Source organism: Coptis chinensis, chromosome 7, assembly GCF_015680905.1.
Source record: "Coptis chinensis isolate HL-2020 chromosome 7, ASM1568090v1, whole genome shotgun sequence".
Classification (NCBI taxonomy): Eukaryota; Viridiplantae; Streptophyta; class Magnoliopsida; order Ranunculales; family Ranunculaceae; genus Coptis; species Coptis chinensis.
The window spans coordinates 86,496,942-86,641,120 of NC_141462.1; the positions used below are offsets into that span (position 1 = coordinate 86,496,942).

General features: G+C 36.0%; 7 protein-coding genes and 5 long non-coding RNA genes across 16 annotated transcripts; 6 read left to right on the forward strand and 6 right to left on the reverse strand.

The window, feature by feature from the left end:
* The first annotated feature begins 26,151 nt into the window (after positions 1-26,151).
* NPC1 (non-specific phospholipase C1) lies at positions 26,152-35,364 on the forward strand. Its single transcript, XM_086569965.1, has 3 exons — positions 26,152-27,371; positions 34,238-34,414; positions 34,712-35,364. Exons 1-3 carry the CDS (start codon positions 26,282-26,284, stop codon positions 35,032-35,034), a joined length of 1,590 nt encoding a protein of 529 aa, XP_086426091.1. The 5' UTR covers positions 26,152-26,281; the 3' UTR covers positions 35,035-35,364.
* A 468-nt stretch (positions 35,365-35,832) lies between these two features.
* Positions 35,833-40,729, forward strand: LOC147489612 (arginyl-tRNA--protein transferase 1-like). The gene is made up of 6 exons (XM_086571888.1): positions 35,833-36,111; positions 36,187-36,225; positions 36,298-36,448; positions 36,593-37,684; positions 38,785-39,103; positions 40,234-40,729. Exons 1-6 carry the CDS (start codon positions 35,970-35,972, stop codon positions 40,348-40,350), a joined length of 1,860 nt encoding a protein of 619 aa, XP_086428014.1. The 5' UTR covers positions 35,833-35,969; the 3' UTR covers positions 40,351-40,729.
* Positions 40,730-44,996: 4,267 nt separating this feature from the next.
* On the reverse strand, positions 44,997-48,841 carry LOC147489613 (protein yippee-like). 4 transcript variants are annotated; one of them, XM_086570969.1, is made up of 7 exons: positions 48,764-48,841; positions 48,473-48,576; positions 47,337-47,384; positions 47,154-47,197; positions 45,512-45,620; positions 45,381-45,436; positions 44,997-45,284 (listed from the first exon to the last, which is right to left on the reverse strand). In XM_086570969.1, exons 2-7 carry the CDS (start codon positions 48,566-48,568, stop codon positions 45,200-45,202), a joined length of 438 nt encoding a protein of 145 aa, XP_086427095.1. In that variant the 5' UTR covers positions 48,569-48,576; positions 48,764-48,841; the 3' UTR covers positions 44,997-45,199. The 4 variants fall into 4 exon arrangements, with proteins under 4 accessions (XP_086427095.1, XP_086427094.1, XP_086427097.1 ...); XM_086570968.1 differs by having other exon boundaries at positions 48,711-48,766; XM_086570971.1 differs by lacking the exon at positions 47,337-47,384 and having other exon boundaries at positions 48,764-48,792.
* Positions 48,842-49,808: 967 nt separating this feature from the next.
* LOC147489614 (uncharacterized) lies at positions 49,809-53,624 on the reverse strand. 2 transcript variants are annotated; one of them, XM_086570966.1, is made up of 5 exons: positions 53,465-53,624; positions 52,090-52,301; positions 51,864-51,936; positions 51,268-51,433; positions 49,809-50,376 (listed from the first exon to the last, which is right to left on the reverse strand). In XM_086570966.1, exons 2-5 carry the CDS (start codon positions 52,250-52,252, stop codon positions 50,269-50,271), a joined length of 510 nt encoding a protein of 169 aa, XP_086427092.1. In that variant the 5' UTR covers positions 52,253-52,301; positions 53,465-53,624; the 3' UTR covers positions 49,809-50,268. The 2 variants fall into 2 exon arrangements, with proteins under 2 accessions (XP_086427092.1, XP_086427093.1); XM_086570967.1 differs by lacking the exon at positions 53,465-53,624 and adding an exon at positions 52,708-53,448.
* A 6,698-nt stretch (positions 53,625-60,322) lies between these two features.
* LOC147489615 (uncharacterized) lies at positions 60,323-62,258 on the forward strand. Its single transcript, XR_015201669.1, has 3 exons — positions 60,323-61,733; positions 61,845-61,874; positions 61,957-62,258. It is a non-coding gene; the product is annotated as an uncharacterized LOC147489615 (long non-coding RNA).
* A 1,124-nt stretch (positions 62,259-63,382) lies between these two features.
* LOC147489616 (uncharacterized) lies at positions 63,383-64,754 on the reverse strand. The gene is made up of 2 exons (XR_015203092.1): positions 64,275-64,754; positions 63,383-63,722 (listed from the first exon to the last, which is right to left on the reverse strand). It is a non-coding gene; the product is annotated as an uncharacterized LOC147489616 (long non-coding RNA).
* A 550-nt stretch (positions 64,755-65,304) lies between these two features.
* Positions 65,305-69,266, forward strand: LOC147489617 (uncharacterized). The gene is made up of 3 exons (XR_015203062.1): positions 65,305-65,488; positions 65,822-65,920; positions 67,432-69,266. It is a non-coding gene; the product is annotated as an uncharacterized LOC147489617 (long non-coding RNA).
* A 441-nt stretch (positions 69,267-69,707) lies between these two features.
* On the reverse strand, positions 69,708-72,721 carry LOC147489618 (uncharacterized). Its single transcript, XR_015203028.1, has 5 exons — positions 72,132-72,721; positions 71,146-71,243; positions 70,927-71,061; positions 70,434-70,563; positions 69,708-70,348 (listed from the first exon to the last, which is right to left on the reverse strand). It is a non-coding gene; the product is annotated as an uncharacterized LOC147489618 (long non-coding RNA).
* Positions 72,722-77,480: 4,759 nt separating this feature from the next.
* On the forward strand, positions 77,481-80,572 carry LOC147489619 (golgin-84-like). Its single transcript, XM_086574690.1, has 7 exons — positions 77,481-77,722; positions 77,848-78,166; positions 78,854-78,916; positions 79,172-79,249; positions 79,347-79,550; positions 79,873-79,929; positions 80,050-80,572. The coding sequence occupies exons 1-7, from the start codon at positions 77,481-77,483 to the stop codon at positions 80,152-80,154; spliced, it is 1,068 nt and encodes a 355-aa protein (XP_086430816.1). The 3' UTR covers positions 80,155-80,572.
* A 723-nt stretch (positions 80,573-81,295) lies between these two features.
* LOC147489620 (uncharacterized) lies at positions 81,296-82,870 on the reverse strand. Its single transcript, XR_015201668.1, has 2 exons — positions 82,487-82,870; positions 81,296-81,678 (listed from the first exon to the last, which is right to left on the reverse strand). It is a non-coding gene; the product is annotated as an uncharacterized LOC147489620 (long non-coding RNA).
* Positions 82,871-83,649: 779 nt separating this feature from the next.
* LOC147489621 (ammonium transporter 1 member 3-like) lies at positions 83,650-85,352 on the forward strand. Its single transcript, XM_086571241.1, has one exon. It carries the CDS (start codon positions 83,815-83,817, stop codon positions 85,207-85,209), a length of 1,395 nt encoding a protein of 464 aa, XP_086427367.1. The 5' UTR covers positions 83,650-83,814; the 3' UTR covers positions 85,210-85,352.
* A 35,935-nt stretch (positions 85,353-121,287) lies between these two features.
* Positions 121,288-126,388, reverse strand: CPD (Cytochrome P450 superfamily protein). Its single transcript, XM_086572985.1, has 8 exons — positions 125,670-126,388; positions 125,048-125,197; positions 124,670-124,915; positions 122,325-122,411; positions 122,147-122,225; positions 121,914-122,020; positions 121,667-121,818; positions 121,288-121,537 (listed from the first exon to the last, which is right to left on the reverse strand). Exons 1-8 carry the CDS (start codon positions 126,186-126,188, stop codon positions 121,441-121,443), a joined length of 1,437 nt encoding a protein of 478 aa, XP_086429111.1. The 5' UTR covers positions 126,189-126,388; the 3' UTR covers positions 121,288-121,440.
* Between the last annotated feature and the right edge of the window lie 17,791 nt (positions 126,389-144,179).

A 144,179-nucleotide genomic window follows, 5' to 3' on the forward strand; every position in this document is an offset into this window, starting at 1 on the left:
GGGTATCATTCCACTTTTAAGTGTATGTTTATATGAAGGACAGGACTGGAAAGGGGTTTGAGGGATTAAAACTATAATTGTAGAGATTTTTATTCTAATGCTAAACTAAACTAAACTAACTAAACTTAAACTAAACTAAACTAAACTAACTAACTAAACTTATACTAAAACTAAGAATTGGAAATAGGGAGAGAATATGAGAGAGATAGATTCAAGAGATTCAAATCCACCAATGCTTTTGATTCAATGACCTTTTGCTTTATGTTGTTCTCCAAGTAGACTACAATCAATCGGACAATCGAAAGTCTGCCGATGCCTTTTTAGGTGAAACATCGTTAAACAATTAACTCTACTTAAGGTTGTTCCTATGTTCATGTTACTAGTATCTTCTTTCCTTTTATGTGAGTTTGGGCAGCTATTCAATGAATCACCATCTAAGGCAAACACAAGGAATACTTCCCTTACTCTAAAACACTACACAACTAGAAGAAAAGTAGAGAATAATAGTATAATATTCAATTACAATAAATAAAACTCTATTCTAGCATTATATTCAATTCTGCAATAAATAAAAGCATGTTACTAGCAAATATTCAATTGCAATAAATAAAACCCTAAACTAGCATGATATTCAATTGTAATAAATAAAACCTTAATCTATACTTCCATCCCCCAAAAGGGCAATGGAACTAATAACTAAAAACATAAAGAACTAACCCGATTGAAGAACACTATAAACCCGGAAGAATCATTAAACCTTAAAGACACTGGCTTCATCTCTCCTCCCTTGAAGGAGAAGATTAGCCTTCCATATAGAAGGAAGAACACGAAGAACGAGAAGAAGAAGAGTTGAAGAACATAAGACTAGAAAGACTAATTTATTAAGACTCGACTAGTTAAAACCGATCTTTTATTATTAATCTCTCTCTGCCTCGAGTTAAGACAACAATAATATAAGTGAATTGGCAAAATACATGAGGCACTTAGGTCCTCTATTTATAGGGGTTACAATGAGTTCTAGAAGCATTCCAAACCGTCATTTATTTCCTAATACAAATAGACTTCTTTTCTTTGAGTCCAACTTCATGTCCAAAACGAGAAGGAATTGGCTACGATTAATGTCGATCCATGCGTCTAGGCGTATTATCTATGCGTCTCGGACTCAATCAATGCGTCACGGGCGGCTCGATCTATCGTCCCCCGGACTCATTCAATGCGTCACGGGCCGCTCGATCCATCGTCCCCGACCCAGCGTAAGCCGATTTTCTCTCTTTTGCTCTATCCTTCTATCCTCTTTTGCGGGCTTTGGTCCAAGCAACGAATCCTTTGGCCTTGGGCTTCCAAATAGACTTTAATATAGGTCCAAGTCGCATCTTTAACAGCTCCAATTCCTTGGCCTTCTCCATGATTGTCCACGGGCCTCCCATGTGATCCTTAATGCTCCGAATTGCTTCGTTTTACCCTATTTTCTCTAATATTCTATAAAACTCTCTTTTTTACCTGTAGAATCTTAAAACACAACTTATAAACACTATTAGTCCACTAAGATGGCTAAACAAGAGGCATAATCGAGGGTTAAATAGCACTTTTTGAGCACTTATCACAACTCCCAACTAGCCTTTTGCTAGTCTCTTAGCAAATAAGATAAAAAAATAGATAAGTGATCAAAATCATATCCTAATAAAAAATAAAATCCTAACTCACTTTCGCAGGCATCGCGATTGCATTTACCATATGCAACAAGGCTTTAAACCTTTAAGTTCCCCAAAAAGGACGAGTTATAGTCTCGTGAGGGTTTTCAGGTGATATACCCACAAAATCAATCAATAGCATGTTCAAGAATGATAGTATTTTTTGAGAGAGAAAATCCTTACCCACTTAGTGCTTACTCCAATAGACAATCTCCATTGCTAACTACATTCTTGCAAAGACTCATAGATTATGATGGGAGATAGTAAAATTGACAAAATTCTCAATCAAGGCTTATGTGTGTACTTAGTCAATCTCTATACTCTCCTATCCAAGAAACGGAATCCCTAGTTTACCTTTAGGCGATAATCTCGACTTTCAATTCTCACCGGTCATACTCTCCGAGAAAAGAATCTCTCGAGAAGATGGTCTACTATTTTACCTCATGTATGTGGGGAAAAGAATAATGCATCTGAACATCCCACATACTTCCTTGAAAAACAGGACTTGAATAAAAGTAGTCTCATGGAAAAATGTCAATCACATATGAAGTGTCGGGTCCTTCACTTTAGCATCCTCTCACCTATTCTAGACTTCGTACCATACTGTAGTGATAAGTCATGGGTTGTAACTTGGCTTGGGTATTGGTTTATGAAGGAAAGGTAAAAAGGATTCTACGGTTGTTTCTGAAAACACTAAGGGTTTTGCTTTTTTCTTTGGAAGATTTTTTCAAATTCTGTATTGCAGAGAAAATTCTTCCTTTGTCTTACCTTTTCCATCCATTCTGTTCAACTTTTTTTTTTTTTTTTTTTTTTAAAGCTCAGTGGTATATCCTTGATTAGTACTGGATATGTTTGTTTTCCACTAGCTTCTTTCACTTTGAACAGAATGATGGGATTCATTGTATCTCTCTGGTATTTCCTTGTAATCTTCCTTTTGTGGTCTTTCTTCCTCCTTGTGCCCCTCGTATTCTCAGAAACATATGGGTATGGATGATAAAGATTTTGGCTATACTCCTTGTCTGGAGTTGGGTAAAGGGTAGAGGGTTTTATGAAAGAAAATGTCTTATTATAAGGCGCAAAAGGGTTTAACATGATGGTCCTACTAGGTGGGATAAAGGCTGAATGGGTTCACTACTTGACTTATCAGTATGATACTCTGTTTCGAATAGACTACAAGACCTAATGGCTATCTCCCCAGTTGATGTCGCCGTGATTAACCAAATCAACGAATAATGAGACTATATTACAACGACATAAAGAACTGAAAGATGATGAGTCATTAAGACTTCGGATTTTTAAATAAGAACTCTCCAAAGAATGGGTATAAAGCTCAAGTCTCACGGGCTAAGTCTAAAAATTCTACTTCCAAATTTACTAGGGTTTAAATCTCTCTTCTAGCAAAAGTATACAAAACCGATCAAGTATTATGGTGGTGCCTTGATAAAGAATTCTATCAATAAGAACTATGTCCGAGCATAATAAATAGTCTAAGCGGTAATGAAATCAATAATATCAACTATCTATCAAACTCACACTAAGCAGTATAGAATCTATATCCCAGACTCATCATTAAAATTCATTTTTCTCATGCTGCTGATATAGAAACAAAAATATTTTAGTTTTTGAAAACTAATTTTCGAAATTCATTTCTCAAGTACACCCTCCCCCAACTTAACATATGCATTGTCCTCAATGTATAGAAATTAAGTAAATGAAATGAATGAGAAAAAGGGAAGATGTTACCATTGATGCCGAATTTTTACGTCAGATCCCCAAGACGTAATGTGAGTATTTTAAAGTCAGATTCTCAAGACTATATATCATGCATTATTAATTTGGAGTGAGGAGATCAGATTTTCTCACCCAAATCGGCGAAATGTTTGGAGGACGAGGAGGTCTCACTTTGTGGGTCATCAAAAATACTCCTTGATATGTTGGAAAGATTGTTGGTGAAGTTGCTTCTCTACCTTGAATTATTTCAGGTCGATGATTGTGTGATAGGCCTTGTGGTTCCCCATGTAGAGAAGGTTGACGAAAATCTCTCTTTCTAACGGACAATAGTATCGATGTGCCCTTTACCACCACGATGATGATAATGGATGTCCGGGCTCGACTCGGGGTGGGCGATGGCGGTTCACATACTTCTCTTGTTCAGACAATGATGGTGTAGAAGAAGCTTCAACAGTGCAATTCTCCTTATCAATATGGTTCACTTTCTGTTTTAGAAGACTCATTTCAGTTTCTAGATTCTGTTGTTTTTCCAAAACTTCTCTAAGCTGATTTTCTAGTAACTGATTTTTTAAAGCGTTCTTTTGTTCATCCCGAAATGTAGAGTTCATCTTCTCAAGGTATGATACTCTCTCATCAATTTTCCATTCCGCTCACTTAAATTCTGAATTTTCTGCAGAGATTCCAAGAACATGGCTAGCAACGCCTCTGTGGTGTGGTTCTCAGGTTCATCATAGTTTTTTGTAGATTGAGCACTTTCAATTGTATCTTCGAATGGGACGAATTCTTGTATCATGCTATCAAGGAAGTACACCTCTCCACCTTCGGCTTCATCACAATCCTTATGCAACAGGTGAAAGATATTTATGTCCATGGACATCTTACCAAAGTTGATCTTCATTTCACCGTTGTGACAATTTATCAAGGCTTTTCGCGATGGCGAGGAAAGGTCGGCCTAGAATAATTGGAATTTTATCAAAGGCTTCATGGGTGTCTATCACAATGAAATCCACTGGATAGTAGAAATCGGCTACTTGAACAAGAACATCCTCAACTATGCCTCTGGGAATCTTGGTAGAACGGTCAGCTAACTTCAATTTGACTTGTGTAGGCTTTAGGTTTTCCAGGCCCAACGCTTGGTACACATGATATGGCAAGAGATTAACACTAGCACCAAGGTCTAAAAGAGCATTACCCGTAAATTTTTCTCCTATCTTGCATGATATTGTAGGACTTCCTGGATCTTTGAGCTTGACCGAGAGCTTTGTCGATGGATAATAGATGTTGTTTGTCCAAATAGAAACGCTAAACTGGAACATGAGTATTTCTTTATGTTGCATGCATCCTTCAAGAATTTGGCATATGATGGCAAATCTGCTTGATCGCTTTGAAAAGGGGATATTGATGTGATCTTTCTCAAATGCCTCCTTCATCTCTAAAATTGCTTGTCCTTTTGCTTTGAGCAAAAACATAGGAAAAAGGTGCCTTTCGGTACAAACACATCGACATGTGTTTGCTCTTCTTTCTCTTTGGCATTCTTGCATATCTTGTCTTGGTCATCTTGACAAATGGGAGTGGAAAGGATTTCTCCCACTTCCTTTTGAACTTCATTTGAAATCTTGACCGATTGCTCAGTAGCAATGTCATCATGAGAAGGTAAGTCAACCTTGTTGTCAACCTTCAATCGATCGAGAGTAGTAATCGAGTGACATGATCATGGAGTTGATCGATTACTAGAAGTTGTCCCAATGTGGCATACATCTTCACTCTTCAATATTGGTTCCAATAAGCTAGGTTGAGTGGCTTGTGTCTTCTGAGACAAAGCGGTGGTGAGTTAGTCGACCTTAGCCTCTAGAGACTCCATTCTAGAACATTGACTTGCCCGAGATTGCCGGAGATTGAAATGGTGAGGCTGTGCAAAAGCTCTAGAACACTTTCAAACTTCTGATTTTTTCTGTGATAGCAAAGTAATTGCATTCTCCAGGTTGGCGGTCGCGGCATAATTTTTCCTAGGATCGGGCACTAACTCTCCACTTGTATTGGAATTTTGTTGAGAGTATAATTGTTGTTGAGGGACCAACCGTGAAACTTGACTTGTCTGTGGAATATAACTTTGATCTTGAGAACACAGGGGTCCGGCATTACATCTCCAATAATTACCTTGAAAGTTATTACCACCTTGGTTGGGCCTCTCGAAATGAGTTTATATTGTACTCTCCAACTGATGCATGTTGATAGTAACCAGGACATTCTAGAGTTGCATGAGAAGTGTCCGAACAGACTTCGCAGTATTGGCTAGCTTGCATGACTGGGAGAGATTTAACTTGAGACTTGTTGAACTTGGAGGGATTCATAGAGAACTGATTAAATTTCTTACTCAGAGTTTCAATGTTGGTGGCCAGGCTGGCCAATGTAGACTTCAGTTCTTGATCTGATTGTTCATGTGCTTGGTAACCAAATTGCTTTGGCTCCCCCTCCATGCTAGCGACATCCTCGTTGCTAGTAGTCCACTGTTGTGTTTCTTCAGCTAAATTCTCGAGAAAGTTGTAAGCTTCCTCTCCATCCATCGATGTAAACTTGCCTTTGTGCATTGATTGTATCATCTGCTTGTTCATCATCGAGAGTCCTCGATAGAAAAAATGAGCCAGTATGCTCTTGTCATATCCATGATGTGGACATGAGACTAGCAGATTATTGAATTTCTCCCAGCTTTGATGATATTCTTCAGTCACTTTTCCTTTGAAATTGCTAATGGCTTGCTGCATGGCATCTGTCTTCTGGGGTGGGTAGAACTTGTTCATAAACTTTGTTCTCAACTTCTCCCAGTTGTCTATTGAATTGATCGGCTGTGCAGTTAACCATTCAGATGCTTGACCTTCTAGTGAGAGCGGAAAAAGAATCAACTTGATACTCTCATCTTTGATATTCTGGTTCTTGAAAGTTCTGAGGACTGATAGAAATTTGTTCATGTGAACATATGGCTGAACATTATCTGAACCATTGAACTTTGGAAGCATAGAGATTACTGATGCTCTAAGTTCAAACTGGTTAGCTTCTGAATTTGGAAAAACAATACTGCTGGGTGGGTCTCCAATGATTGGCGAATAGAAATCGCTCAGCTTCTTCCTCTGTTGTGCTTGCATGGGTGGGATAGCTTCAGGATTATTGGTGTCCAAAACACCTCCATCATTGCGTGCGGCCATTGTATCAATCCTGTCTAGTATTCTTGCTATGCGAAGATGATGAAAACTATCCTACTATGCTTGAATGCAGTTAAACTAATATGCAACTATTCTAAATTATATTAATATGCAAAACTACTTTCCTTCAACTGGGTTGGGCTTTGCAGCTAGTATCTCGCCCGTTGTCTAAAGCTGTCTCTTCTAGGGTTATGGTGAATCACTTGGATTGCTTAAGTACCACTTCCCACAGACGATAGTCCGTTTGTCAAGATTCAGACAAGAAACACTAGAGTTTGATTTTTCGCTGTGTTGGCTTACAACTTCAATTGTTGAAAAGATCCTAAATGCAATTATACTATAAAACAATAAAACTAAACTACGATGCAACTATACTAAGAAAGCAATAAAAAGAATGAAGATTCAACTAACCTGGATGGTAGATCTTGTCTTCGAGATGTCCTTCAAGCTTCTTTCTTTCTTAAAAGGATGGATGATGCGGCTAAAATTACCTCAAGATCCAAAATTCTAATCTTGAAAGAAAACGTTAAACAACTTAAAGCGGCAGCGGCGCCATTGACACAACCTCTTTTTGTGTATATAGATGGTATAGTCGTTGAACAAAAGAGAAGCGTATCAAAACCTAATTATCCCTCAATGAGTAAAGGATGAGTAGGGTATCATTCCACTTTTAAGTGTATGTTTATATGAAGGACAGGACTGGAAAGGGGGTTTGAGGGATTAAAAACTATAATTGTAGAGATTTTAGATTCTAATGCTAAACTAAACTAAACTAACTAAACTTAAACTAAACTAAACTAAACTAACTAACTAAACTTATACTAAAACTAAGAATTGGAAATAGGGAGAGAATATGAGAGAGATAGATTCAAGAGATTCAAATCCACCAATGCTTTTGATTCAATGACCTTTTGCTTTATGTTGTTCTCCAAGTAGACTACAATCGGGCAATCGAGCGAAAAGTGCGATGCCTTTTTGGGTGAAACATCGTTAAACAATTAACTCTACTTAAGGTTGTTCCTATGTTCATGTTACTAGTATCTTCTTTCCTTTTATGTGAGTTTGGGCAGCTATTCAATGAATCACCATCTAAGGCAAACACAAGGAATACTTCCCTTTACTCTAAAACACTACACAACTAGAAGAAAAGTAGAGAATAATAGTATAATATTCAATTACAATAAATAAAACTCTATTCTAGCATTATATTCAATTGCAATAAATAAAAGCATGTTACTAGCAAATATTCAATTGCAATAAATAAAACCCTAAACTAGCATGATATTCAATTGTAATAAATAAAAACCTTAATCTATACTTCCATCCCCCGTGTGGGCAATGGAACTAATAACTAAAAACATAAAGAACTAACCCGATTGAAGAACACTATAAACCCGGAAGAATCATTAAACCTTAAGCATCGGCTTCATCTCCTCCCTTGAAGGAGAAGATTAGCCTTCCATATAGAAGGAAGAACACGAAGAACGAGAAGAAGAAGAGTTGAAGAACATAAGACTAGAAAGACTAATTTATTAAGACTCAGCTAGTTAAAACCGATCTTTTATTATTAATCTCTCTCTGCCTCAAGTTCTGGAGACAAGAATATAAGTGAATTGGCAAAATACATGAGGCACTTAGGTCCTCTATTTATAGGGGTTACAATGAGTTCTAGAAGCATTCCAAACCGTCATTTATTTCCTAATACAAATAGACTTCTTTCAGAGTCCAACTTCATGTCCAAAACTGAGAAGGAATTGGCTACAGTGTCGATCCATGCGTCTAGACGTATTATCTATGCGTCTCAGACTCAATCAATGCGTCTGGACGCTCGATCTATGCGTCCCAGACTCATTCAATGCGTCTGGACGCTCGATCCATGCGTCCCAGACGCATAAGCCGATTTTCTCTCTTTTGCTCTATCCTTCTATCCTCTTTTGCGGGCTTTGGTCCAAGCAACGAATCCTTTGGCCTTGGGCTTCCAAATAGACTTTAATATAGGTCCAAGTCGCATCTTTAACAGCTCCAATTCCTTGGCCTTCTCCATGATTGTCCACGGGCCTCCCATGTGATCCTTAATGCTCCGAATTGCTTCGTTTTACCCTATTTTCTCTAATATTCTATAAAACTCTCTTTTTTTACCTGTAGAATCTTAAAACACAACTTATAAACACTATTAGTCCACTAAGATGGCTAAACAAGAGGCATAATCGAGGGTTAAATAGCACTTTTTGAGCACTTATCAATCACCATAAATCTAATAAAACTATTATACAAACTAGATCGAGTTTAAGATAATTCCATTTGAAAATTACAGATTAATATCCTAAACCAAAAAGTGAAAAGGCTATCTCAATTTGATCCCTTAGTTTCCAAGTACTTATCCACCATAATCGCTGTTCATTAACGTATTTCAATTTATTTCTAATAAAAATATATTCTGGTTCAAAAATTTCCTGCTAAATCACTATAAATCTAAGAAAACTATTATACAAGCTAAATCGAGTTTAAGATAATTATATTTGAAATTTATGGATTAATATCCTAAACCACAAAGTGAATAGGCTATCTCAATTTGATCATTTAGTTTCCAAGTACTTATGCATTATAATCGCTGCTCATTAACGTATTTCGGTTTATTTTTAATAAAAATATATTCTAATTCGAAAATTTGTGTGAGACATTTTGTAAAGCCGTTTCAGGACACAAAATATTTAACATAACCTTGGTATTGGTATATCTATCTACTATCTATATACTAAAGCAAAGACTTCTAATGGAGGATTTTCTCTCTCCTATGTGTCACTCTAATATGAGAGTTAGTTTTTTCTCTCTCCTATGTGCCTCTAATATGAAAGATAGTCTTTTCTAATATATAACATACAATCCCACGTACATTTAGAGAGTTTGAGTGTATTTCTAATTCTTATATATTTGATCAAATAAAATAAATTGCTAAAAAATAGATGATTTGTAAAAAATAATTCTTATTACAAATCAAACACTTTTAGTGTTCCAATTCTTATACAATTGATCAAATAAAAAAAATTATTAAAGAACTAACCTAAATAAATAATTAATGGGGAATTATAAATTTGATGTAGCTGCATTGAATTAACCTCAAAAAATAATTAACGTGAAATTAGAAACTTGATGCAAATGCATTGAACTAACCTCAAAGAATAATTAACGGAAAACCAAACAATAGATGCAACTGCTTTAAACTTAAATCAGAGATTAACTAACGGGAAATCAGAAATTAGATGCAAATGCATTGAAATAACCTAAAAAAATAGTTAACTGGAAATCGAAAGTCGGATGTAATTGCATCGCACTGACCTCAAAGCATAAATGTCTGCTTTTTTAGCCTTCTCACATAAGTAATTACGAGTAATTAGGACCCCAAAACGAAAGTGAGTTTATAAAAACAAACTCTTACATGTATGCAAACTGTATAGAAATTGTAAACTATCGAACTAACCTATAAAAACAATTAACGGGAAATCAGAAACTAGATGCAGATGTATTGAACTAACCTCAAAGAGTAATTAATGGGAGATTGAAATATGGATGCAAATATAATGAACTAATCTCGAATACTAATTAACAAAACATCGAAAACTAGATGCAACTGTACTGAATTAACCTTAATGAATAACTAACGGGAAATCTTAAAGTGGATGCAATTGCATTGAACTAACCTCAAATAATAATTAATGGGAAATCAGAAACTTAATGCAACTGCATTGAACCAAAGAACAATTAACATAAAATCAGAAATTAGATGAAACTGTATTGAACTAACCTCAAAGAATAATTAACGAAAAACCAAACACTGGATGCAACTGCTTTAAACTTAAATCAGAGATTAACTAACGGGAAATCAGAAATTGGATGCAAATACATTGAAATAACCTAAAAAAATAGTTAACTGGAAATCGAAAGTCGGATGTAATTGCATCACACTGACCTCAAAGCATAAATGTCTGCTTTTTTAGCGTTCTCACATAAGTAATTACAAGTAATTAGGAACCCAAAACGAAAGTGAGTTTATAAAAACAAACTCTTACATGTATGCAAACTGTATAGAAATTATAAACTATCGAACTAACCTATAAAAACAATTAACGGGAAATCAGAAACTGGATGCAGATGTATTGAACTAACCTCAAAGAGTAATTAACGGGAGATTGAAATATGGATGCAAATGTAATGAACTAATCTCGAATACTAATTAACGAAACATCGAAAATTGGATGCAACTGTACTGAATTAACCTTAATGAATAACTAACGGGAAATCTTAAAGTGGATGCAATTGCATTGAACTAACCTCAAATAATAATTAACGAAAAATCAGAAATTTAATGCAACTGCATTGAACTAACCTCAAAGAATAATTAATGAGAAATTGGAAACTGGATGCAACGTACTACATTAAACTAACATCAAAGAATAATTAATGGAAAATCAGAAACTTGATGCAAATGCATTGAACTAATAACCCTAAAACATATTTGTATTATATGTAGGGGGAATAAATGTCTCGACAAATATAGTTTTGCATTTTAAGTAGTATTTATCATAATTCTTTTATTGTGATTGTGAATGTCTTGCTATTCAAGTAGCTTCAATATTATCTTCACCATATTGGGCATTCTCACAAAACTTCAATTAAACTTCTATTATTAAACCTAAACAATAAAAAAAAAAAGTCAATTAGTTTTATCAAGGTTTGATGTTTTCTTTATATAGTGAGTGATGCAAGAAATTTAAATGAGTAATTAATATAATTTTCATATCTCATAACTATACATAATTGCTAATATTTTTTAGAATAATTTAATATAACGACACTCGTTCGTAGGACACGTTCGATTATGTGATAAATCTTTTCAAGTTAGAGTAGTGTATTCTTTGATGATATGGAAACAATCAATCTGTTTTAGTGTGCATTTGTACACATTAGTACGTAAGCCGAGCAGTGATGATTTACGGCTAAATCACTATAAATCTAATAAAACTATTATACAAACTAGATTGAGTTTAAGATAATGTCATTTGAAAATAACGGATTAATATCCTAAACCACAAAGTGAAGAGGCTATCTCAATTTGATCTCTTACTTTCCAAGTACTTATGCATCATAATCGCTGCTCATTAACGTATTTCAATTTATTTTCAATAAAAATATATTCTGATTCAAAAATTTGCCGCTAAATCACCATAAATATAAGAAAACTATTATACAAGCTAGATCAAGTTTAAGATAATTCTATTTGAAAATTATGGATTAATATCCTAAACCACAAAGTGAAGAGGCTATCTAAATTTGATTCCTTAGTTCCCAAGTACTTATGCACCATAATTGCTGCTCATTAACGTATTTCGGTTTATTTTCAATAAAAATATATTCTGGTTCAAAAATTTGTGTGAGACATTTTGTAAAGCCTTTTCAACACACAAAATATTTAATAGATCCCGAACGTATGCCCGGGTTCAAAATCTAGTCTATATCTTAATATAAAAACTCTCACAAGAGGTATTTTTCGAGCTCTATTAAAATTCCACGTCATCTCCTATTAAAACGAGAATTTCTTTCATATTTGAAAAACGGAAATTTCTCTTCTATTATAACTATAACGATAATTCTTTTCCTATTAAAACAAATTCTAACACTTTTAATTAAAGCGGGAATCCTTCTCCTATTAAAATGAGGATTCCTCCCCTATTGAAAATTAAGCAAAAATCTAACGTATCTAATTAAAACGGAAATTATTCTCCTATTAAAACAGAATCTCTCTCCTAATTGAAAAAACGGGTTTTTAAAACTTAATTTAAAATAATTTGTTAGAAAATTAAAACGGGCTAGCGACTAAAATAGTAGTCCCAATTTCTTAAAAAATATATAAGTGTTTTCAAAAGAGTCGGTGCGTATACACGAGCCTACAAGTTAGTTTTAATATTAAAGCTCCCACAAGGGTATTTTTCGAACTCTATTAAAATTTCACGTCATCTCCTATTAAAACGGGAATTTCTCTCCTATTTGAAAAAAAAGAATCTTTTTTTTTACAACGGGAGTTCATTTCATATTATAACAGGAATTTCTCTCATATTAAAACAAATTCTAACACTTCTAATTAAAGCGGGAATCATTCTCCTATTAAAATGGGAATTTCTCTTTTATTGAAAAAAGAAAATCTAGCATATCTAATTAAAACGGGAATTATTTTCCTATTAAAATAGGATCTCTCTCCCAATTGAAAAAACGGGTTTTTTAAATTTAATTAAAACTTCATTTAAAACAATTTATTAGAAAATTAAAACGGGTTAGCGACTAAAACGATAGTCCCAATTTTCTAAAAAAATCTAAATGTTTTCAAAAGATCCGGTGCGTATGCATGGGCCTACAAACTAATATTCTGTAATTTAAATGAGATGTCTCTTTAAATGAAGTCTATCTTTAAATAGTAGGGGGGGAGGGGGGGGGGGAGTCTATTTATTACTTTTATAGGCTTTGAAAAAACAACAAAAATAAGCATCACAACAAAATTTTGTTGTGAGATTTAAGAGACTTAAGGTTTTTTTTGGATAGTGACGAAGGATTATTATTATTATTATTATTATTATTATATTTTGTATTTTTCATGCAAACGATAAAAAATCATGCATGTGTTTCGTTTTGTTTTTCAAAACATCTAAAAAGACTAACTCGTTTTTGTTACATAAAAATAAGAATCAAGAAGCACCTCAAATGTTGAGTGAACATGCACTTTGATCTCTCTCTCTCTCCCTCCCTTCTCATTTTTCTCATTCTTCTCCAGATCCACATCCAATATCCATTCACTACATAATCGTCAGCCAACTCCGATCGAAACCAAATTATATAACGTCAACGATATATATTTTCCTATTACCTAGATTTAAACTTGTTATCCGCCACTATCTTTTTGTGGCGGATGATCATATATAGTTTTAAAACTTTCAATAAAATCCTTAATTCATACCCTGAATGAAACAATTTTAAAAACTCACATCATATCGACTTTTTACAAATTTGAACAACTTGTGGCTCTTCCAGTTGGTGAGGAGCTACCATCTCTATTGTATTGATCTCGTATGTAATCCCTGTATATGAGAAATCATATACCAATTTTTTGTATAGATGGTTGTTGGGTTAGCCATGTGGATTGGGTGGTGTTTAATTAGAGACACGGTAATTGTTCATTGGGTACGTTGCCATGAACAATTAAGATAATGCATAATTTATTTAGAGAATGTCGTTTAGTCTCTAATATTTGCAAAATATAATCTCATATAACTCCAAATTGGATATTGTGATGGCTCCTTAAGACAAGGTTTTAGACATTGACTAGATTTTGAATCCGAGCATACGCCCGAGATCTTTTAGGTATTTTTCGTACCAAAGCTCTACAATGAAAAACCTTCATATATACCATGGACTATAACATTAATTCCATAATTTAGCCTATAAATTTTAACGCTTAGATGTCCGCGAAATTAGAAAAAATAATAGGAAATATTTATAAGAAACAATGCAAGATAATGAGCTTGAGTATCTAAGTTTTAAGAGCTTTAAAATAACTTTAGTGGTCTTAGTTTTCAAAGTGCGCGTTAATAATTTCAGAAGCATCTTTGTCCAGGCTAGTATTTTCACCTGCATTTGAGTGACTCCCCTGCATATGCTGCCACACTATTATGTATATGGTTTTTAGTGGATATCTTATGTTTCTGAATTTGAACAGGGCATTGAAAGCCTTGAGCTCTACTTTAGGCATTGATCGAGCTTGGATGTACAACACCTTCAGATTAAGACAATGTTGAGTTGAGCTTTTTCTTGCCTACACGTCGTCCTCAAACCAAACTCATCCCCTACCCATATCACACTGAATTCCAGAGTGAGTAGTAATTACTTCCTCGGGCCATACACATAATCATATTTCTCGCTAATACACACACAATCATATTTTGACAATAACGTGCCTCATCTTTGTGCCTACATGCTACCGAGAGTTGCATCACGTAATAAGCAAACTATCCTCATTTTGCATGGTCTTACTTCTTATAGTGATGCCAAAGAGGTTGTTGCAATATAGTACACATTTGAATGAAGTTTAATTCCTTTAATAAAGTACCGTTCAATTGTTGATGTTTTGTTTAAGGTAGAATGTATACTATATCACGCGTGTACCCATTATACGAGTGAGAGTGCAATGACTCTGTGTGATCTAGAAAACCCCCCTTCTCGAGTTAAGGCAAAATTTGCTAGTATACCTATGATCCTATAAAAAAAAACATCGCAGATTGTATGTAACTTCGTTTCACATATTGTATTATTCGTACAGCTAGGACAAAACATCCAGGCCAATCCTAAGCTATTGAATGATTCATCATTCATGCTAGGATGAAAAATTCAATCCTAAGCTATATGCAATTCTAATTTATAAGCAGTGTAGTAAAACCCAAATAAAAAATATTGTAAGAGCACATCCTTTAAAACATAAGGAACTAAACTTGGGCATGTACATTGTCTAGATATCTCTGACTAAATGTTCTCCAATCAAAGGCTTCACTGCGCTGAAGTATAAAGTTTTGTTTTAGGCAAATAGGTCCATTCATCTGACAAAAATACATTCTCTGTAGGCACATACAGAGAAGATAATATACTTTCACTTGGGATTATCTTGTTCTATAAAAAAAGGAGTCAAATTTAGAGAATTCTAAGGAGGTCTCCTCTAGTAACTTGTCCATTACTGAGAAGTAAGAATGGAAGGAAAAATCTGCAAAGTCACGCTCCAAAAAAATAGAGTTCAATGCAAAATAGAAGGCATAACCAAAGTAAGTTTCCTATAATAGCAAGGATTGCCAACGCAACACTATAATTCTTCAATTATAAAAAATCCACGTGGACATGGAGACTTAAACTCTCTTCTATTAGAGTGTCATCTAGGAGAGAGAAAAATCTCTTCTAGAGGTCTCTAATTTAGTATATAGATAGTAGATATCTCAACAAGATATCATCACTGTTGTAGCTATCATCATTAAAAAAAATAAAAAAATCCTAAACAATTAAAAAAAATGAATATTTGAAATATAAATATATCAAACATCACTCGGTTCAATTGTCTAAAAACTCAGCCTATGACGGGGTGGATACAACACATGTCAAAACCTAAAACCCACATCATAAAGAATCTTAACAACAAAAATAATCTTCAAAAATTCTCTTTATTATTTTATGAAAGTCTATCTTCCATCCAAAAATCATCAATATAACATTCTAAGAATAATAGGTCCTCAACATCGTATTCTCATTCCATGATGAATATGAAACTACGTTATTACATACTTCCAAAAAGAACAGACCTAATAAAAGAACTAACAGACTGCTCCATATCAAATCCAAATCAAACGCTGCGGTTCCACTGCCTTCCACCTATGTTCCCAAGAACACACCCACGTTGCCAAAACAAAGCAAACATGGGTCAGCAAAATGGAATTTGCTAGTATGAGTAGACTAACCACATAAAACCATTATCATACTTTAATTATCCAAACAATCACGTTATATTTTCCCATAACTTAATCATTCTCAGCTTGGAAGACAGGTAGTTCCGTCATTTCAACCGGCATAGTTTCTTCCCAAGCAAAACTTTCATTATATTAACTCATTCTAATATATAACTCGTTTTAATATCTAAATCATGAAATTAAAACTTATCGATATCCACTGTTGTATAAGGGTAGGACCGCGTCCGTGCACAAAATGTTATTAAGTCCTACCCTCCTGCAAAAGAAAGTTAGAACTTCTATATAACATATGTAGATATTATATTAGGTATTCAAAAGTAACCCAAACACTCATATAATCAAATCAATTTCTCTTATCAATTAATCAATTTCTTTTCTTATACACATATTTCATAACCTATGTGCCTTAGGTCATTCCTGCCACATTCAAGGAATACCTAACTCTACATTCCCGTACACTCAAGGAATACAACTAACCCGCAAGGCGAATACCTTAGTTCCTCTCTAGGGTAGTCCAAAGAATTTGGTCATTCATGGCACATTCAATGAATACCCATAGATAACGCTAACGGGCCATTTATGGCACATTCAATAAATGTCCACCTAACATATGACATCAATAACAGTCATAAAACTCAATTCCAAAACTTGAGGCGTGGAGAGTTCTAAAAGAGTGCGGTTAATTGTTTACGCATTATTGAACTTTATTGTATATATCATTTCAGAGAACGTAGGAGTATCTTGTTTCATGTATTTTTGGTTTACGCGTTATTAATTATATGGATGTCTAAGTGTCATAACGTTATATATCATAAAAGACTGAAAAAAAAATCACATAGTAGTTAATACACGTACCCACGTATATATAGAAAGGTCTTAGCCTAAAGCCAAACATGCTAATAGCCCCAGACCTATCCTAATAGCCCAAATCATAATCCGAGTTGAAAGTCAAAATTGGTCAACTGGTCAAAGTCAACTCTGGTCAACAGTCAATAGTCAACTCTAGTCCTAAACCGATTTATCTAAGCTGACCAGGTTCAATAACTTAAGCCTTAACCCGCCCCATAAACTGGTTTGGCCCAACTTGAAGATCCACTTAAAATACTATGGACCAACCCCAAAAACCAAGGCCCGAAATCGAGGCCCAAAAGTCTAAATCCTTAAAGACTCACCTTAACCCATTTTAAGTCAAATGAGTCGGCCCAAAATAAAATAGAAACTGGCCCAACACTCTATTTAGTTTGGCCCAAAACAAATATATAACTCGGCCCAAAAACTAAACAAGTTAAGGCCCAAACAAAACCAACAAGTTTCGGCCCAAGGCCCAACAAAATAGAACCAGGTCGTCTTCTTCATCTCTCAGCTCACCAGCAGTTTCCATTGTGAATTCCGGCTACCACCAGCCACCACTCGTCAGCCACCCTCATCCCAGCAGTTGGACTCCTCCCGAAAAACCCAACCTGCCGATACCACCCAATTGCAATTTCATCACTCCTCCAACATCGCGTTTCGACGCCATTAATGAACACTTAAGCTTCGACAACACCTCCCCACGCTCCAGCACTCGATCACTCACTACCCCATCACCAACCTAACAATCAAAACCTTAATGCAAACACAATATCACCCACCAAAACAATCCACAGAATGAATATCGATATCGATAACCCTTCCTCCACTGGGTCGTCTGCCATTAACGACCTCCAAACTTCTACGAGCTTCAACAGCACCAATTCTCCATACACAACCGTCAACCTCTTAACCCCCGACATCAACCACCCAATAACCCAATACCACAGTTCAAACAAAATAGCCACACCACCACACAGTATCTTAGTTCGACAGTTAAATATCAAATTTTAGAGTTTTAAGTTTTAACAACACGACAGATTTCAATAGAAAAGAAATCGACAGTAACAAGGATTTTATAAAAAATAAAAATCCATAAAATATCTACTCACCTTTAGCGCGCTCCGACTATCAACCAGCTACCAGAAAAACCTTCATTTTATTCTTTCAGTAAAATCCCATTTTTCTGTATAAAACTCTCGCTGTGTTTTTCCCCAAAAACTCTACGTGAGAAAACTCCCCGAAAAACAAGGACAACACTTATCTATTATTTACGGAACTTTTATCCCTAAGCTGATAGTTATCCTATATTATTTTATCTATTATTCATTATTATTATTATTAGGAAAAAAATAAAAGAATAAAAACACGGGGTGTTATAATACGCTATGCGAAGCATATTTAATTTCGGTAGTGTTACAGACTCTAATGATAGGTTTAAATGGTTGTTTACTGGGGTATATGGTTCTCCACAAGCTAGGTGGAGGGATCATTTTAGGGAGGAGTTGGAGAATGTTAGAGCATGGTCCCAACTTCCTTGGTGTCTTGGTGGCGATTTTAACGTTATTTGGTTCCCTCACGAAAGAAAAAGGGGTGGAAGGTTCGATGCAGGCATGCGTGAATTCGGTGAGTTTATTAATAGCCATGCTCTTATAGACTATCCTCTGAATGACGCCCTTTTCACATGGTCAGATGGACGAGAAAAACCCTGAATGTCAAGGGTTGACCGATTTTTAACTTCAACTGCTTGGGATAAACACTACCACCATGCTTCTCAAAGACCACTTTCAAAATACTCCTCGGATCATCGGGCAATTATGTTACTGTGCGAAGATCGATTAAGTGGTCATATTCCCTTTCGGTTCAAATTAATGTGGTTTGAAGACCAAACTCTTGTGACTAAGATCGAGGAATGGTGGAATTCTTTTCACTTTGAAAGAAGGCCTAGTACTATTTGGTGGCATAAAATGAAGGCACTTAAAGAAAGGCTTAATACATAGAATAAAGAGGTCTTTGGCCGGGTGGATGTGCAAATTGATGATCTGCTATGTCGCATAGAGGTCCTTGAAACTAAGGAAGAAACCATGCCACTCTCACAAGAGGAATTATGTAACAAAATTATTTTGAAGTAATCAGTTAAAAGTTTACTCAAGAAAGAAGAAATTAATTGGATAGTCAAGTCCAAAAGCAAGTGGCGCTTTGAAGGGGATGAATGCACTAAGTTCTTTCATGGCCTAGCAAATGCAAGAAATAAAGTCAAAAGCCTCAAGGGGATGGTCATAGAAGGTGTGGAGGATAGTGATCCGACCGCAAGCTATCAAAGATCATGTGATTCATTTCTATGAAGACCTGTTCACATAAACGATGGAGGCTAGACCGAAGTTAGATGCACTAGAATTTGGCTGCATTTCGGAGGACACAAGGACACATCTTGAAAGAAGTTTCACTGAGGAGGAGGTCAAGCTTGCTCTCGACAACCTAGGAGGTGAAAAGTCCCCGGGTCCAGATGGGTTTCATATGGCGGTGTTCAAGAAATGTTGGCACATTTTAAAGGACGACATTATGGCAGTCATCAAAGATTTCAGGATATAGGATTTCTGGATAGTAGAAATAATTCCACCTTCCTAACCCTGATACAAAAAAAATATGGGTGTCTAACATTATCAGATTATAGGCCTATTAGCCTTATTGGTGGAATCTACAAGATCATCGCAAAAGTACTTTCTAGAAGACTGAAATTTGCGTTCCCAGAGATCATCTCCATTTCTCAAGGCGCCTCGGTGGATGGAAGACAAATACTAGATAGCTCACTCATTGAAACTGAACTTATTGATTCAAGATTGACATCTAAGGCACCGGGTGTCATGTGCAAGCTGTATATCACCAAAGCTTTTGACCACGTCAATTGGACTTTTTTGGACTACTTGTTGGAAAGAATGGGTTTCGGTAGTGTGTGGAGAATGAGGATTCATACCTGCATATCAACAGCCTCTTTTTCAATCATATTGAATGGTACACCAGCTGGTTTCTTCAAAAGTAAGAGGGGACTTCGACAAGGTGACCCTCTTTCATCTCTTTTATTCACTATTGTCATGGAAGCTCTCACTAGGTTGTTCCATAGAGCCATGTCCTTGGGGTATATCAAAGGTTTTCAAGTGGCACAGAACTCTCCTGAAGTTGGTATTCTACAATATGCCGATGATACTATATTCCTTCTTGAACCATCTAGTTCTCAACTCTTCATGCTCAAAGCTATTTTGTTAATGTTTGAAGCAGTTTCTGGTCTAAGAACTAATCTGGCAAAATTGTCCTTGCTGGAAGTGGGACAGGTGGATAATATGGAATACTTGGCTTCTATTTTGGACTGTAAAATTGGTTCGCTACCTTGCAAATACCTGGGCCTTCCTCTTGGCGCTTCTTATAAGAAGAAGGAATCATGGGACTCAATGATAGAGCACTTTCATAAAATGCTAGATGGGTGGCAATGTAATTACTTGTCTAAGGGCGGAAGACTTACACTTGTAAAGAGTACTTTATCCAACCTTCCGGTGTACCAACTTTCACTTCTCACTATCCCGGTGAGTGTCGCCAAATTGTTAGATAGACTAGTCTGAAATTTTCTTTGGGGGGACGATGGAAAATTGGCGCAAAATTCATTTAGTCCTTTGGGAACAACTATGTTTTCCTAAATCGTATGGGGGTCTTGGCATTCGCTCTTTGACGATCTTTAATAAACTTGTCCCGGGTAAATGTCACACCCCGAATTTCGACAGAATTCGGAAAAACAATATTTGTTCCCGACTCTTCGATTTTCGAGGTGTGACGCACTCTCAACTTTCAAAAACCCATAAACAGTTTAAATATGCGGATAATTAAAAACCAATAAAAATTTTCAATTAAACAAAAGTCCTCTTCATTACAAAAATTCACAAATAAGATTAGGTTACATATCTTTTCAATAACTCTTCATTTAAAATTACAAATGAAAATACAAATAACATTGTCTCAACTAAAAATCTATTTCACCTCAAGGGAAAACAAAACCTATCTTGAAATGCGACGCTAACGCAAACCACAAGCAGCAACCAACCTTCTTCAACACTAAACCTGTCAAGACTTATCAACTATGTTCATTTAATGAACACACCCGATAAGCAAACATGCAAATCGGGTCAGTAATATAAAAATGCTGGTGTGAGTAGCTCTAAAATAGAACATATACTTATACATATACATACACAATCCATAAGGTAGTTAGTTCCTCCACCGAGGCGCCTTAACTTCCAACAACTAATACGACATTCTTAACTACAATTAGTAAGGTAGGTAGTTCCTCAACTGAGGCGCCTTAACTTCTCACTAACCACACAACAAATCATACGCATAATAAAAAGGCATTTAGTTCCTCCATGAGGCGCCTTAGGTTCTAACTAAACTAATGACTAGTCAAGCATATTCTATACTTACCGCATTTCATGCTCAATTACAAAGTGGGTCGTCCCTGCACAAATAATTAGTTTGACCCACCTTTCTGCAAAACCATATACAATCATCTATCTAAAGATATATCATTAACCAACATATTACCATAATTATATTAATTAAGGCTTTCTTTGCGTGTCCCTAAAATCACGTCGTATCTATGTCTTACCTAGTTTTCCTGACTACCACAATCGCTACCCAACGCCGAACATGTACATTCACATGCCTCCCCTCACATAATGAACCACTACGTGCGTAGCTACCCTGAGTGGAATGCCGCACACCAGGTAACCCTCACACAAAAGCCATTATGTAAGTATTGCCACTATTCGGCATAAAATATCGCGCGTCTCGTTCTAATTTTGCGAACGGAATAATCAAGCCACCATTCGGCTACGCCAGAAGGGCCAATCACATTACTTACGCCAGAAGGGCCATTCAGATTCACTGAAACGCCCGAAGGGCCAATCATATCATATACGCCCATTACTAGAGCCAAATCATATGAGTTGTTGTAGCTAGATTCTAGGATTTTCGTTACGTAATTTATTCAAGTGTCATACATTTATATCTCAGAATAATTCTTATCCTATCTCATGCCAGTATACTTAATTGTACTGAAGCTCAATGTTTCTCGTTATAAAACAATCCACATTATCATGTGCCAATACTATTCATTGCACGATATCCAAATATCTCTATATCAAATCTCGAAACTTATTATTTCACGTGCCAATTATATATTGCACTACACCATATGGAATATCTCAAGCCTTCATAAATACTACAATTCATTTAAGTAGCAACTCATAATAGTAATCAATCCTGTAACGTATTCATTCAATATATTTATGTGAACTCAAGTCACCATCAAAGGCACGCATTATTTCCATTTGTGCACAATATAAATAGTATATAAATAATCAAAATATAAGTCCATTCCACCAAATATCAAAATGAAACGACTTTAAAAAGAAAGAACAACTTAAGTCCAAATATCATGCATAATTATTTGAGTCCAAATCACAAGTCTTATAAGAATTCCCCTCTTGTTACGTGCCAATATTTATATTTTTTTACACACTACTCACGTCAAATCTTAATTAGATAATGACAAACAAAGTTATACAATTTTCGACAATATTTTATTACTACATTTGTCCATATTCTTAAATATGTGAAAATCTGGAAAAAGTCAACATTCCACACTCAACGGTCAATAGTCATCGGTCAATCTCAAAGTCAACCTGTCATTGTCAAAGTCAAACTGTCGTTTCCATGTTCAACAGGTTCAGGGTCATAGCCATGGTTCATGGCTAAGGTCAAAGGTGCATGGCTCATGGGCTCATGACTAAGGAAATGGTTCGGACCCAACTAGCCGAGCCCAAACCCAAACCTTAGAACCCGGCCTCAAAACTCTAAACATTTAAAGGTTCACCTTGACCCATTCTAATTTATATGGACCAGCCCAAAATAACAATAGAACTGGCCCAGACAACTAATGAAACTGGCCCATAGAAACAAATGAAATGTTGGCCCAAACAAAAATATTAGAAACTTAGTTTCGGCCCAAAGAACTAAACTAACTAAGCCCAAGCACAAGAGAAACCGCGGGTGTCTTCTTCATTTCCGCAGCCTCCACCACCGCACTCCACGCTCACCGCCACCACCATCACCATCTCTCTCCCATCCCATTTCAACCCAGCGGTTGGACTCTCTACGAAAACCCCTAAAACCTTAATACCTACAACAATCGAGTTTGTTAACTTCCGAAAACACTCCCTAACCGATCTCAACCGCCATTAACAGCTATTACCCACTACCAAAAAAACGAGTTTACCCGACAGACGACATAAAGAATACCTGACGGATTCTATCTATAGGAAGTTCCCAACACATTTTGTTCGTCGGGTATAATCTGACAAACTGTTGGGTAATCTCCCTGGGCACCCGACGATCTTACTAGAGTTGTTAACGGTCTGCATATCTCTTCCCACTGCTAAACAGTTGCCGCGCTATTGAAAAAATCAAAATAAAAAAATTGAGATGTCGCGTTCTCGAAACCTAAAAACCAAAAGTCCAAAACACATCCCCACTCCCCACTCCCAAAAACAGATCGTCTCCTTGCTTACCCCCACCTCGTCTCTCTCTCTCTAAGATTTCAATGACGAACAACAATCTACCACGAAGAATCCGCAAGGTTTGTTTTCTTTAATTCTTTTCTTGATCCATCCTTCAATTTCTTTTTATCTAATCGTTTTTTTGTGATTGATCAAGAAAAGCAGCAGCTCATAAGTGAACCAGGTAAACTTTTTTTTTGTTAATGGTGATATGGGTATTGAAATAGTGAAAATGTTAGAGTTGGTATTTAATAAAAAAAAAGTGATCTTTTTTGAAATTTTGTAAAATATCTTTGTAAGCTAAGATTGACTATGTTGGTAGAGAGTCTGTTATACTTTGCGGAGAGACTGACTGAGCATTATAAGGGACCCAAACTACAGTCCAGCAAACTTACAAGTAGTTTGGAACCTCCACTTACAAAGGCCTCCTTGTGACTGGGAGCTGCTTGTCATTGCCGAACTCCTTAGTATGATCCATGGGGTAACATTTTCAAACGATGAAGACGAGTGGGTATGGAGATGGTCGCCAAATGGTTCTTTTAGCGTTAGCAGTTTCTATGATCATTTAGAAGCGGCCAGAAGGCAAGACATACATGATACAATTCAGCCATTCCCTTACACTTTAGTTTGGTCAATCCCAATACCTTCTAAAGTTAAATTCTTCTTTTGGTGTGCCTTACTCAACAAGATTCAAACTAGAGAGCAGCTCACCTCACGAGGTATGGATGTGTCAACTGAATGTCCTCTATGTGGTAACTTTGAGGAAACAACTTCTCACCTATTTCTCGTCTGCGACACGGCGGAATTTGTTTAGGCCAATCTAGTGGGCAGCATCTTTGATATCATTAAGGTGCTGTCAAACACATACTCTTTAGAAAACTTACTTCAACAGTGGCCTCAAGTGAGAGGGGGGACTTTGGGAAAAAGATTTGGTGAATTCTGCCGTACGCAACTACTTGGATCATATGGACTACTAAAAATGAGGTGGTCTTCAGGCATAAACAGGTTAGAAGGGATAGCATGTGCACTAATGTAAAGGCTTTGGCATGGTACTGGGTTAGCAGAGCGATCAGAAATCGGGAGTATCGGTTTAAAGACTTAATGGTACACTAGGATTCACTTTTTAGAGTGTCCTAATGACTTGTATGTTGTTGTCATGTTATGTATTGGTGTGAGCAACTTTCTCACCCAATTTGTAATTTTGCCTCCTGTGGCTTCATCAATAAAATTTAACTTATCAAAAAAAAAAAAAAAAAAAATATATCTCAACAAGAAACAAAATCACAACTTTGTTGTTGAAAAATGTAATTATTTTTGCTCAATAAAAACCAACACTCTCTAATCAAAGAAAACAATCCATAATCCATCTCCTCACCAACAAAAACCTTGAATAAAAATATATCATTTCGTCGCTCGTTTAATAGTTTAATGTTAAAATTTTAATTGAGATAATCTAATTAAAAAGTCGTCTCTATATAATAACTGAGAGATGAATCTCAGAACCGTGTTATTGCAATCAATAAATCATCTTGAAATACACACATTTGTCTTGAAATACAGACTCGACCTCGACATATGTGTGTTGTGTATTTTGGCACAGATCTAACGGTGCAATAATACGGTTACAAAGATTCATCTTTGTACCCGGTTATAGAGGAACCGGACTCTTAAAAAAACTACGAGGTTTGAATTTGAACTATTAACAAATACAATTATTGATGAGCTACAAAATGAGAAACTCAAAATCATTATCAAAGGTAAATTTTATTTTATTTTTTTATTTTTTGATTAATCTCTAGTACTACACTGCTGCTTGTAAAACCAGATGACAATGGAGGTGATGAACAACACTATTTAATGTAATTTTTCTTAAGTCGTAAAACGTGAATGAACGGTCATCTCATCTTTCAGAGTTTGAGATTGAGTAGCCTATACATTTGAGATAGAGAAAGGTCAAGAGAATGCGTGATGTCTAATTAATTACCTTAATTAAAAGCTCTAATAATTACCAATAAATCATGCTAACTTTTTTTTTTAATCTTGATTACACAACATTGAAGGCGTGAGAGCGAATCCTAACCCCACCCAACCCACTTACCCACCACAGGATGGAACCCAGCCGTTGAGTATAAAAACAACTTTGTTTTGAAGAAATGAGGTTTTGAAGACTGAACGGGAGGGAATATGAGGATAAAGTGAGTGAGTGAGTGAGTGAGTGGTTGCATAACTAATCAGTCCAAATAAAATAAACATTAGATGAGTTGTACGTTGCATTATTTGCACAGATTATCTGTATAGTTCTATACGTTGTGTAAAGACAACATACTAGCCACTGCACCCCATCTTTACTGAACACACATTATTATCAAAAGAATTTCGAGAGACTTATGCAGTTATGCACTTATGCCTACAGCCTCATTTTAATGGTTTGACCAGAAGTTGAGTACCCCAAAAAAATGTTGACGTCAATTTCTGTTAGTCTAGCCTCAATATTAAACTCAATTAAATTTCATTATTATTCCCCAGTATATCCGACTATCTTTTCCGTATCTCACTATCCTTCATACGTCTACTACACTCCAAGTAGACCCAACCTCTTTTCCTTGTTCTTGTCAAAACTCAAAAACCGCCCCATCCTCTTTCTTCCTCACCACACACCAACCATGTTCCCTCGTCAACTCCTCGTCTTCCTTCTCTTCCTCCATCTCCTCCTTCCTTCTCAATCCTTCCACCACAAAACCCACACAAAAATAAAAGGCCCCATCAAAACAATAGTTGTTATAGTCATGGAAAACCGTTCATTTGACCACGTACTCGGCTGGCTAAAACAAACCCGTCCGGAAATCGACGGGCTAACTGGGGCCGAGTCAAACCTAGTCAACTCATCTGACCCAAACTCACCCGAACATTACGTCACTAGTGACGCTATATTTATCGATTCGGACCCGGGCCACTCGTTCCAAGCAATACGTGAACAAATATTCGGGTCGGAAAATGTTTCGGGTGACCCGAAAATGAATGGGTTTGTTCAACAAGCTAGTAATATGGAAGCTGAAAATATGGTTAAAACCGTTATGAGTGGTTTTGAACCGGAAGTTTTACCCATATACACTGAGTTGGTAAACGAGTTTGGTGTGTTTGACAAGTGGTTTGCTTCGGTACCCGCTTCGACTCAGCCGAATCGGTTTTATGTTCATTCGGCTACTTCACATGGTGCAACTAGTAATGTTAGGAAAGATTTAATACATGGGTTTCCTCAAAAGACTATATTTGATTCATTAGACGAAAATGACCTTACTTTTGGTATTTATTATCAGAATATACCTGCCACTTTGTTTTACAAGAGTTTAAGGAAGTTGAAACATATAACTAAGTTTCATGATTATAGTTTGAAGTTTAAGTTGCATGCTAAGTGGGGTAAGTTACCGAATTACGTTGTGGTGGAACAGCGGTATTTTGATATTGAGTTGTTTCCTGCTAATGATGATCACCCGTCACATGATGTGGCACTGGGACAGAAGTTTGTAAAGGAGGTGTATGAGACGTTGAGAGCTAGTCCACAATGGAATGAGATGGCATTGTTGATTACTTATGATGAACATGGAGGGTTTTACGATCATGTGCCTACGCCTAATTCTGGGGTGCCTAATCCTGATGGTATTATTGGACCTGACCCTTTTTATTTCAGGTTTGATCGGTTGGGTGTGAGGGTGCCGACGATTTTGGTTTCGCCGTGGATTGAGAAGGGTACCGGTGAGTCTTTCGTGTTCTTGACCATGTATTTGAATTTGAATATCTTATTATATGGTTTATTTATAGTTATTTGCTTGAATGGAACTACATTGCATTGAAGGATAATTAGCTTATGGTTGATCTTGCGAAACTAGGAAAAAAATTGAATTCGATCACCATATCATAGTAAGAAAGTAGGTGTAACTTTCTTGCTTCCGGTTGGGTGGGAAATTTATGGTAGATAAAATGAAAAGAAGATATGAAGCTTGGTTTGAGATTCTGGAATTTTTCCACTCATTATCATCAGCTACACCTTGTTTTTGTTTTAAGTTCATCAACATGAATCCAATTTCTGAAATCAATTTGGATATAACTTCTCAAGGTATGTTCCTGGGTGGATTTTGTAGATCATTGTTTCACACTGCTATCATTTTCTCCTGCATTTACATAGTTGATATTCTTTTACATGCTCAAAGTTTCTGAGCCATTATCCTTGATATCCTCGTGGTTGGATTTTTATAACTCGGGACAGGCAAGATAGGAAAACAAATAAAATACTAGAGTAGCGACATATAGATGTAACCAATACTAGTATAACACACTAGACAACACCCATTAGGAATCCCATCTTAAGGTGATGATCCAAATTTTCGTTGCTCTCCACTTGTCCCATATCTTCGACCAAAGATGAACCAGCCTTCTAATCGAAGTATCGGATTAGGATTTATTCTCAAAATACCTTTATTCTCAAAATACCTCATGTTCTTATCCCGACATAGGCCTTCCGAGATAGCAAAGGGTTAATTGCCCACAATCTGCTCTCCTCGGGAGAGTGGACTCTCGAAATCCTTTCTTTACCGATAGGGGAAGTACTCAAACCATCCTAGACTAATGAACAAGATAGCAGACCTCTGAGGAATACTAACAATGTATGAGAGCATTATTTGCCGACCCCCCATCAAACACAATCGACAAACAAGTAACATATGATATTTACTTGCATATTCAATTCAATTATTGTTTAGAGAAGATCCTGCCGGGTGGGTCAGAATTAAACGCAAGTTCAATCGGGACAAACAAATATATCATGCTAGTATAGTAGGGTGCCACATCAATAGTTTGGCACTTTTAGCTTTAATGACTATTTAGCATGTCAAACTGTTCCATTGAGAGAGTTTTGAGCAGGTTTAGCTTAGGTGAACAAATGGCAGAAATCGCTGTCTGTTACCCCACAGTACAAACAATCAACAACCTATAATATAGAGACCCCATCACTTAAAAAAAATAAAAATAAAACCCAACCAATAGGAAAAAGTTCTAATCAAACCAACCAATATGAAAAAGACTCTAGCTAATATAGGATAGAATTTGGGGCTTTTCTTTTTGGGATTCTTATCTCAAAATAATTTGTTTTTTACATATATAATTTATTGAGAATCAATACTATATCTAGAAACCTCTCCATGTCTATCCCATCTCTTATTTTCTCAGTCTTTCTCTATAAAAACCTCTTTATATAAATAGTCCCTTTTACATTATCTCTTTTTCTAGATATCTCAATCCAAGAAAATATCTACTATTCTAGATATTTTTTTTAGCGTTTCATTGAATTTCCACATGTACCAGCTCAAGCTAGTTATAATAGGTTGAGTTGGTGCTTGTGGAGAGTCAAAAGAAAACTCTAAAAATAGTATCATCTAGAATAGGTACTTTCTAGAGTTCGTAGATATTTTCTTGAATGGTGACATCTAGAAAGAAAGAGAATGTATAGGGGGACTATTCATAGGTTTCAAGAGAGAGAGAGAATAAAAGAGGGGTATAGAGATTTCTAGAGATAGTGTTGATTCTTAATAAATTATATACGTAAAAAGAAATATTTTGAGATAAGAATCCCAAAGTTGAGAAAAACAAATTATATCATTTATTAGCTAAAGTTTTTGTTCTTATTGGTTGGTTTGATTAAAATACTTTCCTATTGTTATTGTTTTTTTTTTTTTTTTTTTTTTACCTTTCAATATTTTGAAGTGATGAAGGCTCTATATTATTTGTTGTTGATTGTTTGTACGGTGGGTAACATATAACACAATTTTTGCCGTCAATTCGCTTATGCTAAACCTGCTCAAAACTCCCATTGGAACGGTTTGACATGCTAAATATGCCTTGCAAGCTAAAGGTGCTAATTTACTGATGTGGCACCCTACTAACATGCTAAATTTGGCTGTCCCCATTGGACTTGCTCTTAGCTGAGTTTATCACATCAGCCAAATTTAGACCCTATCTAGCACCACCATTGAACTTGCTCTAAGCAAATCTTCCGTGATTTCTTTGTTACCAAGGGAAATGAAGTCTGGTGTGAACTTTTGTACAACGTTATTTAATGCTTACTAGCATCACCGATCAGTAAATAATGAATACTAGTAGTCTCATTATCTATGCTACCGAAGTGGTTTTAAATATCTATAGTTTTCTTCTCCCTTTTCGGAATGATCTAAAAGGTCCTTCTCTTCCCCAAATCTTGACTTCGTCTCTTGGTTTGCCTGAAGTTGGCATTAACATCTATCTTGATGTGTGTCTGATCGTGTAAAATGTCGTTTTGGGGGCAGGATTTATCTTTACCCTGATGTCAGACTAATGGTTTGAAATGTACTGAACTGGGTTCGTTAGAAACTAGAAGGACTGCTCCTTCTTTCATAAAGCACATCTCTGTTTATAATGTGTTGGATTGTTTATGTTAGCGCATATTTGGCTTTCCTTCTTTATTTTGGGTAGATAGTAGTACGGAAGGAACTCTTATCCCAGCGTTTGATAATTACATCGCAGTGGATGGTCCAATGCGTTACAGACTAGTCGAAGCTATAAATCTATAATACTGAATTACAATATTAACTGCTGAACAAATTTTGGGCTGTGTGAAATAAACAAGCCAATCAAATCTGAAATATGTTTCTGTGACAAGATTGTGATAACATCTGCATTGCTTTGTTTTTGCTGTTTGGATTCACCCTTCCAGTTATTCTCACACCCCACACGAGACAACTTTCTTCTTTATTCAGCAACAGGGATCTATGCTTATGGCTGTGATAGCCCAAAGGGGTGTGCAGGTAAGGCACCTAGGCCAAAGGGGCGAAGGTTACACTGGGAGTTTATTCCCACGTCAGTTAGGATTTGGCCAGACCTGTGTTTCGTAGGGATTGATGTACTTAGTACTGAGGCTTTTCAGGAAAACCCCAATGAGTACGGTTGGCGGTGGAGTGGGTTGGGTTGTCATATGGTAATATCAGAAACGAGAGGCTCATTCTGAAGGTTGGCATACAGTGAAACTCTTAAGTGGGTATGCTGGAAAAGCACCTAGCCTAAAGAGGCGATGTTGGGCTTGGAGTTTAGTCCTACATCGGTTGATTTGGATTTATAAGTGATATACCCCACTCTTATCATTGGGGGTTGGTTCGTTTCAAAGGCATGTTTAATATTAGATTGTAGTTCACTTGCTTTTGTGGTCTGTACTTCGTACCTGGTTGTTAGAGAGTCTGCAGTAGGTAAATGAACGACGACCTTTACTGAAGGGATAGTTCTTTGCAAAATTCGGGTCCAAATTGTTAGGACCCATCTCCCTTGATTGCCCCATCACGTTCAGTTCAGATTACGGGTATCTGTCAAAGGCGGTAGCGTGGCACCGAGGTGCAGTTTTCAGGGAAAATAGTGTCAGGTTGGTGTTGAAGGCGCTGCTGAGGCGGCCTAAGGCGCCACTTGGGGAACGTAGCATCTGGCCTTGCCTCTGATGGTGCTGTAGGATCATGGTGTGTCTATCCTGAGACAGTAAATGATGATTTTATGTGAGATCAATTACTTTTAGCTTCTTTAGTTGTTAGAAGTTTAGAGGGACTAGAGGGAGAGATGGAGACATTAAGTTGACTGGTGGACTGGTAGGGATGTAGTCTGGAGTTGGAATTGGGTTGGGGTGCAGTTAGTTTCTGTATCAGGGCTGACGCCGATGTGGTGGGGCGTTGGTCTTGAAAAATTAGTTACTGGCTAATTCTCCAATTGTTAATGGCTCTGTTGCAGGCCACTTTAAAGCTACTTGTGGGATCAGGCAGGGCGACCCTTTGTCCCCGTATATATTCATTCTTTGTGCCGAAGTTGTCTCTGAAGTTACATCATCTCTTGGACACTAAGCAGATCAAGGGACTACAATTTTCTGCACATAGTGATCCATTAGCTCACTTAATGTACGTAGATGATTTATTATTATTTGCAAAGGCTGACCTTGATGAAGTGCGTGTTTTGCAAACGGCTCTTCAGTCTTATTGCAACACTTCCGGTCAAAGATTAACATATCGAAATCTCAATTGATTCATAATAAATCTATGCCAAGGAGTTTTACCTCTTTACTACATGCTATACACGGGGTACCATGTACTACCAGGTTCCCAAACTATTTGGGTGTACCATCCATTCTAGGACGAGCTCCAAAGGATTCCTTCTCTCCACTCATTGAAAGATTTCGGAATCAACTCGCTAGTTGGAAATCTGCTCTCCTTTCAAAGGCAGATTTCGGAATCAACTACACTTATCAACTATGTTTTACCGGCTTTGCCCACTCATATAGTGACATGTGTGAGACTTCTAGTTAACATCATAGAGCTTTTAGACTGGTATAGGAAAGCTTTCTTTTGGGGGCATGAAATGGGGCAACATAAGATGTATTACTTTTCTTGGGATCTTGTATGCCAGCCTTTTCATCTTGGTGGTTTGGGGATTAAAGATTTAGAAGTTCAAAATGTTGCTTTGTTGGGGAAGCAGGTGTGGTCTTTATTACAACCAAATTCTTTGTGGGCGTCTCATATGAAGAAAAAATATTTCCCAAATGCAACATTTTTGCGAGCTAGATGTCCCAAATCTGCTTCGGCGGTATGGAACTCTATTTATAAATTAAGGCATCTTCTTGCTTTTGGATTAAGATGGCAAATAGGTGATGGTCTCTCAGTCCGAGCATGGATAGATTCATGGTACCTGATACTCCACTACCCTTACCTATGATATCACAACCAGAAGGATGTGCCCTAGACAGCGTTTCAGACTTTATTGATCCGGTTCATTGATGTTGGAATCATGATCATGTAGTGCAACATTGGTCACCACCATATGCAGAGAGAATACTCTCACTTCCTCTTCGGTTTCAAGCACATGAAAACTCACTGTTTTGGGCACCAAATAAGCACGGAAGGTATACTGTTAAAGTGCTTATTCAAAGGTAATGGACTATCTCCGACCCGGGTCAGCCATTAATTCGGCTGTGTATAGGAAAATTTAGGCTATTCAAGTCCCTCATAAAATCAGATTTTTTCTCTGGCAAGCTACTCATGGGGTCATTCCGACTTCTGATTTTCTGGCAACTAAATCTTTCATGGTTGATCCTCTATGCTATTTATGTGCACATGATGCTGAATCTCAGGTTCATTTATTCGATGAGTGTTCTTTCTCTTGGGCAGTTTGGTTTGGTCTAAACTTCGCACAACCCATCAATACAGCTCGAAAAGCAAGCCTTCTTGTCTGGCTCGAGGACATATTATCTTTCATAAGCAACTCAAAGGATAATAACTATCTTATCATCCTTTTCTCTGTTACAATGTGGCTGATTTGGCTAGAAAGAAGTAAGTATCCAGCCCACAACAGCTCCACCAAATCCGTTGTTTGGGATTAAAAGTGCTCGTTGCCTAGCTTGTGAATTGTTACAGTTGCACTCCAACAAGTTAGTTTCAGGGTCAACCAATACATCAACATCTATTCCTATTTATTGGAAATCACCATCTCTAGACTATTTGAAATTCAATGTTGATGGTTCTTCACTTGGGAATCCAGGCCCTGCAGGCGCTGCAGGAGTGCTTCGTAATGCTTTTGGTGGTTTTATTCTTGGCTTTACCACTCCAATTAAGCGTGCTTCCTCCTTACTGGCAGAAACTCTGGTTTTGAGAACAAGTTTACAAATAGCTATTCACATGGGTTTATCAAAGGTTCAGTTTGAAACTGATTCTATGGTTCTTTACAACTTCATTAAACACTCTTCTTCACTATTGCTTTGGGAGGTTAAAGCAATTGTGATGGATATTCAAGATATGTTCACATTGAATCCTTCTTTTGGTATTCATTGGACTTATCGTGAAGGCAATTATGTGGCGGATTGTTTTGCAAAACTGGGTTCAGATCAGGCTTCAAATCCAGACTGGTGGTTAAATCCAATGATTGTTTGAGAATTTCTGCCTGAATGTTTACTACAGCTGAATTTGGGTGTTACTTATGTTTGGTACACTAGACCTCCTCAGTGCATCAGTAGTCTACTTTTTAATGATGTAGTTTCTATTTGTACCTTTCGTAATATTATTAATTAAGTAATAAAAGTGCTAAGTTACCAAAAAAAAAACTGTTAAATGTAATCCTCTTTGATTATAGTAATATGTTATTTTCTATTCCTAAAAGAAGAAGAAGTTTAGATTAAATATGGCATCAGATCTGTAATTGAACTCTTTGCTTATCATGTAGCGTTAATACATGTTTTAACAACATGAAGAATTTGTAATAACCGATTTGCCTTGCTTTCAATGTTAGTGATACTTGTGCTACATCATGATGGTGCTGTAGAATGTAAATATCCTGCTAACTTTTGGTTCTGTCATTTGTTCCTTATTTTGTATTTTTGATTGGTAGAAGTAAGCATCTTATTGTAATTAATACTTAGCATCTAAATTAGGCCATGTAAGCTTACAAGAGGCACAACTAGCATAAATAAGGTGACCAGTGATCTTTAAGTACTATTAATTTGTATTACAGCTAAACTCTAAAATTTGAATTATCTGGATGAATGGAGACTGACTGTTAATTCTTTAATGCAGTGATCCATGAGCCTAATGGACCTACCCCTCATTCACAGTTTGAGCATTCTTCCATTCCTGCCACTGTTAAGAAGCTATTCAATCTCAACTCAAATTTCCTAACTAAGAGGGATGCTTGGGCTGGGACCTTCGAGGATCACTTTTACCTTCGTGACACTCCCCGTGATGATTGTCCAGGTACTTCAATCTCTTCATAGGATATTGATTATAGAGTCATGCACCATACATAGTCCACCTAAGGGATAGTAAAATAAAGTGATGGATGGACCCCATCATCAAAGCCATGCAGTCTTTTCCTTAAAGCATGGAGGAATTCTGCACTATTTGTTGAATGGGAAGATTGTGCCCCGACACCCGACTACTTTTAGGGAAGTCCTGTTTTCCCCGTACAGCAGTTGAGGTTGTCAGATACTTTTGAATTTTTTATTTAAAATAATGTCTAGCTCTTGACGTTTCTCTTGTTGTGTTGAGCAGAAACGCTCCCTGAGGTTGGAAGATCTCTTAGACTTCGGGGTCCACAGGAAGACCTCAGCCTGTCAGAGTTCCAGGTGGAAATGATTCAGCTTGCATCACAGCTCAATGGTGACCACGTCCTTAATGGCTATCCATACCTTGGAAAGAGCATGACAGTGGGTCAAGCCAACCGGTATGCAGAGGATGCAGTGGCAAGGTTCTTGGAAGCTGGAAGGATTGCTCTGAGGGCCGGAGCAAACGAGTCTGCTACTGTAATTATGAGGCCTGCCCTCACAAGCAGGATCAATGGAGGAAAACATGGTCAACATGTGCAACGTCAGTGACCGACACATTGACACAAGTTAGACATTATGTATATACTGTACTGTCTCTAAAGGTTCCTACTCGGGACAGAATGTAAATAAATTCACCCACTGTGGCTGTCAAGGCGGTAATCTAAAAATGGTTCTGTATGCCTTCATCTCAGTAGTTTTAGCCCAAAAGACCTCCGCCGGAGGAAAAAGAAAGTGGTACGTGTGAACATCTGTACCCACAGCTGCCGTGGTATCTGTCTGAGCAGAGATGTTGTACTCTAAAAAAAAATTGAACTTGTGGATAATGAAGTCAAGTAAATATTACATTATTGGTTCAATAAATTATTGGTATTTCAAGTATTAGACGACTGTTAAGGCTCTGTTTTGCTATAAGAGATATTGTATTACTTAACTATGATTAGGTGATACAAGTTATGAGATGAACTATTTGTGCGTCTGCCTCTTATCCTGTCACATGTTTTATTTTGCTACTGTTTGGTTGACATTCACACTTATATACTCCTTTTTTATACCATACCAAAAAAAAATAAAAAAACAACTCAAACAAAATTTGTAAATAAAAACTTAAAAACAAATAAAAGATAAAAAATTTTAATTAAATATGGAAAAAGATGAAATACATAAGATTTATGGTTCTATAATTTCTATTATTAAAATTACGTTTTAGGCGAATATGGGTTTTTCCTTTAAATTTGCTTATCCACATTTTTGTGTTCCCGCAATTCAAATCAAAGGGCTTTAGACTGACCCAAACAAGAATACAAAATAAACATAACTGCCAAAGCCTAACAGTTACATGTTTGTAAACCGTAACTATCAACGGGCCAAACGTCCACCGGATTTAGAAATAAAAATATCGTGATTATCGAAAAATGTTGGCATTTTGGAGTGATGAGTATAATAACAAGAATAATCGGAAACCTGAATTGTGAAAGTAATATAAAATGTCGGGAAAGAAGGAAAATGAGGCAAGTAGTAGTGGAAGTGCTAACAATGATAGAGGGGAAAGTGTGATCGTAGATGCTGGCAAGCGTAAAAGCTCTTGTGGGTATTGCAAGTCCGGTGGACGTGCAAGTGCTTCTCATGGTTAGATTTTTTTTAATTCATTGATCGGAGTGTTTTACCTGATATTAAGATTAAATGATCTCAATTTTGTTGCAGGCATATGGGCACACAGCATTACTGTTGATGACTACCAAGGTCAGTATACTTAAAAATCTGACTTTTGATTTTCTTTTTTTTTTACATTCGTCTTACGTTTATCATTGGCAGATCTTCTTGACCGGGGTTGGAGAAGATCAGGCTCTTTTCTCTATAAACCAGAGATGGAAAGGACATGTTGTCCCTCTTATACTATTCGTCTAAAGGCAGGTGACTTTGCTCCTTCCAAAGAGCAACTTAGAGTGTCAAGGCGAATGCAAAGGTATTCCCTGTTGGATGGTCTTAGTGTTCTGTTAAACAGCTTAGCTCCCCTGCAGCCAATATTAGGATTTATCCCATTTTAGTTGTACATAAAGGGTTAAGTTTATATTTATTTACTAATATTGGGAGTACACTAATTCAATAGGTTTCTAGATGGCACATTTGACGGGAAAAAGCCTGTGAAAATTGAGTCAAGTAGTTCTAACTCAGATGCAAAGGAAAACATTCCTGGAAAATCTGAAGAGCAGAATAAGGAAGAACAATCTTTACTTTTCTTGTCCCAGCAGATTGACAAAGCAGTGCATGCATGGGCTGCAAGTGGAGGAGAATTCGCCTCTGAATTTCATTTTCCGAAAGCTTTTGTAAGAAAGATCACTCATACCAAAAAGAAGCTAATTGAACAATTTGAGGATCTCTTGTACTGCAGCAATATCTCATTCCGGATAGCGGCAGGCTTGAAGCGGTGCGAAATAACGCAGAAGACTATCCATGAGCTAGGGTTTTCTTCTTTAAAAGAGATATTGCCAACAAATATTGCAGAAAAGTTGGCATGCTTGTTGAATGAGAGGGAAGAAATTTCAGGTTTAACAGTGAGGGCTTGTAATGGATACCTTAACTTCCATACTGCTTCTAAATTGGTTTCTTCAGTTCAAGGGTCTGAGACTGTTAATACTTCTAGTAGGGCTCCTAGAGGTGGTGGGGTTAAGCGTGGTTGCATGGTAAAGAGTAGTGAATACCCTCAGAAGAAACGACGGAAACTTGAGATACGTCTGCAAAGATCTAGTTTTGATCCCGAAGAATATGCTTTGTATAGGAGATATCAGATTAGAGTGCATAATGATACTGAGGATCATGTGATGGAGAGTTCATACAGAAGATTTTTGGTTGACACACCTATAGTATATGTTCCGCCATCTGGCGACAATACGGTCCCTCCGTGTGGTTTTGGTTCTTTCCATCAACAATATTTGATTGATGGACGACTTGTAGCAGTTGGTGTGGTGGATGTCCTCCCCAAGTGTTTGTCAAGCAAATATTTATTCTGGGACCCAGACCTTGCCTTTCTGTCGCTGGGGAAGTACTCCGCCCTGCAAGAAATTGGTTGGGTGAAAGAGAACCAAGTCCATTGTCCTAGCCTTCAATACTATTATCTTGGTTATTACATTCATTCCTGCAGCAAGATGAGATACAAAGCGGCATACCTCCCATCTGAGCTTCTCTGTCCTCTTCGCTATCAGTAAGTTCCCAGTCGTTTACAAATGGTTAAGTTATTTGGATAATATGCATTGGTTTTTGTCGCTGTACACTTTAGTTTAAGGGCTATAGTCTGTAATTTTATATTTCGCCCTTCTGATTTATATGCATATACACCATTACCTTGGGAAATGCCATCTTTTGTATTTTCTTTTTTAAGAGACATAAATTTCTTGTATCACAGCTATAGGAGTTTGATGCCCAAATAAAATAGGAAAATTGTTTTTTGTTCGTTCTCTCCCGCCTCTTCAATCAATTAATTCAATAATACACCTGAACGGCACTTTTCCCGGGAAGGCTGAGAGGTTGGGAGTGGAGAAGATAGAGATTTATGTTCTTGAAATAGCATATACAGTCAAGGGTGGAAGGGGAAACTTCGTAACTGCACATAAATGGGTACATTTACAGCTCATGGGCTAATGGTCGAAATGTCGAATATGTGTAGAGTATGGAAATGGCCAAATGGGTCCCTATCAGTCATATGATGATTTATGTCAGTCACTCAGTCCTTGGAGACTTGGAGGAAATGTATCATTTACTGACCTCTGTAATCAAAGCCATGTTTGTACAAACACCTTAAAATACAAAACGTTTGGGGTGATAAAATGGACTCTATTTTTGTCCATGTATATATATATATATATATATATATTAAATATATCTGAAGCTGTGCTTTATCCGGAACGAAGTGAGGCCCAGGGAAGCCAAAACCCACTTGTCCATCTGTCGACTTCATTACAAACATTTTTTTTCTTTTCTCGCTGAACACTAAAACACCCTCTCTCTCTCTCTCTCCAAGCACCACCACAAATTCTGTTTTCCTCTTTCCTCTTCTTTGTTTGGTTCCCACCATTTTGCAGTGTACTAGTGTTAATACAAGTGCCTCCTTTTCTAGCCGACTAGTTAAATTTATGTTTTTTAAAATCTTTTACTCTATTAGGATATTCTCTTAATGGACATGCTGCCATCTTCATTGGACATGACTTATGTGCGTACTGGTATTTTTTTCTTTTGTTGGGGGTGCTGTCTTAGGCCCTCTAGATAGTTATTATTTGCTTAAAAATGATGAAATATTATTTGCAGGTGGGTACCCTTCGATATTGCTAGGCCCTTACTAGATAAACAGTCGTATGTTATTTTGTCGGATATTGGAAATTTGCAAAATGAAGAGTCCTCACAAGAGGAACAAGTTAATAATATTGAATTGCTAGGTCGTGATATTGGCGAAGACATAAATGAATCTCTCGGCGACGAGGATGAGGAAATGATGGAACCTGATTTTGAAGGCTCGGAAGACGGCTCGGATGAAGAAACAAAGGATGTAGCATCAATTGATGGAATAGAAGAGGGTGATGTGGGTGAAATTTTGATTGGGTTGAAAAATACGCGTATGAGATATAAGGTATGCCTTATCCATATATCTCTAGTATATATTTATAATATATATGTATGTAAACACACGGCAAGTATGTAGGTATCTTAATCAAAGAACACCATAATAGATTCTCTGTACAATACTAGATTAAAATTTTTAGCACATCCATCTAATTGTTTATCCTCTACCACCATATATACGAGTTTATTAAAATTTTATTTATTTATTTCAAACTTCTTTTGGAGGCTGCTGTTACTTTGAGTCCCAAATTGAATAAGATTTGAGGAAACTTGCGCTTGTTCTTTCTACCTAGCCTATACTGAATCCAGAAAAACTCTATTGGCAAAGTTAGGTTATGACTAGGCTTTACTTAAAGTAACACTGCATGCTGTTTAGATATTGTGAAACAATTGTTTGATTATTTCTTGTAAAGTTGCAAGTGCCTGTATATCCATGTTAAGTATCTTTCACCTGGATCTGTAACTTAATTGGTTCATGGATCTTCATGTGTTGGGAACTTGGGATATGTATCTATATTGCCTCATTCTATCTTACCTCCACATGTACTTCAATTTTTGTCCAGAATATTTTCAGACGTTTAATAAATTGGGGGCCCCCTTATCATACCTAGTTGGGGCTTGGGAAAGCTGAGGTGTCATGGTCCTGTGTGCACAGAAGTCGCAATTCTTTTACCAATTGACTGATACTTGTTACTGAGAGATCTTAGATAGGTTCTACTTAATGTAGTGCCCTTGTTGTTGGAGGCCAATTCTGGTCTGTTTTTTCTTTCATTTTTTTTCTCAAAATATGTATTTCTTGAATAGTCTTGTGTGTCCATTCTGGTTCATGTAGCATCTTGGTACCCAAATCATGTTATGTTTTGTAGAGAAAGGGTGAAAATGAGTTGACTCCTGAAACTGTCGTACCTGCTTTGTTTGTCTATGTTGGCCATCAAAAGAAAACATGATCCTATGACCTTGTGTTCTACGAAATGCAAAATATTAAGATTAGAGTTGAGAACATATTTAGAATTTGTGGAGAAAAAAGTTCAATTGTACATGTTTTTTATTTTATTTTATACTTGTCAGGCTTAAGTTCATTCATCTTAATTTCTCTTTAAATCTGGTCTGAGATTTTTTTTTTTCTTTTGGCTGAAGGATCTCCGACCAATGTTTGGCACTACTGAAAATGATTACTTGGAAATGCGGTTGCATAGATACCAGAAGGTTGTGGGTCCTGGACTCTCAGAGCGCATTGTTTATTCTCTTGGATAGCTGGTGTCATCACCAGACTTTCACATGGGAGAGTCTCGTAATGGAAGCTGGGCAATAGCTTCTCTGTTTATACCTACCGGTGGTAATGAAACCACTTCAGTCTTGCCTTCACGTTGGATTTCTGCCCCTAATTTGCGTTGATCATAAGATGCATATTCTAGTATTTATCCCCTCTTATATACTGCTTCTATTTAGCTTTGCCAATGGTTGTGTATTCGTTTTGGTAGTTGTTCATTAAGACATTTGGAGGGAAGATGAGAAATAGAAGCTATGACTTACTGATGAAAATGATTCAGAATGGATGATGTATATTATATTAAACAAAAAGAAGAAAACAAGGATAAGAAATGAATTATCATCGATGAATAATTTAGGTGAACCACATGAATAATTATCATCTGTTTCAATAGGGTTGTTGATCACTTAGCTTCCCTATCTAGAATGCAAGTGTAGTGTACTTTGTACTTCATCTGCGGATTGAGTTGAACTAGGGGTGTCAACTGGTTGGTTTTGGGTTGGGTTTTACTATTTGCGGTTTTATCGGTTTCGGTTCTCAACGGTTTTAGTATGAGAATTATAGAATCCAATTCAAAACCATCAAAACCCATAATTTTTTTATTGGTTTTGGTTCTAATTTGGGGTTTTATTATTCATTATGATTATTAAACAATTTCAATCATTTAAATACTAAAATTTGTTTTTATTATTTTTTTCTTACATGATAATATTTTATGTATAATTAGTGATATATCAACAATCATATTTACATCAATCTATGAACATATATTAATTATACACGTTAAAACATTTACTATTCATGTGATAATTTCAAGTTTTGATATAGAAATTAAAATAATCAAATATCTAATTTCAAAAATTTGATTTTTTTTTTCACGTGCATACATATATATTTGTTTCTTTGTATTAACTTGATCGTGTATATATGCTAGGGGTGGGAATTTGGCTCTAACGACCCTAACCCAGCCCCGACCGACCCGACCCTAAGCCTTATAAAGCCCTCACAACTAAAGCCCTCACAGAGTTTAGTGGCGGGGCCCGACCAGTCCTAATGCCTTAAAAGTGGTCGAGGCTAAGGTTCAAACATAGGCAATTCCCTAACCAAGCCCTAGTTATAATTTCACTATAAAATACACAACTAAAACTATCCAACTCTTTGTTACATATTTTTAATTAAAATAACACTGTCTTAACGACCCTAACCCAGCCCCGACCGACCCGACCCTAAGCCTTATAAAGCCCTCACAACTAAAGCCCTCACAGAGTTTAGGGCAGGGCCGACCCGGTCTTAATGCCTTTTAAGGCAGGGTCAGGGCTAAGGTTCTGAAACATAGGCCCGACCCTAACCAAGCCCTAGTTATAATTTCACTATAAAATACACAACTAAAACTATCCAACTCTTTGTTACATATTTTTAATTAAAATAACACTGTCTTTTGTAATTTATCACTTACCGTATAGGTAATTCTAATAACTTGTCTTATATCATAAAAACTTGTAAACCTAATTGTTTTTATCTCACAACTCACGTACACCTCACAACTCCCCATCTAACCTAGTCGCCAAGAACAATAATGAGCACTGGGCACTAGCCTAATGAAAAATAGGTTGACGTTAGTAAAAACTCATTCTATACTCTTATTTGTTTTTGTGTTCTTCAATGTTAAATGTAATTTTGGTGAGATTTGAGTACAAGAAATAACGGAATTATGTCAATGAAAGCTCATTCCAAAATGTGTCTTGTGCATTTTAACTGTAATTTTGAAATATAAATATGAGTCTCTATGTGTTCTTGGTTTATTAGATTGTGGATATGCATTTTAAATTGTTGGACTTATCAAGAATTATTACTAGATTGGTTGTTATTTAAATTTCAAAGTGGTGGGACTTTGAGTTTGCAAATCTTTGAATTTTTTTTGTAATATAAATGAGTTTTAAAACTAATGCAATAAAAAGAAGAAAATATATAGGCCCGGCCCGACCTGACCCTAAACTGTTAAAGAGGGCTTAGGGTAGGGTCAGGGCTTGAAATTTAGACTTATGACCTGGCCTTATGGGGACGCCAGCCCGGTCCTAATAACTGAAAGGCTTTAAATGTTTAGGGCCGGGCTAGCCCGACCCGGCCTATTGCCCACCCCTAATATATGCAATCATATATATTTGTTACCTTGATATATTTTATGTGCATACACATATTTGTACACGTGTATGTCTCGCATTTTAAATTGAATATGCGAGTACATGTGTCTTACAATTACATCTCATCACTAATTTTTAACATGAACACTATATGTTGCTTTATAATAAGTGCGTGTACGACAATATATTAAGCATGTGTATCTTATTTAAATATACACGTGCATAAATTAATAAATATAAAATATATTAGTTAATTCATAATATATGCGTTGACATTATTATTAACATTTATGATACAATTGTTTAACGTATTGTTATAAAATATACATTTAACAACACTCATTTATTATTATGCTATATATATTTAATAGACTTTTATACGTAAAAAACATATTTTATATCATAATGTATGAGTTTGATTATCTTAAATATAATATAATACTAAATTTTATATAACAAAATCATAATAATTGGTTCCGGTTTCGGTTTGGATACCCCATGGGTTTTTTACTATTTGGTTTTATAGTTTCGGTTATTTATCGGTTCGGTTTTTAATGACCCATTTTAAATAGGTCTAATTTTTTAAGACTTAGAATCGGAACATTTGGTTTCAGTTCCAGTTCGGTTCCGGTAATCAGGCATCCATTGACACCCCTAAATTGAACAATATTGTATCAGAGGAGGCACTGAATAGGTTGTACACCAGACATGTTCAATAAAATCTAGTGAGGGTCTGCCTAACCTAGCTTAACCTAAAATATATATATTTTAGGTTAAGCTAGGTTAGATAGACCCTCACCAGATTTTATTGAACATGTCTGTGTATATATATATATATATAAAGCTAAATCTATGTGTTGCAGTCGTATGGTATGCTATCAAATCTGGCCACTCATACCAAGAGATCGCGTGTATTGCATGGCAAAAAGTATCTTGATCCAAAGGCCCACATTACCTTACAAGATCATACATCTTGCGAAGACATGAATATATATATATATATATATATATATATATAGGTGAACCATAAAAATCATTTGATGAATAATTCAGGTGCATGTATCCGAGTACTTTCTCCAGGGTGACGTGGAAATATGGAATAACTCCGCAGGCCTTGAGAACCTTTCCACTTGAGACCTCGTGGAGCGTGCAATGCTTATATTGTACGCCAGTTTCGTACTACGAAAGTCTCATCTGCCCATCTGTAATGGAATGTGGAACAGTGGAAGCACGTCTCATCTTTCAACTGGATCTGGAGGCCTATATATCTGCGTTTGATCGTCAAACTCTCGTACCTTTCTGTTTGTTCCTAGAGTCACTTCAGCCCATGGACCAAAATATCGACGATATATCCGATATATCGCCGATATATATCGGTATTTTGGTACACCGACATCGATATTTCCGACATATATCCACCGAATATAGAACTCTTTTTTTTCCGATATATATCGGAATTTCCGATATGAAACTTTATATCGCCGATATAATCGATATTTCCGATATAATCGATATATATCGGTTGACTTTTTGACCATTTTAAAATATAAATTCGATATTTCCAATATATTTCCGATATATATCCGATATTTCCGATATTATATTTCCGATATATCCGATATTTCCGATATTTTAAATAGTTTGAACTGGTTACCAAAAAAATGGATATATCCGAAATATCCGATATATCCGATATATATCGGTTTTTGGGTACACCGATATATTCGTCGATATCGATATTTTGGGCCTTGCTTCAGCCCACAAAGTTGCTAAATGGGCTTGGGAGTTTGGAACCATTGTTCCTTGCACCTCCGTTCATGTTTAATCAAATTCCATGCACAGCCTTTCTGCACAACGCACAACTCATGCAAGTAGTAGAACATTCCAAATTGCAAATGTCAGTTTCTAGGTGGAAGAGTTGCTCAAGCTTCAAGATGCAAGTAGGAACTGGACGGACTGGTAAACAGTAATAACACTCTCATCCACGTAGAGTTAATTGATAATGAGAAACGCAGTGTGAATTTTCAATCGACGCCATTACAGGCAAACATTTTGAAGCAAAAAAGTATCTCGTGATCCTAAAATATGAGGCGAAAAAACGTGACTATTAGAGTGAAAATGTTTCTTTACGTGAATGGAAGAAGATCAGGTAGTCAATAAGTTCACTCTGCATTCCATTAGTTGATTTTTTTTTTTTTGATAAACATTAGTTGATTTTGGTTACCTCCTCCTATCCAAAAAAAAAATAGATTTTGGTTTCCTCCCGTCCGGACTACTCATTTTTCTTGCTTGAATAGAAAGCAGTCTATCAACTTGAACAGCTGACGCTCCTACAGGCTCACACGACATGACGACCAGCAAATCTGATCACTGCAGAATAGGAGTACTTAGTTGCTTGAGGCTCTCTTTCCTTTCAATGGTCCTATACAGGTTTCAACGCTTTATGATAAGCGAGAACTGTATCAAAGAGAAATACTAAATAATCTAGATTTCAAAAAATGGAAGATGTTTTATATAATATATTGAGCCAGTTGGGTTGACAGCTTAAATGAGTAATTACAATTGTTACTCCAGGTGACGGGAAAAAACACAAAAACAATCAAAGAAGAGAGGGGAATGGGTAAAGAATGTACAGTTGCAGAAGTATGTACAACAATTGCACGGGCTATGCAATATGTAAGTAGTGGGTTAATCAAGCATCATCCGCATCACTAGCCACAACACGAGTTTCATTAGCAACCCAGTAGTTGCTCCCATCAGAACCTGAGATCTTAAACCTGTTCAAAAATATACGCTCAACTCAGATTGATTATGAATACAGTACGACCATTTTCCATTCAAAATTATTTCTACATCTTTGGTACACTGACTACCTTTCAAGGACGAATTTCCCTTCTTTGTACTTCTGGGCCTTCTCATGGGCAGCTTCCTGAAAGAGTGCCAACTTAGTACAAATTTCTGAATATTCATAAATTCATATGAAACATCTGCTTCGCGATCTTACATATTTCCACCCCACATTTGATCCACATCCAACACAAAATATATCAGCAACAGTGTGCATTCCAGTCATCATCAACCGCTCTTCATTCTCACCAAGTGAGACATTGACACTGTTGAGAACTCGACAAGCGAAAAATTAATTAGACGGTAAGGTGATGCAGAAAGACTGAAAAAATAGTTTGACAAGTAGTAAATAGGGCAAATACGCTCATGTGATAGAAAAGAGCCAACTCTTCATTCTTTAGTATAGAAAAATTCTCAAAACAAGATGGAGTATTTACTGTTCACATATACTGTTTTCCATGTAAATCAATTGCATTATGACATTACACAATGGCCCTACTTGAAAATTATATTTGACATGACGTGCTTTTGTATGAAGGTAAATGTCATTGCACATTGGTTGGTACTCATAGATGTACTAGTCGATGATTATACTACTGTTAGTCTGTTACGCACTTATGCATCTAAATTTAGCCTTGGCATTATAGTACATCAAACCATGGACCAAAATATCGACGATATATCCGATATATCGCCGATATATATCGGTATTTTGGTACACCGACATCGATATTTCCGACATATATCCATCGAATATAGAACTCTTTTTTTTTTCGATATATATCGAATTTTCCGATATATATCATATAATCGATATTTCATATAATCGATATATATCGGTTGATTTTTGACCATTTTAAAATATAAATTCGATATTTCCAATATATTTCCGATATATATCCGATATTTCCGATATTATATTTCGATATATATCGATATATTTCCGATATTTTAAATAGTTTGGGTGGTTACCAAAAAATGGATATATCCGAAATATCCGATATATCCGATATATATCGGTTTTAGGTACACCGATATATTATTCGTATATCGATATTTTGGGCCTTGCATCAAACTTCATCCTTCAATTAACAGGGATAGAAAAACTCAAAATGAGCAACAGAAGGCCCAAAATATCGATATATCGATATAATATATCGGTACCCAAAACCGATATATATCGGATATATCGGATATTTCGGATATATCCATTTTTTTGGTAACCGATCCCAAACTATTTAAAATATCGGAAATATCGATATATCGAAATATAATATAATATCGGAAATATCGATATATATCGGAAATATATTGGAAATATCGAATTTATATTTTAAAATGGTGAAAAAAGTCAACCGATATATATCGATTATATCGAAATATCGATTATATCGGCGATATAAAGTTTCATATCGGAAAAGATGTCGAAATATCGATGCAAACCAAAATACCGATATATATCGGCGATATATCGGATATATCGTCGATATTTTGGTCCATGACTGTAAGTAACAAAAGCATAGATGGTGAATCTGAAATTTCGAACCCCAACCTTTTAAAAAGAGCCAGCTAAGCTTGAGAAAAAAGAAAGAACAGAGTCGCATATAGCATCAAAGAAGTAATGTGTTATTTTTCAAAGGAGAAGTAACGTGTGAACAAAAGCTTAGATGGAATGAGATAATATTCACAAGGAAGAATCATCCATAAATTGTAAAGCAAATAGAACACATTTATTTTCTCAGGGATTGACATTGTTAGCACTTTATATGTCTAAACTCACTGAACAACCAAGAACTTACACCTTATTGAAGAGATAAGCCCTCCCATGCCTGCAATGAAAAGACTGAGATAACACATCCAAACATTGATGATTAGTTATTTTGCTCGTCAAAATACTCTAAGAATGTGCAAAAACATAAAAGGAAACACCCCAAAATTAATCTTAATTGAAGAACTTGTGTTTACAACACGTAGGAACTCACTAGGACAGTCCATTTTCTAGGAATTTGCTGATTTTGACTATAAAAGCTCTGCATAAAGAAAGGCGTATACTAAAAAAATAGTGTAAACAGAAAATGCAATAAGAAGGAACAGACGCTCAAAGGTGCATTACGAGGAATACATCGAGATATACACCAACCCAATGTGGTTGGCACTCTATTCACTTTTCATTACATAAGAGCAATTACAAAGCAATCACCTTAATGTAAATCGCCTCCTCTCACAAATGTCAATCATCTGATGTTTACTCTTGATACAAAGAATAAGTAGCTATGCCCTTTCTATTACATATTCTATTTCAGCTCATTCCCTTCCCCTCATATCTTCTATCATCTTAACTCTCTCGTTCCCCCATCTCTTCCACCTCTTTCTTAGAAAATGCCCCCATTAGTCCAAATCTATTGTTTTCATATCGAATAAAAACCAAAAAAGAACTGGCAATATCAATAGTGAAATAGAAATCGCAAAGACCGATATAACACAACACAAGAATAGTAACTACTTTGTACTGACGCAAATGTTTGACATATAGCCTTAGTGGATCCCCTTGCTTAGATACCTCAATCTCTTGAGCAACCACACAACGTTGATGAAAATGGAGCACACTGAGGCACAAAAGCTGTCCGGAGACGCGTGATAAACTTAAGCCTCAGATGCACATTACGAATTTACAAGCCATACAAAAACCAATACAAATTTCTTACATGCAGCTTTAAGATTAATAGGATGTCCTGTGATGCATAGTTTATATGCCCAATGGGACTAAATATCTCAACATTCTCCCAAAAACCCACAATCAAATCTAAAAACAAAAAATATCCCTACGATGATTTGAGTTTGAAACCTATAGACATTTCTAGTCTAGAATTACTTGCTAAAAATGTACGCATATATAATTATTCCTCAGATGCCAACAGTTGTATATAGCCATGCACATAAACCCCCACAAAGAAAAGTCCAATAATTCACAAGAACCTACTAGATAACTAATAATCAAACAAGTCAGACATGAAAAGTGTAAACATGGTATCCATCGTTCAACCGAAAAATAGAGAACAACAACTGAGTAATCAACAGAGTTAAATTAAGATAAAAGGGGAAAAGAAAGAGAAGTGACCTTGGAAATGATTTGGTCAGAGAGAGCAAGATGAGTATGACAATGTTTGCAGCTATAAAAGTTACCTTCCAAGTTCACCAAATAAAGCCTACCCATCTCTTTATCTGAAAACAACAACAACACCCACAGAAGATGAAAAACTTCACCAAGAAAATAAGATACAAGTTTGAAGAAGAAGAAAAAACAAGACAAGAAATGAGAGAAAGAATGAATCTTTATATGTCACCTCTGACCTCACCTAAAAAAAACAAACAAACAAACAAACCCAAACGTATAACTCACCAACTGTACCTGTAAGTAAAACGAGGACAAGTATATATAACTGTCGTTTGGTTGAGAAACGGATACACGCAATTTTATTTGCTTTTTATATATATATATACTAGTAATACTACTACTACGTTGTACGTACTTTCTTGGTCATCTACTTTTATGTTGCGCTTCTTTTTACGTCATTAGGCATTTAGGCAGGTGGTTGAGTTAGACGCTTTATTTTGGGAAAGTTTGGATTAGGAAGTAGTTGATGATTTGATTTTTTTTAGTGATTCTTAATTCAATGGATTGATCTTTGTTCTAATCACTAATCATTGTATTGGAGAGTATGTAGAGTATGTATTGGTGTTCGATTAGTGTACGAAATATTTGATGGGTCAAAATTTGAGGTATATACTTTCAGTATGTGCGTGTGTCGATAGCTAAGGACCTACGTTTCAATAAAAAAAAGTTATATCATACTCAAGACTTGCATCATCCTATCATTAGGTGTTAAATGTGGATGACTAACTTTAGTTTTACTGACTTGAGAGTTAACACTTGGCTACCACTCTACTAGTGTCACGTACTTATCAGAAGAATCCCAAATGTTATGTGTTCAAGGCTGTCTGACTTAGAATTGAAGTTGTTCTTGTTGAGGGCTTGGGACTTGTGCTACAATATACCGTACGACCCATTTACTATCTTTTATATGCAAATGCAAGTATGCAACATTAGCGCTTTCAGAAGCAATTAGCAGAATTTGTCTAAGGAACCGATTCTCCTCGCTTTCTAAGAAAAAGGTTCAAACTGACATGTATGCTCATTGCTCAAGGAAAGGCACCTTATAAAGTCTACCAAATTTGCCCACATCCACTCAGTGCACATACTTTCTCAGCTCTAAAAGAAGCCAATACCCTCATATGCCAAAAATGAGGGGCATCTCTTAAAGGGCAACTTACATGCCTCAACAATGAAAGCAAAAATAAGCAACAAAACGTTGCATCCCGGTCCATATACACAAAATTAATAAGTAAACAAGATTCAGGGTTGTCGAAAAGAAAGAAAGAAAGAAAGAACAGGATTCTGGGCCCACAATAAGTAACCTCTTTCTATTGTTATCATCTTAGGATAAACATTTCTGACCCAGTTCTGCCTTGTGAATAGTTAGTAAGTCCTTCACCAAAAAAAAAGAAAAAAAAAAAAGAGAGGAGAGATTACAAGTCATTAGGTAGTCATCCAGAAAGATTGAAAAATGAATATAAATACACCAAAATTCCATAGAAGAATCTCAAGGATGACGACGGAACAAATACTAGACAAAATGTTGATGAACACTAATTCAAGTTCCCAACAACCACGGAAAAAAATTGATGACCTGAAAGAATGGCAGCACTACGTCCCAACCGATTATAGCATGCGAGCTACGGTGAGACACAAAAATGAATTCGGCAGAACAATGAATGAAATATCAAGAATTGCGTACGAAATTAATCGGGGACTGCAAGTCTGCTTTATAAATTAAAAAGCATCAAGCGTAAGAATCAGTAAGATAGAAGTCTTCCTTCTGGCATCCTCTTCTCAATTGCACCCGCTCTCTGAGGTGGCCAAACTATATGAGTCACTTTCCCTTGGATTAAACCCAATGGGATCTGCAACAAAAGCAAGTTAACGTCAGACACAAGTTTAATAATTTTTTTCTTTTAATAGTCCATTGTCAGACATAAGTTAAATGCATGTTGTGTATGTAACAAACCCCCCTTTTGCCAAAAAATACAAGCTCCTGATAATATAACCTAGTCACATCCAATTAAAATTTACAAATGCAAACAATTTACTTAGAAAGACAATTTGAAAAGTCCTATGTTACATGGACACTTCATATTCTTAAAAAACATCCGTGTCCAACACACAGGCACGTTATGCAAACTATGTCAAACTACGGGTTTCTTTTGAACCCTAAAAGACTAAGAACATAATCAATTAACATAGTTACAACTCCATGACATGCTACTTTCATAGTAGTTTATTTGCAAGGAGGAGCTTTGTAAGGTCATAAGCCCACAAATTAGTTCTGTAACTTAAAGTAATAGTTTTCCTTTTAATTAATCGTGTCCCCGTGTCCTACTTCAATATAGGTTGCCATGTTGGACACTCCGTATCTGTGTCAGACACCGACATGCAGACCCGCGTCAATGTGACTTATGAAAAATCACTAGGCCAACTAGTAGCAGAATATTGATTTGCTAGTCCACAGAAAGTGATGTCTTCATAGTCACTTAAAAAAAATCTGTCTACTATAATACTTTATAAAACAAAAAAGAAAACAGAAATGAGTAACAGGATGAGCCATGAGCATCCCAGAACTTACTAGCTAATGACCATGCTGGTACAAGACTTAAAAGACTTCTTGACATATGATGGCATTGTACATGTACGCTGGTATTCACATTATTTAGATTACTAATAGTTGTTAAGACTGTTCTTTGGATGCAGTGTGTCCATGTGAAACCCATAAGCATATGACTTAGAGAGAAACAAACCGGGCCAAAAGATCTTGAATCCAGGCTAGAAGAAGAATTGTCCCCCTCGACCCAGCAGTGCCCTTCAGGAATCATCAGTGTGTCATATGCATTAGGCATGTTGATCAAGTCACCTGGCAAGCCAATTATTCTTTTGACCTCTTTCTCCTTATAATTACTTGGTGACCTGTTCGGTTTATAGAACAGTCCAACATAAGAGCGTCAAATAAAAAATAAAAATAAAAAACTACAAACACGTATTCCTCTAATCTTTGGAAATAGAGTATGTTCAGTACTAATTGAGGTGCTGCATGGGTAGCACACGTGGCCATGTATTAGACCAAATGCTAGGTGGACGTTACAATTTTCTGTAGCATGATCATATTTGATATTATGCATCATCTGACTAGCAAAGCCAAAACATTATGCAGATGTAACACCAAAACACTGAAATGGGTAAAATGCACTATTCAAGCAGTTGTGAGCATTGAAACAGTGGCAAATACACTGCGAAACCAACATCTGTTGGCATGCTGTGTGTGTGGAAACAATTTGATGTTCAGGAGAGAATTATTATGCTTTTAGCTTTATAAATGTAATAGTAGACTGTAGATTACCGGAAGACGACGATGTCGCCGTGCGCAAATTTGTACTTCTCCAAACAAAACTTAGTTACCAAAACACGATCATCTGCAACCAAATCATTTATCAGCATACAACAATAGAATGAAACCTTGAGTTATTAAACGTGCTTATTTGAGATTTCTTGATGTTTTAACATCATGGTTCCTTCTTGACCATAACTTTGGCCAACCTAATACAAAGATGGCAACGACGGTTTACCTGTCAATAATCCTAGAAAAGTATTTGGGCTAGGATTAAGTGTAGGATGCATGGACAGGCCTCGCACGGCCTCAAAACTACCATATCGATCTGAAATAGTGAGGCCAATCAATCCACCAGTGAAAACCTTTTTTGTAACATCCCATAGAAACCGACTTCCCATGTCCAAACTTCCACCAAAAAGGTGCTTCTCACGGGAGATATTAGAACATCTGCACAAACCAATCAATCTATGTATAAGATTCTTACATGGATGTACATACATGTCTAAACCCAAACGGTGAACTATATCAAGACAGAATCTAAAACAGGTGACATGTTGACAACCACCTAACCTACCAAAGCAATGGATCAACACGACACGGAGTACAGTAGATATATAGAGCCATACAACCCAACAAACTAAATCATCATTTCTTTACGAATCTAAAAGAGTATATCAGTGTAATACCATAAACTAATACTCATACGACAAGCTACAGAGAATGATATATATTTTTTATTTTTTAGAGAACCTCGTTCCCTCAAACCTTTACTACATTATCTGAAAGATACAAGGGACATATTAGGACTTGGTAAAAGCAACAGCCAAAAGAAGTAAGCAGAACACACATATACCTCCATAAATATCTTGTCCTTGCCCAAAGATCTAATATGCATGTTCTACGAACCGCGGAAACCAATCATAACTCATAGGTAAGATTTTCACCCATTGTCTTCCAAATCATTTAATGTCTTCTTGAAAACCAAGACTCCTACCCCCAAAAAGCAATAACTAGCCTCAAAGAAGATATAGAATCTCACACCAGGGGGATCCTTTTAGTTCCCATAGAGAACAAATTTAGGAAATTGATACAAAGAAATCATTCAACTCCTGTTCACAGTATTTACCTTCCTTAAGAAAATGCTTAACTGTTAACTGATCTTTAAAAAGAATTGTGTATCCATTCTAGAAATCAAACTTATACTACCAACATTGAGTCCCTAGTGGCCCATTTCTAAATCTTTGACCCTTAATTAAACAGTTATGTATCTAAAATTTTCGAATTGACTTTGTTGAGATGAGCAGAACTGACTTGTAAATTGTAATAGCTTGTACCTCAAATTCCACCAAGTCTAATTATTATATGGCAGTTGTACTTCAATGAGCAATAACGCCAAGGGTATTTTACAAAGCATTGAGTTAAGTGCATGGAATGCAGTAATAATCAGACTACCCCGGGTTCAACGATGGTAAACCACTTTAAGAATTTGTACATACAATGCCTCAAACTCTCTAAAACATAGTTCTTAATAAGGGCCTCATTTCTATCGTTGAAAAAAATTTCACAAAATAAGACAATAATAAATATACACAAGAAAACGAAAACAAAACCTGGTATTGGGGAAGTATGAGGCGGCGGCTCCTGGTAGTCTTGGAGAGAGAAATTCAAGTATTCTAGTTCTAGTACCAGCCTGTTTCTGAGTTTGTCTTTACTGGTCAAAGTTTCGGAATAGTTGAAATCTACGAGTCAAAATATCATTCATCCGAGACTGTTACTGAAATTACAAGACTTTTCACAACTTTCCGGTTGAACTAATAAAAGTTTCAAGGCCCGCAATCTGAGTCATCAGCCTTTACGCGTAGACAACAATTGTTTTTTTGAGTATTGACTACTTTATATATACTAGCATGTATTCTGTGCTATGCATCAGTTCGCCAAGTTGTAAAGAACTAAAATGAAAATTGTTAAAAAAACTAAAGAGAAACAATTTTTTGTGAATCTCTCACTAAGAAAAGAGAAACAATTTTCTAAAAATAGGAAAGATAAACAATTCCTATACATAAATTTTAGCTTTTAAATTAAAAAGACTATCATAAAATTATTGAAGAAAGAAGTGGTTCAATTTTAATAGAGATCAGGGAGCCAATTGTAATTAATAAATAGGAGAGATGTAATTTAAATAAACGTAGGGAGGTGGTTCTAAAATCTTAAAATTGATAGATTATAAATCAAGAAATTGGGCTAGAGAGTCTCATTTAAAAAAAAAAAACAACTCTAAAGCCCTATCCATAATTTTTTTGGGTTTTAATACCCCTACATTGTTTTTATTCGCCATAAATGTTTTTTTATAGAAAATCTTTAGAATATAAGCTTTTGACTCGAGACCAGGTGCCACCTGTTATTTTTTAATATAAATTTTTTAATATAAAGATTTTGGGTTTAGTGTCTAGTGGTTTGGAGTTTAGACTTAACGACTAGTGTCAAATGCCTCCACAAAATATTTGAGGCATAATATTTTTAGTTTTTTCATTACCGAAAAGCTAGTGTCTTGTGGGGTGTACTCAACAGATAGCATCCGGGCCACTCATATAGGCACAAATAATTGGTATTGCAACAAAGAAGTTGTGTCCAAGGGCTCTCATTCCTCACAAGACTCATACACTCGATGCACCCTAGATGCCCTCTTTTCATTATATGCATTTTTAAATGTGAAGGCAGGTAGTTATAAGTGAATTTTTTGTGTGAAATTTAATTTTTTGTTTTGTATCCCACTATGTTACTCAGTAGATAGTCGGTTATGTTTGTTTCCAAATGAGGATATTTTCATCTATTCCTGGTAAAGTTGGATAACATGTGGTTAGTTCTATATTCTAGTCAAATTGGGGTATTAAATTCTAAACAAATTTAAGAGGAGTCTTAGGACTACTAAATATTTATAACTAACTCCTCTAGACTAATTTTCTGGATTATAAATACACTGTTCGGTTGAGAAGTGTAGTTCCTACAAACCCGGCTATCATATAATGTATATATATATATATATATATATATATATATATATATATATACGATTAGGCTAGGATGACATACTTAGCGTGACATACTTAGAGTGACATACTACTGTTCACGTCTTTAAAGCCCAGCCCACGAACCAACAAAACACAAAACAGAATTTTTGTTTACAAACCTTCGTCAAACAGTTCAAACTCCAAACTCCAAATTCAAACCGAAACCAAACTCCAAAAACTTCACACTCTAAACTCCAAATTGATCACCCCACTCCGGCATCCCACTCCGACATCTCCCGGCCATCGCAAGCTTGAAGAGGACAAAGTTAGTTACTTCCCTTGTTTTGGTATTTTTCGAAGTTTTGATATAGTAATGGCTATTGTATCAATGTTCACGACATTTGATGATGTAGAGTGTGGAATGTAGTTGAACAATACCGTATATCGATTATGTATGGACTAAAGCTGCTAGAATTTTTCATGCAAAGGTGAAAATTTGCATGAGTTTGGAGATTTTTTGAACAATACCCAAATTGAAAATCAGCTGCTAGAACGCTTTCAATGGGGTAAAAATTTTGATGATTGAGTTTTCAATGGGGTACAATCCCACGTCATCGTATATGAAGCAGCTTTCAATGGGGTAAAAATTTGGAGTTTGGAGTTTTCTAAATGCTTGCTACAGATAATTCGAACTACATTGTTGATTTGTATTTCAAGACGCCCGATTAAGGATCTTGGTGGTCACCGAAGGAGATTTCGATCCTTGGAAGGAGTAGTGGAACATGGGTTGAACTGTTGAAGTAAGACATTCTATGCTTCATGAATTTTTTTTTTTTTGAGCTGTTATAGTGTAGTTTGTTGTTTAATTATATGAAACTTATTGAGAAGTCTCAGTTTTTGTTGTGCTTTTTGTTAATTTGGAAGTTGAACTTCATTGATGTTATTGGAATCGAATAATAAGGAAATCTAAGGAAATGGAGATATTCCATTTGAATGATTAGACATGTAGATTATAAACTTCATAGATGGTCTTTGTTCAAACGCAACTTTGCATTGTACTTGGTCATTTTTTTTTTCAAAGCACAACTGCTGGGAGCCTCAATGTTTGTGTAGAATTGTGCCAATATGTTATCTATGTTTATATGTTGTGTACACATTCCTATTGTATGAATCACCTTTGTTGTTGTTTTGATCCGGGAATGACATTCTTGGGTTATGTATTTTAAAACCTCATTTTATTTATGGTTTGTAATTGAGTTTGAACTAGATGAGACGGGGAGTGTGGGAGGCTCACTTGTTGTATGCAGAAAAAGTTGGAAATCTGTTCAAGTTATTGACTTAGGCCCTCACATATTTTTTTGTTTCACGAATGGGTTAGATACCAAGGTGGAGAAGTCGAGAAAACAATTGAAGGAGAGGAAGAACAGGGCTAAGAAGATCCATGGAGTTAAAAAGGTAACTACTGTAATTTCAAATATGTGGTTGTACAGGACTCCGTGTTTCACCTCCTCGCATAATTCTTATGTCATCTTTTCCCTGCTTTTCGCACACCAACGGGGATGCTGCCAAGGGTGGAAAGAAGAAGTAAAGTGGATGATCAAGATGTGATTATGGCTCTTGTTTTTGTTGCACTTGGTTTCATTTTCTTAAGAGTAGGAAAGAGACAGAATTATAAGTTTTGGTGATTAGAGTCTTATCTGTTAATTTTAAGGTTTTATGATTCTCTCCTTGAGTTTTGTTGGTCGGTACTAATGGATTTTAAATTGCATTTATAGCAACTAATTGAGTGGTTTTGATCATTCATTCTATTCCCCTACTATACATAAATCCAATTAGTCAGGTATTTGCCCTCAGATATCGTGCCTCGATCCAAGCAAGAGAATATATCCACATTGAAAGTTGGTGAATAATGTGCACAACACAACATCTCATAGAACTATTCTTCAGTTTTTGATAGAATCAGAATCCAAAGTAACATAAGTTCAAACCTTTTAAAACCTCTAGGGCTCTAAACAAGTAACAGATAAGGTCAACAAAATAAAAATGACGATCCTCCACACAAACAAAACTGATGTTTCCACTACTCAATCTCAAGCTGTCCCGCTTCTTCAACTTAGCAAGTTCCCCTCGACCGCTCTAGCTTTAAAAATGGACAAATCTCCCAAGAATACTTAAAAATATCCTATTATCAAAGTTTCAAAGAGTACGCTTTAAGCCCCGACCGATAAAACTTCCTTAAGACATAACAAAATAAGCCAAAAACATCCCTAGGCTTGGAACAAAAGAAAGAAAGCTAAGGCCTAAAACATTGATGAAGATCAAAATTTTGCTCAGGACACATTAACAAACCTTGATTTTAGCGACCATGAGCTTGAACCTATCAAAATCATTTAGAGAGGCTCTTCTCTTATGCATAATTAGCTTCCTCGCCCCAGAGCTCTTCTCCCACTTGTTCTTGACATCTAGCAACACATGATAAAACTATTTTCAATAAAATTGGACCACGAACACTAAACCTACGGGGAAAAAAAAAGGGATATGACCGCCACCTCCAAAATCCATGGCCTCAATCGAGACTTCTTTTTGGTACTCTACCAATGTCAATCTTGATATCCGTTAACGAGAGTCTCTTGAAATTCATTTGGCTCCTCACCATATCGGGGAGCATCGACAAGAGCCCGCCAGATTATTACGTATAAAGAAAGTCGGACCAAATGAGATAGGAAAACAAAACTCAAACATAACATGAACAAGTAATCTTCATAACTTTTATCGAAAAAAAAGAAGAGTAATCTTCATTATGTAGAATGGTTAAAACCACAAAGAAAATCTACCAAAGTGGATAGACATCACTATTTAGATACCATAGCAAACAATTTAATAATAATTTTACATTCAACTCCTAAACTCTCATCAAACTTATAACAGCATACATACATTTCCAGGAGTCGGCAATATATGTTACTTGAAATGAATTTACTCAAAAAACATACCCGATTCTGATCAATGAAGTTCAACTTCCAATAACATCAATGAAGTTTAACTTCCAAATTAACAAAAAGCACAACAAAAATACAGACTTCTCAATAAGTTTCATATAATTAAACAACAAACTACACTATAACAACTCAAAAAAAAATAAAAATTCAGGAAGCATAGAATGTCTTACTTCAACAGTTCAACCCATGTTCCACTACTCCTTCCAAAGACGAAATCTCCTTCCCAGCTAACCCTGCATTCTTAATCGGCGTCTTGAAATACAAATCAACAATGTAGTTCGAATTATCTGTAGCAAGCATTTAGAAAACTCCAAACTCCAAATTTTTACCCCATTGAAAGCTGCTTCATATACGATGACGTGGGATTGTACCCCATTGAAAACTCAATCATCAAAATGTTTACCCCATTGAAAGCGTTCTAGCAGCTGATTTTCAATTTGGGTATTGTTCAAAAAATCTCCAAACTCATGCAAATTTTCACCTTTGCATGAAAAATTCTAGCAGCTTTAGTCCATACACTGATATACGGTATTGTTCAACTACAGTCCACACTCTACATCATCAAATGTCGTGAACATTGATACAATAGCCATTACTATATCAAAACTCGAAAAATACCAAAACAAGGGAAGTAACTAACCCGTCCTCTTCAAGCTTATGATGACGGAGATGTCGGAGTGGGATGCCGGAGTGGGGTGATCAATTTGGAGTTTAGAGTGTGAAGTTTTTGGAGTTTGGTTTCGGTTTGAATTTGGAGTTTGGAGTTTGAACTGTTTGACGAAGGTTTGTAAACAAAATTCTGTTTTTAGTTTTGTTGGTTCGTGGGCCGGGCTTTAAGGACGTGAACAGTAGAATGTCACTCTAAGTATGTCACGGTAAGAATGTCATCCTAGCCAAATCAATATATATAATTAAAACCCAACTCAATCAAGGGAACTGGATACCTTTTAAAATGAAATGATTCATCTTAATTCAGCTCATCACGCCCATTCGATTATACCCAATCCAATGTCCGGATCTTGCGCTAATTTCACAAAGCAAATATGAGAGGGTACAATAGTCATTTTATTTTTCTTTCACAAATTAGATTAGAAAATTGGGTAAAACTCCTCTTTCTTCTTCCTCATCCTCTTTCTCTCCTCACTATAGGGACACCCACCACCACGTTTTTCATCATGAAAACTCGCTTTGAAACTCAATGGAACCGGTTAACCCACAATCAAATCTTAAGAATCAAAAGGAAAATATAATTAAAACCCAACTCAATCAAGTTTGAAGAACTCATTTGAAAATTGATTACCTCCCGCCTTTCACGGAACAATAGAATCAAACAGATACAAAAAATCACCAAGATTCTCAACTCAACCATATCTTTAATTCCTTCCAATGGTTTACATAAAAAATGTGTCATAACTATATAAGGTATTTCTTTATCAATGATTCAATGGAAGTCAAAGAATTCACTTCAACAGATAACCGGATAACCCACTTCATATTTATGAGGATAAACTCCAAGGTAAATTAAACCAAGGTAAATTAAACCCATCTCCAAATTGAAGAATTATACACAAATCAATACCCAACTATGAAGTTTTGTGGGCTGTCAAGATGACTTTTGTTAGGAGGAAGAAGAATGGGGTCCCTTTTCGGTTTTTGTGGATCTATTTTTTTGTGAATAGAAAGTCAAATGACCATTGTACCCTCTCTTATTTGGGGTATGAACAATGTTCATACCCCAATATGAGCTATGAACATTCTTAAAACCAAGTTCATACCTATTTAAAGGGGTATGAACAACCAATGTTCATACCTCACTATATAAGCCGCGGTTCGGGGAGTTATACAACACTACATAAATCGCCGGGAAAGTTTATCACCGATGAGCCCCCATTGAATTTACCTTTTCGATCGATCAAAAACCGTGTTCAATCAGGTTGAAGTCAACAAAGTCAATCAAAGTCAATCATACCGTATGTTGTTAAAATTGATTAAGATTAGTGGAGTGGTCAATTGGGATTTTTGAACAATTGAACTGATGAGTTATTTGATTTGAAAAGCATTCCTGTTTTTCTTGTAGAAAATTTTGATAGGGGAAAATATTGATTTTTCATATAACAAAAATTTTGCCAAAAGAAATTATATGGGGAGTACTTTGACTACTTTCCGTCGAAAAATGTCCGCTTTCATGAGAAAATTTTCTCGAGCAATCAAATCACGATATTGTAGACTTAAATCTACAAATTATATCATTGGAGGAAATTTGAAGTGTTACACCACCATGATCAAACACAACAATAGTAAGAGAGTGGAAATAAATTAGCATTCTTCTAATTCACACAGACACACACACATACCCCCATAAATAATGATTGGGAGGTGTTTATGACGTACTTGTGAGAATGTTTGCGCAGCTCGATGAAATCATAAATCCAAGGAAGTAGACGAAATTGAAACTGTATTAACCACCAAACTTTAACAGAAAAACATGCTGGCACATCGCGTATGCTAATTTGGAAAACAAAACAATATATATTCTGATCCGCTGGTTGAGCTTTAGTTGTCTATAAAATGTCACAATTCAGATGATGGGCCGCTCATTCTTGGCTCGAGCAAGTTCATTTGTGCTGTAATATGGGCCGAGTCTGAACATGCTGAAATTTGACTTCCCGACAAAGTATTAGTGAACTTCGAGCTACTCGAGGTTCTACTCGTTTCTAGCTCCCTCAAGCTTGTTTCATGTTGCAATTTGAGCTGAGCTTAAATAACTTTTTTTTTTATGGGAATTAAGAAAAAGCAATGTTTGATTAAGAAAATCTAGCCATTTCTTGGTTTGTATTTTGTTACCTGTTTTGTGTAGCTTCAAGTATTTGATCAAGGTGTGTTAGTGTATACATTGAAAGCTTTGTAAACTTAAAGCTTTGTTATCAGCAATGTAAAAAATAATTCAATGCTATGCTATTGTTTATATGGGTTCATTCATTATTGTTGTATTTGAATGCCAATTGGATACAAAAACAGTTCTTTGTGGACTATGAACAATTTGTGGACTATGAACAAAGAATGTTCATAGCTCATGACTATGAACAATCAATGTTCATAGTCCAATTGTTCATAGTCATTAGAATTCCCTTCCTCAAGAACTTATGGAACTATCTTTCTATTTCGGTGCCTTTGATGCCATGCATGTCCATGCTTCCCATTGTTTAATTTGATCTGCGTAATGATGCATGACCACGAGTCCACGACGTCTGTGATGCTTGTGATCCTTGTGATGCCATGAAGGATGACCCTGCTTCTCAATATTTGGTCTGCGAATTGATGAATGACCATGGTGACCAGTAGTAACTTTGCTTGTCCGGGGATGATGTTGATGAACTTGTAGTCTGCTTAACAATTGAGTTAGTGCGGTCATCTTGTTAGATTGGGCGGTAATGATGCCAGTTATTGATGGGTTTCGTGACAAAACAATTTCATAACCATCATAATATGATTCCATCCCCTCTGCCACTACTTGCCATACCATGCCACCTCCAAATATTCCCTCACTTCTAGCATCATTATAGATGTTGTTATAAATGGCGGTTAAGAATAAATTCCTCACACTTAAAGTGTATCCTGGATTTTTATTTGATTTTCCAAATTCAGCAAAAATCATTGGTTTTCTTATTGTCATCTTTGAGTCTGTCCAATGGCTTGACATCCACCTTTGCAAGAACGCAAGCTGCGAGTCATCGTTTTCTCCAGGCAACCTGTAGAAATATAAAAATGCAGTAGAGTTAGTGCCTCATGCCCATTATGACGGGATTGTGACTACTATATATATCAAAGCAGACGGTGCAAATCAACGTACCACTGATCACCCCTTGTTTAAGGTTTGCTTCACTTGATCATAATGAGTATCCTCTTTTTTTTTCCCCCACTTTGTATTAGTTCAACTTCTTATATTCTAAGTTTGTACTTGTGTTTTTTGTTTTGTTTTGTAGTTAGCTCCTTTGGGGATCAGAACAATGGAGGTAAGAAACTAAGTTAAAGAGTTCGGTGTTTTTGCTTTTTAAGTTTAATGTACTCAGAAGGTAAGTTTTGTCAATTTTTTAGTGGTAAGAAAGAAACTCAAAAGGTTTGGAGATTTTCTGTAAAAGCTGGATGCCTAAAAGGGGTGTTAGAATTAAGGGTGTTGTTTGTTTCTGCCATGGGTATGGTGATACATGCACATTTTTCTTTGAAGGTGCGTAAATTTTTATTGTTTTTCTGTAAGTGTACTTTTAATTGATAAAGCTTGTAATGGAGAATTTATATATGATATGTGGGCATTAGTGCTTCAGGGATTGCCAAGATAATTGCGTTGTCTGGATATGCAATTTATGCTATTGATCATCCTGGTTTTGGCCTATCTGAAGGGTTACATGGTTACATACCAAGCTTTGATGAATTAGATTAAAGGTTTGTACTCTTTTTCAGTCTGCTAACATTAAACTTCAGTTCATCATATAGTTTTTATTGCCTTTTATGTTTTTTTTTTTTTTATCTATCTAAAATTCTGAAGCTCAAGCACTACAAGAGCTAATTATTTATTTCCAAGTAATGCATGTAGTGGAAAACACATGAACTAAAGAGGGTCTCTTGTAATTTAGCACATTATTATCTTCTAGTTTTATTGTGCTAAGTAATTTAGCACATTATGAACACGTTGTTAGTGATATTTTTTTTTTTGTTAAATCATGAAACGATTTTTTTTTTCTCAAGAAATCAAAGGAGCCTTTAGAGTGAGGGTGAAAAGAGTTTTTGATTTTTGGCGAGCACGAACGTAATGAAATGATAAGGGGCCTACATGACGTCATCTTTTAAATGTCTATCATCTGGAAATTTTGTACCGTTAGATTAAGATAATCCAAGAGTCCAAAAATTGAGTTAAACTTGAGTCAAATAAAATTGAGTCCTAGGAACCGGACCCTTGTTTTTATCACAATTGGACTATGAACAATGATTGTTCATAGTCCATACTGTACAATGAACAATTTATGTTCATAGTCATGAGCAATGAACAATTTATGTTCATAGTCATGAGCAATGAACATTCTTTGTTCATATCATTAATTTATATTTACAATGATTGTTCATAGCCATGAGCTATAAACATTCTTTGTTCATATCATTCAAAAAATGAGTTGGTGCAATATTGTCAGCATGCGCCTATATCCCAGGCACTATAAGAGGGCAGGCGCCTATTTAGGTTTAGGGGTGCGCCTATATCCCGCATTAATTATAAGAGGGCGGGCTATTTGGGTTTAGGGGCTGAGCCTATATCCCAAGCACTATAAGAGGGCGGCCTATTTGGGTTTTACTTTTCAGTTGTTATTTTCGGTGAGTAGATTGTGGGCTTTGTGACTATGAACAATTGGACTATGAACATTGATTGTTCATAGTCATGAGCTATGAACATTCTTTGTTCATAGTCCACAAATTGTTCATAGTCCACAAAGAACTGTTTATGCATCCAATTGGCATTCAAATACAACAATAATGAATGAACCCATATAAACAATAGCATAGCATTGAATTATTTTTTACATTGTTGATAACAAAGCTTTAAGTTTACAAAGCTTTCAATGTATACACTAACACACCTTGATCAAATACTTGAAGCTACACAAAACAGGTAACAAAATACAAACCAAGAAATGGCTAGATTTTCTTAATCAAACATTGCTTTTTCTTAATTCCCATAAAAAAAAAAAGTTATTTAAGCTCAGCTCAAATTGCAACATGAAACAAGCTTGAGGGAGCTAGAAACGAGTAGAACCTCGAGTAGCTCGAACTTCACTAATCCAGCAACAACCCAGTTAGCACTAATCTTTGCAGTCCTGCACCAGAGTGAACAGCAAAAAAGGAATAAGCTGCCTGCAAGTCTTCAAAACATGAACACAAGGAACGGTATTCATGACTGAATATCCAATTCGACTATGCTAATTAAGAATAAATTTCAAGATAGTGATGGATATATATGAATTACAACTTGGGGAGCAAAACGAGATTATATTTAATCTATTAGTTATTTTTTGTCAAATTCACAGAGTTATGTAATTTACCGCTGAACAGTTTTTGCATTATGTTCTGTTTTGATATAATTTAAGCATGGATGTTAATATGTGATAGTGTGCTGGCGATACGTTCACCCGAAGTAATTTTCTTGTATATAATACTGATGTCAAGATTGACTGATTAGCAACTACCATCTAAATGACCACTTTCTTCATACTAGCTAAGGACATGAATCGAAGCAAAAGGAATGTTGATTAGCTTGAAAAAAGTGCATATAGATAGAAACGTATGTGTATTTACAAGAATATACGCAAGCAAATATTGCAATATAGAAAATGAAGAAACAATATATATTAGCTAAGCAAACCGGATACCTCATCGTCGTCATCGTCTTCGGCTTTCTTGAGTCGTGTGCTACCTCCCTCTTTACTGATATGCAGTTTCATTGGTCCAAAAGGAGTGTCAACATCAATATTTCCCTTCATTGAATAACCTGTTCCTCTTCCCCTTATCATTTCCCACATGGCTGATCCAAAGTCCTTTGGCCTAAAAGAAATTGGAATCTCAATAAGACCTTGACCTTTCTTATCAATTTTTGCTGATTTGGAAAGACTGGCAGTCCCTATGCTCACATCTGCTAACCATACCTCATACTCCAGTGCATTCAATCCCAAGTCAAAATCGTTCTTGTTGTCCAATTTCAAGTGAAGAGTTGCGCTTGTTTCTTCAAAAGAGAATTGATCAAACTTAATTTTCTCCAAGTCTATATCACGTTAGTTAGGCACATGTATCTCTCCTGTTTTCTCCAGAGAATTGCGATGAGTTTCTCGATCTGTAGTGGTGGTGGGTTTCTCATTCTTGAGTGGTGGTGGCTCTCTCTGGTCATTTCTCTGTAGTGGTAGTGGATTTCATTTTCGTTGTTCAGGGGGAGGAAGCCACTTCGTCATCTTCACTGTTCACTGTTGGTGAGGAGAGAGACAGCGAGAAAAGAAGAGGTTTGTGCGTTTTTTTTGGATTTATTCAATAAGAAAGTTAAATGACTAGTTTACCCCCGTTCTATTCTTTAGTTGTTTGGGGTGTGTGATCTGTCCATTGGATTAGATGTAATCGAACGGACATGACGAGATGGCAAGATAAGCTGTCAAGGTAGCCAGCCCCTATATATATATATATATATAGGTTTGCTTCAATGCACAGGCATTCCAATGCATTCCAATGTGCACTAATCTCACCCCCATATCTGATTTTTGTTGGGAAATCCATGATTCAATACAAATTTGTTAACCGGATAAGCTGGTTTGAGAAAAAACAAATACATGAAATACCAAATTTACCCAAAAACTAATCCACCCTAATAACCATCGTGGAAATTGGAAAGGGAAATAATACTTCGCTATTTACTTCGGGCTGGTTCGAAAAAAAAAAGTAAAACAGTTAGCGCCAAACTCTCATACTTTTTTCGGGTTCATCTCCACTAAACTGAGTTCATCTCCATTGTTTCCCTTTCTCACTATCTTCCAAGAGAAATTCTCTTCATTTCAAACTCTGGATTGGGCATCTCTCAAATACTCCTTCAGTACTCCTTCAGGTTTGGTTATGAGTATTTATAAAAATCTAAGATCTGAAGTTTAAGCTGTAGGGTATAATTTAAATTCTAGCAAAAAGGTTTTCAGGTTTCATGCTTGATTCTGTTTTTGGTGAAAGTTGTTTCTCATCCTGTCTGAATAAAAGAAATTTGAACACTATTGATTTTTATACAGAAGCGAGAATAGCCATGCGCTGCAACTTTATATTATTCTTTACATATTTCTTTTTAAACTGTTTTCTTGTTTTGGTTAAATCCCATTATCGTTTGACTTGATTTGGAACAGTCATATTGGATACTGAACGATGTTGGTATTATCCATCCTGTCCATTACAGATATTGAAGGCTCTGTTTGAAATTGTTTTATTTGAGGATTGTGGCAACCAATGGAGTCTTAGCAGACCAATGCTGAGCTTGATACTCATCAGTGAACAGGTAAAACTGTAAAACTGTGGAATCTTTGCAGTCCTTTTCTTTTCTACTTTGGAACTTGAAATTATCATAAAATAAATAATAATAATAATAATAATAATAATAATAATAATAATAATGATAAATGATTTCACTAATAAAGATAATGATTTTATTATCACTAGTTCACTACTACTATACCATGATTATTATAATTATACATTATTACTACCATTATTATGGTACTTTACTGTTTAACAAGTAGCACCTGGTCGTTGTATCCTGGCATTATGTGGTTTGTGGGATACTGCATTCGGTTTTTTTGGTTTGGGGGGGAGGGGGTTGGTTAGTCTCCCTACAAATGAGGGATATACGGTGTATCAAAAATAGAAAAAACACACTTACCTTGGGCAGAGACTAATTTTATTTAGTGTTGTTTTTATCTTAATTTCTTATTTGTTTTTTATTCTTGCCAATCTATTACTCGAAAAAAAAGCTGATGTTGCCAAGTCTTTGGTACAAAAGTGAGTAGTCAAATACTGCTTGACAACCTGGATCACTCTTGGTAACTTTAATGTCGTTAACATACACCTGTGACTCTGTAATGTTGCAATATCTTCCTCAACTCTTTTGAAGAAAACTGTGTGACCAACCTTACATCTACTGATTCCATGAAATATAGTATGACACTGTCAAGTACGAAGGGTAGTTGCCTTTTTGATGTGATAAACTAGTGACCTTATAAGTCATTCTTTCTTGCGGCAAAATTCTGTGGCCTGTGTATGAACAATCTCTATGCGTGGCGTCGACACCGTACATTTTAACATCCAATTTGTGAGGAGCAAAGCCGTGTGCAGCTGCCAAAGCTAATTGGAATAGAATTTAATCTAGCTAGATTTAGTTTCTTGGCGATCCATACCATGCATTTTATATTCTCTGGGATCTAGCCCGACCTTCTATTAATCACGTTTTATATCCTTTGGTTACTATTATGACTTTCTATCAATTAATGTCCCCTAATCGCGAAGAATTTTTATTCTTGAAACAACCAACTTAACTGCCCTCAGAAGTGCCAAACTATTTAATAGCATAATGTTTTTGCATAGGGATTGTACTAGATGCACTGGTTGTCTGGAGATCACATACACAACATAGTCTTCACCTAAAAGTGTACCAGTTAAACATTACGCTCTCAACAATCCTGTGTATATTCTATAATAGTTAAGTTGTTTGAAGTTTGATTAGTTTCACATTTGTTAAAAACTTAGCAGTTGATCGATCTTCTGTTCTTTCTTATTACTTGATCACCTTCACCTACTTTGATACTACTACTGGTGCTGGTGTAGTTAAGAAAATAGTAGTAGTATTGCTGACCTGCAGATTGAAACCTAGCTTAGAGTAGTAGTAGTAGTGCTAGTATTACTGTTTTGGTGTGTGTCGGTGTTTAAAACTAATTGATTACGGTCTAGCTAAGATTAATGTAAATGTTGCTATGTATTTTTGAGTGTTCTGATTGTACATGATACTGGATGCAGGTCCTTTGTTCTACAAGGGTTGGTATCATTTTTTTTTCTACCAATACAACCCAAATGCAGCAGTATGGGGCTTACATTGTATGGGGTCACTCGTGATCGAAAGACCTGATCGAGTGGTGGTGATGTGATAGTGTGTGTAGTTTGGTGTGGTAGTATGAACTGGTGTGCATTGAGTGGATGGGTGTTGGTTTTGTCATTGGTTCCAGGTGCTGCTGATGCTGCCAAGTGTTGTTACTGGCATGCGGGGTTATAGATGATACTGATGTGGTCACTTTTGTTATTGTTTTTGTGTTTGGTTGCATTTGCTACAAGCCTTCAGCCACTCACGCCAAAAGGATTGGTGAAAAAGGTGAAGGAAAAAGAGGTTTAGAATGTCATTGTATTTTGTCTTCTGATGTGCTGCAAGTCGCAAGTATAATCGGGTCATGTTATCGTACATGGGATAGAGCATAAGATGAAATTAGCACAGCCTAGACTAGCTTTGATGGCGGTGGTAAGACTCAAAATGATCATCAAGTTTTCTTCATCGTATCGCAATTAAAGGATTTGATTGGGTAGAATATTGAACATGCACATAGCAGAAAACATGAGAGAAGAAAAGGCTCAATCAGTCAGTTGTTCAAGCAGCTTCTGAATTCTTTGGTAGCCTTTGAAATTTGATCAGTGTGTCATTAGCCCATCTGATTTCACTCCCTAAGACAAGCTAAGTTAAAAGTCCAAGTGATCTTTTGTCACTGAGGTTAATTACGAGGAAAGCACATTCTGAACTTCTGATTCACTTGCGTCTTTTAGTTTCGCTACTGCATTTCAGTAATTCATACCCGAATTTTTCTATCAGAATTCACACAGGCCAGGTGATAGGAACACTCACAGGAGGTCTCAGGATTACAACCAACTATGTGGCTGAAACAGTTGATGGCCGAATGAGTACGTTTCTACGAATGGGCAATGATGTGGGTTTTAAAGACTGGCAAAAAATACATCACACTCTATTACTTCCAGGTGAATCACATTACTTTGTGACTTTGGAGGGGATATCCGTCCCAAGGAGTGCCTCCAAATTGATCCAGGTGCTTTTGCACGCATAATCGGATCACAACGGTGGTTGTCTTCTCGATACTGGATCCCCGTGGACAGCAATTCATTGAAAAGAATATGACATTGTGAAATCTGCAATGCAAGCACACTTCTCGGCTTTTCATTTGGAGCAAGTACCTGGAATGTTTGATTTATGTTACCTAAACCGAAATCAGCAAAGACTTCCATATCCGTGTATGACATTCCATTTTCATGGGGCAGATTTAGAACTTGGTCCTACCCAATTATTCCTGCGAACTCTAGACGGATTCTGCTTCATAGTTGGTTTCCATGATCATGAATTTTTTTCTGTTCTCATTGGAAGTTATATGCAGACCCGCATGTGGGGGTTATGTTACTGCTGCAAGGTGTTGTAGGTGGTATTTTGTGTATTAGGTGATAGTGTGTTGTGTGGTGCAGGTGGTGTGTGCTGGTGTTTGTTGCAGGTGGTGCAGTATGTGTGTGGTGTGTGACTATGTGGGCTGCTGATGTGCATGAGTACACATTTCCAGTCAACAGTTCATATGTGAGAATCATAAACATTGGATCGTCGTGTCTCAGATCTGACATTCATTCAAGGATCCACATCAATGTGCATTTTGGAATTTATTGTTCTTGAGAAGGGAGATGGAGTTAGTTTACCAATCAGAAATAATTGTAATGTGAAAATAGTTTACTAATCAAGCGTTAGGTAGAACAAAGTGAGGAAAATTGTCATTCTTTCTATGGTAAATATATCATTCAGTGGATACTTAAGATGGGCTTGATATGTTAGCAACAGGACTCGCAACAGAAATCTTGCAATTCTTTTCTTTTGCAGATTAATAGTCCGTTTCCAATATCCTTTAGCTTCTATGCAAACAGACCAACTTAATCAGTTCAACTAGTCTTTAGGAAAGGCAGAGTCATCGAAAAGAATATGACATTGTGAAATCTGCAATGACATCAGATTCACCCGGGAATTAAAAGAATAGGGAGCAGCGCATGGAGGAACCAGCAGCTTGTACCATTCTTACATTCTTAGGAATAGGAGGCGTGGTGTTGGACAAGATCGATAATGTTTCTAATATTAAGATAAATATAGTTTACTTAGGACAGTACAAATAAGGTTATGTTTTGGGGAATCCATTATCCGGTATAGGGAATCAGCTCATATGAGCTGATTAACAGGACACACTGCGAGGAGCACTCAAATGAGATGATTAACACAACATATTATAAAAAAAAATACAAAAGAATCTCAACATTCTTTGACAAAAGTGTTGTATATGCACTGGCAACATATAACAAGAGACATTACTGATCCACAGTGGGAGAGCTTGGTATAATACAAATGAAACTTAAAACATTTTTGACATAAACTTATATTTCAAGTGCATTCAAAGCTTCTGTAAACTCTTTTCACACACAACCCTCCCACTGTATCCCTTGGCCAAAATCAATAGCACTCAAATCCCTCCCATTGCAGTTTATCTTTTTATTAACTTGACTTCTGAAATCCTTTCGGGGCAGCGCATAGATCTGAAACCACTAAATCTGGTAGATGCAGTGAGACCCATCTGTTGTTCTGAAGTTATATGCCGTTGAACTAACCCGTGAACTAAATTTTGGGATAACATTTGAACGTCACAGAGTAGTAACCACATGTCCACAGCAAGAAGCTAGGTGAGATTCCCAGATGAATTGCTCAAGATGACTTTGCCATCAGCTCTGGAAATCCATGATTCCAACAGCTCAGATAATCCGAAAGTAATAGCTTTATGCGATGCCTAGAAGCTTTGCTGCTTGTCAGCGGCACAACTTATTCCTTAAGCTTTGCCAGATGTTGCTTTGCTTACTACTGCAAAATTATAAAGTTCAGTCCAAAGTCACACATCAGATAGAATTAGAGAACAAGAGAACAAGAGAATAAGAATAAACTTAACCGGCCACAACAAGCAGCATGGATTTGTCTTCATCTGCAATGGAGCTTTAGTTTGCTCTTGCAGCACCAGGATTACGGCCAAATTGTATGATCATTGGTTTGCCTTTGAACACATATCCGTTCATTAGGTTCTGCATTACTCGAGGACAAGAGGAAATAAAAGATAATAAATACATGAACACAAAGAAGTTTCCGAATAATAAGACTAAGAATGCTTTGATTGTAAACAAAAGAGTGAAATTTATAATGGAAAACACTCTCATGATTTGCATAATAAAAATCAGACAGGGGCACTTAGGCAGTTGGTTTTTACAGGCAGACATTCGTATTTTTCATGGGGATAAATCAGTATGCGATTAGCAGACAACACCAGGTCAATTGGCAGAGCCTGTACATTCCTGTTCTTTTTCAAAAACCAAACAGTACACAGAAGCAGAAAGACCCAACCAAACGTCAAAAAATAAAAAAAAAATCACACGGTTGAAAAAACCAACCAATTTGTCGCCTTCTCCACATGTGAGTCCATAAGTTCAATAGCTCATTGGTGCGTAATGGCTTAACAAGATAATCAGCTGCTCCAAGTTTCAAGCACTTCACAACAACAGAAACCTTATCTTGAGCAGACATCACTGAGCGATTCAAAAGGATAAGAAAAGTGAGAATCAGTTCACATACATGCAAAGATAGAACATACAATATCAAATTGAACTTACTGATGATAGGAATCCGCGTAACTGTTAAAATCGTGCATAATGTACTTTAACAGCTTTAAGCCTTTGGTTACCGGAAGGTCAACTTCGACAAGTATATACTAGAGAAAAGATTAAGAGATGAGGAATCCTCTCAAAAGAAAGAGTTTATAGAAAAGCTTGTATAATAATAAAACCATGGGAAGAGGAGACCACCATAAGAGTAATTGAGAAAAATATCAAGAAACAAAAACTTTGAGTGACTTCTCTTTCTCCAAAATACTTGCCTCCGTTTTCAGAGCAAAAGACCCATGGACAAACAATAACCAAAGTTGAATGCAAACAGACAAATGGCTTACCAACAAGAATTGATGCCATGCAAATAGTGACCAATATAAATATGCAATGAGATTGTTAAGAATTCTAATGGCAAGGGCAAAGCGTCTCATTAGCCACCCTTATCTCAATTACATAAATCCTATAGTGCCATTCTACAAGCCCAGTCGGAGAGATACTAAGAGATAAAGTTAGCCAATATGATCTTGGCTTTCACGACAAAAGCCAAACTCATTGTACAGGTAATAAGATAACAAATCCAAAAGCAAAATTCCAAGACTGTAGCTCAGTTCACTACTTTGTTCAAAAATCTAAATCCAAATAAAGGATAAAGTATGTACATCATAAGGTTATTACCCTTAAGGTTATTCTTCATAAGGTTATTACCCTACAGGAGAAAGTATGTACATCATACATTCAGAAGGGAAGTCGAACGACCGCTACTTCAAAAGGATAATAAACATTTCCAATAGAATATATCTAGAATACTATAGTCCATACTACGTCTTGGTTGGCAATACTAATCACGTTACTTAGATTAATTTCATAAATGCAACATCCTAGGACCTACATCCTTTCACTAAATCAACTACAAAGATTCTGTAACATAAACCCCTGCAATGTTGGTGAAACCGTGAGACAAAGATGGGTATTCTTTTGACTTAAAAACATACCACTGGATTCGTATTGCCTTGATGTAGAGGAAGCTCCAAATTCCTCCAACTGTCTTTGGCTCTCATCAACAAGTGTATTCTCCATATCGACTTTTTCTGTCTAACAAACAGTAAAAGGGGAATAGTTCAAACAGTTAACATGAGCTTTCAAAAACAAACTCCATTTCCAGTTGATAGAAAACTAATTATAGCAAAGAACTCTACGTTGCCCTTCAAGTCAGTATTTAAGGCATAATCTTAAAGGTATTCATCAATCGAAGATGATCAATGAAAAAAATTAAGTAATCTACATTGCAACAGATATGAAAAGAAGCAGGATGGAGAAACAAACAAACAGTTGACTGTTGATGGTTGATGTCTCCAATTGGGAGGGGAGATAATAAATGGAGCGGAAATAGAGAATGTGGAGATCCATTGGAAAGTGGAGGGGGGAAACATGGTGATCGTGGGTTTGGACGTGGTGTGTGAGTGTGTGACCGTGTGGGGATCGTGTGTTTGGACGTGGTGTGTGGGGAAGCCGGGAAGATATCATCGAAAATGTGGCCAACGGGGAAAATCCACAGGGCCCAATTTTTACATATCTGCCGATATCCCCCACACACACACACACACCCTAAATATATCAGTCAATATCGATATTTCAGAGATTCCATCTTTTTTAAATAGTTAAAATTTTGATATATATCATTATATTGCTGATATATTGTCGATATATAACGATATATGTCAGAATTATCTGTCAACAGTCAATATAATCGGTCAAACAGTCAACAAGTCAATCGATATATATCAAATATATCGGATATATTGCTGATATATATCGATCTAAGTCAATCGATATACATTATTTCCATATCGTGTACTCATATTCCGATATATTGATATATCGAACGATATTTTCGACCTTTGTTGAAGAGAAAAATAACTCAATAACGTTTTTATTTTACAATTTTTGGTTTATGAGGGAAGTAAAATCAGCTTATGTGTTTGCTTAATAACCCCAAATAGATATGAACAATGATTGTTAATATGAATAGTGATTGTTCATAACTCATGTTAAGGTATGAACAGTGATTGTTCATACTCATGTTAAGGTATGAACAGTGATTGTTCATACTCATATTGAGGTATGAACAATGAGTCTTTATATAAACAATTATTGTTCATAGCTCAGGTTGAGGTATGACCCCCTCCCCCCCAAATATGTATTAACAATCATTATAGGTAGGAACAGTCATTGTTCATACTCATAGCTCATGTTGATGTATAGTATGAACAATGAGTGTTCACAGCTCATTTCGTCCTTAAATGTGGAGATTGGGTTTGTGAGTGATTATAAAAAAAAAAACAAAAACATATCCTTAAGACTAGACAATACCATGGTGGTTTCTCAAGCTTGTTGATTGCATTGCTAGCTCTGGTAGAGTCAAATTCCAATTCAACCTCTTTATCGCCTTCTTCAATACATCGACCTAAGTATATATACTTCAATAGCTTTTAACTCTTGCAAGTAGTTCTTTATGTCTCTTACCTTCTTGTTATAGACAATTGAAGCTGGCTTAGATGTTTGTTGAAATCTTCTAGCATTTTTTTCCTTCCAAATTAAATGTCGTCCACTGAAGCTCAGATAAAGACTTTATATATCTCTCTCCTGTAATGACAAATATCCCGGATTTGAAATAAATTTTTTCCGATTTTGCATTTTATGTCGTTTTGGTCATTGCTCATATCTTATGTGATGTATGAATAGTGATTGTTCATACCCAAATAGGTTACCATACTTCATACCACAGTACAAAATATCAGGATATGGCAAATATCGATTTCTGGTTTATGGATATGTATCGTGGATATATCCCATTCTTTGGGGATATTTGACATTGTTTCATATGCAAATATCGTGGATATATCCAAAATATCGAAAAATATCATGATATATAATTTATATTTTTTGAAATATAATGGTAAATATTAAATAAAATTGTTACATACACAAAACATCGCCAAATATCTATAAATATCGCAAAAAATCTCAAAATATCGATAATATCACTGATTTTTGTAGTTGTAAATATCTCTAAGCATATCGCGATATTTACTTATCATTTGCTGAAATCTCGATATATATCGCAATATATCACGATATATCGTGATATTTTGTACTATGCTTCATACACTATGTTGATGTATGAACAAATATCACGATATATCATGATATTTTGTACTATGCTTCATACACTATGTTGATGTATGAACAATGATTGTACGTACTCCAATATGTATTCTTATTGATTATACATTATGTTAAGGTATGGACTTATGAACAATGATTGTTCATACTCCAATATGTGTTCTTACTGATTATACATTATGTTAAGGTATGAACTTATATTAAGGTATGAACTTATACATTATGAACAGTGATTTCTCATAACTCATGTTAAGATATGAACAGTGATTGTTTATACTCATATTGAGGTATGAATGAGTATGAACAATGATTGTTCATACCCCAAATAGCTATGAACAATGAGTATTTATATAAACAATGATTGTTCATAGCTTATATTGAGGTATGAACCCCCTCAAATAGGTATGAACAATCATTATAGGTATGAATAATCATTGTTCGTACTCATAGCTCATGTTGATGTATAGCTCATTGTTCGTACTCATAGCTCATTGTTTGTGAGTGATTATAAAAAAAATCATATCCTCTAGAGTTGTTTTGAAACGAACTTGTGCCCTGGGGCTAATTTATTGTATTTATAATATATTGCCTTGGCTTGACCTGATTTGGCTAAAGTAATTTCATTGTGTAATGAAGTCAACTGCATTTTGGTAATACTCAAGGTCGGCAGGTTTTGTTTGTTTGTTTTTTTTTAAAAAAAAATTGACCAACTTATTTGACCTACTATTTGAACCTACTGATGTGTCAAAAGTCCTAATCATTGATTTACATAGAGATATGTGTCTGTGTGTATTGCAATGCAAACCAACTTCATACAAATAGTGAGTTCAATAGTAGATCTAAAAAGTAGGTCCATGTAGTCAAGTGAGCGGAGCGAACGATCTTGGGCCGGGTGGGGGGTACGGGGCCCAAAATATCACTTGGTTGGTTTCTGTCTGTCCTAATTTATTTCTTGCACAAACTTTGCGAATTTCTCCTAGCTCGTTCATAACCGATAACCGATTGGAGGAGGAAGACCAACATCTCGCTTCTTTGAAGTAGAAAGACGAAGAATCAGTTGCATACGAACAACAACTCAGTAGCAGAGGGTCAACGATAGGTTGAAGGAGAAAGACAAACCAGGTAAATCTCCACTATGATTGTTTAAAACTTAAGGTGTTGTTCTTAGACTTTGCTTCTTCAATTTCAATTCGATTTTTCGATAGCTTCCTCTAGGTATGAAGTCACCTAAATGGGGAGTCTTTGGTCCTGAAATTGATAATACTGTTTAAGATTGAGAGAAGGCTACAATTGAACTTATACAGTTAGTATTTTTCTCTCACATCAATTATTGTTTTGTTCTTGCATATTCAATATTCTTATTCCAACAAAAATCAAAGGTACCGAAAGTGATCCTTCATCCTTCATTCAAAGGCTACCACAATGGGAACTCAGAACCTCGTGGCTTTGGTATGTATCTTTCTTTCTTCACTTGCAATACTGTAGCTCAATCTATGAAAATGCCTGTCTTGGATTTTATATGTATAACCACTCAAGAAAAAGATGAAATATATCTAGGCTGGTGCTTGTGAAACTTTACAGTGGATATGCTATAAGGCTTTTTATAGTTAGTGTCGTGTTTAAGTTTAATATATCATTGAAGCACTCAATCTTGTCAGCTGATTTCAGTCGTTGCTTTCATTTTCAGGTCATATAAGCACTTCTCCCTCTCCCTCTCCGGTCACGCCCCCACTGCTTAGCAGTATACTAGTAGTACTCAAATTTAAGTCCACAAAAAAGTCCAAAAGATAAAAAAGCCCACGAATCCATATATTGAAAACGTTGACAATGTAAACGAACTCAATGTAAACAGACGCTAGCTAAAAAGAAACTGCTGAGGTTATTTTGGAGGTATTTCGGAACTCCCAACCCCCACGTTCAAGGTTCAAACCCCCCCCCCCACCCCCACGTCTCTAGTCGTTTCTTCATTTGTTTCGTCTTCAACGATCATTACCCTAAGAGGTGACAATTTTGTTAGCATTGGTTCATTAAAGGATATCAGTGGACTTAACATTTCCGAGGTACACGTATCCATTTCCCGTTGCTTAGAAGTTTTTAGCTTTTCATGTTTTTTTTCTTTTTGTTCCTACAGTCCAGAAATGTTTGATTTGCTACAAAATCACTTTATGGATACAGAATTTTATTTTTAATCGGTGATGTCCTCTTTACTGGTAAGCTATCCTATATACATTTCTGGACTGTAGGCCAAATTGCTTGTTCAGGAAGGGTTAATGGACTTGTGATTTCTTTTTATTTCCCATTTCGTTTGTTGTATTACCAAGTTCAAGTATGTTAACATTTTAATTTTTTTTCTCATATTCTATGCATGCATCTCTCTCTTAACAGTCCATTCTCACTTCAGCAATAGCAACCATGGAGATGAGTGTCATAGTGACCTGCATACAGCTAAAGTAAAAACTTAACTCAACTATTAACGGCTTCACTTTGGTGTATTTGGAATCTGTATAATATTATGTGAGGGATATATAATATAGTTCTGACTTGCAATTGCAGGACAAAAATTCGAGCTAGAACGTGATTGAGAATCATAGAGTTTCTATGGAGTCAGCAAGGGCCTCTTTCTCATCTTCCTCTTGTTCATCTTCATTCTCCTCAGTTGAGTGTAACAGAACAAGCCAACCAGAGACCTACTCCTTTGATCGAGCCATTAACCAAGAACAAGCATCAAAAGCCCCGTCTTATGGGCAAGCAAATTCTTCTGCTCATTTGAGGAGGAAATCTTCCGATTTTAGAGACGTGGTGAAGGATTCAATATACAAGGAAGGCCGTGCGTTATCAGTGAAAAACTACAGCTCAAAAGGATACAGTGAGCCATGGCGTGAAACACAGAGATTCCCCCAGGCCATTGCAGGTGACAAGATCTGTAGATGAATCTGTTGAGAGGGGGATCAATGGGAAGTATAAGGTGCCTTTTGTCTCTTTTTGCAACTTATAAGCATCCAATGGACAAGAAATTCAAGCAAGGAGTATTAAACAAAAGGAGAAGGTATTTTGTAGCTTTTCGCGTTTATATGTTGCTCCGTACATTGTTGTCTTTAATCAACTCAGTTTATGGCTTTAAACACATCAATGTTTTTAATCACCCCACTTAACCAAAAATGGGTCTACAGGCTCAGTTGCGACTCTCCACCATTGATGCCTCTGAAACAAGTGATGGTGCTGGGGAGCAATTTTCCACAACAGCGTCAGAAGGAAAAGCGTTGCCTGACACTGATATTGAGGAGCACGTTTCCGTGAAAGCATCAGAAGAAAAACTGTTACCTGATGCTGATACAGAGGGTCTGTCATCTGAAAATGGTGGGGACGTGGGCAGTAATGAAATCCAAACTAGCAAAGAGCTGCAGATGGATCTTAGACATGATGGCACTACTCCGGAGATTTCTCTACCTGATTCACTACCAAATGAGGTGGAAAAAAATGATGGTGCTAGTAAGGTGGAAACTCTCCCTACTGTCAATGATCTAGAAGAGGCGAGTCTATCACTGAGAAAACAATAGACGAGAGCAAAGAGCCATTTGCTTTAGATTCACTAGGCACAGGAGTTGATACTGTAGATAGAGATCTTCCGGCTGATGCTGGGAAAGACATCAAAACTGAAAATGAGGGTACTTCTCAGAAGATTGATGATGAGGGGTCTGAACTGGGAAGTGTGGAAACACATGGTCACAATCATTCTCAAGCAAAAGATGCCAATACAAAGGAGGAACCTCTCTTGGATTCAAAGAAGCAACAAGAATTTAAAACTGAGACTTCAGCCGTAAAAGAACAAGAGCAACTTGATGAGGTATGTCATATAGTAAGAACATATTCAATTGCCGATCACAAATATATACATATTAAATTTGTCATTGGGATCCTTTTACATATATAAGTGTTTAACATTTAGGCTGTGTTTTGGTTCACAGATTTTTCTTTCACATGGAAATCACAATATCAGAATCTAAATACCTTAAATCCTTTTTCCTGAATTTTACTTTCTAATTGTTTGGTTTGGACTAGAAAATATTTTCTTTGAGACACCATCTGCAAAGCACTGGATCATACCCTCTGTATCCTTCTAAAACAACATTGAAACCCTTCGACATCCCTTTCTTGCGAAATGGAACGTTAATGGCTGGAAGATTACTTATACATACATCGATTAAAATGGGTTTGAAAATTTGAGATTATCTCGAGATGAAATTAATCGATTTGTAGATTGTGTCGGTCGTTCTCCATTTTTTTTGGTAAAGTTTATAAACCTTGGTCGAGACAACAGAGGAAGAAAACGACTTCCTCTTTCTTCAAAATGATGTTGTTTTCCCTATTTGACAGGTACCCAAGAATCTGTTTTCCATTTTGCAACTTTCTACAATTCACCAAACGGATCTAAGATTTTAAATTCCAGGAAAACCTTTTCTTTTCTCACATTTTCCACGAACCAAACGTAGCCTTAGTGAATCTCTGATTAGTCCCTTTAGTTGGTTGGCAGGCTCAAGGACTACTTAAAAGTATCATTTCCACGGGTCAATCAAAGGAGGCCAGGTTAGCTAGGGTAAGATATAAGTAACTTTGTCAAGTTTCTCTACTCATCTTTTATATGGAAATATTTGCTCACCATCATATACCTGTAACGATACAATTTCTGTCATATTCATGATGCTATTATGTATACGTTCATCTATGAAACACAGGTTCAACTCCATATTTCTGCTTGATAGGTATTTTTGCATGGATAACTGACTTTGTGAACACGTTAGATCACTACAGTTAGAGCTTAAGCTTCAGAAACTTTGCGCTATACATGCAGGTTTGTGCTGGACTTTCTTCCCGCCTTCAAGAGTACAAATCCGAAAATGCACAGCTAGAAGAACTTCTTACTGCAGAGGTGAGTTATCATATTGTTTTTCCATTTGTGGATAAACCAAACCTTAGTTGAATCATAAATTGATTTATCCGGTACTTACGAAGCGTTATAATTTCAGAGAGAAAGGAGCAACTCCTATGGATCTCGCGTAAAGCAGCTACAAAAAGATTTGTCCACTTCTAAGGTTGAAGTGTCTAGAGTTGAATCACATATGGTTGAGGCTTTGGCTGCCAAGAACTCAGAAATTGATTCCCTAGTCAATTCGTTGGATACACTGAAGAAACAGGCTTCAGTTTCTGAAGGAAAGCTGGCTTCCTTACAGGTATTATTCATGTATCTAATTACACCTATATATTATGTACTTGAAGTGTGATCTTTATGAGGGCACGCTATTGACAAGGAAGGTTCCTGTGCTATACCCTGTCAGCACTCTGATTTATTTAAGTGGAAGTTTTAATCATTAGAACAGAGAGGGAATCAAGTACGCTGTTTACGAATAATATGTAGAATTTTACTTTTGATAACTATACCCAGATACCTTGATATCTCTAATTATCTTGAATGTGCTAGCTATGGAGGCTCTTGCCTTGGATTAGAAGATGTTTGTGGTCATCATAACAGTGTCCATGTATGTTGTCGATCAGGTAAATATGGAGTCCATCATGAGAAATCGGGAACTGACAGAAACCTGGATGATGCAGGTATCTCGGTTAGCTTAGTCAAAATTAAAAAAATGTCTCTTGTTTGGAGTATAGCGGTTTCTTTGTATTTTTCACCTATACTGGGAAGTTCTGACCCTGGAAACACCATTCAATTGTTAGGCTCTCCGGGAAGAGCTGGGTTCTGCAGATCGTAGAGCAGAAGAAGAACGTGCAGCACACAACGGGCAGGTGTCCTTCATTGACAACCAAAAAAATTCATGTTGATTGAGTTTTGGCTAAAAGCTTTACGCAATTCTCAGCTACTTGATGAGGCGAATTTTAGTGCTGATGCATGTGGGGCAAGAGATGTCATAATGTAGAGGTCCTCCACTTCTCAACGGTAGCCAAAAGTCGGATATCCTTATCTGTTCTAGGTTTGTGAGGGAAGTTATATACATGATATTTGGCATGCCATACTAGTTGGGATCTCATCCGTCGATTGCATCTTTGTGATTGTAAATTGGGGTCCATCTTTGTGATTGTAAATTGGGATATTCTTTTCTTTCTTCTTGTTCGGCAATTTTTTCGTAGTTTGTAAAACTTTCTTGTATAAATGATTAAGTTCAAAGAAAAAAGGAGAGATGCATTTGCTGCATTATGAACTAGGGCCTAGCTCAATGACTAATAAGTAAGTCGATTTCACTAGCTCAACAAGGATTAAGCAAAAGATTTCTGGACATCACATCCCATGCAGTTCTCTGTAATCATGTTCCATACTTCTGGTCTCAAAGGAATCCCTCTGACAAAAATAAGATGTTAGTTAGGCATTGCTCTCTGTGCCAGTTAGAAGATGCATGGGTGATGTTACCTGTTTTCCTAATTAGCATTCAACTCTAAGTAATACAAGTAATACACCCACTTCAATCTACTACACTATCCGTTTCTTTTAAAGCCTATTCAAATAGCAACTTATTTAGAAATCTTATATAGCTCCAGTGGCAAACCAACAGAAACACTCCAGACCTTACAAGTAATTCAAACTACATACTAAGATACACCCAAATCAAGATGAGCATCTCGTCTTTGTAGCTTGCACACCACAGGCCAAATGTAGCCTCACAAATCCAATCGAGCAATCTAAACCTGCTATGAGAGAGGTCCGTTCTTCAATTTTCCTAATTTCCGGTTTATCCGTTGGTGGTTGACGGTTGAGGAAGAAGAACTAACAAGCGGGTGTAATGAATACCGTAGCATATGCACCACGTATGGAAGTACTCTAATAAAGGAACAAAGCAAAGTGAGGTTGAAGTGAAGTCTAAGAAAAGCACACTACACCGGATAATAGACAAGGTCATCCAAAGGCTCCACAAGACATAACAAAGATATAATACACGAGCAAGATCAAAGCTTTCGATGGAGGGTGATCAATAACAAAAAGTAATGAATTAACTTTGTAATACTTTCATCAAAATTATTCTCTAGTTTACAATTCTTCCTAAGAGTATATTTGGAATCAATCCTCTAATAATGGAAATTCCCACGACTATATGCTAATCTAACATTAACTTTTCTGATAAATAGGTGTAGTAACCTTCATTATTTCTTTTATCCGACAAACTGATATCTTCGAACTGAATGCTAATAAGCACAAATCCGACATTCTATCAAAATCGAAGCATGACGACACAAGAAGCTTGATGGTTAATAAGTGAATCCGAGGCCCCCCTCTATGCTCTCTAGGTAGACCTTGATGTCAACTGTTACACAAGCTACACCAGTAACCAACAAGAACCAGCTCAACTCGAAAGCCTGCCGAAACAAAACAATGGAATTAATAGAAGAATAATATTATAGAGAAATATTTTACCAAGCTATATCAGGGAAACCAAGGGGATGTATCAGAGGCTCTTTCTAATAACCCTTAGGATCACATGTAAGATCCCTCACAATTCAGAGAATGGATGAAGTGTAAAAAACTTGGAGATCATTTCACATTAAAGATTTACTGCACTAATGCATCATCATCATCATCACATAGCTTACGCAAAAGATGCATCAAAATTTTGAGTACTTGTTTTTATATAAAAGACGAACATATTACGAGTTATAGATGTTCAAGGCAGTATGTTAGCATATCAGTGCATCATCAATATTTCGACTACCTGTTTTTATATGAAAAACGAGTATCTACAAGGCAGTAAGTGTTAGCATATCAGAGACAAACAGCATGTTGTCGATACGAACACTAAATTGAAGATTTCCATTAGTGCACCTATCTTGAATTGCCTCTAATTACTTCCAATAAGATCTCATCTATGCATATTGCTAAAAATTTTACTTTGCAAGAAATTTTCAGTATTCCATTTTTTTTCATAGGATGACCAGACATTACCGAAGGAATCCATCTGCTGAAAAAACAAATGCTATCGAAAGCGCCCACTCACCTACAAGGTACAAGTAAAACCATATTTGACTAAGACTTTGTATAATCATAGAATGACATTTAGTACTAACTACTAAGAAATAAAATACATAATGAATGGCCATGAACACCATTAATCATTATAGACATAACAAAGTCGAAGCTCAGATTTATAAAGTGTCCAAAATAACTTACCAATATTACCATTGAATTGAGCCAGGTAGTGATACCCAAGTCATAGTTTATGGTAACTGCAATGTGTTCATATTAGTGGCCAACGTTGAGAATGTGCATACGAGGCTATTTCACATAGTGTCTTTGGCAGCAGCTATTGCACCACGGTCTGTGGCTCCACTGTTCCATCCATCTTCTTCCAATCGTCCAGAAATGTCAGAATGGAACTTCCCCATTTGATGAATCAAAAGAACCCTACCAAAAGTCGTATTACTATAACTGCCAACTCCTTTGCAAGGCAGTAATCTCTTGACTTAATCTAGATTCAGCAAATAAGAGTATTAAATAATAAGGATTTATCGGAAGTCAGGTTTTTAATTGAGAAGGGATGTTGGTTTTGTTATTGAAATTTGGGTAGCTGTTTATTTGAGGAGGAGTTGAGCCGTATAGAGAAAGGTCAGAATGCAATAAAAATATTTATGCCGGTTTTATTCCGGTTTTAGCCTTTATCCATTTTTTCATCTTTCTTTCGGCAGATGGACAATCTACGCTCCAAATCACTGCGTATTGAGTTGCATTTTAAGCTCTGCGCATTGTAGATTTGGTAATATATATATATATATATATATTTTTTTTTTTAATAAGTCTGTTTTAAATGAGATTAATAATTTTTTTGATATTGGCGGAATTCGAATCCAAATTTTACAGACCTTTACTTTGCTAGTCGGCACATGCTACTTTAACTACATTGTTCTCCACGTAATAATAACTTAGAATAGTTTATTGGATGATTGTGGGTTCTCAAGTTTTGGTTATTTATACTCAGAACGTTTTTCACCACTTTATATGTTAAAAGTTCTTTCAAATTTCGAGTGTCAGGAATTTCTGCAACGGCATAGAACATCCACGGACAAAGATCACGGTGATACGAAGTCCAACGACATATAAATTGCTTACTTAGATTGTTAGAGATTTGGAAAGTTGAGACTGGAAAAAAGAAGACCGAACACGGGCACACGACAACACACAGACAACGCTGATTTTTTTATCAAACTCACTTGTTGATGTGGATAATGTAAATGTTTCAATGAGAATAGAACTATAGAAGGTATATATACTTGGCTACTTCTAAGTAAAAATGTTTCGCTATAATCTGAAATCTGAATGACTGCCAATCCACAACTGCCCATAAAATGGGTGGCCAAATTATACAATTAGCTTACAACCATTCAACAATGGGCGTACCTTGAGCATGCACTATCCATCCAGACCACTTAATTAAGCTGCCCACCTCCGCTCTTGGCACCAACCAAGTAGTTTATTCACTACTCTCTCCCTAGCTAGAAACCATGGCGATCTCATGGGAGGATAGTGTCACAAATTCAATCAACACAGTCTATCTTCTTTTCTCAGCTTACTTGGTCTTTGTTATGCAACTCGGTTTCGCCATGCTATGTGCTGGCTCAGTTCGGGCCAAGAATGCAATGAACATATTGCTCACCAACGTCGTTGATGCTGCTGTCGGTAGCATCTCTTACTACCTATTTGGCTTCGCATTTGCCTTTGGCAGTGGTTTAGATTCCAATCCGTTTATTGGCTCTCACTTCTTTGCTCTCAAAGAAATTCCTAATGACACTTATGACTACAGCTTCTTTCTTTATCAATGGGCTTTCGCCATTGCTGTAGCTGGTATCACTAGTGGTTCCATTGCCGAACGTACTCAGTTCAGTGCTTACCTTGTGTTTTCATTTTTCCTCACCGGCTTTGTTTATCCAATTGTGGCTCATTGGGTCTGGTCATCAACTGGTTGGCTAAGTCCAAGTTCATCACAGTTGCTGTTTGGGTCAGGTGCAATTGACTTTGCTGGTAGTGGTGTGGTGCATTTGGTTGGTGGGATTGCTGGTTTCTGGGGTGCTTTGATTGAAGGACCTCGAGTTGGAAGGTTCGACGCCTTTGGCCAACCAGTTCCAATACGTGGTCATAGTGCCACTTTAGTGGTACTAGGGACATTCTTGTTGTGGTTTGGGTGGTTCGGATTCAATCCCGGGTCTTTTAACAAGATTCTTGTGCCTTACATGAACACAGCCAATCAAGGTAATTGGACTAGCATTGGTCGTACTGCAGTTACCACAACGCTTGCTGGCTCGACTGCAGGCATTGTGACGCTATTTGGACGGCGTTTAATAATTGGTCATTGGGATGCATTGGATGTATGCAATGGTGTCCTTGGTGGATTTGTTGCAATCACTTCTGGATGCTCAGTGGTGGAACCATGGGCAGCAATTGTTTGCGGATTTTTTGCTGCTTGGGTTCTAATTGGACTAAATATATTAGCCCTGAAGCTAAAGTTCGACGATCCCTTGGAAGCAACGCAGCTTCATGGTGGCTGTGGTGCATGGGGTCTAATATTTACGGGGCTTTTCGCTAAGAAGGAGTTTATAGTTCAAGCTTATGATGCAGGGGTCATTGGTGTGGTACGTCCATTTGGACTGTTGATGGGTGGGGGTTGGGGGTTGATAGGGGCACAAGTGGTTGCAGTCTTGGTTATTATTGGTTGGGTGACTATAACCATGGGCCCTCTCTTCTTTGCTCTTTGTAAACTTAAGATTTTAAGGATATCGGTCGAAGAAGAAATGGCTGGGCTCGATATCTCTAGTCATGGGGGTTATGCTTATGTCGCACATCCAGAAGAAAATCATCCTCGGTTTTATGCAGATTATGTGAGGATGCAAGATGGATCTTAATAATCATATATCATATATAATTAGCTTGGATTATATACAACTACATGATGTGTAATTATTTCAATTCTTTCGTTCGGTGATTTCAGTTAAAATGTAAATTCTCAGTGATTCATCTGTCCATATAAAATTTTATGGTTTTGTTCTCCTTTCGCGCAATGGATTCCAATATATGAAGAAGGATTTGTTCAAGACTTCAGACGATCTCTTAATTACTTTTACAAGCTTAACATTTACTACATATTTTCGTACTATATAAAGGATATTTCAAATCTGATCTTTACAATATTCCCATGAATCTGGAGGAGATGGAATCCAGTTGTTGCAAGCCTGCAAGGTCTCCCAAGTCTGCTCTCCTATAATTAGAAGGAACTAGAAAATTCATGTACTCATACTCTCTCCACGGCCACCAGTATCATTATGGCAATGTACTCTTTGTTGGATCTGTTAAGATTATTTCACTCCAAATTTATAGGTGTATCCCAACTATGTATCTATATGAGTTTTGTTTTTTTAACAAGTGAAAATTTTATTGATAATAATAACAAATTTTACAAATATATATATATATATATATATATATATATATATATATATATATATATATATATATATATATCTATCTTCTACATAAATTCGTAACGTACTCAAGGCCCCATTGTCCTTTTCGATTTTTCGTCAATGCTTAGTTTAATTGTTTTTCATTAGTGATATTGGAACGATACAATAGAGTCCAAAATCTTGACATACCGAACATACCAACAAATGTAACAGTGTAAAGTGTCATACGAATAAATCAAATTTCAACCGATAGCGGGGTATTACTACAATGCATTGAACTGCCCAAGTAGCACAATTCGAGGTTCGACCGTAACCTCGTCAATGTCACACGATGTCCCTCTAGCTTCTTCATATTAACTTTTACTATATTACTACCACGCCATAGTACAAAAGGTTTTGGTTGTGGACCGGGCTTGAATCGTGGCCATCTACCCCTAAAAGTTAAAGAGATTAATAAGCCCAATTGGATGAGCGTTGTGGGTTGAGTTTCCTATTTAATAACGGGCTTGGCTCAAGGGCATCGAGCCATCGACTTAATCTTGCTAAAGAAAGTAGAGACCCCAAGCCTGATCGATATAGTGATACAGAGACCCCTTCCGACTAGGATTGTCAATGGGTTTTGATAACCCGATAACTGATCCGAACTACAAACCGATAAAAAATAGTTTGGGTTTTAATAATTTAGTTTGCTTTTCACCGACCAGAAACCGAACTGAACCGACAAAATATTAGTTTGGTTTCGGGTTTGCCCTCCATCGAACTGATATGAACCCAAACTCATAAGATAACATTTTAATAATATTTATGATTAATTTTGTATATATTTAACAATTGTATGGCTGAAATTAATTGATTTGATTTAAAATTTAATTGATTTTATAGTTTTTTGTTCGGGTAGGTCTGGTTTCGCTTTATAATATATCTTATCGATTCGGTTTGGTTTTAGATGAAATATAATATTATTAGTTCTGTTCGATTTGGTTTCGGATTCCCAATTTTCATATTGGTTTGGGTTTGAATTTTCTAAAATCCAACCCAAACTATCCATTGACAACCCTATTTCCGACAGAATCACATAATGGAATGGGTATTTGGATTCTTATAGATTGTGTTGGCCTAGTTGGAAGCAAGTTAAAATCTTAGAAAACCCAATAGATGTAAAGAAGAGTTGAAAGTAGCTTGTGGCATTGATAAAGTGAGATAATAGTATCATATGTTGGTATAGGTAATTTCAGGGCTAGATTTAAAGAAAGGAATAGCAAAATGATAGTCACATTTGTCCAACTATATGAATTCAAATAAAGCAACGCTATTACGAAAAAAAGAACTTAATTTTTCTTCGATTATTAGATGTCGTAATTTGATGTACAAACTGCTGTTAATGTTGAGGTTAATACCAATACCAATCGATTATCTACTACACAAATAACTTGCATTTGAATACAATTCAACTCCAATCAATAATTTAAATATTTCCTACAACCAAACTAACATGCTGTCACACCCCAAATTTCAAAAAAATAAAATAGGGAATTATCCTCACCCTATTCCATCTTCTGAAAACCCAAAATGAAACAAAACCCTAATACCCCATTACTAAACACGATATAAAAATGAGATCAAATTAAAACCAAAAGAACAACTCTTCATTCGCGAATAAAAACTATTACAATCAATTCAACTTGGAAGACAAATTAGTTCCGCTTTCTCAAAACGGCATGTAGTTTCTTTCCAAGTAAGATTTAAATCCCAAAATACATTTCCAAGAAACTCATATAACCGTACTCATCATTCCAATTCAATAATAATAAGACATTTAGTTCCTCCACTGAGGCGCCTTAGCTTCAAACCGTACTAGATCAACTGCATCTAATAAAATAACAAAACTAAAACTTACTCTATACTTACACTGGTGTATGCCTAATCACAGAGTGGGTCACACCTACATAAATAATCAATTCAACTCACCCTTCTGCAAAACCATTGCGGATGCAAAATAAATTACAATAAAACAAACATATCATATACATAATTCCAATCATCTCATTAAACTAACAAGAACAATCTCAATGACCAATTTCATAACCACAATAAATCATTTATTATAGATTTAACGTAAATTTTGATATATCATATCAATTATTGTTTAGAGTTTCTACAAGTGTCTCTAGAATCACGTCGTCTATATATTTTACCTAGTTTCCCTGGCTACCACAATTGCTCTCCAACAACAAACATGTACATCCACATGCATCCCCTCACGTAATGAAACACTCCGTGCGTAATTACCCTAAGCGGGATATCGCATACCAGGTAACCCTCACACGAACGATATTAGGTGAGTACTGCCACTATTCGGCATAAAATATCGCGCGTCTCGTTCTAAATTTTGCGAACGAGATAATCAAGCCACTATTAGGCTACGATTGCCCTACACATGGGTCAATCAGGATCTTATACACCCTATACAAGGGTCAATCATATTACATACGCCCTACACAAGGGCTAATAACAAGAGTTATGATAGCTAGGTTCTAGGATTTTCGTTACGTAATTTATTCAAATATCTTACCATTATATCTCGTAATCATTCCACATTCTATTATGTTCCAATAAAATATATTGCACTAAAACACAACGTTTGGGAATATCACCATCCATCTCATAACCATTTTATTCTTTCACGTGCCAAATAAAATTATTGTACTAAACCATAATCCCTTTTAAAATATCCACAAAGACTATAATACCTCATCTAACATCTCACAAATATAATAATGGAGCGTTTACATTTATTTCTGAAAAATGTCGAATTTAATAGATATCATAACATATCATATCATTTAATAGAACAACAATTATAACATACAATATTATGTCACCATTACTCTAAACATACTGCATAATATTTTTATAGCATTTCAGGGATGTCATGTCACACTAAAATCATACGTACACTTTGATTCACATTACAAAGATTTCTAATTAATCCATTCGAACACACCCATTTAGCCATCAAACACGTCTTAATAATAAATAAATTTCCCAATTACAACATTTCCAATTTGTTATGTATATCACATGCTAACAAAATCTATAAATAATTATGCTCATACGAAACCAATATTTAATACATATACTGTCATCATCGAAAAATCTTAAATTTATCATGGTATCAATATACTACCCTCTATACATACAATATTCATCAAATAATTATGCATGCAACTCTTATTCCAATACATGTATAATAGAACTCTTTAGACAAATAAAATAATTACTCTTCTAATCAATACACATTTATTTGAAATATTAATACGATACAAATTGCATGATTATTACATATTTTTCTTGTACAACTAAAACCTACACTAATAAGTTACGTATATTGTTCTATGTATGAGAATTTGGTTAGGACAGTTTGATCTTTGTCCATTCTAAAAATTATAGAGAATTCATATAATCAAAGTTTTAAATCAATTATACCATTCTGAAAATTAGACAGAAAATCCATTTAAATACAAAAATTCCTAAACACTAATTCATTTAGTATGTACCCTAAACTATGTGATGGAACAGACCCAACATCTTAAATTCTGCTATCCAATTTTCTAACGCACTTCTTGTAAAATTCACATAAAATAGAATATAAACTAGAATCAGTCAAGGCCAATTGGAAATGAAAGGTGACTCAGAGAACTAAAATTGTTTAGTTCTGTTGAAAAACTAGTTACATAATCACAACTCAGTACTTGTGCAGAATTCTGTAAACATATCAGCGTTCTAAACGACAATTGAAATTTCAAAACAAATAGCAAACGTTCATAATTAAATATGGAACTTTTATATAATGATAATGAAGCATTTATGAAGCAAACAAGATAAAAATCACATATTTAATATATATATATATATATATATATATATATATATATATATATATATATATATATATATATATATATATATACTTATATATGGACCTAAAATAAAATCCCTAAAGAATCTCAATTCTGTATCTAAACAAAAAACCGGACCCATTTTTGCCTTCTTTTTTCTCACGCTCTCTCCACCGTAGTAATTAGTAATACTAATAATACCTCTCTCCTCTTTTTTTGCTGCCCACTCTTCCTAACTTCCAACCCCACAGACTCTCTCTCACCTGAGTCTCAATCACTCTTTCCATTTCTTTTTTAATCTCCTAATCACTTATCGACATAACAAAAGATTACCCAATTTATGGTCTTGCAATGGGGGTAGTTTAGAAACACTTTCAACTCCTGTCAACCAAAACAAGCACCTGGATCTAGTGAGGCTTTACTGCAAACACACCCCAGTTTGAAATACCAACTGAAGTGATAGAATATGAGATTCACGAGGAGGAAATGGCCATTGATGATTGATGAATTGAAGCATCATAGTCTTGAATCTGAGAAAAGCGATGTTACCCGCGCTTTATCAATAACAAGGATTTTATTTGTTCTTCTGTATTGACTGAAGGAAGTGTGTGCAAAGAGAAGTCAACAGACAAAAAATTATGCATCTATTTGGTTATTGGAAGTGAAGTTTTTTTTTCTTAGTGAGTCCTCCATACGCTTCCTTCAATAAGTCCAGAAGTCGGTCTTCAGATGCTCGGTTTTCCATTGTCATTATAAGCACCGCTTGACTATCTCATGGTGGAAAAAAATAGACTTTAATATCTTTAATTTAAGCACTCATCTTATCACCACTCAGTTTTCATATTGTCATATGTTTTGTTTTTGCTGTAATTGCATTTGCGCTCAATGGTACTACATGAAATGGAAAAAAAAAATGTATTATAGCAGAGAGAGAGAGAGCGTGAGAAAAAAGAAGGCAAAAGTGGGTCCGGTTTTTTGTTTAGATACATAATTGAGATTCTTTGGTTAGGTCCAGATTTTATTTAGTACGGGAAGTCCATATAAGAGCATTTCTGTATATATATATATATATATATACAGACAGCCCGGCTCCTAAAAGGACCTTAAATAAGTACCAAATCTAAAACACCCACAACTTCACCTACAAAATGATTTAAACCCTAATCTTTTGTGCATATGATCTGCTAACCATAAATAACATCTCTACAAAAATTCAACTCGTTTGATATCCTCTAACTTAGATAAAATTGTTTTCCACTTTTGAATATATATATAAAGGTCCAGAAATGTCTAGTTTTTGCATTTATCTTTTGCCAGTGTTAAAAATTGTCAAACGAGTTGAATTTTTGTAGAGATGTTCTTTATAGTTAGCAGATCATATGCACAAAAGATTAGGGTTTAAATCATTTTGTAAGTGAAGTTTTGGGTGTTTTAGATTTGGTACTTATTTAAGGTCCTTTTAGGAGCCGGGCTGTATATATATATATATATATATAGGTTCCGTTTACAACACTTTTTATACAACGTTTTATACCATACTCATTGAAAATATGAATTAAGCCTTGATTCCTTGTAGATATGATCTTCACACCATAGAGATTATCTCTACAAAAATTCAGCTCATTTGAAAACTCCTAACCATGAGAAAAATTGCTCTCAATCTATGAATTTTCATCAACGGTCAATAAATATCAATTTTATAACTTTTTTTTGACAAACTTAGAAATGTTCAAAGGACCCGATATTTTGTGGAGGTCATATCCACGGTGAAAACATCTTATCACACTTTTTGTTGTTGTCATCGAAAGAACAATCATAGAAAATAATCAATTCCATGTAAAATCCATATCACCAAGCAATAGAAATACTTCATTTATTTATTCTTTCTTCTTCTTCTTCTTTTGTCTTATTATTTTTAATATTCTTTTATTTTTCTTTCTCTCTTTTGTTTTATTCTTCTTTCTTTTAGATATAAAACAAACTCAAGACATTTCCATCTTTACAAATTCTCTACACATTTTTTTCAAATAAAAACTTTTCTCTCTCCACAAATTATAGACATTTTCTTTCTCATCAAAGTCTTTCCATATTTTCTCCCATAAATTACGAAATTTTGCTCTCCATGTTTTCTTATTAATAAAATCTCTACACATTATTTTAAAACTTAAAAACTTTCCTATTAAACCATTTTCAAACTAAACAAACTATTTTCCTATTTATTTTTTTCAAAAAGTCAAACATACATATTCACTTAAATTTAATAGTCAACTTAAGACATAGTCAATAATATATTAAATTTTGTGAAATAATTAATTTTGGACATTAATAAAAATAGAGGTGTTACAATTATACACATCTCAAAAGAATCTTGTCTTGAGATTCATTCGGGAGTAAGGTAAGCTATATGTTTCGACCAAATGTGATAAAAATACTAAGTGATGACAAAATAGATGAATAACGTAGAGAAGTAGTGAAAAAAGTGATGGTGATCGAGAGAATGATGAGACTATACCTTTCGGTTGCCTACATACCCAAATTATCGATGGAATCAAGTCTCAAGAACGTAGTTCTGTATGAAAAATAGTTTGGTATTTATATAGGTAGAGTAGAGACTTCTTGTAGCTTAAGTAATTGTAATTGAACCTGACTCTTAATTGATGATTATCTCTTTGATATGAAACGAATCTAGACATAAATTAATGTACGTAAGTGGCAAGCCATGTGGCTAGAGTTCAGCTCTAGACACATGAGTTAATGGGCATGTACATTGATTAATGATATTGCAAATTGGGCTTTAGCCCTGTCGATTAAACGAATAAAGTGGAGACCCCAACTAATGGACGTTTGCCACGTAGGTGGGGGTCGAAACACTATACGAATAAGTAATATTAGTTATTAAATTAGAACGTACTCAAGAATGTACATAGATTAAACTTAAGCAAGATAATGTTGATATTATTTGTTTTTAAAACAAATTCCAAAATATATGTCATCATGCCTTAATAAAATCTATTATATATAGTTTAATTGTCTACATTAAAACAAATTATTACTTTCACTTAAACACAAGATAAATATATCATTTCTCTTTAGCATGCAGTTTCTTGACACGTAGCAAATTCTACGAAAAATTATATTCTACTTAAACTAATCAATAATATGGGGTAAGTTTATCCCTGCATAAAACATTAGAGAGTTTTTCATTATCATGCACAAAAGAAAATTAGTGTCCTAATACACTTAAAACAAAAAGTCACTCATGTCATTGAAATTACAATAAAAAATCTCAAACATATTAATTAAGCGTACTCCCGTATCATATGAGTCAAATCGAAAGGGAAACATCTAATTAAAAATACAAACAATAATATGAATCAATAACGTTCACTACTCTAAATACCAATGTATCATCATCAATAATGCATAAATATTCTACAACATGATTTTTTTTTTTCATTTAAGTTCATACTATCAACAAAACGCATTAAAATAATCTTATCCAACTTTAGATCAATTTCTTCTCATGAATATATAAATATTTATTTTCTTTTACTAGTAAACTATTATTTTTTTATTTTTTTTAAAAAATAAGCTAGGGTTAGGCAGACCCTCACCTATATTAAAATCAATAACTGTTTACATAGACATATCCACTAGCATCCTCCTTTATATAGGCTTCTAAATCTATATCTAGAGGATGCCCAAAATAAACCGTACAAATGCTATATTTTGCGCTAGAAGCTTGATCTGTAAGGACTCTAGATGAATCTAAAGTATAACAGCTCCGGATTCTAGGTGTTCTTTCTCCAGGGTTGGTCCATGTCTTGCTTGCTGCCGAAACCACTAAAAGCCGCCTCCAGAAATCTCAGCAGTAGCCCGAGTCCATAATGTTGTTTCAAGGGATGTGGCCATAGATTATTGGATCATTTCCAAGCCCAAAGACACAAAATCCCAACAAGAGTCGGGCGAAATGTGAAAGTGGATCCGAACACCACCTTCTCTACCGGCCTGCAACCATCTCCATCGTTGGTTACAGCCACAACACAATGCTTGACCTTCCGAATCAAGCAGCTAATACAAATTCACGTTCAAATACTCCTTGTAGCCTCCAAACAACTATTCAAGATCTAGGTTTTGAACTCTGGCTCAATATCAGATCTGCAATATTTGCTTATGCTAAGACAAGTAGCATAAAAACCAAACTCGACCTCAGCTCCTCTGTTCAAACCCAAACTCAACCATAAAATCAAAATACATCGGCAAGAAATAAAGTCCAATCCCAAACAACCAACAGTATCCGCCTATAGAGAATGGGTTGTATACACATAAGAGCCACTACCTGTGTTCACCTCGTTGGGTTCCATCCAAGCACAGCGTGAATCAAGCCCTAAACTTTAACAAGTTGTAACGCCCGTATTTAAAATACGTATTTATTTATTTATTTATTTAATTATTTATTTAATATTTGATTAGATTAGATTTGGGATACGTGGGCCTGGTTTCTGGGCCCGAGTCTGTGTTGGGCTTGGGTTTCAAACCCAAGTATATAATCACATTGTTCTAGAGAATATGGTTTTTAGAGAATAAAAAATAATAATAAAAATGGAGGCAGAGTTAGAAACTCGTTTGCTGGAGGGTGGAGCACGACGATTCGGACGATGAAGGTTTCGTCGAGTTGAGTTTTATTACAGGTGAGTAGTTTACGCGCTGTATGTTTTGCTGTATGTTTTTCGGTTTATCATGCTGTAGTAATTCTATGATAATTTGTGGTCTCGCTAATTTGTAAAAACGGTTCACTGTTGTTATATTGTTTTGCTGGAAAACTGCGGAAAACTCTGTTTTGGGCGTTAATGCCTGCGTGAACCAAAGCCAAAGAATAGTTAGGACAGTTAAATTTCTATTACAGGTGGCCTTAATATAGATTGGTGGGAGGGGAAGATTTTTAGTTTGATGTTTGGGTGCTGTCAAAGTTTGAAGAAGTCGTCAATGGAGATCGAGTTGTTTCTATAAGTGGTGAATGATGTTGGAATCGAGTTGGTTAGTATAGTATAGTGTTGGGTTTTGTTGGGGATCAAAACCCAACTGTTTAGGAGCGGTGGACGATGCTGTCGAAGCTCTGTAAACGTATTCATGGCGGCACCAAGAAATCGCCAGCAATAGTTTATGTAACTGTTATGGTTGGTTTTTCGTTTTTGATTGTGGATGATTGGGTATTGATGTTTGTTTGAGTGCTGTCGGGGGTGTGGTTGGGAGCTTGGAGAAGCCATTAATGGTGGCGAAAATCAGATCTAATTTTTGAGGAAGATGGGGGATCAAATGATTAGAGTTTTTGGTTTTATTAATGTGGTAGGGTTTGTGTTTAGGAGTCGAACCGACTTGATAAAGAGGAGAGTTGGTGGCCAGCGCGATTTGGTGGCTGGTGGTGGAGGAGGTTGTTGTAGCTGATGGAGAAGATGATCGGTTTGGGCCTTGGGCTGAACTAATCAGTTACTTGGGTCGGTTTCGGTTTTGGGCCTTAGCTTTAAATTGTTGGGCCAGACCGGTTTTGATATTAGTTAGTGGGTTGGGCCATTTTCTATTTGTTTAGTTTGGGCCAGTTTAATTTAAAGTTTTTGGGCCGGTTTCAGTTCAATTTTTGGACAGAACCACTTAACTGTTTTGGGCCAATTTCTAATATTATTTGGGGCCAGTCCATAGGACTATATAGAGATCCAAATGGGTCTTTCAACATTTAGACTTTCGGGTTCTAAGGTTTGGGCTTGGCCAGTTGGGCCCGAACCATTACCTTGGTCATGAGCCCATGAGCCATGCACCTTGACCTTAGCCATGAACCATGGCTATGACCGCGCACCTGTTGAACATAGAAACGACAGTTTGACTTCGATAATGATGTGTTGACTTTGACCGTTGACATTTGACCGTTGACCGTTGACTGTGGAATGTTGACTTTTTCTAGTTTTTCTCATATTTAATAATATGGACAAATATAGTAATAAAATATTGTCGAAAATTATATAACGTTGTTTGTCATTATATAATTAAGATTTGACGTGAGTAGTGTGTAAAGCATATATATATTGGGCTTTGATTGTGGACTGTTGACTGTTTAATTGTGTTACGTTTTTATATATTAAATTGTATGGACAAATTAAATGTTAAAATGCTGTGGAAGTTTGTATAAATTTGGTTGTCATTATCTAATTAAGATTTGACGTTGATATTGTGACATTATATAATATGTTAGGATATATATATTAAATGCAATAGTTTTGGAGAAATAAATGTATAAACACTCCATTATTTTATCTGTGAGATGCTAGTAAAGTATTTGTGGATATTTCCCACGGGATTGTGGCATAGTGCAATAATATATTGGCACGTGACAGAATGAAAATGGTTATGAGATATATTGAGATATTTCTAAATATTGTGGCTTAGTGCAATAAGGTATTTGATTTGCACGTGATATAGTGGAATTTTTATGAGTCATAAATGTATGACACTTGAATAAATTATGTAACGAAAATCCTAGAACCTAGCTACCACAACTCATGTGATTTGGCCCTTCTGGCATTTCAGTGAAACTGAATGGCCCTCCTGGCGTAAGTAATGTGATTGGCCCTTCTGGCGTTTCAGTAAAGCTGAATGGCCCTTCTGGCGTAGCCGAATAGTGACTTGATTATTCCGTTCGCAAAATAGAACGAGACGCGCGATATTTTATGTCGAATAGTGGCAGTACTTACATAATGGCTTCCGTGTGAAGGTTACCTGGTGTGCGGCATCCCGCTCAGGGTAGTTACGCATGGAGTGGTTCATTATGTAAGGGGAGGCATGTGGATGTACATGTTCGGCGTTGGAAAGCGATTGTGGTAGCCAGGGAAACTAGGTAAGACATAGATACGACGAGATTTTAGGGACACACAAAGAAAGCCGTAAATAATATAATTATGGTAATATGTTGGTTAACTATATATCTTTAAATATATGATTGTATATGGCTTTGCAGAAGTGTGGGTAAAACTAATTATTTGGGCAGAGACGACCCACTCTGTAATTGAGCATGAAATGCGGTACGGATATAATATGTTTGGTTGGTTTTGTTTAGTTAGAACCTAAGGCCTCGATGGAGGAACTACCCCGCCTTATTTATTATGCATATAGTTTGTTGTGTGGTTAGTGGGAAGTTAAAGGCCTCGATGGAGGAACTACCTGCCTTTAATTAATATACTTAAGGATGTTGTATTAGTCGCCGAAAGTTAAAGGCTCGAATGAGAGGAACTAACTGTCGTATGGTTTGTGTATATGTATATATATATGTTGTGTTTTAGAGCTACTCACACCAGCATTTTTATAATGCTGACCCGATTTGCATGTTTGCTTATCGGGTGTGTTCATTAATTGAACATAGTTGATAAGTCTTGACAGGTTTAGTGTTGAAGAAGATTGGCTACTGCTTGTGGTTTGCGTTAGCGTCGCTTTTCAAGATAGGCTTTGTTTTCCTTTGAGGTGATACAGATTTTCAGTTGAGATAAGGTTATTTGCATTTTCATTTGTTAATTTTTGTAATGAAGAGGACTTTTGTTTAAGTCAAAAAATTTATTGGTTTTTAATTATCCGCATATTTAAACTGTTTATGGGTTTTTGGAAGTGGAGAGTGCGTCACACCTCGGAGATCGAAGAGTCGGGAACAAAAAAATGTTTTTCCGAATTCTGTCGAAATTCGGGGTGTGACACAAGTTCTCCCTCCAGATCCCAACTTTACTCAACTCCAACCTCTAGTGGCAACCACGATAATGGAACAATGTTTTGTCACAACTCGAACTCCTTATGGCTACTACGGATCTTGAGGAATCAAACCTAGCTCTCAACCCATGGCTTTAACAAACAATACCTTGTCAAACATAAAGATTTCCCATCCAAAAACAAATTGAGCAACCCTCATCAAGAAGATGAGGAGAAGAAGAGAAGAAGAGAAGAAGAAGACTTCCGGCGACGGTGCCTTAAGAGGCAGCCGCCGCCGATGATTGACTGATAATAGGGTTTTGCCTTCAAGTTGACTACCAATAGATCTTTGAAAGAAACTATTTTTTTTTTCTTACTAAACAAACAAATCAAGTTTCTCTTAGTATCATGGATGACAATCTAAGCAACGGACATACTACGTATTTCATAAGAAAATTGAAACAACAAAATGCATATAATTTATAGTTTGTTTCATGATTACTCACTATGATAAACCATGGATCTAACAGTATAAGAAAACTTCGACACACTAACACATTTTAATCACACAAAAATAAAATTAATTAGTCAGCAAAAGTTATAGAACAGATGAATTACACTAATTATTATGCATGTGAAATTTATTGAAATGTTACATGATAGTAACAACCTCAAACAACAAAACTATAAATTTTAGTCATGCTACTGAAACCCTTTTATTTTATTATTTTATTGTATCTATAAATGTGGGGCTTGGACATCATGGGTCCATTCATTCCACAGAAAAGCACAGGCTTCCGGTTCGTCCTAGTTACAACAGAATATTACTTCACCAAATGGGTGAAAGCGATCCCCTTGGCTCATGTCAAGGAATCTAATGTCAAAAACTTTATTTGGACCAACATCATTACCAGATTTGCCCTCCCCCACACACTGGTGATGGATAATGGCTCCCAGTTCAAGGGAAAAACAATTACAGAATTCTTGGCTAAGTGGAAGATTGTTCACGCGTTCTCTACTCCCCAGTACGCTCAAAGCAATGGTCAAGCAGAAGCTAGTAACAAAGCAATTCTGGAGAACTTAAAAAAGAAAATTGAAAAGAACAAAAGCCAGTGGCCAATGCAGCTAGAAAACATTCTATGGGCTCATAGAACGACAATTCGTTCTAGTACAAGCGAGTCACCTTTCTCACTATGCTACGGTATTGAGGTCGTCATTCCTACTGAGCTGACAATTATAACGACTCAATCTGACATCGTCAAAATGAGTCAAAATGATTCCATTCTTGCTCGAGAGGTAGACTTACTTGAATATATAGCGACGCGACCTAGCAGCCATTCGAGTGGCATCCTACCACCAAACTCTGAGGAAGACATACAACAAGCGAGTTAACCCTCGAAGTTTCCAACCTATCGACCTAGTCCTGAAGAAGACTAAGGATGACTCGAAACTGACACCAACATGGGAAGGCCCTTACATAGTGAAACGAGTCGTTGACAATGGAGCATATTGGATCAAAACCCAAGACGGACAGGCATTACCATGACCTTGGAATACTTTCTTATTAAAGAATTTATCAATAAAAAATTCCATTGCCATGAGTTCTTTCTCTTAGTACTATAGTTTTTATTTTTGCATCAATGCACTACAATCTCTCAATGTTATTAAATAGACGCATAGCTCGCTCTCTAAGAGCAAAACGCTAACCTAAACTAAAACGCTCTCAAGAGTTCAAACGTTCTCCGTGTTAAAATGCTCACTCGAGCTCAGGGCTACATAGCACCACCACTTCTCACTAGTTGGGGACCTATACTTCTAGGATCGACTCAGTGTAGAACGCTCTCTAAGAGCCAAAGGATTATTTGAACTTAAATGCTTTCCGGAGCTTAAATGTTCAACATTATAAAATGCTCACTCGAGCTCACAGACTACTTAGGCTTAACACTTCTTACTAGTTGGAAACCTACAACTCTAGGGTCAACTTAGTGCAAAACTTTATCTAAGAGCTAAACGTTCAAACGAACTGAAATGCACTCCAGAGCTAAAACGTTCTATACGATAAAACACTCACTCGAGCTCAAGGACTTCATAGCTCCAACATTTCTCATTAGTTGTAGACCTACAACTCTAGCATCAACATAGTGCAGAACACTCTCTAGAGCAATCATAACGCTTGCTTGAACTAACACGCTCTCCAAAGCTACAACATCCTCTACGTTCAAATGCTCATTCGAGCTTATCGGCTACATAGCTCAAACACTACTTATTAGTTGAAAACCTACACTTTTAGGGTCAACTACGTGTAGTAAGTCCACTAAAAGCAACACGGTTACACAGGCTAAAACCGTCACTGGAGTAATTAAAACACTTACTCCATCTCTAAGGGTTACACAACAACCCGATCACTCGAGCCCAAAGCTCTCTAAAGCCAAAATCTTATTGCTCTTACAAGATACACACTTCTAAGTTCAAAATTAAGCGCAAATATCACAATCCAAGACAATCGCATTCAAAGATAAAAGCAAAAAGACGAAAGCAAATACATATACAGTTTATAAAGGTCAGTTATGAACTGCCTGAACAGACTCGGGAACCCAGTTCATATACTAATTGAGCTGCCGGGACGTCCCAAAAAACCAGATCGGTTAGCACAATCCCAAAGTCAAGCTGAACTGCCTAAAACATTTCGGGAAACTAGTTCGTCAATGTACTAACATTAAAGAAAATAATAAAGACGAACTGCCCAGGTCCCCCCAGGTTATCAGCTCTTAATGTATCTGGCCACGCCACACAACTAATAATAAGGCGAACTGCCCGGGCAAGTCTAGGAAACCAGCTCTATTGTATCTCCACCACTTTCAAACAATCTGACAAATTCAAGAAACAACTGAAAACACCATAAATTTCAGAGACAAAGAAGGAATCACGCAACATTGGTCAAAGACTCCGACTGCAAAGGATCCAGTTCGTTCGGAGTAGCAGCATCACCATCAACATCAATAGGAGGAACAGCAGCAGAAAGAGTATTGATAGCATCCTCAGTTCGTTCAGCAGGGACGGCAGTATTGGCAGATGGAGCATTAATAGCATCTCCAGGTACGTTGACCACTAGTGTACCAGGAGCCCCACTTTCATGCTCTTCTTTCAATTGAAAGTACATCTGCTTCAGTTCGTCGAAATCTTGCCCCAAACCATCATAAGCCTGCTGAACCGTCTGAGTAATCACTTTGCAAGTTTTAGCTTACTCAGTAAGAGAAGCCACCTTCTCCTCAAGCTCTGCAATCGAGCCGCTCATAGTCAGCTTCTCCAGAACGACATCATTTACAACCTCTTCAGGTCGTCTAACTCTTTCTTTTTCGCCACCTGAACATCCCTCACATTGGCCAGTTCATTTTTTACTTTCTCCAGTTCTCCCTTCTCAGACTCGCTGATCTGAACCATCTGTTTTAGCTTCTAATAACCAGCTAGAAGCTACACAAAAACACCAAGTGTTAAAACAACTACATATATAGCCAACCAACCACAAGAAAAGTTAAAAAACATACCAAACAATACAATGGGCCAAATCCATCACCCTCAGATTCTCAGCCAAGCCTTTACCATCCAAGTCTTTACGATCACCATCCAGAAAAACACCATCAAGCAAACATGCAGCAATGGGTGTAGATTTATAACTACAATCTGACTTCTTTACCAGATGCTTCTTCCCAGACTTCGGGTTCACGAAAACAAGGTTCCGATCCAGATCATCACCTTTCTAGGAGGTCGTCTTGCCTGCTTTCGTAGCAGCAACCTTCCCCTTCCCTTTCCTACCAGCATCATCAGTCAAAGCGAGCCCCTTCTCAAAGCTGTCTAGATCGGGTATTGCCAGGTCGAGGCTGGCCCTGGACCTCGAACTCCTCGACCCTTTACCCCCAGTTCACTTAGGCAACGCACCGGACCCACTCCAAGTAGAGCGGTCAACGACCCTAGAATCATGTGCATCAGCCTTCTGCTTAGCCAGGCTGCTTGGCCGATGAGGCACGAACCCGATCTCCTCTAGCTCTAGAGGCGAGCCCTCCCTTGACCTCTCCTGTGGAGTGACCCCCGCCCCATCAGCTCCACCATACCCAGAGGTCACCTCACTGACTTACCACGATACCCAGAGGTCCCAGCTCCTCCGGCAAGACGCCCATACCCATAACAGTTTCTATTCCTTTCTTCCCTAGTAATAATTTCACTGTTTCCCCTTTCCATTATCGATTCAGTAGACGACTCACTATCAATTTGACAACGTGCTCGCTTATTTTGGTTCCTTCTCTTCAAACGTATCTCCCAACCTCCCCTTTCCACAAAGTAGTTCGCTACTTCAGGCAGCTTTTTGTGTTTCTGAGCTCGACTATGCTTAGCGAACTTCTCAATAACCAATGCAAACTCCCCCTTGAAACAGTGACCTTTGCAAAACATCAAAGAAATGAATCAAATTCAAAACCAATTACCAAAATATATGAGCAACAGACAACAACACGTTGATACATACCAGCAAAATTACAAACCCTAGTTTCAACACTAAACCCAGGGGCACAATAGTTTCCAACCACCAACAAATGTCACTTTTCCCAGAGTTCGTTACTAACCCCATCCAGGACGCCCGACTTCCAGGTCAACATCTGTAAACTAAAATTATTGGCCTTGGACAGCTTCACAGCATAATGCTCCACGATATCAGCGACCTCAATGCGTTACTCACCACTCTCATTCAATAGATTAAATACCCTTAACAAACGCCACGTATTGCCAACGAACTGGTAGGACGCTTTCTCACAAAAATTTATAAAATCACAGGTTAACCTAGAGAATGGTAACCTCATTCAAGCCCTTAGTTGTATCTCACAAACCACCACCCCATAATCTCTAGGAACGAACTCTGTACTAAAAACATTCTCTACAGATCCCAGCTCGTATATAGCCAGTTCGCTAACTGTTATACCACAAGCTTCCCTTAACTCTACAAAGCTATTTACAGCGTTCCTATCTACAATTCTCGGAGGCAAACCACTAGAAGAAGAATATGTCATGGCATAACTGGAGTTACTCGCTATAGCTATTACAGATGCTAATCTCACTTCTGCCTCCTCACTCTTAAAACCTACCGACTCTGTTATTACTTCATCAGATCGTGTGTCATTGTTTTTCTTATGAACAAAGACCTACACAAGACTACTAAGAGAGAACGAATAAAAAGCAAGATAAACGAAAATGGCAGAGAAACTAACCTGGTACTCTAAAACCCTTGTAAAGTTCTGAAAAATGAGGGAACGGTGGCTCTTTAGTTCACCAACAACATTTTTGTGAAAAAACCTTCCAGTTCCCAAGGCAAGTCATGATTGCACTCAAACCCTAGACGACACATCACCTTTTATAGTGTCTTCTCAAATTCCACAAAACGAGGCGGTTGGTATTTCTCATTACACCTGTTCGCATCCTCACATGTGCTAAACACATGTCATCGTTCTCTCAAGTCTGTCACAGCCCGAATTTCTAAACAATTAAAAAATGAATATTTGAAATATAAATATCTCAAACATCACTATATTCAATTGTCTAAAAACCCAGGCTATGACGGGGTGGATACTACACCTGTCAAAACCTAAAACCCACATCATAAATAATCTTAACAACAAAAACTCCAAAAAGTCTCTCTTCCATTCAAAAATCATCAATATAAAATTCTAAGAATAACAAGTCCTCAACATCGTATTCTCATTCCATATGAATATGAAACTACGCTATTACATACTTCCAAAAAGAACAGACCTAAAAATAAACTCCCGGACTGCTCCAGACAAGAATCCAAATCACACGCCGCAATTCCACTGCCTTCCACCTATGTTCCTAAGAACACACCCACGCTACAAAACAAAGCAAACATGGGTCAGCAAAATGGAATTTGCTGGTATGAGTAGACTAACCACATATAAACATTATCATATTTTAATTATCCAAACAATCACGTTATATTTTCCCATAACTTAATCATTCACAGCTTGGAAGACAGGTAGTTCCGTCATTTCCACCGGCATAGCTTCTTCCCAAGCAAAACTTCCATTATATTAACTCATTCAAATCACTCGTTTTAATATCTAAATAATTGAATTACACTTACCGATGTCCGCCGCTGTATAAGGGTAGGACCGCGTCCCTGCACAAAATATTATTAAGTCCTACCCTCCTGCAAAAGAAAGTTAGAACTTGCATATAACCTATGGAGATATCCTATGTATTCAAAAGTAAACCCAAACACTCACATAATCAAAGAATACAACTAACCCGCAAGGCGAATACCTTAGTTCCTCTCTAGGGCAGTCCAAACAATCTGGTCATTCATGGCACATTCAATGAATACCCGGGTCATTCATGGCACATTCAATGAATACCCCTATATATATTTAACGGGCCATTTATGACACATTCAATAAATGCCCACCTAACATATGACATCAACAGTCATAAAACTCAATTATGAAATTTTAGGCGTGGAGAGTTCTAAAAGAGGGGTAATTTTGTTTACGCATTATAGAACTTTATTTTATGTATTATTTCCGAGAACGAAGTAGTATCTTGATTCATGTATTTGGTTTACGCGTTATTAATCAGATTAATGTCTAAGTGTCATAACGTTGCATATCATAAAAATTGAAATATCACATAGTAGTTAATATACATACACACGTATATATAACGGTCTTAGTCTAAAGCCAAGCATGCTAATAGCCCTAGACCTATCATAATAACCCAAATCATAATCCGAGTTAAAAGGTCAAAATTGGGTCAACTGGTCAAAGTCAACCCTGGTCAAAGTCAACTCTGGTCAAAGTCAAAGTCAAAGTCGGCCTGCCAAGGGTCAACAGCAGTCAACCAGACCTAAACTCCTCTAACCCCAAAAGCCCAAAGTCAAAGGCCCAAAGTCTAATACAAAAAAAAACCAAATTTGAAAATCTAAACTAAAGCCCATAATCGAAGTTCTCTACCAAGCCCAACTACAAACAAAACGCGACTGCTTCATCTCCTTCCTCCCTCACAAAGACCTCCACCACCACAGCCACCACCGCCATCACTTTCGCCACCCAATTTGAGCCCCGTGCGTTTGGGTTCCTTGAGGAAACCCTCAACACCAATACCGACAATTTGCGATTTCCTCTTCAAGGAAATCGAAATCTCATGACCATTAATGGTCAGAAAAGCTTCAATCGTCCCCTTCTCCATATACATCGACCCAACCATCAAACCTTTACTTCCCCGACATCAATCATCATTCTAACCTGCATCAAAAACCAAAACAACCAATGTTCACATAACCTACTGCGAAATTCTTTGTTGCCGCCATTAAAGCTTGTTCAAAGCTTCAAGCTTTTACAGCTCCACTCAATCGACAGCCCTCATTCCAACCTCCATCAATCATCCTAACCCGTAACCCACCAACAATCAACACATTTAAAACAACAAGAGTTAAACCAACCCAAACAAGACCGGCGACTCCATTAACAGTTCTTCAAAGCTTCGACAGCCGCCTCTCACGACACCCACAATCACCCTTAATGCAAACCAACACTATACTATATCAAAAATCGATTTCCAACATCATCCAACAAGTATACAAATTAACAGTTAAAAAACCGATTTCTACACAACCACAGTATCACAGTATCAAAAATATTAAGGAAGTGACGGTGTTTGGGGCTCGCGCCTCCATGATATAGTATGGAGGTGACAGTATGGCACTAAAGAGTTTCAACAGCAGTCCAAAATCACGCACCGAATAGAATGAACAAATAAACATAAAACTTATATATTTTGATAATAAATCCGTAGATTTGAAATTAATGAAAACAAACCATCGTTATAGTAGTCCGTGTCCGATTATCAGCCAGCTACAAGAAAACCTTCCCTTTCTTCTTTCAGTAAAATCCCGTTTTTCTATGTAAAACTCTCACTGGGTTTTTTTTTTTTTTTTTTTTTCCAAAAACTTTACGTGAGAAAACTCACCGAAAGACAAGGACAACCCTTATCTATTATCTACGGGCTTTATCCGTAACTGATAATTATCCTCTATCCATTATCTATTTTTATTTATTATTATTATTATTTATAGGAAAAACAAATAAAACACGGGGTGTTATAAAGTCACTCTTTTGCAAAAAGCGACCTACTGAGATGGGGCTGTATGAGGGAGTAATATTCATATCCAATGAATATCGCACACGTGTTCAGCATATACAGAATTACCAACTGACCTCATATCCTCGCCCTTAGAGCTCGCTTCATAGTGACTTGACTCAGGCAAAAAACCTATTCAACTCGCGTCTACAATGACATCACCACCAACCAATCTCACGTACTCGCCCTGCAAGCTCGCTTCTAAGTGACTCAAGTCGAGCAAACGATCTCGCCCAAAAGCGATCTCCATAACGCTCAATCTTCTCGTCCACGACGGCTCGTAACGTATGTCTTTACTATAGCCATCAAGACCGAGACTCCAGGCACGCTTAACAATAAATGTCCTTAACTTGCCATCAAGACTCACAAGTGACCTGAAGACCTGGATCTGACCTGACACAGGATCTGACCTATATAAAGAGGATGAGGAACTACGTCTGACCTGAATCAAGTTTTCCCAGCAGAGAGAACTTGATACATAGGCAATTCGTCCAAACGAACTCGGTCAATTCAATCCCTCAAACACCTTTCTCTCCAAAGATTGCCTACATCATTAAGGTCAAACACCTTTCTCTCCAAAGATTGCCTACATCATTAAGGTTAAAACGAAACCTAACATTTACAACACCCATTGGACTTGCTATTAATAGGGCCACGGCGCAATTCGACCAGATTAAATGGGAGCCTTAAGTAAGATGCCGCAGTGTGCAACTTCGCTCCATATATAGAGTAAACTATTAGTGTGATTAATGTACACTAGTAGACTGGAGGTCCGGAGCTAATCAAACAAATCAAGCCTTGACACTAACCATGTTGTCAACTTCAATATTTGGATAAGAAGACTAATTTACTACCAAACAATTAGTTCAAATACTCAATATATAATCAACTTGCACGCATACTATCGACCATCAATGATCAATTAAACCATTACATGAAAAATGATCTTGCAAGATGGATTACATGAGAGGTTGTGTTTTCTCGCTATATTTCTGTCCAGCAACCTGGACTTGAGTATGAATTCAAAAGTTCACTTATTTCTAACCAACTTACTTTATATAATTTGGTTTGTGTGTCTTACTTTTATCAAACAATTCACACCTAAAGTACCCACTCTCCATCATTCAACTCGAAAAGTAAAAGTGTATGTTTTTCATCCTTCCAGGAGAAAAAAGAAGTCCCACCTTGTCACCTTGATTAATTAAAGTAAATTTGCTTAACTAGTAGATAAGTTAGTCGATTAGAGAATGATGGATCAAGGTGTCAAAAGTCCCTTAATGCAGCAAAAATCGAGGAAAAAGGAAGTGGGCAAGACCGCAAGACTAAAGATCAACAGATAATAGAGTATGTCGAGAGTAGCAGACAGGAGACCAGGCAAATACCAAACTCCAGTAGATTCAATGGGTATCGGCAGGGCATATTCAATCCTACTAATCATTATCTTCTACAATGAAAGAAAAAAGTCGGATAAAATTTTATAAACAAAAGAGTACGTATCAGGTTCTGTTATTTAGTTATAAAATTGTATTTTTTTTTCTTTTTTCTATAAAATGAAGCCCTGAGAGGCTGAGATGACACAACCAGTACATAGTTACATACCACTTACCACAAACCTTAAAGTCCCTAAATGATTTCACCTTGTGGCTTATGTGCCTTGTGACATGTTGCGTATAGTTGGTTTCTGGGCCTCCGGCTCGTGAGCCTGTGTCTGACTCTTCATTGGCCTATGTTGGACTCTTGATATATTGTGAAACAAGAGTATGGAATCACTTCTCTTGGGTATATAATTGAAGTGAAGACAAGCGAACAAAACAACCAGCGAAAGCAACGCGTGTGAACATGCTCTGTGCTTCATAATCACAAAGGCACAGAGACACAGTTTTCTGTCTCTGTTTTATCATAGAGTCAATTCTGTGCTATCCTACTTTTTACTCTTACAACAAAGTGACAGACACACGAGGGCGCCCACGGAGGGACATTGGAAAGTGTACACCCTAGATCCTCTGAGCAGACCTAGGCCACACGTGTGGTTGGACCTACTACTGCAAATCTGCAATCTCTGCCCTGTTCTCTGTTGTCCTCTTTGTCAAATGCAACTAAAATATTGAAGATTAAGTGCCTCTACAGTCCATACTGGTTGCATTCAAAAGCATCCAACAAATGCTTATGTCAAACATGAAATTCAGTTGTGATCGTGGGACGTGGGGAGAGTTATCCATAGATATCGACGAGCATAATTTATTTCAGACATCTCTAACTTATATATCCATCAAATCTAGGAGCCGGGGGCAAGCAGATTTTAAATCCTATACGTTTCATTTTTTTCCAAAAAAATATATTACAACATGCACAAAATCTTTAAAATTTCTGATTTTATTAGTTTGTCCCTTATAATATATATATATATATATATATATATATATATATATATATATATATATATATATATATATATATATATATATAAAGTGAAATAAACCAACAAATGTGTGTAAAGGGTTGGGGCAAGCAGATTTTAAATCCTATACGTTTCATTTTTTTCTAAAAAAAAATTACAACATGCACAAAATCTTTAAAATTTCTTTTTAATTTGTCCCTGAATTTTATTATTTGTATATATATATATATATATATATATATATATATATATATATATATATATATAAAGTGAAATAAACCAACAAATGTGTGTAATTTTTCTTTATCTTTTTCCTGCAAAAACGTGTTAATAATAATAATATCATCTTTTTGATTCCTAATGTATCGTGTTTTTCATATTTTGATTCCTATTTTTTATTTTGTTTCTTTTTATTTTTTATTTTATTTTTAATTATTAGTTATGACTTATGAGGGACAAACTAGTAAAATTGGAAATTTTGAGGATTTTGTGTGAGGTGTAACTACTTTTTTTTTGTGGAAAAAATAAAACGTGTGTGGCTGATAATTCACTTGGAGTACTTGGAAGAACCAACGCTGGGAGTAAAAAATCACTCATATAGATAGTATTATTTTTTATGTTTTTTTGGAGAAAAGTTAGAGGAGCTAAAGTTAAAGCCCTTATTAGCCCTGTTGTAGCCTGTAGGTTCACCCCTGATCAAATCAACCTTTTTTTAGATAATACGATCAAATCAACCTTGCAATTACATAAATTGATCAAATCAACCTTGCAATTTATGTAATATTTATTCGTTTCGTTATTTTATAACTATTCAGCCTCTTTTGACGAAGTTCGAAAATTCCATATCAAGCAGACTTTAAGTATATCATGATTTTCATGTGGTAGACTGGTAGATCGTAGATATCACTTTTGCAAGAAATCAAACCTATCTCAAGACAGACGCTGGACACTATATTGTCCAACGAAGATGGACACTGTAATTCCCTTAAAGATTTCATTTTTATACCCAAATTCCATGAGAATCATTTGGTCCACGTACTCTGCCGTATGCATGCTCCATAACTCCAGGCAACTCCAATATCAGGCCTTATCTTCAGTTGGGAAAGAAGGCTTTTTTCCATTTTGACTGGAAAGTGGCTAAATGAGATGGTAATATGGCATACCTCTTATTCATAAATAAGTTTTGTATATAATTATAATATTTATGTGTCTTTCTCAACACGTACAAATTAACTTACCATCTCTAAACCATGGACACACCTACCAATGTATTGTGTTCATGTTGGACACACATCGGATGCAGATATGGATACGAACACGAACACGGTCAACAAGGTCAAGACGCAGTCAATTAAACCGGATACGGGTCAAGACGCAGTAAGACGCGGTCAATACGTAGATTTTGACCTAAAAAAATCAAAAAATAAATCAAAATAATATTAAAAATTTCAATTTTTTTTTATTAAGACTTATGACATGTTTTTAAAGTTTGATTAGGAAATATTAAAATTAATTTTGTGGCTATTTATCTTTAATAGTTTTGAATTTATGAATGTAAAACATTTAATTTAGTTTTTAATATTCAATTTATATAAAATAAAATTATAAATATTAATTAATTTTCACATTTTTTGCCGCGTCCGCGTCCGTGTCCTATCTTTTTGAGATATAACCGAGTCACTGCGTCAGTGTCCGCGTCCGTGTCCGTGCAACATAGCTTTACCATCATGTATTGTATTTCCAATGCTAATATATTTACATTCATAATCACCTGTCTATCTACAGTGCTAGCCTAGCTAGAAGTAAACATGGCTATATATAAGTAACTAGATGCACCCATGTTGTTAAGTGTTTTCGAAATCACCTTTTTCACGAGAAATTTTTTACTCAAGAGCGCTTAAGAGCGAAAAGTCTCCTTAGAACTCATCCACCACGCATCCATTCTCTTTTAAATAGGGTTCTGTTAAATACACGCTCCGGTTCCTAAGAGGGCACTCTCCAACCTGGGAACCGGTTTTAGTTAAGAGTAACCCAGCCGGTTCACAAAAAAATTAGAGGGGCACGCTCCGAAACCGGGTGACTTTGTATACAGGTTTTTAGTACTATTTTCATAAGTTACTAACAGTAACAGTGTAAAATACCTTCGGAGACTTTATCTTCTCTCCTCCTCCCAGCCACCCCCGCCGCCTCCTCTCCTTTTGTCACACCCCGAATATCAACAGAATTCGGAAAAACATTATTTGTTCTCGACTCTTCGATTTCCGAGGTATGACGCACTCTCCACTTCCAAAAACCCATAAACAGTTTAAATATGCGGATAATTAAAAACCAATAAAAATTTTAACTTAAACAAGAGTCCTCTTCATTATAAAATTTTACAAATGAAAATACAAAAAAACATTGTCTAGACTGAAAATCTATATCACCTCAAAGGAAAACAACACATATCCTGAGATGCAACGCTAACGCAAACCACAAACAGCAACCAATCTTCTTCAACACTAAACCTGTCAAGACTTATCAACTATGTTCATTTAATGAACACACCCGATAAGCAAACATGTAAATCGGGTCAGCATTATAAAAATGCTGATGTGAGTAGCTCTAAAATACAACATATTCTTATACAAATATATACACAATCCATAAGGCAATTAGTTCCTCCACCGAGACGCCTTAACTTTCAACGACTAATATAACATCCTTAAGTATAATAATTAAGGTAAGTAGTTCCTCCACTGAGGCGCTTTAACTTCCCACTAACCACACAACAAACTATACGCATCATAAATAAGACATGTAGTTCCTCCATCGAGGCGCCTTAGGTTCGAACTAAACAAATAACCAACATATTACCATAATTATATTATTTAAGGCTTTCTTTGCGTGTCCCTAAAATCACGTCGTATCTATGTCTTGCCTAGTTTCACTGGCTACCACAATTGCTTCTCAACGCCGAACATGTACATCCACATCCCTCCCGTTACATAATGAACCACTCCGTGCGTAACTACCCTGAGCGGGATGCCGCACACCAGGTAACCCTCACACGGAAGCCATTATGTAAGTACTGCCACTATTCGGCATAAAATATCGTGCGTCTCATTCTATTTTGAGAACGGAATAATCAAGCCACTATTTGGCTACGCCAGAAGGGCCATTCAGATTCACTGAAATGCCAGAAGGGCCAATCACATTACTTACGCCCGAAGGCCATTCAGATTCACTGAAACGCCAGAAAGGCCAATCACATTACTTACGCCCAAAGGCCATTCAGATCACATACGCCCACACAGGGCAAATCACATGAGTTATGGTAGTCAGGTTCTAAGATTTTCGTTACGTAATTTATTCAGGTGTCATACATTTATGACTCATAATAATTCCATTATATCACGTGCAGGTCAAATACCTTATTGCATTAAGCCACAATATTTAGAAATATCTCAATTATATCTCATAACCACTTTCATTATTTTACGTGCCAATATATTATTGCACTACGCCACACTCCCGTGGGAAATATCCACAAATACTATACTACCTCATAGTAGCATCTCACATATATAATAATGGAGTGTTTACACATTTATTTCTTCACAACTATTGCATTTAATGTATATATATCCCAACATATTATATAATGTCACAATATCAACGTCAAATCTTAATTAGATAATGACCACCAAATTTATACAAGCTTCTACAGCATTTTAGCATTGGATTTGTCCATACAATTTACAACATAAAATGTAGCACAATTAAACAGTCCACAGTCCACAATCAAAGCCCAATATATATATGCTTTACACACTACTCACGTCAAATCTTAATTAGATAATGACAAACAACGTTATATAATCTTCGACAATATTTTATTATTATATTTGTCCATATTCTTAAATATATGAAAAACTTGAAAAAATCAACATTCCATGGTCAACGGTCAAAGTCAAAGTCAACACATCATTGTCAAAGTCAAACTGTCATTTCCATGTTTGACAGGTTCAGGGTCATAGGCATGGTTCATGGCTAAGGTCAAAGGTGCATGGCTCATGACCAAGGTAATGGTTCGGACCCAACTGGCCAAGCCCAAACCTTAGAACCCGTAAGTCTGAACATTTAAAGACCCAATTAGATCTATTTTAAGTTATATGGACCGGCCCCAAAACTAACTTGAAATTGGTCCAAAGAAAAGCAATTAGTTTTAGCCCAAACAACTTAACCTAAACTGGTCCGAAACAAAAGATTAATCCGGCCCAATAACTAACTAGTGTTTAGGCCCAAAAACTTGAACTGAACTGGCCCACAACTTAACCTAAACTGGGCCCAAACTAAACCAAATAAACCGGCCCATTGAACTAAACCAAATTGGTCCAAAACTTAATTTGGTTTGGCCCAAAGAAAACCAATTAGAAAAGGCCCAAACAAAATAAGGTTTTTGGCCCAACCAACTTAATCTAAACCGGCCCAAAACAAAACCAAAATAGCCCAAAAACTGAAAACCGGCCCAAGGCCCAGCCGGTCATCTTCTTCTTCCAGCAGCCACCCAAATCGACCACCACCAGTCTCCACACGACCACCCAATTTAACCAAGCGGTTTTAATCCCAGCAAAAACCCCTACCTCTTTAATTAAGGCAAAAACCTCAAATCTAAAATCCACACTTCACCAAAACTAGATCTGAAAATCATTCCCGCCGCCATTAACGCCTATATAACCTCCGATAGCCCCCACCCAATCCAGCAAATCGTTGGGTTTTGATCCTCATTAACAACCAAAGCTTTAGGGCATACTAAAAAAATCCAAATCACAACTCACTGCTCACCAATGGCGTTCGGCGCCATTAACGCCTTCTCAAGCTCCAACAGCACCCTCAAATTTCCATCTAGACGTCCCCAACATCAACCAAATCAACATAAAATCCATCTACACAATAACAATATAGCAGTTAATCAACACCACCCCACAAGAGTTCCACCAAAGTGTAGGACAATTTCTTGCTGTTGGACTCGCGACGCCACTGGCGACTCCTTCCGAGTTCCAACAGCTTAATCCAGAGTTTTCAAGGATTTAGTAAATAATTCTACTACTATCTAACCTAACCAGTCCAATAAAAATTGACAGTATGAGTAAAATAACGACATAGGAAAATGCATAAAACTAAACTGAGCGAGAACCAAAAACGCTGACAGTAAATCTTTTGGTGAAATCGATTTAAAAAAAATATATAATTACTCACCTGGATCGCAAAAAAGAAATATAGAAGAAAACTACGCGAGAACCAATACCAAGCTAGCTCGCATCATAGTCCGAATCGTTGCGCTCCAACTCTCTAACAACCAAGTTTCTAGCTCTGCCTCCATTTTTATTATTTTTATTCTCCAAGAACCCTATTCTTTAGAACAACGTGATTGTATACTTGGGTCTGAAACCCAAGCCCAGCACAGACTCGGGCCCATAAATCAAGCCCGCGTATCCCAAATCCAATCCAGCCGATTTTTAAATAAATAATTTAATTAATTAATTAATAAATACGTATTTTAAATACGGGTGTTACACCTTTCTTTACAATGACTATACAAAATTCAGTTCCAACCGCGTCGACGAGTTCAACAGCGGATAATAGTCATAAGAAGAAGAGAAAGAAGGGTTGAATCGAAAAACAAGACGGTGTTGGTCACCGGAACTGCACAGGAGATTTTTACAAGCTTTGCAACAACTTGGTGGATCTCATGGCATGTAAAAACAGATGTGTAATTATTATTATTTTAAGAAAATATTAACATTGATTTTTTTTTTATAGCTGCTACACCAAAACAAATCAAAGAATTAATGAAGGTGGATGGTCTTACTAATGATGAAGTTTAAAGTCATTTACAGGTATGAAGTTGCACTTGTATGTTGTATCTAACTATCAGTTTTAATTTTCTGAATAATTGCCTATTATATAGTGCCTAATTTTGTATTGTTGTATAGTCTCGTTCGACTTACATTAAATCCAAATTAATTAATAAAATGCTAAAATTACTAGATTTAATTATGGCTAGAAATAATATTCCTCTATATTCTAAGTTCCAAAAAGACATACAATGTCTTTGGATTTAAGATGGGTAGCTCGGTGCTATTTTTTCGGACAGGACATAATCTGTACAATTTTTTTTTCATGGATGAAATCGCGTAATCGATGACGATTATCGTGAATGAAGAGTTTGTTGTTTTTGAGTGTTTTGATAAGGATTGTGTGTTTGAAGAGACCGAGTTGGAAATTGAATGAGAAAGTGCTGGACTTGCATGAGGATCAATACTTGAATTTGACACAGTAGGAACTCTGGCAATAGGGTTTCTGACAGGTGGAGGAGTAGAAGTTGATTTGAACAGTGGTGTAATGAGAGGTAATGAATCAGAATTTGATGCTATTGCTATACCTGCCACTATTGTAACTTGGATTACTGTTTTAGTACTACTTGCTTTTGCTGGTAAGCCTAGAATAACACTTGTTCTTGAAGGAAGGAAAATTACTAAAGATTATTTGTGGTGGTAGTGCTTATCCTAGACATTGGGATTATGCTACGTTTAGATATGTTGCTGATAAATGTGGTGCTATTTTGCTTTGTGATATGGCTCATATTAGTGGCCTTGTTGCTGCTCACGTATCAATTGTTTTTTTTATCTCTTTTTTAGTTTATGCTTTTCGATTCGATTTGGTTGGATAAAATAGTTCATAAGATATATTAAGTTGTTTGGTGCGAAATGACGGATTGAGGGTGAAGAGGTATGGGATTTTGTGATCGGTAATGGAAGAGTAAGCAAGTCTATTTGCAACTATTGGTTCATTTATCTGTGATCAGATTTAGTTATATGATTTATTTTTAAATATTATATTAGAGAATGTTTATTCTAGTCAATTTAAAGCCATGCCTCATTTCTAAATCCCATTAGCCAAAGGAACTTTTTGTATTTTTACTTGTGTTTTAGACTGACAATGTCGCAACAAACTACCCGGTGCTGTTTTTTTGTATGGCAACTTACTTGTACCTATATTTGTTTTTTTTTCAGGTGAGAATCTCTTATAGCAGCTCAGGTGAAGCTTTTACCACTGTATCTATTTATGTTATGTTTTTAATAGTTTTAATGGTTAAAGAACTCAAATATGAGAATATATGTGTGCAGAAAGAAGATTTTCAGAAGTTGTTAGTAGATCTTGTGGAGAAGGAAAAAGATAGACTTTTTGCTGAAGCAGGTGTGATTGTGCTCGAGTCTAGAAGTCATTTTACATCCCAAAAAAGTTGTTTCATTAAAACATATGTTGCTAGTTTTGTTTTAAATATGCTTTGGCAGAACTGCAGAAGTCTGCTTTGTTTATGAACTCTTTGTTTGCTTAATGTGTAGAGTGTAGACACAGTACATTTTATGATCAGACCATTCTTTTGACTTTTATTTAGTCTATGTGAGATGAGTATTTCGTCTAAAGCTAGTGGCGTAGGTGGTATGTGCTCTTAGAACAGTAGTAACATCATTGAACTTAGATGATCCCACAAATCAAAATAGTTCGTTGATGTTGATTAAAACTCATCTTTGCTCTTGAAATTACCAATCAATATCTATCAGTAATTCAATATTGGTCAATAAGCCTTCCAGAAAATTTGACATGAAAAATGAAAAATGTTGATATTTATTTGATGAAAAATGTTGGTATCTAGTTGCTGAAAATTGTAATAGTAAAGCGGTAATCAGTTACCGAAATTAAAACTCAATTTCGATATCCAGTTGCTAATTTGATAAATGATATCTAGTTGTTGAAAATTGCTCCACATTTTAGTGTTCAGTTGCTGAAAATTATATTTGTAAAGCGGTAACCAGTTACTAAAACTCAATTTCGGTATCCCTAATTTGGGAAAATTGCTCAAAATTTTGGTGTTCAATTGCTGAAAATTGTAATAGTAAAGCAGTAACCAGTTACCAAAATTAAAACTCAATTTCAGTATCCAGTTGCTAATTTAATAAATGGTATCTAGTTGCTGAAAATTACTCAAAATTTTGGTGTTCAGTTGCTAAACATTGTATTTAGAAAGCGGTAACCAGTTACTAAAACTCAATTTCAGTATCCCTAATTTGAGAAAATTGCTCAAAATTATGGTGTTCAATTGCTGAAAATTGTAATATTTGTAGTAACCAGTTACCGAAATTAAAACTCAATTTCGGTATCCAATTGCTAATTTGATAAATGGTATCTAGTTGTTGAAAATTGCTGAAAATTTTGGTGTTCAGTTGCTGAAAATTGTATTTAGAAAGCAGTAACCAGTTACTAAAACTCAATTTCGATATTCCTAATTTGAGAAAATTACTCAAAATTTTGGTGTTCAATTGCTAAAAATTGTAATAGTAAAGCGGTAACCAGTTACCGAAATTAAAACTCAATTTCGGTATCCAGTTGCTAATTTGATAAATAGTATCTAGTTGTTGAAAATTGTTCAACATTTTGGTGTTCAGTTGCTGAAAATTGTAGTTAGAAAGTGGTAACCAGTTACTAAAACCTAATTTCCGTATCCTAATTTGATAAATGGTATCTAGTTGCTGAAAATGGCTCAAAATTTTGGTGTTCAGTTGCTGAAAATTGTATTTGTAAAGCAGTAACCAATTACCAAAATTAAAACTCAATTTTAGTATCCAATTATGAATTTGATAAATGGTATTTAGTTGCTGAAAATTGCTCAAACTTTTGGTGTTCAGTTGATGAAAATTGTATTTATAAAGTAGTAACCAGTTACTGAAATTAACATAAAATTGAGAAGATTACAACATTCTATGATTCCTCTTTTTTCCCCTTCCCTTTCACAATAGCTTTTGTCCCAAACCCATGACATATGTTATCAACTTCCACTTCCAATTCCAATGTAAGCTTTCAATGTGCTTAAATTATACTTAAATTCAACAAAAAAAAAAAGTTACACATATACCCAACTTAAAGAAAACAATTGAAGTGGAGAAGATAAGTCAAACAAATTATCTTGCAAGTGTGTGGATTGGGTGAGTTTTTATACTCACCATTTCCCATAGTTTTGAGTTTTTATAAGTTTCTATATTAGGAATGGAGAAGAAGTGTTTAAAGAGAAGTAGATTTGAGGGTGGGGAAAGAAAGAGAATAGAAAAATGGCTAAAATTTGGGTTTGAATTTCAGTTTGAATTTGAGTGGGAAGCCAAAAAGTTGAAAATGAGTTTTGAGTTTGATTTTGAGAGAGAAATTCAAATCAACCTAAAAAGAGAATAAATTGTTTTCGAAATTTCATAAAAACAATTGGACAAAATATTAAAATAGTATTGAATTATTGAATTATTGAATAATTGGTCGAAATATCAAAATTGTTTTGAAATATTGAAATAATTGGTCGAAATAAAAACTCAATTTCGGATGTCGAGATATCAAAATAATTGAAATATTGAAATATCGAGATATCTAACCCTAAACCCTAAACTCTAAATTGGGAATATTGAGAAATCTCAAATTTTGATACCATTACAAATTAAAAAAATAATAATAAAATAGGTGTTAGATTATATAATGAATATTAACTTCCAAATGTACTAGATGTTAAATACTAGATTCAAAATATAGTTAGAACTGTACTGTTTGTTTTTTTTTTCTCCGAAATATAGTTCTATTATTGTTAGAACTGTATTGGCTAAACCATAAACATATGTACAGTTGCTACATATCAATTCTGAAATCATAAATAATAACCAAAATGTTTTATTATGGAATGGAAAATGGGTTTAAATTATATCATTTAATCAAACTTTAATTTGTTGGTAAAAATTTAAATGTTAAATCGATTCAAATAAAGTCTAGTTAGAACTAGGGGTGGCAGTTTTGTACACGACCCGCTAACCCGACATGAAATTAGCGGGTTTGGGTTAGAAAAAAAGGCTTTTGGGTCATTTAAGGGTTGACCCACCGAACCCGTCAAATAAATGGGTTGGATTAGGGTCACATATGTTAACCCGAGTAACCCGTTGGTAGACCCGATTAGTTCTCGGGTCTAATGGATCAGGTCATCAACCTGTGATATATATAACATGTTTTAAGATAAGTGAATTATTTTTTAAAATCTCACTATCCCAACAACTTAAAATAAACGACTAAAAAGAGAAGGATTAGCCGTCATATTGATTCATTCGATAAATACATGTTTCGTTATTCAATTTTCATTAATATGTAATTGAATTATGAATGGTTTTTGAGAATTAATATATTTTTTTATATATATTTTTGATAAATAAAATCGTGAAATACTAAATATTTTGCATATAGGTTGTTTGTGAATCCGATCCGAAGCTGATTTGAAATTGACCCGTTGGCTTAGCGGGTCACCTGTTGGATAACCCGTTATATAGACGGGTTGGGTTTGGGTTTGACAAACTCGACACGATTAATAATTGGGTCGGATTTGGGTTTGCTCTCCTAACACGTGATCCAAATATGACACAACACGAACCCGACCCAACACGTACGACCCATTGCCACCCCTAGTTAGAACTGTACTGTTTCAAACCTTAAATTCTAAACATAAGTAAAGTTGCTACTAATTCTGAAATAAAAAATTACAACCCAAACGCTTTATTATAAATTGGATAACGGGTTAATTTAAATAATTATATCGTCTAATCCAATTTTAATATATAGGTAAAAGTTTAGATATTAGATTTAAAGTGTAGTTAGAACTGTACTAATTCAAACCCTTTCCGAAATAAAAAAATTATAACCTAAACGTTTTATTATAGATTGGAGAATGAGTTTAAATTATATTATATAATTCAATTTTAATTTGTTGGTAAAAAATTTAGATGTTAGATTCAAAATCTAGTTAGAACTATATTTATTCAAACCCTAGAGACATGTACAATTGCTACCAATTCGAAAATAAAAAATTATAACCTAAATATTTTCTACTTGTTGGAACTAAATTATTACCTAAAACAACTACAAATAAGTTGAAATATGCTAATTATTAATCAAATTATTATCAAATAGATGATGAAATATTTAAATATTGGAATTAAACAACACAGCAACAAGATACCAAATGGTTTAAGAATTTTCAGTGTCTATTTGTTGTATCTTTACTTGGTAAATGGTAACCCGACACTGTAATTTATGGTTATGTTTCAACAACCCGTTACCATGGTTTATGGTATTTTACGACAATGTGTTACCGTTCATCAAAATAGCACATACATCAAGATTACACAAAATTTATTTTGAAATCTAAGATTCAAACTATCGTAATTCATTTAGTTTCAATTCCATTAGGCAATTTCAATTACATTAATCTCCAATTTATTTTTTTTCATGTTCAATTGATTTTTCTAACATCATATAATCTTCAATTTATTCGACATTGAGATGTGGGTATTTGTATTGTGATAAATCGTTCATTTGAGAGTTGGATAATGATACATACTCCATTTGAGAGTTAAAATATAGAGGTTTTTAAAGTTAAAATATAGAGGTATTGAGAGTTGAGAAGTAGAGGAAAATTGAGTTGAGTTGAGTCAAGGAAAATTGAATTGGATGTAGATAATTGGAGAGGGAGAGTGAATTTTGATAGTGTATAGAGTTGCATAGTGCAAATTAGTTAGTTAAGGACAATAGAAGGTTACCACTATTTTTTTTATGGGGAGTGCCCTCTTAGAAAACATGGGTTTTAAGTTGGGACACAAATGTAATAACAAATTCCGGGTTGGAGAGTGCCCTCTTAGAAATGGAGAGTGTATTTAAGATTACCCTTTAAATATTGGTTAACTCTAGTTAAATTAAATCAAACAAAATATTAATTTTATTCTCTCTTCAAATCATTATATTTTTTCTTCACAATTTTTATTTTATTTTATAATTTGTTTTTTGTTGTGTTTCTATAAAAATAAAATAAAATAAAATATTCTTTTTCGATTAAAAATTAAAAATTTTATGTTGCAAATTTTTCAAGGGATTCTCCTTCACTCAATTACAACGCGAATTTTTCAAATTTATTTTTTATTGACTATTATCATCGGTATTTTGGATTGTAATAAAGTTGCAATTTGTAATTATATTTACGTTTCTTTAATAATTATGATAAAATTTAAGCGTTTTTTTTTCATAAATGTCAGAGTAGGTTTTATTTTATTATACAAGGTTTTTCATTTATTTATTTATTTGTTTTACCGATAAGAATTTTAAAAAAAAAAAATTGTTGTATGTTCTTTTTTAATGAAAAAACAAATAAATGAAATATTTGTAGAGGAAAAAATAGAATGATTTGAAGAGAGACTAAAATAAGTATTTGGTTAGATTTTAATTAAGTATAGTTAATTATTAGTTAAAAGATGGTGGATGGGTGCTTAAGAGACTTTTCGCTCCTAAACGCCAATGAGCAAATTTTTTCTCCTTTTTGCACTGACTAAATGGTTTGTAATTGGAAAAGATTTATATTCAAAATTTCAAATGAATTGATTAAATTGTTAGGCATATATTTTGTTTAAACACATAATTGTATCAACAATTGAAGCTAGCCTAGTGACCAACAATGAAAAAGATAAAACAAAAGCAATGCACAAATTGTTGTATGATATGGTATGTGCTTACCATGTACTTGCGCGTCCCTTTGTATACAACGTCTATGTCTCTCTCTACAAGTTCACTCTTTTAAGAGTTAAGAGTTAAGAATGGAATTCGAGCTAATCAAGTCGAGTTTCACTCTGCTCAATTTATGCTCGTTTTATTAAGCTAGTTGCTTTAAAATAAGCTCAAGTTTGGCACATATATTATATGAATAAACCCAAACCGAACTTGAATAGCTTAGTTATTTTACACTATAAAAATAGTATTTGAACTTATCGAGCCAAACTTCATTAAACTTATTTGTTACACGAGCTATAATATAGACTCGAACTTGACTCATTTAACAAAAGAATCTAACTGAATGAGAGACTTAACCATTATCTGTACTCGTGACCTCGTGGGGCATTTGGGTTCCACAACTTGACTAGTTCGTTTAAAGGCCGACACGCTAAACGTGAAACAATTCTAGTGCTTCTATCGTGGGGCTCGAGGAACAACTTCCCCTGTTTACCACCCAAATCAGATAAAAAGCCGAGAAACGAGCCCACATAAAGGCAAATGTACATTCCACTATTCTACTATACTACATGATTGTGTCCTAGAATAAAGACTATTTTTTTTTTTTTTTTTGATAGTGTGAATAAAGAGTATTTCAGTTACCAAAATAATAATAATAAATACTATTTTAGTGCTAAAACTTGTCTAACTACGCAAATGAAATAATTTATTTATTTATATTTCAATAACTTATTAGATATTACAAATGAGTTACATACGCTTTTCTTTTTCTTTCCTCTAAAATTGATCTCCTTTTCCATGCTGTTTTCTCCCCTATTCCTACCGAAATTGATATTGAACTCATGGCTTTCTTTGGCGATATACATTCAGAGGGTAATGCTTAAGAGTCCTATTAGTCGGAAAGAAGACCAACTTGTCTTTCTCGGCAGGCTCCCAACTGTCAATTTTTACCAAGAGTGCATAAAATAAACTGTCAGTACAATTACCCTTCAGCTACCAGTTATTGAAAAAAAAAATGTTCTATTCGCATTTATATAACATATTTAGAGGCAATGATTGAATGTACCTGAAGGTGGTTAGAAGGTGATGAAGGAAAACCGAAATTTCAACTCTTGCAAGCTCATATCCTGGGCATAACCTTGGCCCCCCACCAAATGGTGTGTATGTATTACCCTGAACCGATGCTGTTGATGGTGCTATCGAATTATTGTTCTTGTTCTGAACCAATCAGAATAAAAATTTTACCTTAGTACTTACGTTTTAATTTCGGAAACATGAGAATATTCGAAAGAAACACAATCTAATATACACACCTCCCATCTCCAAGGATTGAAAGTGCGAGCATCTGTGTAATGGTCTTGGTCGAGATGCACGCCTCTAAATGATGTAAAAACCTTCCACCCTTTTGGTATGGTATATCCTGCCCATTTTTACACCAAATTTTGTTATTGTTGTGGCTAACAATATTATTTACACAACTACATAATCATATTTTGTCTAGCTTTTAGGAGTCGCGTTATTAATTAGGTGGCTAAATATTACGTACCTTTAATATTAACATCGGTTGTTGCTCTTCTAAATACACCACTAATTATGTTAGCTACGCGCAAAGTCTCATTAATTACCTGTACAGATTTTACTCAATGAATCAGAGAGGTTCAACAAGCTTATAGGATCTGATAAGAGCAAATGAAATAGTGCTATTTGTTTTCAGGAATGCTTACACATTGGGTAAAAGGCATCGCCTTGTAATCGCTCCATTGTAAGGCCTCACCCTCATTCTTCTGTGCTCTAATTCCTTCATGCTCTTCCTACAAAACATATTTCATTTTATTGGCGTTAACAACAAATTTCAAGTTCAAATAAACTAAACAAAAGAAATTAAAAAATCAAATCAAAACACAAAACAAATTTTAAGTTCAATTTTCATAAGCTGATTCTTCTGATAATTGGAGGTAGGAAGTATGAATACGCCGGGACCAACGAGTTCATAAAGTAAATTTGATAGACTCAAAGTTCCAAGTTCCAAGTTCCAAGTTCAAAGTTCAGTCCCAACCAGGCAACCATACCAAAGTAACCAAACTAGATGCGTTACAAGTATATATATATATATATAAAGAACACTGAATTACCAGAATGTCCACATATTTATGACAAAAGGAAGGGTCGGTATGTCAAATATCAGTCCTTCAAGTTGTACCATTTTACCATAGAAGGAATATATTACATTTACTATTTGACAATAAATTCACCATTCTCAATGACAGAAAAACAGCTGACATTCTGAATCTGAAAACACTACTGTCAGAAATCAGAACTCTAGATCCAGGCCTACTTCCCGAGTGCGAATTTATTCAACACGTGTGTCTGTTCACTTGCTAGGACTGATCCACGTGTCACTCACATTCTCACGCTGGACTCAGATTTAGAGAAGAAAAAAAGCAAAAATTTAAAAAAATTACAGGTGGTGTTATAGGGTGATTGGGTGAACCGGTGACAAAAAATTAGATATGGGAAATTGACAATTATGTTCAATTTTTCTACGATGATTTGATTCGTTACCCAGTAAAAAGTTCAATTAGATCATTTTTATGTGGTAGCATCAACTGTCGATTTGGTATCACTATTTGAAAATTCGCTAAAAACCATTTTTAGGTGGTCGCAAAATCAGTCACAACAACTGTCTATTCACATCAATATTTGCAAATTTGCAATTTCATTGGATGCGACACGACATTAATAGTGTCACATGTGTGCGTGGAGGGGGATGAGGATTGGGATTTAGACGACAGTGGGAGTGTTGCAAGTGGTTTTTTTATTGCCACACCATAGTCATTTTTTTTGAAAAATGCATTTTAAAAGATTTAAAAACTAGATTTGGGCCTCACTTAAACAGATTTGAGATTTTGGTTTGTCTCTCACTTAGAGTTGGGGACGGTTTGTGAACAACCATTCATATTACTTGTTCACAAAACCGACAATTGATGCTACCACCCCGGAGAGATGCTCTTAAAAAGCTTTTTGATCTAAAAAAAAAGAAAATGGGTGTTATTAAGAAGAATTTTGTGACGGTTTGTGAACAAACATTCACATACTTGTTCACAAAACCGACAGTTGATGTAGAGATGCTCTTAGAAAAACTCTTAGAAAAAGCTTTTTTTTTATCTCAGGAAAACAAAAGGGGTGTTATTAGGAAGAAATTTGTCTGCTTAGACAAAGTATGAATGTGGTATTGGGGTTCTGTTTTCCAAAGAAAACAATTCGGTCATAAAAGGATGAATCTGGTCGGAGGTGAGAACAATTCGGTGCGGCAGCCATCATTAGTAGGGGTCAAAGCATAAGAAGATAAGTAAACAGGTGGACTAATCATACGCGGTATAACAAATACACGGCGTAGTTGTGTGCAACAAATTCGAACTCCCACTTCCCTACCAATTTACCAAACAGACTATTGTCAACGGAAACTTTCTGTAAAAGTTTCTGCTTTCCAAAGACAAAACATCATTATGCAGGTGAGTCTCAGAGTGCACCGTGGTCACAACTCCATCACTATCTCACGTGGTCCGAATTCCAGACTACGTAAACGCACATGCGGTAGTTCACTAGTCGATACCACTATTATTATCCCAAGAAGCAAAATTAAGCCCCACATCGAAACCCCATCACACACTTCTTTTGGTCCCAACTCCCAATCCACCAATTTAATTGTGTCCACAGGGTACTGTGATCACTTGAATGAATGTGAAATTGTGAATACAAGTTGGAAGTTGTAACCCAAAGTCCCCAAGTACCATGAGTCCATGAGGTACAAAATGCCACGTAGTATCGCCGATAATATACTTCCGAAATATGAGGAGTTTGCACATTTACACTGTTGGTAATTTGGTATGAAAGTATATTTGGCTTTCGAAGTGCCCTCCGACCAAATGTTCACGTCGCCTAACACAGTAACACACCCCACATTGGCACATTCCTTTTAGTGTGTAACACTGTAACATGATATGAACACATGGACGAGGGACACTTATGCTTAAAATTAAGTAGGCGTAATTGACGTGGTGAAAAGTACCTTGAGCTGAGCCAAAGCAAGAGGAGTTTCGGTAAGGAACTTGACAGCAAGAGTCATAGTAATTGAAGTAGTATCATAACCAGCAACAAGTAGAGCAACCAAGAAATCAACAATTTCTTCATCCGAAAACCCACTTTCTGCTTCCAACAAAGCACCCAACATATCTTTCTTTCTGTCATTTTCTGCAAATTCCTTCCTTCTCTCTCTTACTACTGTTCGCAACGCTTCTGCTACCTTTGTTCTTGCCTGCGTCATCAATTAGTTAAAATATAATTAGTCCACTAATTTAATTTACACATTAGCTAAATATAAATGGAAAAAATTAATCAAAAAAAAAATTATACAAAAAACAAAGAAGGGCTCCGGAAAAACAATTACTTTAATAGCTCTGTTATATGTGGTGAAGTAGAATGGCAAAGGAATTGTGAAGAAACCATTGATGACTTGTAAATATTCTTTCCTCAAATTCTCTGTCCACTCTCCTGGATCAAAACTCATCAGCTGTTTCACTGTCAACGCAAATGTTATCTGCAATTCAATAAATACAAATATGTAAATAAATTTATCAAATCAAATAAAATAAAAAACACTCGAATTTTTTTTTTATTCAAATAAAAAAAAATGATTACCCTCCCAAGTGTCACAAAAACAAGTTAGTGGTCCTGAAATTTGTATTAAAGAATATATAAAAAATAAAATAAGAAACACACTAAGTAATATTAGTACTAAACATACCAATTGATCAAGAAGTTAAAAGAACAAAAAAAATGGATTGTCCTCCAAGGCTCCAACAACAAGTTAGTGGTCCTGAAATTTGTACGGAGAATATCTCAAAGATAATCCAACCGTCACTGTCTTTCCAAACTGAATTAACTATCTTTTAGCTAAGCAACTAAGTGATCACAATACATATTCCATGTGATCTAAGTTACAGATTGAAGTAGACCTCTACATATCCATGTGATTAGACAATAAAACATGTAGTGATTCAATAGCACACCTTTTTAGCTTGATCTTGAAGAAGAACTCTGTCGGTCCACTCATGCAAATTTAGCGAAACGATACGATCAATATCGAAAAACAAGTTATCTCGAATAGTAGAAGAGTTGGCAAAACTCATAGTTAAAGAATGCATACGTTTATGCAAACTTCCTTTCATTAATAACAAAGAATGTTTTCCAAGAAGATTGGATATAGAAGTCGGGTAACTACTTTCAAACAACTTCCCTTCATTTTGTAATACAAAACGATTCACTTCTGGATCAGCAGAGAAAACAGTACGTTCACCAAATATATGAGTTGTGAATAATGTTCCATAACGGTTTACGCGATCATCGATGAATGGTTCGGGGTTTTCTGTTTTGTAAGCTGAGATGAGTTGGAGAGTTTCGCCTATAAGTGGAAAACCGTAAGAGCCAGGTGGAAGTTTTGAAGAACGAGTGGGTTGGGTTAAACGGAGGAGGAAGTAATAGAGGAAGGATGAACAGAGGAAGAGAGAGAGAAAAAGAAGAAAGGCCATTAGAGAGAGTGAGGTGGGAAGTGAGGGAGAGCGAGAGAGGAAGAAATGAAGAAGAAGAAATAGGAAAGAGACGAGAAGGAGTGTGGGTTAAGGGAGAAATTAATGTCAAAAGATTGTCTATCAGCAATACTATCTCTGTTTTTCTCTATTTTTTTTTTTTTTCATTTAGTTTCTTTTTCTGTCACCAGAAATAAACTACATTCTCAAAATAACTTTGAAAAATAAAATGGAAATGGATTTCCCCCTAATTCTAAGATCTTGTACTTCAGGTGGTTGATTATTATCTTACCCAAAGTTGAATAAGTACGGCAAAAAAAATTCACACCATTTGAATGATAACAATCTATCTATATAACAAACCCTTCACTTTTGGAACTAGCTTATGAGGTGGCGAATCCTAAGACTTATGAGGTGTGGGTTGTTTAATAGTGTGGAACAAGTGTATTGCATCATTCTTGAAGTCAACAAATGTGGCTGGACTTTTAGTAGACTTCGGTTGGGCTTTTTTGTCTGGCTTCTAATGGGTTTTGATTGGAGTTTTTTTAGTCGGACTTCGGTTGGAGTTTTTAGTAAGGGGGCGGATCTTGGCGTCGGGGCACCGGTTGCAAATCTGCGGACGCGTCTGGGGGATATGCATCGGGTGCCGGCAGGCACGCGTATCTATGAAATCTAGAGGGGGGATCTTGCGTCGGGGTGCCGCGCCGCTGTCTCTTGATCACAAAAGGGGCGGATGATTCGGGGTGCCAAAGGCGTATCATGTCGTCGCACGCAACGCAAAATACTAGTCTATATAACAAAGAAGGGTGGTGCTGGACATCCAATACCACCCCCTAACCTTTGGATCTAGCTTATGAGGTGGCGAATCGTATGGCTTATGAGGTGTGGGTTGTTTAATAGTGTGGAACAAGAGTGCTGCATAATTCTTGAAGTCGACAAATGCGGCTGGACTTTTAGTGGACTTCAGTTTGGGCTTTTTTGTTAGGCTTCTAATGGGCTTTGATTGGAGTTTTTTTAGTTGGGCTTCGGTTGGAGTTTTTTTAGTACGAGAGCGGATGCCGTCGAGGCGCCCCAAGCGTATCTGCCATCCCGTCTGCACGGGAGGGGGAATATCGTGTCGGGCCGGTGTGTCGCGATCTGTAGTAAGGGGGATCGGTCGAAGTCGGCGCGCGCAGATCTAGTATCCGTCTGAGGGGCGATATCGTCGGGCACCGGGCGAGCATATATCCAGAAGTAACGGGGGATGATGCATTGAGGGAGCCGAAGGTGCGCGTATCTGTGCCATATGGCACGGGCAAATATCTATATAACAAAGAAGGGTGGTGCTGGACATCCAACACCACCCCCTAACTTTTGGATCTAGCTTATGAGGTGGCGAATCCTAGGACTTATGAGGTGTGGGTTGTTTAATAGTGTGGAACAAGAGTGTTGCATCATTCTTGAAGTCAACAAATGCAGTTGGACTTTTAGTGGACTTTGGTTGGGCTTTTTTGTCTGGCTTCTAATGGGCTTCGATTGAAGTTTTTTTAGTCGGGCTTCGGTTGGAGTTTTTTTAGTATAGGTGGCAGATGCGTGTCGGGGCACATGAAGGCGCGCGTATCTATGTCGTACGGGGGGCAGATGCGCATCGGGGAGCTGAAGGTGCGCGTATTTGTAGAAATCAGCATCGCTAGACTGTCTTGCCATCGCGGCGCAAAATACTAGTCTATATAACAAAGAAGGATGGTGCTGGACATCCAACACCACCCCCTAACCTTTAGATCTAACTTATGAGGTGGCGAATCGTATGGCTTATGAGGTGTGGGTTGTTTAATAGTGTGGAACAATAGTGCTGCATAATTCTTGAAGTCGACAAATGTGGCTGGACTTTTAGTGGACTTCGGTTGGGCTTTTTTGTCTGGCTTCTAATGGGCTTCAATTGGAATTTTTTTAGTCGGGCTTCGGTTGGAGTTTTTTTAGTATGGGTGGCAGATGCGCGTCGGGGCTCCTGAAGGTGCGCGTATCTATGTCGTACGGGGGGCAGATGCGCATCGGGGAGCCGAAGGCACGCGTATCTGTAGTATGGGCACGCAAATCTATGCAAATCTGTGCCGTACGGCACGGGCAAATACTAGTATAACAAAAACAAAGAAGGTGGAGTGGGTTGACAAATTCCACCTCACAAGGTGATACATAGTCATACCACCCCCTAACTATAGCTACTAAAATATTTTTCTGGGGTGAGTTAACAAGTTTTTTTGGGATGAGTTTAAAAGTTTTTCTCACCTCACCCACTCCACACAAAAAACGCTTGGAATATTTTTGGGCTAAACTTTTATGGGTTGGGCTCTGGAAACATGAGTATGGGATCATTTAAATAAAAATAGAAGGGGGATGAACGCCGGGGAGGAAAGTGCAAAGTGATCGTATCCGTAGTAGGGGAGTGGTAGATCTTGCCGTCGGGGCGAAGGTGTGCATACATATACACGCGTGGTTCGACGCGCGTATCTGTGTCGTACGGGGGGATGCGCATTGGAGGTGCCGAAGAAGCGCAAATCTGTGCCGTACGCAGGGGATAAATGCGCGTCGGGGCGCCGAAAGCACGCCAGCGTATCTATGTCGTACGGCACATGCAAATACTAATTCTAAAATAAATTATAGAGTGCTCTTCCATTGCGTGACCACCACTTTAATCTTTAAGACATAATTAAGACAGACACTATATTTAGTGGCTTAGTGTTCAATAATATATATATATATATAGGGGTGGCAATGGGTCGTGTTGGGTCGGGTTCGTGTCGTGTCATATTCGGGTCACGTGTTAAGAGAACAAACCTAAACCTGACCCAATTACTAATCGTGTCGAGTTTGTTAAACCCAAACCCAACCCGCCTATATAACGGGTTACCCAACGGGTGACCTGCTAAGCCAGCAGGTCAATTTCAGATCAGTTTCGGATCGAATTCACAGACAACCTGTATGCAAAATATTTAATATTTTAGGATTTTATTTATCAAAAAAATATTAAAAAAAAATATGTATTAATTCTCAAAAACCATCCATAATTTAATTACATATTAATGTAAATTGAATAATTAAGCATATCTTTATCGAATGAATCAATATGACAGCTAATCCTTCTCCTTTTAGTCGTTTATTTTAGGTAGTTGGGATGATATATGAGATTTTAGATCAGTTTCGGATTGGATTCACAGACAACCTGTATACAAAATATTTAGTATTTAACGATTTTATTTGTCAAAAAAACATATAAAAAAAATATATGTATTAATTCTCAAAAACCACCCATAATTCAATTACATATCAATGAAAATTGAATAATAACATATATATTTATCGGATGAATCAATGACGGCTAATCTTTATTCTTTTAGTTGTTTATTTTAGGTTGTTGGGATAATGAGATTTTAAAAAATAATTAAATTTATCTTAAAACAAGTTATACAGGTCACGGGTTGATGATCCGACCCATTATACCCGAAAACTAATCGGGTCTACTAACGGGTTATTCAGGTTAAAATATGTGACTCTAACCCAACCCATTTATTTGACAGGTTCGGCGGGTCAATCCTTTAATGACCCAAAAGCCTTTTTTTTCTAACTCGAACCCGCTAATTTAGTGTCGGGTTAGCGGGTCATGTACAAAACTATCACCCCTAATAATATATGTCTGTAAATGTCCATTTTTATCCCAAGGGATTAACATGACATTATATCAAAGTGTTTATGACTTAGTTCTAATATAGATGAAGAAAGGAGATGGTTTTGGTCGATGAGAATGACTGCTCTTCATAAGTAAGAAGATGCCTACTTATCATATACCTTAGAATAAGACTGAAATCAAGCTAACGTAGTTTTGGAGATGATTTTTATAGGTGTTGTAAGTAATTGGTAGGACATGTGTAGTGGTATGAACATATGTGTTACTAGGATATGATGAGTGACACGTCCTCATAGGCTGCACGTGTGTAGTAGCTCTAAGTATTATACTGTTTGAGCTGTCATAGAAATTTTTTGGTTAAAGATATAATGATGATGAGAGCGTGGTTAAGGATGCAATGATAGTAATGATTTGAGTCTTGTAGTGGGTAAATGTCTGGTGCTAATGATAGTAATGATGAGGGTGGCAGGTGATGATGTCACGAGATGAAGTCGAGTGACAGAGTTGTTGATGTTGAACTGATCTTGAACCTTATCCCACACGAGGTATCAGATCAGCAAAATGAAACACTCACAGCTGTACCTTGCGGGAAAGAAATAACAGACACAGTCATGGGTATGGATCCACAAAGCTCACCAGGTCCGGATGGCTTTCAGGGCATGTTCTTCCAAAAATGTTGGAGCATTGTGAGAATGGATGTTTGTCGAGCCATCCGCTCTTTCTTCACTGATCACATCATCCCGCAAGGAATGAACGCAAATTTTCTGGTGCTGATTCCGAAATGCAAGAATGCATTGGAAATTGGTCAGTACAGGCCACTCTGTCTAAGTAACTTCCTATTTAAGATTGTTACTAAAATATTGGCTAACCGGCTAACCTCTATTGTCATGAACATCATTTCCTGTGAGCAACATGGTTTTCTGAAGGGAAGAACAGGAAGTACGGCAATTGCAATGGCCTCAGAACTAATGAATGATATGCACATAAAAAGACGGGGTGGAAATGCCGTCATCAAATTGGACATCTCTCAAGCATTTGATTCGCTAAGCTGGGATTTCCTTTTTATGGTGCTGGAGAGATTTGGATTCAGCACAAAGTTCCGGGAAATGATCAAGAACATCCTCAGTAGCGCAAGGATCTCTATCATGATTAATGGTGGACCGTGTGGGTTTTTTAGTACTAGCAGAGGACTTCGACAAGGGGATCCTCTATCTCCGCTTCTATTTGCTATTGCTGAGGATGCGCTAAGCAGAAGCGTAGTGAGACTGCAAATTTCTGGCATAACCATCCCCATGGCTTTCGTTGGGAATACATACTCTCCATCACACCTCCTGTTTGCGGATGACATCATCCTTTTTGCCAATGGCAGTTTAAAAGGCCTCAGATACTTGCGAGATTGCCTGAATGCTTACCAACTAGCGGCTGGACAGCTCATCAACAAGGAAAAAAGCAAGTTGTTCCTTGGAAGCATGACAGTCACCAAAAGAAGAAAGGTGGAAGGGCTATTTGACATGAAGGAAGGATCATTGCCTGAAGTATACTTGGGGTACCACTATTCAAGGGCGGTCACACAATCCAAAGATGCAAACTCTAGTTGACAAGATCAAAAAGAGAGCAAGTGAATGGGCCGGAAAGTTACTATCTTTTCAGGGGAGAGTGGTCCTTGCACAGTCCATTCTAAACAGTATGCCAGTATACAACATGGGAATCTACAAATGGTCGAGACAAAAAGCATAAAGGAAGGGGAAAAGCCATCGAAACTTCATTTGGTCCGAAAACCCAAAGTGAAGAAGAACTATCACTCTAAAATGGGCTTAAAGTGTGCAAGCCAAAGGCGGAAGGGGTCTAGGCCTTAGACCTCCGAAGAAGTTAAACCTTGCTCGCTCATGAAACCGGCATGGCAAATGACCACGGCGGACAACCGCTGGTCACGATATGGTGCGAAATATAAATTGAAGCACGGCAGGTGGTTGGCTAGCCACAAATGCTCATCCATTTGGAAAGGGCTGAAATGGGCTTTGGAAGAAATGAAAGGGCATATGGGCTGGTCTATTGGCTCAGATAGCTCCCTTGATGTCTGGAGAGATGCGTGGGCTGGTACAAACTCAGCAATGGACCTGCAGCCGCAATTTGACTGGAGTAATCATTCTGCAAAAGTCCGGGACCTGATGGTGAACAAGCAATGGAGCTTTCCTGATAGTATGATCAATGTCTTCGCTTGTCTTGATATGGATCTTAACTCTCTACTTCCTCCAAGTACCGAGACTGAGGATAGAAGAATCTGGAAACCGGATAAAGAAGGGAAATTCTCGGTGTCCTCGGCCTACGACACAATCAGAGAGAAGGGGGCTGTTGTCTGGTGGGGAAATACCGTCTGGAATAGCTATGTGCACCCCAGAACAGCTGGGACTGCATGGAAAATATTGCAACGAATCATCCCGACGGATGATAAGGTGAAGAGCAAAGGCATACCGATAGTTTCCAGATGTGACGGATGCAAAGAAGAGGAGGAGAGTTACGAGCATTTGCTATGGAGCTGTCCCATATCGCAAGCACTTTGGGAATGGATTCTTCAAAAATTTCATTTGAATCCGCAATTAGCAACAGGGGAGATAGACATAAAGGGGCTTATCAAAGCTAAAAGGCTAGCATGCCCTTTGATCAGAGAGTTGTGGACTTCGGCAGTTCTAAGTATGCTAGTAGCCCTTTGGAAGATGCGAAATTCTCAGAGATACTGCGACTCCAGCTTCAGTGCCGGACATATAAAGAACCAGGTAAGGAAGGGCATACAGGTTACTGGGCGTCTAACCAAGAGTCACATGTACAACACTGCTGCCGATCTGGATATACTACACTCTTGGGACATGGAATGTAAGCCAAAGCCGTTCAAAGCAATCCAACAAGTCAGCTGGTATCCACCTGAACAAGGAGAGATTAAAATCAACTGCGATGGATGTTCACTTGGGAATCCGGGACGAGGAGGAGCAGGTTTAACTTTCAGAGATTATCAATCCAACTTACTTGGAATTCTGGCACAAGGACTCGGGGTGGTCACCAATTATGAGGCAGAAAGCATTGCGATTGTACTTGCAGCAGAGAGAGCGATCGCTCATGGATGGAGGGTAATATGGATTGAAACAGACTCCCAATCGGTTGCTCTATCTTTTGCAGATGGTCACATTGCGTGGAAACTGAAAACTAGATGGGAAAGAGCCACTAAGAACTTGCTCTCCTACAGGATAACACACAGTTGGAGAGAAGCCAACTTCAGTGCCGATTCCGCAGCAAAGCATGGGGCGACTTTGGATAAGGATGAATCGGTATGGAGTGAATCACGGCCATCTTTTGTTCCCAAAATTGAGAGCCCTGATCAGGTGTACTTTCGTTTTAGCTAGAGTACGCTCAGTCCTTTTGTCCTTTTGTCCCTCATGTAACATGTAACATGTAACATGTTAAATTTTCTTCACCATGTAACCTTATATTTATATTAATAAATTCACATTTTGCCTGCAAAAAAAAAAACTGATCTTGACGAGTGTTTGTATTCTTATAGTCGAGTTGAGATGGTGGAGTCGTTGTGTATGGACTACGTGCGCATCACTTGCTTGATAGGATGTCCCTTATAATGTCCTAAAAAAAAATCTCAATTCTGATTTATTTATGAATCAAATTTTTGAAAATAATGTAGCTAAATTAGTTGAAACAAGTAAAATATTCTCAAATGGTGGTTGTGTACTTGTGTATAAGTTGGTATCAGTTAATGTCGAACCTACATTAGATTACAGATTGTGGAAACAATTAGAATTATATCTAAACGAATTGAGTTTTGCTGTCTTAATATATTGTGTGTTGAGTATGTATATAACGGATTATTCCAAGTTGATGTTGTGCTACCACCCAACGTGACACATAATTTTGAGACAACAAAACCGGACTCGATCATATCTAAATTAAACGATTTTTGTATCCTGGGTTGAGTATGTATATAACGGATTATTCAATTGATCGTAATAATTCACGTTTTTGGGAAGAAACTTGAATAAGATGCCAATCTCATGATTCATGGTGAACAATGTTTACCTTTGTAGTGGTTTTAAAACCAATCAAATTTTGGAAATTTTGGAAAGATGTAATTATCCTACAATATGTCCTTCTATTTCAAATCTGTATGGATACCTATAACCCTACTTTTTTGGTTGGTGTTTTATGGACTTTTAACGAAAATTAAAATGAGATGGAAATTTTTTTATAGCTATTAAACATTGAAATCTACAATTATGCCAACGGTACACATCATTTTTTTTTTAAAGTCTTCAAACCCGTCCCTCGAGATCTATGGATAGTCTAGTTTTTTTTTTTTTTGAATCTAATTATAATTCAAAAAGTGGTATAAAAACATTAGGGGGACTAATTATATAACTTCAATGACGTAAGAGAGACTTTTTTCATTTGTTAAAATAGAGGATATAAAAATTATATAATTTCAGTAACATGAGAGAAATTCTTCTAAATTATTAATAAATTAGAAGCTTGTTATAATTTCACTGAGGGACTTTCTAAATTGTTCAATTAGGGAAATAAAAAAAAAATGCCTATCGGATAGTGAGGGAGGTGTTGTGGGAAGTTCAGCTATTATATAGTGTAGGGATGCATGCCAAGAATTTAGCTTGAATTTCTTATGAAAAACATAAAAATGTGAAGTACATATTCGTGCTCCAAATTAAACTAAAAGTGGCGCAATTAGAGCATTTCTAGGTGGTAGTATCAAGTGTTGGTTTGCTACCACCATTAAGAATTTCACTAAAATCCAACTCTAGGTGGCAACAAATCTGGTCGCCATAAAGTGTTTGGTCGCATCCATATTCGCAAATTTGCGGTTTCGTTTGCGGATGCGGTGCGATAGTGTGAGTGTCGCGCAACAATCCCAATGTTGCAAGGGTTTTCTATTAACAAACTATCACCACTTTTTTAGGCAATTTTTTAAACTAATTAAAAACTAGTGTGGGACTCATTTTAACAAAAAAAAAAAAACATTTAAAAAGAAATTGGGTCCCACTTTTAACAACATATATTTGCATCCACCTAGAGTTAGTCATTGTTTGTAAATGTTTGTATTTCTCAAACTTGGCTTCAAACATGACACTTGATGCCTCCACCACCACCTAGCTAGAGATGCTCCTAGTATATATATATATAGGAGCAGGTTCGTTTAGCACACTTTTTATACCATAGTTTATACCATGCCCTACAATTTTACCTATAATGTGAATTATAACATAATTTTTTGTGGATGTATTCAACTAATCATGAATATCAACTCTATAAAATTTTAATTCATTTGATAATGTTTAACTATATCAAAAGATGATTGCAAAATCGAAAATTTTGAGCCGTTAAAAAAAAATTCAAAGTTGACAACGATTTTTAACTAGGTTAGATATTTCCAAATGAGATAAATTTTTGTGGACATGTTATCTATAGTTAGTAGATAATATCCACAAATTATTAGCACTTAACTCATTTTGTATGGGGTGTGGTATAAACCATGGTATAAAAAGTGTGGTAACCTACCGATACAAAGTATATGAGGGATAGAGCCACTCCAAAAATATACAAAGTCATATCTCATCCTACCGGTTGAATTAAGGACTGATATTTTGTAGATATAATCTCCCCAACATGAATAACATGCCTACTAAATTTTGACTCATTCAAATATGTGTAACCTAATCAAATGTTATTATGAAACTGGAAAATTCTTGACCGTCAGATAAATGTTCAAAATTAAACACTAATTTTCATAAGGTTAGACACCTAGACATATTCAAATATGATGAAATTTCGTGAGTATGATATCCAAATAGTATATACATATATAAAGTGAAGAGAGCCAAGTACTACATACATTATCTAGTATAGTATATGCATGAATCATTGACTAAATGGCATACAAAATCTGTGATGAGTAATATTACACTGACACAGGAAAAATGACATAGTCAAGACACAATGACATGACATGTTGTTGTGGTGAAAATAAGAGCCAAAAATTTATTTTCTCTCACTCAAAACACTTCTTTTCTTTCCATTATCATATTTACATTCTTATTTTGTCATTCTCATCTTTTCTTCATAGTAAACTATCCATTCCACTGATTTTTCATAGTGCAACATTGATATTGCAGTAATTTTCATAGTGTAACATTGATGTTGGAGTGATATTTCTCGGTGCAACATTGACATTGCAATGATTTTCATGATGCAACTTAATATTGATGTTGCAATGATATTTTTCTATGCAACATTGATATTGTAGTGGTTTTCATGGTGCAATATTGATGTTGCAGTGGTGGTTTTTCATATTACAACACTGATGTTGCAATGTCACGTCACTATGTCGGTCAACTGTGTCAAATTCTCTGTGTCAGTGTAGAATTATTATCATAGTAATTGCAATCTGTGATATGATTAATAATTAACATCGACCTGACGAATTGATTATTCATCCCATTTCGATGACTTGGCGGATGATACATATCATGTATTATCGTGATATATGATATGTATCACCTTCTTACACAATAATACATGATATGTATTATGATAATACATGACGTGACATGTATCATCTGCCATATCACTGTGTCGGATAAATGTGTCAATTTTCTGTGTGAGTATAGCAGCACTCGTAAAAAGTGGCACACCTAATGGTGGGTAGTCTTGGAGCATAGCTGTTGCAATGGAACTCGTAGGGCGGTGCGGATCAGAAGTCAGCCTTGGAAGTTCGGAAAGTGTCTTCCTTTCATTTACTAAGGACCCATGTGAAACTTTGCTATAAGTGTATATATTTATATCTTTTAATCATGGTTGGTCGTGCGCCCCTGCGGTAGTGGAACGTAGATTTTAATAAGTGAATACGAATAAGGGATTACTAGCAGGCAGCACTGCAGCAGCCCATAAGAAGCCCGGATCAAACCAGAATTATTTAAATGGAGATCTAAGTTTCACCAAAATCACATAATTAGAAAATATGGGCCGGGATACGTAGAATGTATTGTAAAATGAGCGTTGGTGCATGTAAAGTTTAGCATATCACTATCATTTTGGCATGTACCATGTGACTTCACCATGCATATGGGACTTGGTTGATTGCTGCTATGGAAAGGAATAATTGTATTGTTAAGTCATGGGTGTATTAGTAGTAAGCCACATCTATTTATTTCCTTTTCTTTCCTTTCTATAAAATTTTTAGGAGTTAGCTAAGGATACAAAATCTTTTCCATTTCTATGATTTTGTTTCCATATGGAAAAGCCCATTTCCTTTCCATGGGTAAACAAACGCCTTAAAAACTATGGAAAAAGTGGACCACTCTTATTTTCCTTTCCTTTCCACAGTGTTTCCATCATAACAAACACACCCTAAGTCCCATTAGTGATCACTGATTTTCTATATTTATCTGGCGTATATATGCTACAGTGAGTTAGATATAAAATGGAGCAATGGACGGGAGAAATTGAGCCATGTTTGAAGCTGACCCCTGCATTACAATACAGGCTGTCTTTATCATTGTTGAGCTTGACAAAAATCTATCTGGGATTTCTTATTCCCTTGTTAAGATTGGTGGATTTTCTAGAAATGAAGCTTTAAATAGATCCTTAAACAAGCTTAACCATTTGCCACTTTCCCCCCTAATGATGGGAGTTGCATCTCTTATATTTTGGAGAATAGTTTCTAGAACTTTAACCTTTAATTTAAGAGGTAGGGTTGTTGTAGCACCTCATCCACAATCCAATGGTCCCCATTACAGACACTAAGCTATCTACCGACTGCTAGCTTGTAGTCAAGAGCTGAGGAGATATAGAGAAAAGCATGTCCCATGGAATTTTTGAAGTGGATATAACAACTCTAAAGTTCACACTGATGCATGAAATAAATTTATATATGGCCGGCCTGTTTGATTGATGGGAAAAAGAAAATAGAAAGAAAAACCAAAAAATATTACCATATTTTAGTGTATCCTAATGCTTCTCTTGTGAACTTCCATAAAATCTTAAGGTGCGTGGCCTGGAGAAAAGTATTATATATATATATCAATATAAAGTAGGCGGTTTTGAACGGAAGATGGGGCATGATAAGTTGTGCCATCTCCACCTTTGTTTCACTTGAGCTGTATAAAACTACAAACCATATCAAATATTCTTAAACAGCATCGGCGAATTTAGATTTTTTTCAGACGCTAAGGCATGTTTGATTGGGAGGCAGTACACCCATGACCCATACCGTTTGTGCAATCTGTTGCGTGTCCAAACGAACTTGTAGACTGTTTATAAGTTTATAACAACGATAGAGTTGATAATAACTCATAAACAAGAAACAAGTTCTATCAGAGTCAATTACTTAACTTTCTATTCACTCGTGCGCCTTGATGGTTTAATAATGAAGATTAAAGAGTACGTATAGAATTGTTCGCCGATATATGTCATAGTCCGTATCATAAATACAAGAATGTACTCTCAACTTGCTTCATCAAAACTCAAACCTAAACCAATTATTTGTTTCCAATCATAAAGATAACTCCAAATTCAATTATTGAAAATAATGGAGACATCCATGTTCATTTCAAGTGAAAGAAGTCCCACATTTTATTTTGAACTTTCTAATGGATTGTAAGGACCTCCTACTCTAAGTAGATCATATCGACTCCACCTACTCAATGACCTCAGACGACATACGGATACTCGTCACACTCGAAGCTGACTCAACTCCGCACAGTGGTCAAGTCACACTCGTCAAGCTCAATGACTCGCACACTCGTCTAGATCAATGATTCAATCGACATCAGATCAAACAACCTAACACCTAGAGCTACTACACACATGCTCATCTCAACCGCACATATGTCCAGACCATCACATGAGTCTTACTAGATGTACACTTTCAATGTCTATAAAAACCACTCTTAGAACTACGTTAGTTTGATTCCAACACTCCTGATTATACTCTCACACACAGTGTTAAATACGTAGGCATCTTTTTACTCACGAAGATCAGTTATTTCCATTAACCAAAACCAACTCCTTTTATCTAAACTAGAACTAATTAAGTCTTAAATCATTGGTGTAATGTCCTATTAATCCCGTAAGATAAAATTAGACATTTACATGAATCATCTGGATATTATCCAGAGAGCAACCCAGAAACCCAAAATTAACCAAACCAAACTCTCTTCTCTCTCAATTTTTTTCTCCATCAACAATAATAAAATATCACTGTTTTATTGCAAACATTTGTTCTACAAAGTAACAATATAATACTTTTACTTATTTTACTTATGCCGAACATCTATTCTAGAAGTCCTTCTCAAGGTAAAAAATTGTGGGCAGTAAAAAATGGTAGTCCTCGGCGCTTTTCTTTCAAGTTCTCTATCTATCTAGACTTAATTATATATGATCAGGAGTTCAGGACTACTGAAGTGGTGTCAAACAAACTATTTACTCGATATATCAACTCATTTTGAAAACTATCCACTCTAGCAAAAATTTTTTGCACAAAGACTGTCGAAGTTAAAAAGGCTTAAAAGTTAATTACATTCGGAACCAAACTGTTTGTACCCGGCACAGCTAGGCATTGGACTTTTAAGTTTACTCCTAAAATGAATCAAACAAGCTGCCAAGAAGGATGATAAGCTTGAACTTTCTTTTCAATGCCTCATCTTTCCTAATTCTTCCACGTACGACCTGCAAGAAAGCCACGTTTATTATGTGAATGTAGTTATATTTGGTCTATATTCATATATCGCACCAAATTCTCCTATCCCGTACATAATCATCAACTAGCTTTTAAATCCGTCCTACGAACGGCTGTCGTTATATTAAATTATTTTAAAAAATATTAGTAACTATGCACAACTAAGAGATATGAAAATTATATTAATCACTCATTCAATTTTCTTGCACCAAATCTTGATAAAACTTATCGACTTATTTTTGTTGTTAGGTTATTTAATAATATAAATTTGATTAAAATTTTGTGAGAATGCCCAATATGGCGAAAATGATATTGAAGCTACTTGAATAGCAAGACATTCCCAATTATAATAAAATAATTATAATAAACACTATTTAAAATGCAAAACTATACTTGTCGAGACATTATATTCTCCCTACATATAATACAACTATGTTTCGGGGTTAGTTCAATGCATTTGCATCAAATTTCCGATTTTACGTTAATTATTCTTTAATGCTAGTTCAATGTAGTTGCATCTAGTTTTCGATTTCCCGTTAATTATTCATTTAGGTTAATTCAGTGCAGTTGCATATAGTTTTCAATGTTTTGTTAATTACTATTTGAGATTAGTTCAATACATCTGCAACCAGTTTCTGATTTCCCGTTAATTATTTGTCGAGGTTAGTTCGCATTTAGCTTCTAATTTCCGGTTATTTATGCTTTGAGGGTAGTTCGATGCAGTTACATCTAGTTTCCGATTTTCAGTTAACTATTCTTTGAGGTTATTTCAATGCATTAGCATCCAGTTTCCGATTTTTCGTTAAATATTTATCAAGGATATTGTATCCAATTTCTGATTTTCTGGCCTATTAGTTAATCTATGATTTTAGTTTAATGTAGTTGCATCCAGTTTTCGATTTTCCGTTAATTATTCTTTGAGGTTAGTTCAATGCAGTTACATCCAATTTCTGACTTTTCGTTAATTGTTCTTTGAGATTAGTTCAATGCATTTGCAGCAAATTTTCAATTTCCCGATAATTATTTTTTGAGGTTTATTTGTTCAATGCAGTTGTATCAAATTTATGATTTTCCGTTAATTATTTATTGAGGTTAGTCTAGTGCAGTTGCATCCATTTTTCGATGTTTCGTTAATTAGTCTTTAGATTAGTTTATTGCATTTGCATCCAATTTTCGATTTATCATTAATAACTCTTTGAGGTTAGTTCAATACATCTGCATCTAGTTTATGATTTATTATTATTTATGCTTTGAGGTTAGTTCGATGCAATTTTATCCGGTTTCTGATTTCCCGTTAGCTATTTTTTGAGGTAATTTCAATGCATTTGCATCTAGTTTCTAATTTTCCGCCAATTATTTTATGAGATTAGTTAAATACAGTTGCATTCGATTTTGGTTTTCTGTTAATTATTTTTTTAGGTTAGTTCAATACATTTGCATCCAGTTTCTGATTCCCTGTTAATTATTATTTGAGGTTTATTTGATGCATTTTTGCATACCGTTTCCGATTTCCCGTTAAATATTTTTCAAGGATTTGTATTCAATTTCTAATTTCCCGATAGTTATTTTCTTACGTTAGTTTAATGCAGTTGTAGCCAATTTCCAATTTCTAATTAATTACTTTTTGAGTTTAGTTTATTATATTTGCATAAAGTTTTCGATTTCCCGTTAATTACTCTTTGAGCTCAGTTCAATGTATTTGAATCCAGTTTTCAATTTCCTTTTAATTATCCAATGTGGTGTGTAATACCAACTTTCTACTGATCCATCTGTAATGTCTTTGTAAACATGACATAAAAATAAATTATGTTTGATTTACTATATGGGATCATCAAAGATGATCCAGTTCCCGATTTTCCATTAATTATTCTTTAAATTATACCTGATTCACTATATGAGATCTTCAAAGATTATCTAGATTATCTACGAACGAAACCTGTCACATTAATTATTCTAAAAAATATATGCAACTATAAATACAGAACTATTATATACAAATATTGTATTGATCACTCATCCAAATTTCTTATAACATGAAAACCCCACGTACTCTATAGTAAAAAAAATAACCGTCATTGATAAAATCTTTCAACATCATTTTGTTATTTAATAATAGAAGTTTGATTGAAGTTTTGTGAGATTGTCTAATAAGACGAAGTTCATATTAAAGCTACTCGAATAGCAAGGTGTTCCGATCCCAATCATAAGAAAAAAGATAAGATAAACATCGTTTTAAATGCAAAACTATATATACTTATCGAGACATTCCCACAACATATAACACAACTATATTTTGAGGTTAGTTCAATGCATTTGCATCAAATTTATTTTTTGAAATTAGTTCAATATAGTTACATCCAGTTTCCAATTTCCTTTTAATTATTTTTTAAGATTAGTTTCACGCATTTGCATCATGTTTCCAATTTATAGTTAGTTTTTTTTTTTTTATGTTAGTTCAATACAGTTGTATCAATTTTCCGATTTCCCATTAATTTAATCTTTGAGGGTTAGTTCAATGCATTGCATCCAGTTTCCGATTTCCCTACAATTATTTATTGATGTTAGTTCGATGTATTTACATCCAAGTTTTGATTTCCCGTTAATTATTCTTTGAGGTATTTACAATTATTTAATGCAGTTGTATCCATATTCCGATTGTCCATTAATTACTTTTTAAGATTAGTTTAATACTTGTATGTGCATCTAGTTTTCTGTTTTCTGTTTCCCGTTAATTGTTTTTTGACGTTAGTTTCATACAATTATATATATATATATATATATATATATATATATATATATATATATATATATATATATATATATATATATATATATTTGTCAATATTTGGTTTATTGGTTTGCCGTTATTTTTTTTTTCATTTTCTATTATATATTTTGTGATGTTATTTTTTGTATAATTTAGTTTTCCACATGTAATTTGTTTTGGTTTGGTTTGGTATATAATTTATTTAAGCCCAATGTCCACTTTAACTAAATCAATAGTTATATAATTTATTTAAGCTAATGTCCGCTTTAATTGAATCTCGTTATTCCACTAAAATTGGAAATTATAAAATTCAGAAATTTAATTGGAATATGTCGTAATTATTGTTGTTGGAATTGTAATTTTTGAAATCCTTAACTATGACTAAATGTCTAAATCCCACAGTGAATGACACATCAAATTGATCCAACTTTATTTGTTAGGCCCGTATATATAGTACATACAATACAATTTTATTTATTTTGGGTGTACACCTGTACTGTTACTTATTTTATGATTAGTTTAATTTTTTTTATCTTTTTTCTCATTCACATGTGTGGTTAACAAATGCATAAAGTAAATGTTCAATCAACTTAATTTATTTTTTCCTTTATTTTTTTTATAGTTTCATTATCATTTTCTAGAAAGAAACTTTGTTATGTTAAACTTCACCTGAGATTAATGTGAAAACTATTCCTTGTGGCGTAGGAGTTTTAGGAAAATCATTTTTGGCCGAAACTATTGTTTTTAGCAATGGAAAAGTTGGAGACTCTGTGAAACTCTATATAGGATTGGTTCTTTATTTATATCATATTTGTTCGTTATTAATAATAGAGTTTAGAAAAAACTGGGGTCTCTGTGTATGCTCGAAAAAATAGATTAGTGAGGGTATAGCTATAATATATATCTAAAGATTTGGATTTTTTTTTTCGTAATTAGTATTAGAGTTTCCAATAAATTGGAGACTTTGTGAAGCATTGAAAAATAGAGCTAAAAAGATAAAGCTATAATATATGGCTAAATCTATGGTGCGCAGGTCGTATGGTATGCTAACAAATCTGAGCCACTCATACCAAGGGGTGCGTGTGTATTGCATGGCAAAAGTACTGATCCAAAGGCCCACATTACCTGCGCACCATACATCTCGTGCACTGAAAACTAACTCATAATATATATCTAAAGACACACAACTTATTTAACTATTTAACACACCACTCATATTTTTCATAAATCCTAAACATTTTTAAACAAATTTTGTCCATGGGTCTTATTGAAGACGATTAGCCATATGCATTAAAGGATCTAATTCCGGCTGGTACAATCTTATCATCATAGAGATCATTCTCACCAAATCAAATATCATCATGCATATTACTCGTCTAAATTATCATATAATAATGTATACCAAGGGCGGATACATTTAGTAATTTTACTTTTCGGGGACAAAGAGATACATTTTTTAAAATGAAGTGTTGTTTTGCTAACTTTATAAACATTGCAAGTCCATAACAGAACTCAGGTGAGGACGACCAAGTTGCCACCATTGTTCTAAAAAACACTAGGCGGTAGTCAGGTGGTGGGAGAACGCCTAATGCCTAGGCTTTCTAGGCAGCACCTAGACGGGCTAGGCGTTAGACGGTTTTTTTTCCTAATATATATAGTAATACACACATATACTACAAGAAATGAAGAAAATTATTTACAATAACTTAAAAAATAAACACAAACAAAGATACTTGTTACAAAAATGCGTAATAGTTGAAGAATATCGACTTCATATAAAAACACACTCTTTGTTATAATGGTATATAATTTACATTA

What these genes read in the sequence shown, in the direction of transcription:
- NPC1 (XM_086569965.1), top strand. Translation starts at nt 26,282, where the DNA reads ATGTTCCCTCGTCAACTCCTCGTCTTCCTTCTCTTCCTCCATCTCCTC. An exon ending in GTGGATTGAGAAGGGTACCG is followed by an intron (nt 27,372 to 34,237) that starts GTGAGTCTTTCG and finishes TCTTTAATGCAG; the next exon opens with TGATCCATGAGCCTAATGGA. An exon ending in TCCCCGTGATGATTGTCCAG is followed by an intron (nt 34,415 to 34,711) that starts GTACTTCAATCT and finishes TGTGTTGAGCAG; the next exon opens with AAACGCTCCCTGAGGTTGGA.
- LOC147489612 (XM_086571888.1), top strand. Translation starts at nt 35,970, where the DNA reads ATGTCGGGAAAGAAGGAAAATGAGGCAAGTAGTAGTGGAAGTGCTAAC. An exon ending in TACTGTTGATGACTACCAAG is followed by an intron (nt 36,226 to 36,297) that starts GTCAGTATACTT and finishes TATCATTGGCAG; the next exon opens with ATCTTCTTGACCGGGGTTGG. An exon ending in ATACGCGTATGAGATATAAG is followed by an intron (nt 39,104 to 40,233) that starts GTATGCCTTATC and finishes TTTTGGCTGAAG; the next exon opens with GATCTCCGACCAATGTTTGG.
- LOC147489613 (XM_086570969.1), bottom strand. Translation starts at nt 48,568, where the DNA reads ATGGGTAGGCTTTATTTGGTGAACTTGGAAGGTAACTTTTATAGCTGC. An exon ending in CTGACCAAATCATTTCCAAG is followed by an intron (nt 47,385 to 48,472) that starts GTCACTTCTCTT and finishes TTCTTTATGCAG; the next exon opens with AGCTTTTATAGTCAAAATCA. An exon ending in CAAATGTGGGGTGGAAATAT is followed by an intron (nt 45,437 to 45,511) that starts GTAAGATCGCGA and finishes GCACTCTTTCAG; the next exon opens with GAAGCTGCCCATGAGAAGGC.
- LOC147489614 (XM_086570966.1), bottom strand. Translation starts at nt 52,252, where the DNA reads ATGGGAAGTCGGTTTCTATGGGATGTTACAAAAAAGGTTTTCACTGGT. An exon ending in TTTTCTAGGATTATTGACAG is followed by an intron (nt 51,937 to 52,089) that starts GTAAACCGTCGT and finishes ATTTGGTTGCAG; the next exon opens with ATGATCGTGTTTTGGTAACT. An exon ending in GGCGACATCGTCGTCTTCCG is followed by an intron (nt 51,434 to 51,863) that starts GTAATCTACAGT and finishes TAAACCGAACAG; the next exon opens with GTCACCAAGTAATTATAAGG.
- LOC147489619 (XM_086574690.1), top strand. Translation starts at nt 77,481, where the DNA reads ATGGGTCTACAGGCTCAGTTGCGACTCTCCACCATTGATGCCTCTGAA. An exon ending in ATCCAAACTAGCAAAGAGCT is followed by an intron (nt 77,723 to 77,847) that starts GCAGATGGATCT and finishes TCAATGATCTAG; the next exon opens with AAGAGGCGAGTCTATCACTG. An exon ending in AGGAGGCCAGGTTAGCTAGG is followed by an intron (nt 78,917 to 79,171) that starts GTAAGATATAAG and finishes CTATACATGCAG; the next exon opens with GTTTGTGCTGGACTTTCTTC.
- LOC147489621 (XM_086571241.1), top strand. Translation starts at nt 83,815, where the DNA reads ATGGCGATCTCATGGGAGGATAGTGTCACAAATTCAATCAACACAGTC.
- CPD (XM_086572985.1), bottom strand. Translation starts at nt 126,188, where the DNA reads ATGGCCTTTCTTCTTTTTCTCTCTCTCTTCCTCTGTTCATCCTTCCTC. An exon ending in TTCAAGATCAAGCTAAAAAG is followed by an intron (nt 125,198 to 125,669) that starts GTGTGCTATTGA and finishes ATTGAATTGCAG; the next exon opens with ATAACATTTGCGTTGACAGT. An exon ending in AACCGATGTTAATATTAAAG is followed by an intron (nt 122,021 to 122,146) that starts GTACGTAATATT and finishes AAAAATGGGCAG; the next exon opens with GATATACCATACCAAAAGGG.